We start from the raw sequence: 125,652 nt of genomic DNA on the forward strand, positions 1-125,652 counted from the left end.
GTGCCGAGCTTGCAACAACTGTTGCCACCACGCGCTCGCACCTCCTCGTAGTCGACAAGCGACGTATTTCACTTGCTTGTCCGGAGGGATATCCATATACTCAAAGAATGTCTCCACAGCACGTTCCCAATCCAAGAAATCCTCTATGTGCAATTTTCCATCAAAAAACGGGATATCCATTTTTACCCGAAATTCACCAGATTGCCTCGGCCAAGCTTCATGCCGCTGCCGAGGGGGAGAAAAATATTGTTGATAACCTCCTTCACCTTGGTCCGAGACGTCATCTCGCTGTGGAAAGCCCGGTTCGACTTCCGAATCCGAAATCTCTGGCAACTCATTTCGCGTTCGTCGTCCTCCTCTACCCCGACGAGGAACTGCCCTATGGATTGGAGAAGCGGGTGGTTGCGGTAGATGGACATTACCGCCGCCGTCCTTAATGCTTTGAAACTCCAATCGCACTTCAGTGGTGAATCGACGAAACTCATTCTTGAGCTCCTCCAACTGTTTGATAATCAGGGATTGATTCGCCCACAGAGCGCCTTCGCCCTGATCGCCGTCAAGAGCGGGCCGTCTACTGCTCTCCGCCATTGCCGCTCCTTCCAAGCTCTGATACCAACTTGCTGTGGAAGCAAACAAGAGGAGAAAACAGAGAACTAGCAAGCCAATGTAACGGTAGAAATGCTAAGCAGCAAATTCGTTTTGATAATCAAAAAGTCTACTAGAACCCAAACTCCTCAGCCGCATATGAGCAGGGAGAGATACTAAGAAAGCTATAACAGAGAAAAAGGTAGAAAATGTCCTATAGTGCTAAAAGTAGTTAAGGAGGTAGTGGGAATAAGCACTCTAACGGTAAAAGAAGAGATACTTCCCAAGCCTAAACCTGCAGCACACCATAAGCTAAATGATACCACATCAGTAAATCACTTTGGTATAGTAAATAAAAAATAAAAAATAAAAAATAAAAACATAATTTGAGTGTTATGTATCTTGTTGGCGCCCCACTCAAACGCAACTACAAGTTTAAATGCATAAGTTGTTAAGAAGGAAAAGTGATGAAGTTACAAAGTAGTGGTCAATTTTTTTGTTATTGTGGTCTTGTCCACAATATTGTATAGACAAATTGTACTTTATTATGTTTTACATTTCACTATGTTCAATTTAATTTCATGGATGTTGGTTTTGTAATGGTATCTTTATTTTTGTATTTTTTTGTATGAGGTTGGTTAAGTTTTAAGTAATGTTTGATTTGTTATAAGTTCTATTTATTTTACATAACATTTTTTGTTGGTAATGATTGTTCCATGTCATATACATTAAAGTGGAGTAGATGATGAGTCTGATTAATATTCTTGCAAGAACAAAAATAACATCAAGCTTTTGTCCCACTACGTGTCGGCTATATTAATCCTTTTTTTTCTATTGTGTCATGCTAAAAGTCAATTTCTCAATTAAATCTAATAAAGAAAGACCATTTCTTATAATATTTTCTAACCCAGTCTTTTTAGGTCTACCTTTACCTTTCTTTATAAGTTAAATCTAATAACTTTACTTTTTTAACTGTGTAATGTGATTAATATTATTGAATTGGAGAAAAAAATGATATACTCAATATTCTAAGAATAAAAGTTTTCATAATACATACAACCATTTGAAAAAAATAATACATAATTCATTAACTAATTTACAAAAAATGAAAACTTCACTAAGTTAAATATATAGTTGTATTACAGAGACAATGCAACATCCCCTGTAATTGTAAATCTTGATTGAATAGTACAATATAAATAGATTTTGTCAAATAGAATGAGTTATATTATATTAACAATATCCCAACAATCTAATTTTGACTTGTGGCCAAGCTTGCCTCTTGCAAATTGAGTAAAAGATAAAAATATATAAGTATAAAAAATTAGTATATATCATGTCACATATCTTATATCTTCGGAGTTCTCAGGACACGTGATCCTATTATGCCCAACTTGATGGCAATAATCATATTTTTTTTTTTCAAAATTATTTGTATTTTCATCAATTGTATTTTTAATGTGCATTAGCCCCTATCAACGTCATCATCTTACGATTAACGATGGATGTAGCAAATTATTCCATTTTTTCATTGTTGAACTTGGACTAGGATTCATGATATGGAATTGTGTTGAAAATCCCTTTATATATTTCACGATATCTTAAAACTTTGAAACACTCTGATATAAATGATGTGCGGTCCACATACCTTATACTAAGAATTGCAATTACATGTGGGAAAGACATGCGGTAAATTGTAGGCCAATTATATACACATTAAATGCAAAGTTTATTTCGATCATTCTATGAGAGTGATGGAAGAGATGCAAGTGCAATGATGATCGATATCAATTTATTCAGCACAAAGGCTCAATAATTATTAAATATAGTGCACTATGCAACTATCAGAGACCTTGCATATGAGATTGGAGGTAGTTCAATGTGCTACATGACAAAGCCGGTAAAATACATATCCATAAATAATAGCACTAATTTCTACTCCAACGCATCCCTATGATCATTGATCATTATTTAATGTGGCATGTGATCAATTATTACTCGGTCAACCCATTCCACAACATAACCCGTTTCCTTCCCATTGCTACATAATGACCTCAAATTTAGTGCAAAATCAACAATGGGAGTACCCTCTCTCTTCTTTATATATATATGTGGGTCTCCGAAAGGATTCCGCTCGTGTGAATTCGAATGCAAAGAGTACGATCACACTATCCCGTAGGACAAAGTGGTCGTAGACCTTTACACTCGACACAAGCAGGCCGATGGAAGAACAGATGGAGTTATAGATACGATTAGCCATGGAGGATAGCGGCTTTCACCTACCAACCTCGATGGATAATAATATCTATAACCCAAAACCGTAATAACATAGAAGAAGACAATATATAATATTGAAACGAAGGCTAATTAAGTAGACATGATGATCATATAATTTAAAAAAATAGTTTTGATGTGTCAAGTAAAGGAAAATAGATTTTCCTTCACCCTATAATCCATGATTTAGGTGAAACAAGTTGAAAGTCTCAAGTCCATAATAGAGTTTTTGAAGTTATTATGCTGTTTGCATTTTATTATCACTTGGGAATATGAAAAGAGACTAAACCCATTCCCAAAGCTAAAACAATTAATATAATGCTAATAAAATTTGCATGAAGAATAACTATTTCAGGCAAGTATCTAGTTGCCGGTAGTTAATAGCTGCACATACACTTAAATTATTTTGGAGCCATGCCTTTTGGGTTCATTCAAACACACTTTATGAACTTGAATGTTGTTATAGTCTTCCCGAGCTGAGCATGCAAAAGAAGGTTGTCATTAATAAAATATCATTCAAAACTTTCATTTGAAGAAAAAATATAGACGAGCGAACAATTAATAACTCGCATGCTAATAACAAAGAACTACACATGAAAAGAACGAAAAAATATATTAAAATGATGGAGATGTATGATGTCTCAACATATTTCTTTGCAAAAATATTAAAATTTAAAAACAAGATATAAAAATAAAAATAAAAGACTTATAAATGAGTAACAAATAATGATGTCATGCTTTAAAAATTATGATTGTTACAAGTTAGAACAAATCTATCTCTCACGTTTTTAGGAAAATAATCACCTAAACTACATATCGACCATTTCTAATGGAATTTGTTAGAATTGGAATTTCAAAAGGGCGTGAAAAATATAAAATTTATAAGAGTCAAATACAAATGAGTCTAAACTCTTAAAGAGACCATAAAATCCGGAGAAGTTTTTATCAAACTCAAAATTAAAAAAAAAGCTAAAAAGTATGAAAAAAATAAAAAAATTGAGAGACTTAAATATACCACACATATATGATCAAACAATTTCATTTTAGCTTAAATTTTATAGGTTAAATTAAAGATAAATTAATGATTAATGAAAATAAAATTTTTATTAAGATAATCATATATTTATTGTGAGAAAATCAACTTTTTGAAAAAATTTTCAGCAGATTTTATTTCATTAAGAAATTAACTTATCTTATTTAAAAATTTTAAACAATAAAAGAATAATGATAAAATAAAAATATAATAACGATTTAATGATTAAAATAAAAAAAATCTATCTAAACAGTAAAACGATAAATTTATGACACGACACGAAACATGACCCGGATATTAATTTTTCAATATAAAAAAGGTACATTTCTCAATCCATGCTACACGTACCGGAACTACCAGGTGACTCACTCCGTTGGCATCTAAACGAAGAATAATGCGCTGTGACAAGTTACTGACAAGAGCGTGATCCCGTCACTTTCGCCTGCGGGCACTCCAAAGTCGGCGTTTTTCCGGCACTACCTTTTCGCCGACCTTGAATCGAAAAGGCTAACGGCGGTCATCGGAGATGGACGATGCGAAGACGACGGCGACGCGAGTCGACCGTTGGGGTTACCAGTTACGAACGAGTTCCGATGCTTGTGTGGTTGCGATTGATGCCTACTACGACCAAGTGCTGTCTTACGGCCGGAACCGCGCTATCATCCTTGATGCCCCTGCCAACGATCCCGCCTGCGTACTCGGCAATGCCCTTGCCGCTCACTTCCTTTGTTCCAAGGATCTGCCCAAGGCCTCATCCCTACTCGTCTCAGCTGCTGCAGCCCTTGTAAATTTCACTGCCTTTTTTCTCTCTTGCTCTCTCAATGTGTTTTTGTGGGTGATTTTCCCTGTATTTCGAGGCAGAAGAATGCCACTTCGTATGAGAAAGCGGTTTATGAAGCAATAATTCTGTTGGTTGGAGACGGAAGGGACGAGGAAGAGGCACTGAGTCGGCACTTTGAGGTCTGGGTATAACTGAGCTTTTATTCTGCTGTTTCATGTGCTTTGCTAACTGGAATAGCCATTTTCATTGCATAAATGTCCGGTAAATAAGGAATCTTGTTTTTCTTGTGGTTCAAGTGATTGGCTTGACGAATTTTTGTGTGAAAGTACTTCCTGACTTGATGCAGAAATTGTTAATTACAATAATTTTGTTTTGCCGGTGTATTCGGATGATTGTGTTAGACTCGAGTAGAGTTTTTGTTTTGCTAGTGAGATCTTCTGGATCTGGAACTATTTGCAGCGAAGATATCTGGTTGACGTTGCAGTTATATTTCTGTTAAATATTCTATATGCCTTCTCAATGAAAAAGTAATTACATATATCCTATACCTTAGTGCTATTGCCTTAAGTTCTGTAACTAACAAAAAGTGTAATTTGTGCTATAGTAACTAAAAGTAAAAAAGCTGCAATGAAATAGTGCTAAAGGAAATCATGCTAAGCAAATAAGGATAATTTGTGTAGCTGCACAACGTAGTTAAGATGATTCACATCAGTGTCCCCCTGTATTAGGAGAATTCAGTTCCAACGAATTGATAGTAGTGGGGGTCTCATCAGGTGGGAAATAACGAGCTATATTTGCTACATTGAAGGTGGAAGAAGTCTCAAAATCAACAGGCAAGTCTATGACATAAGCATCATCACTGATCTTGCGCAGAATTGGAAAGGGTCCAATTTTGGGTGGCTGAGCTGTAGGGAATCTTTCCCTGTGAAGCCTCAACATAACTAAGTTGCCGGGTTGGAAGAGTTGCTGTCGGCGGTGGAGATCCGCTTGAGCTTTGTAGTGTGTTGTGGATGTTTGTAATTTTGCTTGCACTTGTATCATTTCCTTGAAGTGCGTAGCCGTTTTTGCTGCTGTTTGGCTTCGGTATTTGGGTATGATTGCAAAATCAATTAAGTGTTTAGGAACTATAGTGTATAAAATGCTAAAAGGGGACTTATTTGTTGACTGGTTAGGCATAGAGTTAAAAACAAATTCAGTTTGGCCAAGTACTTCTTCCCACTGTCGAGGATGTTGTTAAACTAAACATCTCAACATATTTCCAAGGGTCCTGTTCCCAACTTCTGTTTGACCGTCAGTTTGGGTGTGATATGCTGAACTCAGCTTGATATATGTGTGCAATCTTTTCCATAATTCACGCCGAAAGTGGCTCACAAACTTCACATCTCGATCAGAAGTTTAGCTTCTAGGTAAACCATGATATCTAACAATTTCGTTAAAGAAAAGTTGTGCCACATTGAAAGCATAAAATTTTTTCTTACATGATATGAAATGTGCCATTTTGGAGAAACGATCCACGACTACCATGATCGAATTCTCTCCATGTTTAGTTCTGGCCTTCTGGGTAGTCTTAAACACAAAATCGAGGCTTATGTCCTCACAAATAGAGTCTGGAATAGGAAGTGGAGAAAACAAGCTGGTATTTTGACTTGTTCCTTTTATAGGTTTGGCAAGTGGAACAACGTTCTATAAATTGAGCTACATCTCTTCGAAGGTGAGGCCAATAAACTTTTTTCTGAAGTTGGGTAATTGTTTTGTCTTGACCCACAAGAGCTGCAAGCCTGCCACCGTGCATTTCTCTTATTAATTATTGTCTCCAAGATGATTGCGGTATGCGGGAGAAGACGAAAAAATGCTATACCGAAAACCAAAAAATATTCTATATGCCTTCTCAATGAAAAAGGAATTACATGTATCCTAAACCTTGGTGCTATTACCTTATGTTCTTCGTCTAACAGAAAGTGTAAATTGTACTATAGTAACTAAAAGTAGAAAAGCTGTAATGAAATAGTTCCAAAGGTAATCATGCTAAGTAAATAAGGATAAGTTGTGTAGCTGCACAACGTAGTTAAGATGATCCACATCAAAAAATTTAAGCTTTTATCATTTCTTAATGAATTTTGGCATGTGAGTGAAATTAGAAATTTAAATGACCAGCTAATATAAAAGTGGATTCCACTTTGAGTGAAATATCATGGAGAATTAAATATGCAATCTATAAAATTGTAATTAGACACATTATACAACATTGGTCCTTTGTTGAGCAATAAAGAAGTATTTACTAACCAATTTAAGTGAGGTAAAATAAGAATTTTAAGATGGATATATTATAAAACTAGAAAAAAATAGAGATTATAATATTCATGAATAATGTTGAAAAACTTATTAAAAACACGTGGATGCCCAAAATAGACGTAAATGTCCATGCATGTGAGACAAAGTGCCAAAGATGCATGATAAGGTTGGCATAGATAGTTAATGTAAATGATTAGGAAGGATAAGGGGTTGGCCAAATTTAATATGATTAGAAGTTGATAGAAATCTGTGTTTATTATCGTCAGAAGCATCATATCAAGCAATGTTTTGAGCAAAATTAATTTGATTTTGTTTATTGTTTATATTATTTTATTTATAATTTTATTAATTTGAAACATGTCTATGATCATGGCCTTTAGAAAGGAATGTGTTTTCTATGTGTACATAGGATCATGCTGGTTTGGTTCATGGTTAATCTCAAGATTAAGCACTATTGTTCCAATTTAAATGTTGTTTTGTTATGAAGGATTTAAGTGTAATTATTTGTGGCATAATATTATTGGAAACTTCTTATTATACTTTCATGTACCTTATTATTATGAATGATTCGAGTATTAATTTTTGGGAAGTCATCTTCTTGTACAAACATGAGGCTAAGATTTCTTATTATGGTCAACTCTTTCCTTTATGTAATTTCTTCTACTTATTTGGTTCTTGGTTTGTTAATATTCTTGATTTTGTTCAAACTATGAACAACTAGGATTCTAATTATGGTGAATGAATTACAATTGCTCGCTAATGTAGCCTATTTGGAATTTCTCATTGATTTTTTTAGATTTATTCATTTATTACATCATCATTTGGGTTATATCATATTTAGTAAAAAAAGTAAGTTTATGCATGTTTAGTGGCCTATGGTCTATGAATCCTATATTTTCTTGGTTGATATGTATACTTTTCATCATTTTAGTTGCATCATAAAACCTTTACTCTAAGTCATCTTGCATAGAAAATTGGGGTGGAAAATATATAATGTGGTCAATTTTATATAAGTCATTCGTTAATATAGTATTTTTCCCTATCAATTTGATTATGTGGCTCAATGGCTCAAAAACATAGGAACTATTTGGAAACAAGGGGAGTTTTGAAGCATGATAAATTATGTGGGTTAGAGACACGTTTTAGGCCTGAACACTCATTTCAGAGACACTAATTTTAGTCGTTATTGGCTTAGATGTTATTAGCATGACAACTTGGTTGCATTGTTGTGACATAGGCTTTTTTGTATGCTTTGACCTCTCATCAGTTTTGGCGACTTAAGAATATTTAGGGGAAATGGAAGCATGTTGCATGAAATTGCCTTTTGTTCTTTTTAAGTTTGTATTTTGTCATCCATCAAAGAGGATTTATCTTTTGGTTCTTACAGGGATTGAGTGCCATTTGTTGTGGGTCAGTTTGAAGATAAGGTGCTGCATTTTGTTTTGGCTTTCTTTTGACTTGTTGATGTTATAGCAAGAGGATAAGGATTAATCTTTGGGTATGCATGGTTAAATGTTAATGGCGGACCTTAGTTGAAAATCAACCATTACATGGTTGTTTTTACTACTCATTCTTTTGGACTGCCAAATATTTTAGATTTTATCACACTTTGTTGGCCTAGGGCTATTATTATGTTGGTAGACATAGAGCAGAACATTTGCATCAATTCATTTCGTGTCTATTTTGAGAATTAGAGGCAAATGACTACAAGAATAGTTTGAATTTGTGGAGCTCGACAAACAATTGGGAATATTATCTATTTTGTATGATTAACTGTGACTTGTTAAAGGTAAGATATTTGATCAAGGTATTCCATCTTTTTCTCACCATTGTAATCCATTTGTATGAAGTTTTTGCTCAATTTATAATTTTTTGGGTATTTTAATGCTTATAGTGGACAGATGGTGTTATTTTTCACTACCTCTTTTAACTCAAGAATGCATATTCTTCATTTTATTTACGATGTTTTGTCAGCAACGAGAAGTAATTTTGTGTTTAAACTTCTTGTTAAAATGTTTTTTTTTGTCTAAGTTCATGTTGGTGGTGAGCATTTTGCCAAAGCATTTGCCTGCCACCTGCCATGGTGGGGAAATTTGTCCAAGTCCTAACTTTGCTAGAAGTTTTAGCAGAACTTTTGATTGGCACTCACAAGAGGGTGCTGGAAATGATATTAGGCCTCGTGCTAATGCAAAGAATTATGAGCACGGATATTATGCAAAGAACTAAGTGATTAAGTCTTTTTTACCCATTCTAAAGTTAATGAACATCTGCATTGGCGTGGCGATGAATAGTTTGAAGTTAATAAAGTTTGCCTTTAAATCTTTCATGTCGTAAAAACGAGAAGTCTTCATTTACTATGTTGCCGTTCTAGTAGAGCTTTATTGTTTTCACCTGCAAGCTATTTTCTTTTCTTTAAATTTCGTGCCCCCCCCCCCTCTTTCTCTCTCTTATATTTATATTTATTAGCTGAGAATATATCTCATTTGGTTTACATAATTTTTGAAATTATATCTCATTCAATATATATATATTTTTTTATTTTATCTACTTTATAATAAATAATATTGATAATTTTTTGTTACTAATAAAGCTAAATATTTATTTTAAATATATGAAACATCTCAAAATGCAAAATATAACTTTCTTGTATTATTGTTTGGACAGATTAAAATTATATTTAAGTTAAATCTCTTTTATTAAATCTAAATTGATTTTGACTGATATTTCAAAATATATGTTACTTACTCCTCTATACCAATGTACATGATATCTGATAAATTATTAATTAATCTATAAAAATTTTTCATTCATCACTTAGTTTTGTCATGCTATTGGTTTTCAAAATTCATATTGTTTTGAGTTACACATCTAAGTAGTTTAAGGTTTTGTTTGAGACAACTTTATTTCTGCGTTTGAAAATAGTTTTATAGCACAAAAATTTTAACTTAAAAAAGTATTTGTACTAAAAAACCACTTTAAAAAACCGTAATAAAACTATTGCAAATGAAGCCTAATTTTTATTGTCGACATTTTCTTCTGCTTCTAACCAACTAAGCATCTTTTAAATAAAAGAGTTTTGGTAGCACTCAGAGATATTGTTTGATAAGTAATTAAAGATTGTTTTTCTTGGCTTTAGTTATTTATATCGGTTGATTACATCTAAAATTAAATTGGTAAAAATAATAGGATTATAATATCTAAAAATTAACGCTGAAGTTTTTGTTGAGCTGAAAGTACGCATGGAAGCTTTTATCTTATAGAGCATCAAAACAAGGCAATAAATAAACATAAGTACTTTTGAAAAGTTTTTCCTTATTCATTTTATTGCATCATATTCTTTTTATTATTTAGTAATGTTCTTTTTCTTATTTATTTTATTTATAACTGTTCGTAACAGATGTTAACTTGATATAATATTTTAAAAAAAATGTTTTTAAGATAACCTTATTTTTCTTTGTTTTCATTAATTGAATTGTATGTTGGTCGTGATCATGTCTACTGTCGCAAATTTAAATTAACTTGTTTTCATGCAAATTTATGAGGCAATTTAATAGTAATTTTAACACTGAGTGTGCCTACATGATGCCTTCTTCAAGAGGATTTATTCATCGAAAATGTTATTATTTTTTCCACATATGAAAGTATTCTAAAAATGAGAGTCGCCTTAGATGGTTTGGTCGCATAAAACGTAGGCTTTCCGATGACCCTGTTAGGAGAGTAGATATATTAGATCTAACCTATTTTAAGAAAGAGGTAGATCTAAAAACGACTTGGTTAAAAAGTATTAAAAATAACTTTTTTTATTAGAATTAATTGAGATCTTAATAGGACACAATTGAGAGAAGGATTATGTAGCACACCCCACATAGTGGGATAAAGGCTTCTTATTTTTGTTGTTTTGTGGCAATATTCTAAATACATAAATACAACTATTTATTTATTATATGCTAACTTATTATATAATTTTGCAGTTAGTAAAAGAATATCCTAAAGATTTGGTTTCACTAAAGAGAGCTCAGATTTTATGCTTCTACATGGGCCAGCCACATCATTCTCTGAATCTTGTAGAAAAGGTTCGGCTGATTTTGGAAATCTCCTACCTCTCTCACTGCTTGCTCTATCTCTATCTCTCTCTCCAAATGCACACACGAATTACATCACTTTTTCCAAGCTCACACACTCTGCAGGATTTTTTTTTTTGGGAAAAACACTCTTCACCAACATGTATTTATGCTTGTTCTGTTTTTGCTATCAATTAGCAAGGTGCCATATTAGGCATTAATGATGAAGTTAACCCTTATTGCCATATTTTAAAGGGTTTTTAATCAAGTTGAGCCAATTTTGAGTTTGTACACGTATGATTTGAAGCTGTTTGTTAAAGTTCAGGCACTTCCACATAATCAAGGTCAGAGTTTCATATATGGTATGCTAGCTTTTCCCTTACTCGAGCTTGGAAGAATGGCTGAAGCCAAGTCTGTTGCAAGGAGAGGATGGGAAATCAACAGATTTGACATCTGGTCTCAGCATTGTGTAAGTGTTTATCTATAACTCTACAAACTTAAACTTTTTGTTTAATTTTCCAAAAATTATTTGTGTTCCATTTTACCCCTGAATATCTTGAATATATCAAGTAAAGACTATTTAGATGGAGAGTTTGAGAATTTAAAATTGCAGAGCATTCTAAAGCCTTCAAACATGATAAAGCTAATAAAGTTAACAGAAAGGGATATTTTTCCTTATGCTATGGTATGAACTTTGTTTCAATGCATAACAGAAGTTGGGAGAAATGTGTTTGCATGCATGGAACTCCAGGAAACATTTTGTTGTAGTTTGTCCACTTCACATGGCGAATGCTTTGCCTGCTTTATCCCATGTACTTGTCCTTCAATTTGTTTGATGATTTCTTTCTCTTTTTTTGTTTTTTCTACAAGGAAGTACTGGGTTAAGGATTATATTCCTTCCGCCTCTTATGCTTAAAGTTTTATGTTGGAAAATATCATGAGAGGTATTAATTGCCAGAGGACACGTCTCATACTATCTCTAGCTTCTTCTACGCCTCATCCCCAATCTATTTGGGTGAATCGATAGGTTGATGGTAGGCACCGTCTCGTTCTCCTCTTTCCTACCCCACTCCTCCCTATGTATAAAGTTGTGGAGTAGATTGGTCATGGCATCCAATTTTTGCATCAACTTTATTCGATTACTCTACAACTTGATTTAGTCGCTCCTTAACTCCTATAAAATGACAAAAAATTGCTTAACCCTTCATAAGTGGGCATACGTTGACTTGCAATGGCACATTTGTTGCCTTTCATACTTTCTTTTAAAAATGAGGTACTCACTTTCCTCTTTATAATTATAGTTGGGATAGACTGAGTAGGAATATGTGCAATTGACTTATAGATATTCTCCTTAATAACTCTGTGATCCATAGTAGCATGAACAATTGCTTGTAAGAAACAAGTTATGATTTAATGATCCCTCACATAAAAAGCAATATTTTACTTAATTTAAGATAATGATGAACACTTATATCTTTATCCATAAAAAATATAAAATTTTCTTGCCCGTGGGCACCTTTTTGCTCTTTCCAACTCAATATCCTTGGTGCTCTATTCTCAGGAAAATCAACACATCTCTTTAGCCGAAGGATGGTCTCATAAGCCCAATATTGTAGTGATACTACATATTTAACTACTGTGTGATACTGAGCTGTGATTTTCTTTATCAAGACGTGTGCCTTGTAATACAATATCTATCTTTAGAGCTTATACATTGTAATGCATCATATCTCGTTTTAGCCCTTTTATTGCTTTCTCATGCTAGTCTACTCGGGATGAAAAATGCATCCCCAACCATCTCAGTGAAAATAGCATTGTTTTGGTCATAGTTGAGGACATCATCTACAAAAACATGTAACCTAAGCCTTAACACTTCATCTCTCTTTGTGCACTTATTAAAAGCTTTCCTCATGTTTATATTTTAAAATTTCATGTCCTCATCCAGATAGTTTTCATGTAGACTGCTAGTTTTGCTCATCTTTTGAAATTCCTCCTTAGTTGTGGATTCTCCAATGTGTAATTGCACCCTAATCAATCTTTCTTCATAAACGATTCAAATAATTTTTAAACCACCTTTGAACCATGATTGAGCCATGATCGAACCATCTCCAAATATCTTTGATCATGGTTTGAAGATGGTTTGATAAAAGTTTGATCATTATTCGAAGGTGGTTCAACAATTATTCAATCGTAGTTTAATCATGAAAGAAGATGGTTTAATGATGGTGTGATTATTATTTAAAGTTCATTCTATTGTTGGAAGATGTTTCTAACGAATTCCTAGAAAATAATGTTATGACCACTGACATTTTGGGTTTAAGGTTTAGAGTGTGATCACTATCTTTAATTATAAATAACCAATGACTAACAATATTAACATTCTCGGAGAATAAATGAAGAGAGAACATTGCAATAAAATTTTGTCGTAGACGAACAAGCAAACCCTATAATCTCCAGAGATGGAGAAGATGTTGGGAAGGAGCGTTAAAAAAAAATGTTGGGAAGGAGCGTTGAGGAGTTTATATGATTGAAATGTTGTATAATTATTCATTGAGAGGTCGAACTATTTGTTTAAAGGTGAGGGTATTTTGATTTTGGGGGAACTTTCGAGCATATATCCCTTAAAAAACAACAACAAACATATTTCTTTTATTTTTGTTATAATGGAGCTTATAAGGTTAAAATTCCCTTTTGTTTTCTAAAATTTTGGGAACAACCTTCTTTGTGTTTTCAAAATTTTTGAAAATATAACCAAGCGCCTGTTTTAATTACTTATTAATTCAGATGATTAGAAATTAATTATAATAGTTAGATATTAGTTAATATTATAATTAAGATCATTAAGGTTAATGATGTTTAAGTATTGTAAATAGGGCTAGTAAGTCTTGTTAATATTATAATTTTTTAAATAGCTATATAATTAAAATAATTTATCTTTATATATATTATGATCAAATAGTTATTAATTAGGATTTAATTAATGGCATTAAAATTTTTTATCTTTTAATTATAATAATGAGGTCTAGTCTAGTAAATTAATAGATTGGTGACATAGTTTTTATGTAAATATTTGGCTTGATTTAAGATTAAGTAGGATTTAACAAGATCATTAAGAATTATAGTATTAGATAATGATAATTATGCATTAGATAATTTATTAATTGCAGTAATTGGTAATTAATGATTTATTTTGACGAATTAATGTTTTTACTAAGATCATTAATATTTAATATTATTAAGTATGGTAATTAGGCATATTATTATTAATCATCTGATGATTGTGTAGTGTGATAAATAATTAATGATTTGCATAAGATAATTAAGAGTTAATTAGGGTTTTAAGATCAATAAGATTTTATTAGGATTTAATCATGTTAATTAGGTATGGAATATGTTATTAAAAATAATTACCCATAATAACTAAGAATTATTTATTTATCACATTTAGTTAGAAGTTAATAGTATTTTAATTAAGATTATTAAAGTTTAATAGTGCTTATTTATGGTTATTAAATGATTTATATGTTAAATTATTAAGTAAATTTAGTTTGATTAATTGGATTTTTATAATTTGTTGAAATATTAATTAATTTAACATGTTATTAATCAGTAATTATGATGGAGGCTTTAAGTATTCGAACAGGATTATGATAATTAGTACTTAGATGAATTAATTATGAATTAAATTGACTTAACTTTTGATAGCTACATATATATAAAGATTATATTTTACTTCTGCATGCATGAAATAAGTAGGCCATCCAAACATGCTTTTATTTTAAGTGAAAAACAGAAGAACAAAAAGGAAGGAAAAGAAAAATGTAAAACAAACATATAGCAATACAAAACAAAACAAGCATGGCCAACTGCTAGTTTTTAGTACCCTCTGGTATCACGCATTTCAAACAACATTCTTAATAGGCTCACATTCAAATATTAGGAAGTTGATTTTACACCAAAGAAATTTGTATAGGATAGAGGGTTCATTGATTTAGATTTTGAACACTATTATGATTCAATTACTGTTTTTGTTTCTTAAAACATCAACAAGAAGAAAATCAACTAATGATAGGGAACCATTTTGTATAATTGATGAATCTGTTACCAGTTATCTTGTCTTGTCTAATGTATTTTAGGAGTAATCTTTTTGTTCTATACTTTTACAGCTATGCCATGTCTTACAGTATGAATGCCACTTCAACGAAGCAGTGGAATTCATGGAATCTTGTTCTTCCACATGGCGTTCTTGTTCATCTTTTATGTATGAAGTTTTGCTGCTGCGTATAGGCAATTTTTCTCTAGGAGTCTTTCAGTTTCCATGCAAATCCTCTTTCCAGGTACACTCATAACTGGTGGCATGTTGCTGTTTGTTATTTGGAAGGTAATGCTCCCCTGCGCAAAGTTTTAAAAGTGTATGACGAACAAATCTGGAAAGAACTGCAAAGAAATTATTCTGATCGAGCAGAGGTGCTATTTCAATCCGTTTTTTCTTTTTCTTCTTCTTAAAATTCCATTCCCCTATCTTTATCTTCTCAATTTTTCCTTTGAAATGTGATTTTTCTAATCATCTTGTGCTTTTAGGTGTTTGTAAATGCTTTAGGTCTACTACTTCAGCTTGATGTTCGGGACCAGATGGATGTTATGAAGGATAGACTATTATTGGCAGCTGAAACACTTAAGGACAAGGTGATTGCTTTTTTTTTTTTTTTTTCTTATGTCAATGCTCGTGAAATTCATGATTTTTTTATGATTTAATGTTGTAGAATCTGTCAGTTCAGAGATGATTTCTTAAGTGTTGTGATTAATTTGGCTGTCTTTAAGTTTGGTTAAACTTGAAGACATGGAAAATATTTGTTGAATTTATAAATATTCCATTTAACTGCTGCAACAATTTTACTTGCTTGCTAATTCACCAATTGCATATTTGTATGCAATCTCCTCTTTTGTTAGACTGAGATTGTCTTAATTAAATTTTCTACTTTAGTTTTTTGAAAAAAACTGTCTATCTGCACATGTTTATAATAGTTATTGTGATTGATAAGTTAGGAAATCTATATATTTCAAGTTAGAGTTTTAAGGAAGTATTTATTTGTAAGAGCAAAAGGATCAAAAGTATGAAGCATACAATGGTTGATTAAAAAAAGATTAGTTGACCGAGTTTTGAGTAAGACGCATGATGGTAAAGCTAGTTTATTGCTAAGTCTTAGTAATGAGTTTCGAAAGACTAAGTGTAGAAAAAAACAGTTTGTTATTAGTCTTAATGAATAAAAGTGGTGCTTCAATATTAATACAGAAAAATCTCAAAATAGTCTCTAGATTATTTGTGTGGTCAATTTAATCCCATAGTATCATGTTGCTCTAATTTAATTCATTGGATATACAAAATTTATTCAAAATGATATCTTATGTTATAATTTTAATATAAAATTGATCCAAATTTAGAACCAAAGAGACCAATTTGGATCAATTCTATATAATCGAAGGATAAAACTGGAGCAATGTGATGCTTTGAGACTATATTAACTATATATGAATATTCAGGGGACTATTTTGAAATTTACTCCCATCTTAATATGTAGAAGAATTGAACTTAATGGAATTATAGAAGAGGGTATAATATAGGAATGATGTTTGCTTTGTAGTATAAATTTGATTTTATTTGGTAACATCTAATAAAATGGCCATTTTTGTGCTTTGGAAATTAAGGAGAAAATATAAAGAAAAGAAAAAGGATCATTATATGTTTTTTCTCGATCTTGAAGTTTCATATGAATTGATTTTATGGGCACTATTCAGAATAAATTTCTCCAATTTTTATTGAAATTACTAAAGTTAGGCTTTATGGAGCATTGCTTAGCATCAACAGTTACTTTGTAATGATTAGACAGTTTCCAGATGGTAGGATATATCATTGATAAGAAATAAGTTCACACCTTTTTTGCAGTAGTTATGAAGATTCTTATAAAGATATTTAAAGAGAATATATTCATATTTGCTATTTGCCAACATAATTATGCTATATTTTATCTTTTAAAAAAATGAAAAATAAAAAAAATTGAGAAACTTCTTAGAAGCAGAGTGGTTTCAAATCAGGCAACTAAGGCTGAGTATGATATACATTGTAACTGCATGGGAAATTGATAACTATCAGTTAGTATAACTGGAAGATCAAGCAGTATCTATGATGAGGACATCGACAGACGCTACCGACATGTTTATCGACGGAGGAATCGCAGATCTACGGCTACGATTCAGCGCCTCTACTTTTGATTCAGATTTCATGACGTGTTATTTAGTTATTTGATGTTTTCCATTTTTACCCCTTTGGGGAGTTGTTTGTTATTGTAGCCCAAAGGGCAATTTCGTACTTTTTTTTTCATGAGTGGAGACCTATATATAGTGGTCTCATATGTTGTAATGTGTTAATGAATATTTGAATGAAATTTTGTTTTTGTTATCTTCTTCTTCTTCTTCTTGTGGTGCACTAGAGAGGAGAACGAGAGCCCAAGGTGAGGGCAAAAGCAATGCCCGCCAGTTATTGAAAGAGTCTGTGACTCGTGGTCTATCCCCTTCATCCCGCTCTTCTTTCTTTTCCTAACCTGCCGGCCCTAGCTCTTCCCATAGCCGCCGACCACACTTCCGTTCCCGTATCCCACACATCATTTCACCCACTAACTTCCCGACGGCAAATCCCCCTCCTCCTCCTTTAGCCGCTGGCCACATGCTTGCCTCAAACCATGATGATGAGGTCAATCATCATAATGGATCCTTGATTGAGGTCTAGCATTAAATGCAAGAGTTACTGAATTTTGAAATTCGAAACTTTCCTTATTTAGAGAAAACTTTCCTTATTTGCGAAATCTAAATAAGGAAAGTTTTCAAACTCAAAATTCATATGAAACCTATTTGGAGGACTCATTAATTTCCCTCCAATTATTCGTTCCTATTTGGAAAGAGCTTGATTCCCCTTAATCCCTCTCCTCTTCCCCTCTACAAGACGTCGGGCCCCCTATGGTTCCTCCCCATTAATTCCACTTTAATTTTCCCCTCTCTCTCATTAATTTGATTTTCAAATTAATTTCCCCCCAAAACCCCTCAAATCATGAAATTAATTTCAGGATTAGCATTAATCCATCCTCCCTCTCTCTTGAACCCGCCGGCCACCCCCTTAATGGGCTCCCATTGATTGCCCATTACTCCCTAGCCTCATTTGAATTTTGAAACTCATTTCAATTTGGATTTCCCTCCAAATCCACTTAAAACCTGAAATTAATCTCAGGTTTTTGGATTAAAGATCTATTGCTCTTGGCCTAAACCTAATTCCCCTCTTGGAGATCCCGTTGCCCCTCTCTTCTCCCTCTTCCTTCCTCTCAAACCTCAAGTGCTCTCCTTCACCACATCATATCTCCTTCTCTCCTTATTGGTGTTTTTTTTCAACGCCGGCAAGAATGCATGGCGGATCTCGAGATTGACAGCGGATTTGTGCTCGACACCTACAGCGACATTCACATCACCCGCTCACCGTTCTTCGACGTCGGGTTCGGCTTCGACGACACTGTTGATATTTGAACCACATCCTTCCCACTCTCGGAGAAGTCCTAGACGATCAATTCCAAGACTATGATTGGATCATCGTCAGCCACCCACCATCCTTATCACCACCGGCTACCGATCCGTCAACAAAGGTCTTTGGCATCGTTTTCCTAGTGGTAATATCATTCTTCGTATGGTTCATCTTTCTCCGCCAAAGCCTACAAGTAGTTGAGTGAGAGGGCCCTTGAGGTGAACCTCTCGTTGTTAAACGTTGGATTATGTTATGTGTACTTAGCATTTACTCTTGTCTTGAATTTTGATGGAATTGTTTAGTTAATCTCTATTGCACATCTTTGGCCTAAGCAAGTTGACAACTTAAAATTCATAATCTTCTTTTATGTGCTAGTGGTAAATTTTATGAGCAAAGTTTTATTCAATTGTCTTTCTAATTTCTAATGGTAACTCCTAGTTGTTTCACATCATTCTTGGTATCAGAGCATGGTAGGCATGCATGACATGTTAGAAAAACATCCTAGGGTCTTATCTTGTGTTATAGTTTAATTTTTTTTCATGCATATCATCGCATATCTAAGTTTATTCACTGTTTTTCGCTGCTGTTTTTACAATTCCTGCACGCATCTAGTTGAGTTAGGTCATACTAACTAGTGTCGTAGTGCTGCCCTTTTGTCCGTAACATTTCTAAGTGTTTAGAACAACTACACCTTAAAGTTAAACTGCTGTCCTCACTGTTCCTGCAACATTTAGACGTCCTGTAGTGAACTTTAAGTCAGTGTTTAGGTGCTGTCTACACCATAAGGCCTTCCCAAAACACCTAAGTGACCTAACCTGTAGCTGAACTTTGCTGTCCTGATCATTCCAGCAGTATTTGAAGACTTTTGGAACATATTTCTAGAGTGATTAGCTGCTGCCCTTGACTTAGGAACTCTCCCTAGTGTCTCCTAGCACCCAACCATGGATCCGGAACACATTCAAGCAACCTTAGACTTGATTGTGGGCCAATTGGGAACGGTTACACAACAAATTAGGGATACCCAAACGAATTTAGCTGAGTTTAGATGCCAAACGGGTGATAGACTAGACAACATGGAGAGGATAGGAAACCCTGCCATCTACACCCCCTCTAGACCCCACTCTCCTTATGGAGACGACAACCGCACTGAATACGGACCTCCTAGAGACCACTACCGACCCAATCACCGACCCAATCAAGAACCGGTAGGACGTGACACACCTTGGAGAGACAACGATACCCAACTTCTTAAGAGTATTAAGATAGATGCCCCGACTTTTGATGGTACGTTAGATCCCCAAGTTTTCCTTGATTGGCTCAAAGGGATAGATAGTTATTTTAAGTGGTACAATATTTCGGAAGAGAGAAAGGTCCGATTCGCTGAAATGAAGTTGACTGGTAGAGCTAACTAGTATTGGGCCAACCTATAACACATGCACGAAACCCGAGGAGAGTACCCCGTGACTGACTGGGGAATAATGAAACAAGAATTGAAACGGAAGTACCTTCCCCCATTCTACTACCATAGGCTAATGGATCGTTGGAATAGGTTGACCCAAGGAAACAAACCCGTGAAAAGAATACATTGCGGCCTTTGATGATTTCATGATATGCTGTAACGGAGAAGAAACCACCACTCCTGCCCAACTTCTGTCGATGTTTAGAGCTGGATTAAGAGAAGATCTTAGGAATGAATTGTTTGCGAGAGGAGTGAACACGTTTGAAGTTGCCTGTAGTCTCGTGTTAGATCTGGAAGAATCTAGGAGTCACACTTCTAGAAACCCCGACCCTCACCCCAACCTGTTCAGGTCTTCCTCTAGCCAATTGTCCAACAAAGCCGCTGGGCTCTTGAGTAGTCGACCTTCCCCGAATCAAACCCAACCTCGTCCAAACTATAAAGACAAAACACCAGAACGGGAAGCTCCCAAAACCTCTGCCGGCACTAAGTGTTTTAGATGCCATGGATACGGACACATCGCCTCCCAATGTTCCAGCCCGTTTAAGGTCACTATAATTGAAGAAGTCACAGAAGAGGAGGATGAACCGGACACCGAACTAGTTCATCATATTGATGACGACGAGGAATTTTTCCACGAAGAAGATACTGCCGTGATCCACTGCCTCCAAAAGATGGATCACTTAGACCTACAAGTCGTGAGGTGTGCCTTCTCACAGCCTAAGCCAAGCGATGACAGGCGAAGAGCCTCGATCTTTTACACTTTCACCAAGATAGGATATAAAAATTGCAAGGTCATAATAGATAATGGAAGTTGTATTAACGCCGTGTCATCCGCAATGATTTCCAAACTTCAGCTAAAGACCACGCCACACCCGAACCCCTACAAAGTCGCCTGGATTAATTCAACCACCCTGGAAGTGAAAGATAGGAGTCTCGTTCCTATAGAATTTGTTGGATACAAAGAGAAAATCTGGTGTGATGTGTTAGCTATGGATGTAGGCCAAATAATCCACGGTCGCCCCTGGCTATTCGATAACGATGTTCATATATATGGACGATCAAACACCTGCGTGTTTGAGCACGAGGGCAAGAAAATTAAGCTCCTACCCACTTAGCCTAAGTCTACGAAAGAGGAAGTCAAACCCAACTCCCTTAAACCCAACACGGGCCTGAACTTATTAACTGCTAATGACTTATGTACGGAACTAGAGTCAGGAGCTCCTCTTTACGCGTTAGTAGCTCGGGAAGTGAGTGTCACTCAAGAAGAACCTATCCCTGAGGAAGTAAGATCGCTCCTGGAAGCTTTTTCTGATGTCTTCCCAGAAGATCTGCCCCCCCAACTGCCTCCTTTAAGGGATATTCAACACGCTATTGACCTTGTGCCTGGAGCTTCATTGCCAAATCTGCCCCATTATCGAATGAACCCTGCTGAGCATGAGGAGCTCAAGAAACAAGTGGATGAGTTGTTACAACGTGGGTTCATTTAGGAAAGTCTTAGCCCGTGTGCTGTTCCCGCCCTTCTTACCCCTAAGAAGGATGGGTCGTGGAGAATGTGCGTGGATAGCCGTGCTATCAACAAAATCACAGTCAAGTATCGCTTCTCAATCCCTCGGTTAGATGACATGTTAGACATGATGACCGGAGCCACACTGTTTTCAAAGATCGATCTTAAAAGTGGCTATCACCAAATTAGAATCTGCCCAGGGGATTGAATGGAATACCGTGTTCAAAACCAAAGACGGGTTATACGAGTGGACTGTGATGTCTTTTGGATTAAGCAATGCCCCAAGTACATTTATGAGAGTCATGACTCAAGTCCTCAGGCCCTTTTTAGGAAAGTTCGTAGTAGTTTACTTTAATGACATTTTAGTCTATAGCACTTCGATGGATCAACATCTCAATCATCTAACACAAGTTGTAAGTTTTGAGGGAAAAACAACTGTTTGCTAATCCTGCCAAATGTAAATTCCTCACCAATAGTGTGACTTTCCTTGGATTTATCATATCCAATCAAGGAATATCTGTGGACCCAAGAAAGGTGCGAGCTACAAATGAGTGGCCGGAACCCAAGAATATTAGAGATGTTAGAAGTTTTCATGGATTGGCCACATTTTATCGGAGGTTTATTCGAAATTTTAGCACCATCGTAGCACCAATAACGGACTGCCTTTAGAAAGGAGAGTTTCATTGGACTATACCTACAACTAAGGCCTTTGAGGAAATTAAGAAACGAATGATGGAAGCCCCTGTAATGAGATTACCTGATTTTTCTAAAGTTTTTGAGGTGACCTGTGACACGTTAGGTATTGGTATAGGTGGAGTCCTATCCCAAGAGGGACACCCAATCGCTTACTTTAGCGAGAAACTGAATAACATTAGACAACGGTACTCCACCTACGACAAGGAATTTTATACTATCATTCAATCTCTTAGGTATTGGCGGCACTACCTCTTGCCTCAAGAATTTGTTATCTTTTCTGATCATGAGGCTTTGCGGTATATTAATTCTCAAAAGAAACTCAATGCCCGACACGGCCGTTGGGTTGAATTCCTACAAGAGTACACATATACCATTAGACACAAAGCGGAATCAGAGAATATGGTTGTCGATGCACTAAGTCGTAGGATGATGATTAGTCGTGAGATGAGAACGGAAGTGATAGGTTTCGAGCAACTTAAGGAAGACTACTTAGACTGCCCCTACTTTAGAGAAACCTATTCTGCGTTAGCAACTTGAGGTGAATGGATCATAGGAGATTTTATGTTGGAAGATGGATACTTATTTAAGTCCCAAAAACTTTGTATTCCCAATACGTCACTTCGAGAATTTCTTGTTTGGGAATTACATGCTGGAGGTTTAACGGGTCACTTCGGCCAAGCCAAAACAATAGTCGCTGTTGAAAATCGATTTTATTGACCGAGTCTTAAGAGGGACGTTAGCAGATTAGTGAAGCAATGTCACACCTGTCAATTGGCCAAACAACGGAAACAAAACAACGGCCTTTACACACCACTCCCCGTGCCTAATCAACCTTGGCAAGATGTTAGCATGGACTTTGTCTTAGGGTTACCCAAGACCATTAGGAAGCATGACTCAGTATGCGTAGTTGTAGATAGGTTTTCGAAGATGGCCCATTTCCTCCCGTGCTCCAAAACTTTTGATGCTTCTAGAGTAGCAAAGCTGTATTTTGATGAAATTGTGAGACTTCACGGGCTGCCGAAACCTATTGTGTCGGACCGAGACATAAAGTTTACCAAGTTATTTTTGGAAGACGTTATGGCACAAAATGGGGACCAAGCTTCAATTCTCTACCGCCTTTCACCCCCAAACAGACGGTCAAACTGAAGTGGTTAATAGGAGTTTAGGAAATCTTTTAAGGACATTGGTAGGAAAAAACATCTGGGACTGGGACTCTAAACTGACTATAGCCGAATTTGCCTACAACAACTCTGTGAACTGAACTACGGGTCTAAGCCCTGCTGAAATAGTGTACGGATACCTACCCAAACAACTCATTGATTTGATTCCTATGAGTACTAGAGCTAGAACATCAGAGTCAGCATCATCATTTGCATCGCATCTACGGGAGTTACACAAAGAAATCAAAAAGAAAATTGAACAAAACAATGCAAATTATAAATTTATTGCTGATCATAAAAGAAGAGAGAAAGAATTTGAGGTTGGAGACTTTATGATGGTGCGAATCCGTCCGAAACGTTTTCCTTCAGAATCCGCAAAGAAGTTGCATGCGAGAAGCGCCAGACCGTTCAAGATAATTTCAAAGGTAAATAGTAATGCTTACGTGTTGGACCTTCCCCAAGGTTTTAACATTAATCCCACATTTAACATAGAAGACTTAGTAATCTTCGAGGGACCAGAATTTAACCCAAATAATCCGCTTACTAATGAGCCTTGTGCGACCCCACCTGGTGAGATCCCAAGCCTACCCCCACTCCCAAATTTACCTCAATTACCCAATGCGGAGAAAGATGATGAGATTATTACCACGAAAGGAGGTGGATGTCGAAGGTACTTAGTTCACTGGAAAGGGACCCCGGCGACAGAGGATACGTGGGTTGACCGAGAGGAGCTGCAGAGTCTAGATCCGGACCTACTAGAGTGGTATGAGAGCTCTAGGGACACTCACTCGACAGGGTCGAGTTTTCTCCCACCTGGGGAAAATGATGAGGACATCGACAGACGCTACCGACATGTTTATCGACGGAGAAATCGCAGATCTAAGGCCACGATTCAGCGCCTCTACTTTTGATTCAGATTTCATGATGTGTTATTTAGTTATTTGTTGTTTTCCATTTTTACCCCTTTGGGGAGTTGTTTGTTATTGTAGCCCAGAGGGCAATTTCGTACTTTTTTTTTCTTTTCATGAGTGGATACCTATATATAGTGGTCTCATATGTTGTAATGGATTAATGAATATTTGAATGAAATTTTGTTATTGTTATCTTCTTATTCTTCTTCTTCTTGTGGTGCACTAGAGAGAAGAACGAGAGCCCAAGGTGAGGGCAAAAGCAATACCTGCCAGTCATTGAAAGAGTCTGTGACTTGTGGTCTATCCCCTTCATCCCGCTCTTCTTTCTTTCCCTAACCCTCCGGCCCTAGCTCTTCCCATAGCCGCCGACCACACTTCCGTTCCCGTATCCCACACATCATCATTTCACCCACTAGCTTCATCCACTTCAACCCCAAGCTCCATCAAGACCCCCAACCCGATGGCAAATCTCCCTCCTCCTTTGGCCGCTGGCCACATGCTTGCCTCAAACCATGATGATGATGTCAATCATCATAATGGATCCTTGATTGAGGTCTAGCATTAAATGCAAGAGTTACCGAATTTTGAAATTCAAAATTTTGAAATTCGAAAACTTTCCTTATTGCGAAATCTAAATAAGGAAAGTTTTCAAACTCAAAATTCATATGAAACCTAATTGAAGGACTCATTAATTTCCCCCAATTATTCGTTCCTATTTGGAAAGAGCTTGATTCCCCTTAATCCCTCTCCTCTTCCCCTCTACAAGCCGTCGGCCGCCCTATGGCTCCTCCCCATTAATTCCACTTTAATTTCCCCCTCTCTCTCATTAATTTGATTTTCAAATTTCAAATTAATTTCCCCCCAAAACCCCTCAAATCCTGAAATTAATTTCAGGATTAGCATTAATCCATCCTCCCTCTCTCTTGAACCCGCCGTCCACCCCCTTACCCATTGATTGCCCATTACTCCCTTAGCCTCATTTGAATTTTGAAACTCATTTCAATTTGGATTTCCCTCCAAATCCACTTAAAACCTGAAATTAATCTCAGGTTTTTGGATTAAAGATCTATTGCTCTTGGCCTAAACCTAATTCCCCTCTTGGAGATCCCGCCGCCCCTCTCTTCTCCCTCTTCCTTCCTCTCAAACCTCAAGTGCTCTCCTTCACCACATCATATCTCCTTCTCTCCTTATTGGTGTTTTTTTTCAACGCCGGCAAGAATGCATGGCGGATCCCGAGATTGACAGCGGATTTGTGCTCGACACCTACGGCGACATTCACATCACCCGCTCACCGTTCTTCGACGTCGGGTTCGGCTTCGATGACACTGTTGAAGACTGTTTGAACCGCATCCTTCCCACTCTCATAGAAGTCCTAGACAATCAATTCCAAGACTACGATTGGATCATCGTCGGCCACCCACCATCCTCATCACCACCGGCTACCGATCCGTCAACGATGTCTTCCTAGTGGTAATATCCTTTTTCGTATGGTTCATCTTTCTCCGCTAAAGCCTACAAGTAGTTGAGTGAGAAGGCCTTCGAAGTCAACCTCTCATTGTTAAACGTTGAATTATGTTATGTGTACTTAGCATTTACTCTTGCCTTGAATTTTGATGGAATTGTTTGGTTAATCTCTATTGCACATCTTTGGCCTAAGCAAGTTGATAACTTAAAATTCATAATCTTCTTTTATGTGCTAGTGGTAAATTTTATGAGCAAAGCTTTATTCAATTGTCTTTCTAATTTCTAACGGTAACTCCTAGTTGTTTCACATCAATCTAAGTTTGATTGGTATATGTGCGTTGAATCTATTGTCCAAAAGAATGAGATATGTATAAGAACATAACTTATATATTTAAAGTTGAGTTTTTCTACTTCAGGTATTGTCTTGAAATGTTATGTGATGAGAGAATATTATTATATTAAAAATATTGGTTTGTTTAAATTATAATAAGATAAATTATGTTGTTAGAAGTGGTTTTGCTTTCATGCTGTTTGTGGTGGCCAACCCGAACATAAGTTGATAGGACTATTTAGTATGCCTACGACTCTAATTAACCAAATCATTACAACAAGAGGGTGCAAAATTCTCAGCTTTACAACAAAACAATTGGTGAATGAAGATAAACTGATCAACCAAACTCCCATCTAGCAGGAAACTCTGACGACGCAATAGATTAGGAAATGTTGTGAAGGAACGATGAAAACTGTCAGAATAGAGGAAGGTGAAACAATCAATTATGACTGAACAACATGATCTCTATTAATACGATGATCAGTTGAGAACTCTACTGAAGGATCCTCAGAAACCTTTAGGTGCTAATTAATTAGCACATTTGGGTAAGTTTCTTGTCTTCATTGGATTAGAAGTCTTGAATAAAATCTTTGTTAACTCTTTGTCATGGCTGCAGGAACTAGAAATTGAACACATATACTTACTATACCAGCAATAGAAAATTTCCCACAACAGATGGCTTTTTAAATATTATATTTGCTCTCAGAGATGTTCAGATTAATCTCTCACTTGTGCTAGATGTTCTTGTTCCAAAGCTGTCTACTAACTCTTGGTCAGATTACAAGAACTTATTCAATAATCAGGGGCGGAACCAGCTATAATTTTCAGGAGGGGGGATTTATAAGTAATTGTTGGCAGATATATCGGGGGTCCAAGGGGGCAGTGCCCCCTAGCGGGGTTCGACCTGCCCTGTCAGGTTACGGGGTCAAGGGGCAGCGCCTCTGCGGGGATTTCCGGGGGCAGCTCACCCAGAATAAATTTTGATTTACTATTTCTCTTTATATATGGTTCATCATTCCCTGGACAATAACACCTCTGCATAATGTGTTTAATTATACAGGGGGCAATTGCCTAAAGATCATAATATTTTAAAACTTTTAGGGGGGGGGGGGGGCAATTGCCTTTAAACCCTTATAATAAAGACTAAATCTCCTTTACAAACTGAATCACAGTCATTTGGATTATTTTCTTCCCATTTTCATTAGGAAGTGAACTAACTTTCTCATATTGCGTCAATTAAAAGTTTCTTTTTAAAATCTCATAGGACTTTTCCTAGAAGCCTAAAAAGCATGCCATTCCTACTAAATTGTCTAGGGCTTTATCTTATGAAAATTGTAAACCAAGTATGAATATATAAATAAAAGCCCTAAAAATAGACAAAATATGGAGTGGTGTTTACTTGCTGGAAAAAGACCTATGGGATGCAAATGAGTTTACACTAAAAAATATTGAGCAGATGGATTAGTAGAGAGGTACACGACATGATTAATAACTAAGGGGTATACTTGGAAATATGATGTTGAATATAAAAGGATGTTTGCTCCAATTGCAAAGATGAATATTGTGAGAGTTGTATCATATTGAACGTATAAAATTTTATTATGAGAATAAGCCAATAATAAGTATTGCATATAATACTCTGCAAAATAACAGAACAAAGCATATTAAAATAGACAAATATATATATATAAAGACAGTGGTCTAATTTCTAACTGTACGTGTCTATAGAAATCAATTGGCACATGCATTCTCATAGGTTTCAACAACCTTGTTTGAAGGGGAGCATTGAAAAACATGTTTGCACCTTTTATTTTCTATGATATAGTTCATATATTACTAGATGTGTAGCTGTATTAGGAACATGCGGACCTATCTTTTTTAGGAATATTATTAATGGGATTTTATTTAGGAGAATAATTTCCTTTCTTGTATGAGTTTTATGTTTTTCTCCATGAACAACATTCATAAATGATCGAATTGATGACTTGTAATTGATATTCTGAATTCAAAGAATCTTCTAATTTTCCTCACAATATCCAGTGTAAGATTCATCTTTACCAATCATATCCATTACTGCTTTCTGGAAGACTTCACATTGTATCCATATTGCTTGATATTTCATATCCTAGCCTCATCTTTGAGTTTCATAAGTTTTTTCTAGTTTTGGTGGAATATTGTTTGGAGTATTGAGGTGTGTGGGGGTGATATAGGTGGTTTCCCATTATAATATGGAAAATGTTTTGAATTTGGAAATGATTCCTTGCAAAACAAGGTTAGTTTGCTCAACCTCTCCCTAGATCTATTAATTGATGCTAGCCTTGTGCACTGGTTGTGCCCTTTTTATTGTAACAAGTTCCTTTGGATGTCCATACCAGAATTGTCATTATCATGTTTTGAAGTGGGATTGATCTTGATAACTTAACGAATGTTTTGCAATTTATTGCCAACTTGAATTGATTTTGGTCTGTTAAAATCATTTTTCTCCAACTTGTAGATATATATTAACTTTACTCTTAGCATCTTAAACTTATTGCTCATTTCTTACTCAACTGTCCTTATTTTTGCTATTTTTGAAGTCTATGTGGCATGTAGAATGGTTGCTTGACATATTGTCTCTCTGGACTTTAGCTCGTGCCAAAGAATCACTTAAAGCTGAAGAGCTACTGAACTCCATCAAGTCAAGGTGAAGAAGTGATTTAAGACGTTGTTCAATGCACATTGGTTGAGTTTTATGACATTCTACTGAATATATTCATGATTATTGCAGGAATTCCTTTTTGAAGAAGCAAAATGTAATGCAAAGAGCAACACAGGTTAGCCATTTGCCTGTCTTTTATAGGGAAGTATGTTGTATGCTGTTTGAATACACGTTTAACTTAATAATTCAATGAATTATTTTAGAGCAATGCAGAACACAACATTTTTTCTTATTCATATTTAAATTTTCTTGACTTCAGAGTGTGGGTCTCTGAAATGAAAACTGCTCGTAGGGGTTAGAATGTCAAGTGTAAGATCACATTATCCTATAGGACAAAACAGTTGTTGACCTTTACATTCTATGCAAGCAGATCAATGGAAGATCATATAGAATTATACATATGATTATCCATGGAAAATAGCGGCTTTCGCCTGCACATTTTGATGGATAATGATATATATAATTTGATAGTCACGAGATTTCTCCTATTCGATATATCAACTCGAGTGAGATTTATTTGATGTGGGTGTTGGTTTCTCACGGGTGCAAGCCTCTGCGGTTAATTACATCTTAGGTATTAACCTGAGAATACTCTTGATTAGGAATGCTATTTTGTTCTCTTCTTGGTTTAATGCATAGTGAGATTCTTATGCTCTTTTAAGCCAAAGGAAATAGGTTGTTGATTAAAGTGAGGATTAAACTTTTTAAATGTGTAAAGATTTGATTAAAAATTTGAGTTTATCAATCTACTAAGTAGGAAAATATTAGATTTAGACTTATTTGAATTTGGATTTCAATTAACCCCTCATAAATAGGAGATGTTAATATGTGTACAATCTGAACTTATGCTTGTTTGGAGTGAGCTGCCAGCTAACATTCTAAATATAATCAATTGCTTTATGAATGCAATATAAGATGACTCTATTCTTAAGGAATCAAAAAATTTAATTCATAGATTTTAATCATGACTTTAATATGCAAATGCATTTAAGTAGTGCAATGTGATGATGCATGAAAGCAATATATAATCTTTTATTCATTTATTTGATACCATACAAATAAAAAAATTTAAGAAAAAATAATTTAAATAGGTCATTTCGGATCAAAGTCAGGTTGGCAGGTCAACCCGAATATGACCCGTTTAATAAATGGGTCAGAATTCTGGACCCGAACATGACTTGTTTATTAAACGGGTCAAGTCGAATTTGGATTTTTTGGATCGGGTTGGCGAGTCCGATTATATGGTGAGTGAGCTTTCTTTGAGAGAGAGTATAGGAAGAGCTAAAGAAGTAAGAGAATTTTCATTGCTAATGGGGAGATAAAAGCAAGGGAATCCCATGATATGTGAATTACTCATGGGCCCTAGCAAAGCCTGTACTTTAAATTCCAGGCTCTCTTTGGGTGAAATCTTAACCGGAGTTTCAACTGAAGAAATAGATCTTGTAAATAACCTTATGAGAAATTTATAACTGGGAATCCCGACAAACTAATAGTACATAGCAACATGTTGTCATAAGTTTATCATAAAGAACATAGAATCTCAGGGGGCAATTGTTTGAATGTACCAAACACCACCTCTCTTAGGGATGATAATATAACCTCATGTACTTTATTGAATAAATAAGAAATATTTCTTGCCTGTAAGCAATTGAGTGAAGACGTAGTGTCTGACCTCTCCTCTTTGGGCTTTAAGAGTTTTTTACCTATGTTAGTGCTATTTGAGCTCTCTCCCTCCCACTCTCAGCCTTAACCAAAACCCCAACCCAACCACGTCTAGCAAGTCCCCCACAACCCTTTTTAATTTCTCATCATCTAAACCTTAATCTCGCCACCCATCAACCCACATTCAAAAACCTAGTCCAATATTTCTATTGGGTTTTCCTCTAAATCCGTTGTAAAACCTAAAACCCTAATAATGTCTCTCGGTCAACCCCAACACTTAACCCTAAAATAAAAAATAATAATAATAAAGAAAAAAACATTTAACCCTAAAATACCCAACACCTTCACAAAATACTCTCAACTTGTCTCTCTTTTTCGAAAATGCTTAACTCCACATAAAACCTAGCTTCAATAATATCTTCACCCTTCAAGATCCTTTCACCAATCTCCATCACCATCAACCTTAGCTTAACTTATGAAAAGCTTTTGTTCACTCATTTGAGCTTGGCAAAATGAAAAAAAAAAAACTCTTTGCATTTAGACTTCTTTCATTATCATCCTTCTTTTCAGACAAGAATCTTATAGGGTCAAATAAGGACACCCATGATGATAGACCCAAAAAACTGTTTCTTTGCTCCACAAATTCTACCACTTGGACAATTGAGAAAGCATTGCATTTCAATAAGAGCTGTCGGACATGATGAAAAAAGGAAAGAGGATAACCTGTTTGGACTCAAAGTCTGATTTTCCTACATCTTTCTTGAATATCCATGGGCCGCCTTTTCACTCCTTCCATTCTTTGAATCCTTCATTGGAGCTGAAATTCATAGATATCTTTTCGTGCATATGAGCAACTTATGATTCCAGTTGGCGTTATGGGATAGATCCTATTTTCTAATAATGTAGAGGGGTAAAGCCTATTTTCTAAATTTGTTGGTAATTGTTTGCGCTGTTATTGTATCAAACAATTATTTCTTTACTGTTTTGTTGTTTGTATTTGGTTATAAATCTCAACATGTAGAAAGATGTATTTGCTTGTTATCCACCACTATCTTGAAAATGTTACTCTTCTAAACTTTATTCTGCTTCAGTTACCTTATTAATCCATGTTTGATGGCTTGCTTGAAATGCCAGCCCATAGGTTTCTGCACCTTATTAATACCAAGAGTGAACTGCATTGGATCGCTTTGATCTTCTCACGTGAAGCTGATAGGAAATACTTGTGTTCTCAAGTAACCCTAAGGGAAATACTTGAGTTCGCAAGCAAATCTAGCAATAATCGGTAAAAACAGCAAGAAGGTTTCTGATTTCAGAGATAAAACAGTAAAAACAATTGTAATTTCAGGACATTGGAGAGAAACACAAGGAAAACTTCTTCTATTCAATCCACAAACAAGGAAAACAATACAAGGTATAAGTTTCTTCAATTCGAGAGGAGGAAACAACTCTCCAATTATCTAGCAAAGCCTAGAGCCCAAGAACACAAACCCTAGATCTCAAATTGCTTTCAAATTCTAGATGAAAAATCTAATTCTAGCATTAGCCACTAATTAAAGAAAAAGGAATACAAAATCCGGCGGCTGTAGACGTGAACTGATCCAGATTCGACCGGTTTAGCCGGCCTCTATTGGGCCGACCTAACTGAAGCCTGTAGTCTTTCTGCTAAAATGTTGTAGCCTGGGAAGGCCAACTTCTTGTTATAAACTTTTCTTCTATTAGAACCTCATTTTTTTCTAGCTAAATAATCTTTTTCTAAGATGAAACTTACCCGTTTGTTATGTGATATTTGATAAATTTATAATTTCTAAAATCCCGGTCGCACAGAAAACTTGCAAGCTTGTTCATGCTGACATTTATGCACTGTCATGCATTACCTTGACATTTCTGCATCATAAAGGTTTTGATAATTCTTGAAATGTTCAACACAGCTTGCAGAAGCTACTTATGAGTATGGCAGAGGCAATCATCACAAAGTAGTTGATATACTTGGTCCAGATTTTGATGCGATTGATTTTAAAGTAAGCTAATTTCTTATGACACTTTCTTCACTATCACTTACGCTTCGTTTGGGACGGCTGTCTTAATGTTTCTTAAAGCATCTTTCAAGTACAAAAATTTAAAATTTTTAACTATAAAGTTGCTTTAAGAAGCAGCGAGAAAGCCGTCCCGAACGAATCCTTAATTATCTTATATATATAAATTTTCCTTTTCACATTGTCAGATGATTGGGGCTTCTGATGAACAACTTGATGTTTTCAATGAAATTTGGTACAATGTTTTGCTAAACACAGGAAATGCCTCAAAAGGTAGAATTGCTTATTTGCATACTTCTAATTCAGCATTTTGTACTAATAGTGAAATTTTTTATTACTGCAGCGATAGATCTGATTGAGAAACAGCTTAAGAAAAGAGTGGGGTGCCCTTACTTGTGGCGCTTGTTGGTATGTAGTGGATTGATTCCTTTCCTTTCCTACTTCTTTTAAGTCTCCTTTTTGGTTGTGGATTACTACAGTGATTCTCCTCTCCTTGAAGAAACATAGTTTTAAGTTTTTGCCACTGTGCTTTTTTGTTGTGACTTTCTTATTGCTTTTCTAAAACAGTTTTTTAGTTCAAAAAATTTTAATTTAAATAATTTTTGTATTAAAAATTTATTTTAAAAAACAGTAAGAGCATCTCCAATAGAACGGCTTCGGTCGCTCCAACCGAGCGGCAATTCTTACGTCATTTCATCGTGGATGAACAGTGCGACGTCAATATTGGCATTGCACTGTTTATCTATGCCAATGTTTGGTTTCTATCGAACTTGCCAAAGAAACACGCGAACGATCGTTACGGGGTAAAATGACGTTCGATTGGAGATGAATCATGACATTTTTTAGTTTCACGGCATTTTGGAGTGAAAAATGAGATTTTCAGTTAGAGATGCCCTAAGAAAGCTGTCCCAAACGAAGTCTAAGACTTGGTTTGGGACGATTTTTTTATTGTTTCTTAAAATAACTTTTTAATTTAGAAGTTAAATTTTTTATATTAAAAAATTGTTTTAAGAAGCAGTAAGAAAATCGTCCCAAACGAAATAAATTCAATTACATAAGATATGCACTTGTTAACTTGCATATCACTACAAACAAATTCATTGGATACAAATTTTTTAACCCTAAACCGAACTAAGCAGTGCTGTCATGATCCTTGTTAGGAGAAGGCATATGGTATTGCAGGGAAGGGAGATGCTGCTATGGCGGCTGAGAAGGCAAAAGCTCTGGAAATATCTTATTTCAATTAAATTGTTCGAAATATGTAATTGTTGGACACTTTTTCTGTGTCACTTCATAATCTCTGATATCTTAAATTTTCTGATTTATGGATGAAAAAAACAACATTTGTTCATGTTGCACGCACTGCATTTGTCAATATAAAACAAAAATTGTTTTTTTGTTCAAATCTTCACAAGTTTGAATGATTTATAGCTAAAAATATTTGGCTGAGAGTTGGCATGAAGTGCTATTTTGGAAGGATGAAGGCTTCGTTTGGAGCTATTTTTTTATTATTTTTTAAAGGTAGTTTTTTAGTACAAAATTTTTAATTTTTTATTTAAAAAATGTTTTAAGAAGTAATAAGAAGCCGTCTCAAACAAAGCTGAAATCAATCCATTCTGATTTTTTAGAATCTTTGATTTTGTATCCACCTGAAATGAATCAGATGGCTGACATTTATTTTGAAATATATATATATTTCCATTTTTTAATTTTGAGAGCTAGAAAAGAATTATTAATTTTTAAGTTTTAATTTTGTTATTAGTAAAATAATATTTAAGGATGAAAAGATGGGTTAAATGATATTAGATTTTTTTTATCAGAGTAAGTTAATGTGATGTATTTATAATTATATCTTAAAATCAAATTATAATTATAATTAAAATGTAATTATGATAGGACTTGAGACGTTGTTTCATTCTAAACTAAAAAATTGAATAAAATTTGTTAATTTTTGACATAGTCTTAAATCTAATTTTTTAAGGTGCCAGGTCCCAAGTCCTGGATGAGAAAAGTGGAGGGTTGCGTTAGGTAGTCGACAGCCAGCGTAAAACTTGTCGAACAATAATGACATGAATCCTTTAAGAAATTGTGTTAATGCTAGGGCGTCCCCTGGAAGCGACGCGCTGTATGGCCTGAATATAGTGACAAGTGTGCAAGGGCCGAATGAATATTATTTCTAAAAAACAAAATTAATTTTCCAACAAAGCATACTAAGACTTCTAAATTTTATTTCCAACTATATATAATAATATAATATATCAGAACCCAAATCTTCTGCTCTAAACCTCTTCTGTTGCTCCACAGTCCACAATGCGGGTCGTTCGATCTCTCACTCGGATCAAGCAATGGCGCCTCAGTAACGCCACCGCCGACTCCAGTGAGCTCTCCGCCTCCTCAGTCCACTACTCTTCGTCCTCGTCCGCCGTCGGCGAACTCTCGGCCGATTCCATCGCAGAATTCATCCTCAAATCCGAATGGTCTCACCTCGATTCCTTACTCCCCTCCCTCTCCCCTCCACTCATCTCCTCCATTCTTGTTCGTCTTCAAGGGTCTCCACATCTCATCCCTTCCTTCGTGCATCGCTTAGGTCACCGCTGCCTCGACCTTCAATCCCTCTCCACCGCCGCCGTTCTACTCTCTGCGGACCCCGCCCTATCCCTACTGAAGCAATCACTCACTTCAGGCTTCCCTAAAGCTTCTCCTCGTGAGGTCTTCGATGCTCTGGCTGCTGCACAGAATCAGTGCCGCCCATGCGACACCCCGATTGTGTTCGATCTCCTCCTTCGCGCCTACGCTGAATCTGGCGATCCCGACGCAGCTCTGGAATTCTTCTATCTCATGAAAGAGGAGAACATGCTACCGAAGATTGAATCCTGCAACTCCATGCTAAGTGTTTTTTTGAAGAAAAATCAGACAGAGAAGGCATGGGTTTTGTATGCAGAAATGTTCCGATTGAGGATCTCGTCAACGATTGTCACGTACAATATAATGATTAATGTGCTGTGCAAAGAAGGCAAATTGAAGAAGGCAGAAGCTTTTATGATATTCATGGAGGAGTCTGGGATCAAGCCGAGTGTTGTGACTTACAATACTTTAATTCAAGGGTATTGCCTAAGAGGTAAGGTCCAAACGGGTCTAGAAATTTTGGATGAGATGATCGAAAAAAGAATCAAGCCTGATTCTTACACTTATGGAACTTTGATTTCTGGTTTGTGCAAAGAAGGGAGGCTTGAGGATGCTTCTGCATTGTTAGGAAAGATGGAAGATAAAGGATTGGCTGTTACTGCTGTCAGTTTTAATGCTTTGATTTCCGGTTATTGTAATAAAGGAGAGTTAGATGTTGCATTTCATTTAAGGGATGAGATGGTAAGGAAGGGAATCGAGCCTACTATAACCACTTACAATTTGCTTGTTCATGCATTGTTTATGGAGGGGAAGGATGTTGAAGCAAATGCCCTGATCAAGGATATGGGAGAGAAGGGGATGGTACCTGATGCAATCACCTATAACATTCTAATCAATGGATATTCAAAGGATGGCAATGTAAAGAAGGCATTTGAGTTGTTTGAAGAAATGTCAAGGAAGGGAGTGAAGCCCAATAAGGTCACCTACACTTCTTTAATTTATGCCCTTTGCAAGAGGAATAAAGTGGCTGAGGCTGATAAAATGTTCAGGGACATGGTGAATAGTAAGGGCTTTCCTCCTGATCTTGTGATGTACAATGTCATGATTGATGGCCACTCCATTAGTGGAAACTTTGAAAGAGCTTATGAGCTTTTGAAGGAAATGGAGAAGAGGAGAATCCATCCTGATGATGTTACTTACAATTCTCTGATGAGAGGCCTATGCTTGTTGGGGAAAGCAGAGGAGGCTCGAGAACTTCTCGATGAGATGCGAAGACGAGGAATCAAGCCTGACCTTGTCAGTTACAATACCATAATTAGCGGTTATAGCAGGAAGGGTGAGATGAAAGATGCCTTTTCTGTTCGAAATGAGATGCTGGAAAAGGGATTCAACCCGACAATTCTAACATATAATGCTCTTATTCAAGGACTTTGTAAAAATGGGGAAGGAGATCAGGCTGAGGAGCTCTTAAAAGAGATGGTGAGCAAAGGTATTAAGCCTAATGACAGTACTTACATCTCGTTGATTGAGGGTTTGAGTAACAGCAAAGAGCTACCCAATAGTCAGATTGTGTAAACATATGCATTTGGCTCATATTTGGCTACCCAATAGTCGCATTTTCATCACATCAAATTCCTTAACTACTTGGGGTTAGTTTGCAAATTCTTCTTTGTCAATCACTTATTTTAACTGTTACATGCAATGTTAAATTCTATTTACATAATCTTTTTGAACAAATTCTTGCCATATTGATCTGTATCATATCAAGGGACTACATTTTCCCTATAGTTAATATTTTTTATCTTACATAAGTTTTTTCAACATTTTCTCCTATCATGTAGTACTAGGGCTGCAAACGAACCGAGCTGAGCAGAGTATGTGCGTGTTTATGTTTGAGTTTGTTTATTATCAACTTGTTTAAGTTCAGTTCGAGTTTGATTTGAGCTTTTGTGTTTATGTTCAAGCTTGATTTGTTTAAATTATTGGATGTTCATGTTCAGTTCATGTTTGATTCATATTCGGTTCATTTCATGCTTATTGAGCTTTAAATATAGGAGCCTTAAGCTATAAACGAGCTCTACTTCTTTATGTACATTAACTTAACAAACAAGCCTTATCGAGCCTTCTAACAAATAATTATATCGAGCATGTCCATGATTATATCTAGCGAAGTTTTTTAAATTATCAAACAAACTCGTTCATGAACATATCTAATGAGTATTCTTGAGCTATCAAATGAGCTCACTTATAAACATATCTAAGTAGTGTTTTCAAGCTACCAAATGAGTTCATTCACGAACAAATGATTTATGATTCATCTTATATTTATTCAGAGAGCGAGTTGTTCGTGATTTTTTAGGCGAATACGGGAAATAAAAATAAATTATTAAACGATTTTAGACAAGATTAGTAATAAAAATCATTAAATTTAACAATTTATATTTTTAAAACTATAATATAGTTATAATTGAGCTTCTTAGTCGAGCTCTAATCAAGCTTTTTAATGAGCTTGTTCACGAGCATTAAGCGATACTGTTCATGAATATAAGCGAATCGAACGGAAAGTTGTTTAAGCTCGTTTATTTAGTTATCGAGTATTTATCAAAATTGTTCAAGCTCGTTCGTTTACCTCATCAAACGAACATGAACAAACTCTTATTGAGTCGAGCCATGAGTAGCTCATCAAACGCTTAGTTCATTTGCAGCCCTATGTAGTACTTTAGAAACCCTTCTCTATTTAACCATCTAGCTTTTAATGTAATAGTAATATCAGTATTTTCTTAATGTAATAGAACCAAGATATCTGAATTTAACTCTGCTAATTAACACAACAATGACAATAGTGTATGGAATTGGCTTCATCATCTTAGCCAGGAAATCAAAGCACTCAATGCTTTGATGCACAAGAGAAACTGCCAATTTCATATTCTGGATGTCAATTAATATTACACCTGATGGCCATAGTAAGCTATCCAAACTCAGTGATTTTTCTTTTATTTGCTACATATTTTATTTAGCTTAGAAAATGGAGCTGCCAGAGCTTGAAAAAGCTTCCCAAGAGATAGAGGACTACTAATTCGAACATTAAAATTGAGCCTCCTTATATTGATGACAGTTAATTGCATTGCTTTCCATGTAATAGAAACTCTTAAAAGAACAACTTTTTCAAATGGCACCATAGTAAATTTTTGTTTGGGACAACTTATTTATTGCTTTATGAAGTAATTTTTTGATACAAAAATTTTTAATTTAAAATAATTTTGTACTAGAAAACTGTTTTAAAAAACAGTAAGAAAATTATATCAAATAAAGCTTAAGTTAAACACCAAGCAACATAACAGTTGTAGATTTGCTTATTGTAGTGAGTGGGATCCCAATAGGGGCGTAAACGAGTAGAGTCGAATTTGAGTCTTGCCAAACTCGAGCTCGACTCGTCAACTAGATCACGAGCTCGAACCCGAGTCAAGCTTAGGAGGCGAGCTCGTGCTCAACTCGTGACGATAACAGTGGGCTCGCGAGTTTTTTTTTATACTTATTTCTCCTTTTTTATAATAATGATAATAATGTTAATTATTAGTATTGTTAATAGTATTAATTGTAATATTAATAAAATTAATAGAGAGAGAGAGAGAGAGAGAGAGAGAGAGAGAGAGAGAGAGAGAGAGACGATGGCTGGAGAAGGCTTGAGGTTGTGGGCTGTTTGCTTGAAGTGGATTGGAAGCTGATATGGAATCGAGTTGTCTGTGACGGGGATTTCGGCTTTGAGGGGGATTTTGGCCCAAGTTGCAGTTGGGCCTGAAGGAATTGGGCTGGGCAAGATCCAGCCAGTTAAGTCGGAGGTAGCTGGGAGTGGATTCAGCAGCTAGGCTGTCATTTTGGGCAAATTATTAGGTTTGATCATCGGAACTAAATTTGCGTCCGAATTTCTGTGCTTTTATTATATTTTTGATGTATTTTTGCAAAAAGACAGCTAATACATAATTTTAATTGCATATTAGCTGCCATTTTGCTGCTCTTTTACTGAGTATTTGAAAAGCGCAACAAAATGACAGCAAATACTCAATGAGTGAGATATTTGTTGCTCTTTTGCTTTATTTGTGCAAATACTCAACAAAAAACAGCTAATATGTAATTAAAATTGTGTATTAACTGCTCTTTTGCAAAAATACATCAAAAGCACAATAAAAGCGCACAAAAAATGCACCGAATCTGAATGCATATTTAGGTCGGGTGACCAGACCTAATTACTTGCCGTCATTTTGGAGGTGAGGGGGTTCGGCTAGATTAAGGCGAGGCCGAGCCTGCAGAGTTAAGGTTGGGTAGAGGAATCAATGGGAAGAGCTGCGACCTAAAGCAGGTTCGGGAAACTTCACGTGAGAGGGAGTCGGACTTGTTGGGGCTAGAGGTGGAGGCAAAAATTTAAATGCTTTGTTTAGATCCATCTTGACGCAAAAATGTATGGGAGAATTAGAGAGATTGAGGACCTTAAAAAATTCAAATGCTAATGAAATGTTATCATCTCTATCATTATTGGAAATGAAAGCAAATTGAGCATGACTATATACATATATAATATTCTTGTTTTTTATAGTATAAGACATTAAATTGTTGATTGTTAAATTTTAAGTTTAATTGATAATTAAATCATAAAATTTTATCAATAAATTTTTAATTTTTGACATTTATTTAACAACTTCTAAAAGTTATTCAAGAAAAACTGAATTTTAATACTTTCTATAATTTGATTAAAACACAAGCCCCAATTCAAAATTAACCGAACATAAATATGCTATTCAAGAACAATTTCAAAAGTCAAATTCGAATGAACAAGTTTTTGAATAAATTAAACACAAACAAATATTGAGCTCGCTCAAACTCAACTCATTTACAATCTTACAGATGGCCCAAATCAAATCATGCATCTAATATAAAAAATTGTACAATAACAATATTCCTCATTCTTCCATACGCTTTCATATTTCATTAATATCAACCCAGTTTTATTTTCTTCTGCATGTTCTTACGGTTAATTTGATGGAATTTAATTGGAGCTTAATTTACACAAGAAGTAATCTTATCATACTAAGTTTTTATTTGGGACGGCTTTCTTACTGCTTCTTAAAATAATTTTCTAGTAAAAAATAATAATTTTTGTATTAAAAAACTGCTTTAAGAAAGAGTAAGAAAACTATCCCAAACAAAGCTAAATAACCCCCGAGTTTAGTTGGGTGGGAAAGTGAAATTTTTATTCCGTCATGTTACCTGATGTAGCTCTACGTCAGGTAATATGTCGCCACGTGCTCTTACTCTTTTCCGCGCAGACCAACAACCCGACCCGGAACGGACCCGGGAGTTTGCGTAGCTCGGTATTGGTCGATTTTGCTCGACAAAATGAAAAATACCATTATGTGAAGACCAATATCGAGCAATACCGAGTTCTTTTAGGTATTACTCGGTATTGCTCGATATTGGTCTTTACAGAGCGGTATTTCTCGTTATTGCCAAGCAATACCGAGTAATACCTAGCAATACCGAGCAATACGCGAACATAGTAATCCCGGATTCGGTCCGAGTCGGGTCGTCGGGCCGCGCGGTAAAGAGTAAGAGCACGTGGCGATATATTATAAACTACCTGACGTAGAGCTACATCAGGTAACCTGACGGAATAAAAATTCGGGAAAGTGAGACAGCCTTCAACCCTGAACTTAATATACACAACAATCCTACTATAACCAAATATATTATAGTAGGCAGTAACCTGCTTAATTTTACAATAGATCTTTATCAACTAAAACTAACTCATTGTAGAACTTAACAAAGTCAATGTCATAACAATTAGAGAAAAATAGTCACTCTCTCAAAGAAAAAATGATAATTTCAGTTATATGATGATAAATTTGCAGATGTAGGCGGTAACTGTGCACAATCAGAAATATGCTCTCAATAAGAACAGATGCAGGGGTTCTGAAATAGATCATATAACACCAATAATGCACATAATAACTGTACAATTATTTAAGGAATAGCTGGACAATCCTTTAATGAATTCTGTATTCATGTTAATAAAAATATCATTTCAGAATATTGAAACATCCTCTGAATGTGGATTGTTGAAAGCGAATAATGTGCAGATGAATCGAATATGATAGTAAATAGACAAACGGATCTTCTACGGAAGATTTTGCGGCTTCGGGAAACTCTGGGCCACTGCAGAAATAATTCAAATATTGTTAGATGTGGATATAGAAATAATCTGCAACTAAAAGAAAATCCACATGCTGGTGGCAAGAGTGTGGATAAAAAAATAATCAGCAAGTATGATATATTTGCAGAAGAAGAGACAATGATAAGCCTTAAGTTGTAACAACAAAAAGTGAGTGCGGCCTGACGACCCGACTTGGACCATTCGCGTCTGCTTCGGGTCGGGTCGTCGGGCCATGCTGTAAGTGGGAAAAATGTGTTAAATAGGAATGGTGGGGTCATCGGGATCCACATGGCAGGATATTATTGGATTCAGGACGTAGAGCTACTTCCGGAGTCCACACCCAATAAAAATTCCTCAAAAAGACAATAAAAGCTGATATCCTCTTGGGATAGCAGGAGAATAACTTTTTAAGCCAATTTTAAAGAGCTTTGTAAAAAAAAAAAGGAATTTTCTAATAAATTCTACACTTGAGCGTGACTGGGAGCAGGGCTTGGACACTTACTGATGCCTGATGACTTGTATTCTAGAGTTTATTGAAACTATATGACATAACTTAAGAAATCACACACAAAATCAAAAGTCACAATTGCATAACATCAATTTAAACAAATAGTCACATCCTTCGGTGAAAATCCAAAAAGAAAAACACATAGTTCACATAAATGATAATTTAATGGTCACCTAATAAAAACACATGATCATTGAAAATCATGTGTCGGTCAAAAATCATACATTAATAAGAAAACCTAAAACCCTAAGTATATGAGTTTTGGCCAAACTCAATCAGTAGGAAAAACAACTAAAAATACAGAATAAATTATTCAAGAAAAGAAATTATGGAAATTTCAATCTACATCTCACATCAATACAATAAGATGGCATATTGAGAAGTGGTAGTCAACTCTAATGCCATTTTAGAACAATTTTCATACAATCAAGTACATTAGAAAAACAAAATAATCAAATAAATTATTGCTGGAACTTATTTTATATGCCTTAAGCTCCCCCTATTTAAAAAAAAAATTAGAGTCAGTCAATAATTTAGATCTAGTTGAAAGACTCGTAGATAGCACACCTCAGATATTTGCACAGCAACAAAAACTGCAAGACGACCGGCACTAATCAACTATTATCCCAAAAAGCAGTCAAGGAACTGGACCTTCCCAAATGTATATAAGAAGAAAAAAAAAACTGAAACTCAGAGGGCAAATGAGTGAGTAAACCAAGGAGAAGCAAATTGGATGCCAAAACCAAAACCAAGAAGAAAGCAAGCAAGGGAAGAGAACACAACCCATTCTCAATAAGAAAAGGAACTATTTTCTCATTAAATGTAGATGCCTAAATTTTTAACTTTCTTATTTATGTCACCATTTATACCATAAATTTCATTATCATAAACTCTATAAAATCTATCTTAATTATTCCTCTCGTGCTAAATTTCTTGCCTCCTGGTTTGTGGGTGAAATTGATTATTTTCCAAAATGTTAATTGACCCCCTTAATTTCATTCATGTCCTCGCTCGTTTAATTTAGATTTTATAAATCAACCAATTGATTTCACAAACTTTACAAAACCTTATCCCTATTTCTCAAACTCGATATTAAGCCACACTTCTAATTGAAATTTTGACACAACCACGAGCTCTAATATCAATCTAAGACATCTTACAGTCTAACATTTCCTAAAGCAACGATAAGATGAAATGCACTAATCAGGCACATTAAAATAAAATTTGTAATTCACAGACCAAAAATTTAATCAAGTATTCACCTCTTTTAATGGAAATTAGACAACATAAAAAATTTACACAAATGATAATTCAATAGTCACCAAATAGAAATTTAACATGCAAATTCAGGATAAATAAAACCATACATTATTTGAAAATCATATTGCAACTAGAAAACCAATATTGCTTTCTTCTTCCCAATCTTGCTGCATCTGCCTCCCCTACCTCAGAGCTTACTTTATCTACGCTCTTACAGTAGTTCTCAATCCCGAAATTCAGCCTTTCCAAACTCTACAGCATTCTTTCCACTAGCCAACCAACCAAGACTACAACTTCCTGCCATCATATTTTCCCCATCCAATTCCAATCCCACTACAACATTTCCACTCTTTTATTAAAGTCGTCCACTTCACCTTTTTACCATTTCTTCATTCTAAGCACCATTATTTGCCATTTTTCAATCTCCCATCAATACACAGCAACTCAAATCTCCAAAATGTCCGCCAGAATCCCTTTAAATCACAATAGCCAGCTCACCCACAACCAACTTGCTAACTTGTTCTTCATCTCCTCCTTCCATCCACTATTTTCAACAAGGAACTTTATCCCACTACATTATGGTTTGCTACATGAATCATTTTTCTCCATTGTGTCTTGTTAAGAGTAAAAATTTCATTTAAATCTAATTAAAAAAGGTCATTTCTAATATTTTATAATCAAGTCTTTTTAGGTTTATCTCTACCTTTCTTAACATAGACCAAATCTAATACATCTACTCTCTTGACTGGGTCATCGGAAGACCGGCGTTTTATGTGACAAAAACATCTAAGTTGACTCTCTCCAATCTTATCTGCCACTAGAGCTAATCCAACCTTTTCACGTATATGCTCTTTTGTATTTTGCTTCTAAGAGAAAAACCACCCATCCACTGCATCCTCATCTATGCAACACTTAATTTTATGCTTCTCTTTAAATGGCCAACATTATGCACCATAAAACATTGTAGGTTTCACCATCATCTTATAGAATTTTCCCTTAAGTTTGAGGGGTACTTTTCTATCACACAATAGGCCTGATGCATTGCTCCACTTTAACCATCCAACTTTAATTCTACTAATAATATCCCCATCTATTTCACTCACCACACTCTGGACAATAGACCCAGGATACCTAAAATGTGCACTATTATTAATGACTTGATCGTCCAAAGTCCAAACCCCCCAGGCCCCCACTAGATCTATTACTACTAAAATTACACTCAATGTACTCAAATGAAAACCTTTAGACTCTAAGGTTGACCTTCATAATTTAAGTTTACCTTCAACTCTCTCTAGACTTATCAACAAGAAGATTATCATCAGCAAAAAACATACACAAGGGTACATCCTCTTGCAAATGTCTAGTAAGAACATCCAATGACTAAAGCAAAAAGATATGGGCTTAAAGCTGATCCTTGATGTGATCCAACTGAAATAGAAAAATATTTGGTCAAACCGCATTGTGTATCACAAGTAAAAGCTCCTGCATACAAATACTTAACGACTTGAGCATAAGCATTATAAATCCCTTTCTTTTCTAAGACTTCCAAAGCACTTCTTTTGGAACTTTATTATAAGCTACAACATAAACCCAATAATTTTAAACAAAACTTGATTAGTCTCTGCTGAAGCTGATCCAATAAAAAACTGGTAGATTCAGCTAAAAATTAAAACCAATGACATGTTTTCTGTGACAACTAGCCAGTCTAATATTTAAGTAATCAAATGTCCCATTAGCAGCTTTCCCTTAGCATGTTTTCTTGCTCTTTTTGCCCCTTTTGATAGTGTGCAAACCTAAATTACGGTCTTCTTCATGCTACTACAAGCAACTGCTTTAGCCAAAAATGGCTTAAACTACAGAGGGAAAAAATCTCAAATAAATCAATAACCATTATTTACATACAAAGCCCCATAATTACCAATATGACAAAGCTAAAAAAGAATGAAATGTACTGCGAAGCAATTCTCACCATTTAAGTGTCCAAAGGTAAGCAAAATTCTGAATTGCAAAGCATTTGAAAGCAAAATTTACTATGTAAACAATACAAGTTTTCAGTGCAACATGAAACAATTTCCATTAGTATTAAAGAGCTGAAAAGGCAAAGCTGACACTGTTGATGACCATAAAATGTGCGTCCAAACAAGAACTATGGTACACAAAATGTTGAACTAAACATCTATGAATAAACAAAGAATGGCATATTCAAATACAAGTGCGTACTGAAAAATCTTTAAATACAAGAAGGAATAAAAGGTCACCAAAATAATAATAATAAAAAAAGAAGTTATCAAATTGTTCCTCTATGAAGCAACTTCCACATAATAAAGTTAGAGCAAGAAATAGTCATTAGAAGAAAAATCAAGGTGGAAATAATTCTATTATGTTCACCACATTCTTGAAAGCATGGTAGTTGAAACCTCCAGCACAAAAAGAAAATGTTGGAAAAGCTTTAGAAATCACAAGAAAAGACTAACATTTTGAATTAGATGGGACTACCACAACATGCAAGGCTGTGTTGTTCGGAGGAAGTTGCAGACGCAGAGGATAGAGTTTCCCATTTAGAGGGTTTCGGGAGCAAACAATAATATCAGACAGCTCTGTTTCTTCCATCAGCTTTTCCGTAAGTTCCTGCACGCTAGTCCCCTTGAATCTGAAGGTGTACTCGCTACCATCCTCAATCTCACCACTGTCATTCGCAATTAAATAGTGAATACTCCGACCTTCAGACTTGTGAGGTGAACCACTGTAAGAAGAGGATGACTGCAATCACGAAGCTTTATGTTAGAACCAAGGAGAGAAGCGCGAATATTAAGTTTCGCAGATAACTTCAAAGGTTATCATGATCAATAAGATGGTATAAAGTGGTATGTATGTAAATTTCCCAAGAAAGAAAGAAATATAAGGCTAGAAGGCTTGATTCAAGAGATTAATATAAAATTAAGCTTTCGTCTGTAAAACTAATCCGATTGAGCAAACAGGAAAAAATCACGCTCTTGCTGGCAGAAGAAGCTGGACCAGCCATTATTTGCAGATTAGAGAAGGAAGAACAAACAAAACGAACCTCTTGCTTGGACAACCTTGAAACTGATTCCGATGATGAGACAGCAGAGAAGTTCTCCGGCTCAGCCGCAGACGGCTCAACCGCGCGAATCTCGACAACATCCACGTCCCAGAGCACCCAATCGTGGTGGCGATGCGGAATGTCATGGGTGACGGAGTTTCTCCACGGCGGCAGACCTCCATTAGCTCGGAGGAAATTCCCGTATCGTGTCTTGAGCTTAACCTGCATTCCATCTCGGATGGGCTCCCATTCCACGGACGAATCGAGGCGACGAGGAACGGTCTGCAGGACCTTGCATCCGGTCATGCCGAGGAGGAAGGGCTCACTAGAGGCGGTGAGGTACTTTCCATAGCAGCTCTTGAGCCGGATCAGGGGGTGGCCCTCCACAAACTCAACCGTCCACCGTGCTCGCTTCGTCGAGCCACTACGTTCCTGGCACACGTGCTCCTCGTCCTCATCCGCAAGGAGGTACTTGTCGTGGTGGCTTCGCAGCCTGATTGACTTTGCACGCTGGAACAACTCCATAGATTCTAACAATCGATCGGTCGATCGATCTCAGCCGGGGTCACGGTGAGATCGATCAGAGTTAGCAACAACAAGATATTTTCGAGATATTCAAAATTGAAACTACATTAAGAAATTTTAGGGTTCGGAAGAGCAGGGAACAATGGTGAGTCTTCGAGAAACGATACGAAAAACAGTTGAATTGATTTTTTATTTTATTTGATCGCTATTGTGGTTGCCATTATTATAAAAATAAAAAAAATAAAAAAATTGCTTGTCCGCGGGGGCCTCGTCGTGATTAACGTGTTTTAAAGTTGGTGGCTGTAAGTACATCATGTATAAAGCTCAACTATTTATTTATTTATTTAATATTAAAAATAATTTTATTTAATAACCTGTTATAATAAAAAAAATTAATAAAATAAAAAATTAAAAAATTTGTTATATTCTTCAATATCTGAATATTATTATTGTAAATAAAAATAATTAAGCATTTATTTAATAAATAGAAAAAAATTAGCCTACCCAAAACATTAGCTTTAATTTTTTTTACTAACTAGCGTAATTGTTAGCTTTGAGTTCCACTTCATAGTATTTTGAGAGAATCGAAAATACTGAGTTAATTGCATGTAAATTTTGAAATTATTTATGAGGTATTTTCTTTTGTTTATAAAATACTATTTTGACAAAATAGCCCTGCGAAATTAGTTGACAATTCTATTTGTTTATGGATAAATTATGGCAAAATAACATACATAAAAATAATAAGAATTATAAATTACAGAATAAAATGTATTACAATTGCTTGAATATAAAAAATAAACACATAAATATTTATGATCCCTAAATAATGAATATAGTAATTATGCTTGAATTATTTAATTGTGATGCTGCAATTATTATTGTAAATTAAAGATACAATAACAATACGCTACTCCTCTATAATCCCCCTCCATATACAAGCATACTGAGGAAAAACCCTAAATACAACTTTAAGATTCATTTTCATAAAATTCTTTAAGATTTTTATTTATATAGTATATGCTAATTTATTTTAATACTCAAAATATTTTTCTTTAATTATGTCTTAGGTAAAAACTAGACAAATTATTAGGTTATATTTATTTTATTTTAGAGTGAAAAAGGAGAATATAAATCTAATTCATTCATGAACTACCTTCCTAAATTTAAGATCAACATATAACAAAACTCTACTTAAGCTTTGTTCGAAATAATTTTCTACTTATTTTAATTTTCAAATCATACCCATAATTTCTATTTATCATTGTTTTCAAAAAATTTTATATTATTCCTTTTCTTCGTTGATTACTTATAATGCTCTAAAGAAAAGCAAATTTTTCATCGACCTAGTGGATTCCAAAGACCACAAAGAGTCTTTGGTATATAGACTCAACGACCCAATTAGCCAATCATATCAACAAGTAGGTATTACCAGCACTTACATTCATCATTCTGCAAAGAAGGAGAAGAGTTTTGCATCTGGTAAAATTATTCTGTGCAAATACGGACGTCATTCAGAGGCGAATCAAAATGCACGACATCACCCGATTGTTGTGTAACGCGGCAGTGTACCACTGTGTACCGGATGACGTGACGCATTCTAATTCACTTTTGAATGATCCAATGTCCGCACAGAATAATTTTTCTTGCATATGAGGGTACAATAGCAGAGACGATTTTAATCTCAAATCAGACAAAGAGAGAGCAACAGAAAACCAAGAGCAGCTGCTGAAATGCTTGTTTTATTTTGGCTCGGCCATGGCAATTGGAGGATTTCTGACCCCCAATGTATCAAGGAGACACTTACTGAACCATTCAATTTCCAAACGGACGCCTCTTTTTTTGAGAAGCACCGTAGAAGGAGAGTTCAAAAGAGAAGGCTATTATTTCATAAAACGCAATGTGAAGACTTGCATTCACATAAAGAAGGAAAGACAAAGAAATCATATTTAGCAACAAAACAACTTAGAACCATTGCACAAAAGCTAAGAAGCCTCCAATTGAAAAGCTTCAACCACTCCGTGAAGAAGCAGAATTTTTCCATTTATTAACAGTCTACGGCTTCGGGACGGCTTTCTTCCTGCTTCTTAAAGCGACTTTTTAGTACAAAAATTAAAACTTTTGATACTAGAAAGCCGCTTTAAGAAGCAGGAAGAAAGCCGTCCCAAATGAAACCTACAACAACATTCATACCCAGTGTGATGCATTACCCAATAGAAAGAACCAAAATGTGCATTATAGTTTAAAATTTTACAACTCTAAATTTGGACAACTTTAACCAAACGCAATATTTATGTTGGAATTTCCAAAATCTGAGCCAAATGGGACTTCTACACGTTCTTTGACAAGGCAGCTGGCTTTCCCATCTTTAATAACCAATACCTTACTAGATGGGCAATGAATTGATAGTTCTCTCACCTCGTCTGTTGTCTTAGGCAAGAAATCCAAAAGATTAATTGAGTTATCTCTTTTTCTGATTTCCGGTTTAAAGCCAGCCAGTCTTAAAGCAGAAACTATACCAACAAAACTAAGGACTGATTTAGCAATAAATCCCAAAACAGATCTAATCCTTCTTTGCTTATTTTGTGCGGAGTCCACTGTAAGACTATTCTTAGATGAGAATGAAGAAGGATCGTTATCCTTAACAACAAACGAATCAGGAGGAAAGTGGGAAGGATATTGAGGAAGGAAGAAAGCACCATCCTGCTCAACATTCTCTCTAGCAAAGGCTGCAGCCTCATGGATGATTTCAAGATCCTCTCCCTTGTACTCTTCAAGCTTGATGAACAGTGCCTTGCGGCTGTGATCAATTTGGGTTAAGACTGCTTCTCTTTCATGTCTTTGTCGCTGCTGCAAATCCTGCGAACAACGTATTTTCGCCATAAATCTTTTATTTTAAGTGCATTTGAATCATAAGATTGATATTCAACAGCAAAGCTAAGGCTTCGTTTGTTACAGGTTTTTTGTTGATTTCTAAAACAGTTTTCTAGTATAAAAATTTCTTGAATTAAAAAATTTTATACTATAAAATAATTTTAGGAAGCAGTACTAAAGCTGTTCCAAATAAAACCTAAATCAAGTTTGCAGAACCGAACTTCAACACCAACTAGCACATCTTTACTTGGAAAAACATAGCAAGAACTCCAAAACATAATGTCATAGCTATCCGAGGAAGCGCCAATCAAGGTACTGAGGAATTATAGTAGATGATTAAATGCGGTTCAATAATTGTGCAAGCGTCAGAATCCTCGTAATCTCATAGTAATTGCAACAATGAATATTTGATAAAATATGTTGAGGCTAGTGGTAATGGTAACTAATGGCACAGGTGATTGAGGTAGTCTTGAGTAGAGTTGCGGTGTTTAGTGGGATCTGAAAGAAGCATAGAACTGTCGAGAGGAGCATTTAGGAGCAACAATCTTATCAAGAGAAATCTCCCAAGAGGAGTCATTCCGGAGAGCTAGATAAGCCTCAAGAGGTTTCGGTATTCACTGATGTTGCATACATGGACAGCAGAGATTGCTTTGAAACTTCAACAGATTTTCTAGGTGATACTTTTCCCACCATTTCAAGGAATTGTAAGTGTCGCTGAGCTTCAAAATATACATCACAAGCTTGTAAAATATTATGCAGTCCTTTGTTATTAAGTGCGCTTCCCTGATTTGAAATAGACCCCATGAAGTGTTCTTCTCACCGTCTTTCACCAGATGAAGCACAAGAGGGTAGAACAAGATGATTATAAAATTGAAATTGCCAAGAATGCAGCGAACCTTGCTACTGACCCTACAAACAGAAGTTGCAAAGGAAGTCAAAGAGACGAGAATATAACTGGAAGAAGCTCAAGGATAGACAATGGAAAAGGAGGCTGCAAGCAATGGAGGTTAAGAAAGTATGGGTTGATGCGGTTGCAAGAGGATGAAAGCATTCCAGTAGAACATGCCCCCATGTAGGAAGATCTTCCAGTGTGCGGCTAAGATACTACATAAGAAAATAAAAATAATAAAAATGAGAAAAGGACTAGGAGGATGAGCTAAGTCCTTCCTATTGTTCAATCCCCACCACAAACTTAACCATCGAAGGCTGAAGCATCCTGCCCTAGTTGAGTAGATGAAAGGATTGAATCAAACATTATAGCAACAAGTGTTGGAGATAAAGGAACTTGGAGAGTTTGAAAGTCACATTTCAAGATCTATATTGAAAGAATTACATTTATCTTTCATTTTAATCATTTAACTAAAGCTTTCAATGAACAACAAAAAGAAAAATAGTTTTATTTTTGAAAAATTTAAGAGAGATAAAATTTGTAAAAATCAAAATAAATGAAAACATAAATAAGAGATTAATCACTTACAACGAATAGAACAAAATCTCTGTTGGCTAGTGGACTTGCTGTTGTTGGACTGTTTAGGCTGAGAGAATTCAGCAATTTATAAGAGCTTTGTGGCTCAGGACTTTTACGAAAAAAGAAGAAGGAAAGACTGTGTGAGTGGCTGTTTTGGTAAAGATTGAAGCAGGGGGTCGGATGAGTAGATCACGGACTGTGAAGAACGGGATCAACGACTTTATTGTGTACAAGAGTTTTTGATCAGGTTGGGTGGATAGGGAAAGGGATCGGCACAGTAAAGGAAGTGGGTTGTGAAGTGCAGTGACGATCAAGTCGGGGTCTTCAGGTGCGGACGAGGTTCGACCAAAGAGGTTCGGATTCGTCTTAGGGAATACGAGTAGGGATCAGAGTTGGGCATCGTACGTGAGGTGTTCGAACAAGGAGGGGGCAGCTGGTTCGACGGTGGTTTGTCGCGGCTTTCAGTGTCGAAGAGGCCGAGGTTTAGGAGCTTTTTGTGCGTGGGAGTGAGAAGAATCGAACGTGTGGGGGAAGAACAGGGCAGAAGAGCTGAAGGCTCTGCTCGTGTCGTTTTTAACGAGAGCGGGAGACTGTCGAGGCGGATTTGTACACGCGGGAGTCAAGACAGTTCGGCGCAGCAGGGAATGGGCGGCGACCTGCGAAGGATTTGAGCAAGATTTCGGACAAAGGTAATAATGATTTTTTTAAAAAAAAAATTCTTATGTGGAGGTCAACAACTATATAAAAGCTAAATTTCCTGCCTTGTTGAACTTTATATTGAATTATATATTAATTCATACATATAGTAGTATTGGCAGATGGCATTGATAGATAGGATAGCATATGAATAAATACATATACTAATTATACAATAGATAAGATAGATAAGATTGATGATATTGACATTGATATATGTACACTTATGATTCATCCATAGACTCACGCATGATTTCAGCACCGATGAGTTACTTTCTATTCTACGGATTTACTGTTTTACTATCTTTATTGTCCTACTGATACCTACTAATACGAATACTGATTACTATTGCTGATTACCGATACATAGTCTCGCACAGATGTTGATTTACAGATTTAAATGTAATAATTCATACTTTTTATTATTGATCATATTGGGTTGTACTAGTTATGACTGATAATTGATGATAATGAATGTTATTGATTTTATTGATTGAGATGAATATTCATATTAATTCTTAAGTCTTGCATTGATAGCTTTAGTAAATTTTAGTTATTGTTGAGTTTTTTACCTCATTATGTGAATTTTAATGATTTCAGGTCACATAAGGGGACAGAACCAGGTGGAATGAGATTGACTGAGATCTTCAAATTTCTTTTGATTTTGTTTGTATTTCTTTTATTCTTTTGTAGTAGAAGTCAGTGATAGAGTATTGATTGTATTGATCTCCTAATTATTATATATTGATTTTAGGAGAACGAATATAATGGAATATTTTGATGTATTTGCTACAAGTATAAAAGCTCTGGTAAATGATTAAAATAAATAAATAAATAATTCTTTCAAATTTGATTCTAGATGGACAATGATCTTGGTGACCCGAGGTTAAGGGTTGTTGGATTTAAGTTTTTATTGATGGAGAGTGGTTGCTTGCTTCAACTTTTCTTTTTATATTTTGACATATTTAGAAAGTTGAGGATGGAAGATGACGGGATGCTGGTTCATAATTGAGCATATGCTCATAATTTATGGGCCATACAAGTAGTTTATGCATAGTGTTTTTTTTAGCTGTCATGCCACTTCTTGAGGAGATTATTTTGATATCTCATGGGATTGATTTTTTCTTGATAAAGCATGTCCTCTAATCTCTTCTCTCTCTTTAGAAAAAGTTATATTTAAAGCTAATATATTGTCGGCTAGAAATGCAGTAGGCGGACCCAATCCTTCTAAGAACAAATGCATGTACAACTCAACTTGACCAAAATGGACTAACAACTCAGGCTATGCTTGGGCATAGAAAACTTCTGTGAATTGAGCCCGATCTAACCAACCCAATGCCAAGCTATAAATATAATAGGGGGGCATCTACCATAAATAAGTGTAATTTATTTCCTTTTTTTGGTTATATGTGATAGAGCTTCTGCCTTGTTACAGGCAGAGAAGCTTCAAGAACAGGGAAGATAAAAGAAGACAGAAGAGAAAATATTCATTTGATACTTAGCCAACCGGTTACATAGAGACCTATATATAGAACTAAGTTTAGCAAGAACGTATCAAGAACAAAGACACGTCATCTAATAGAAAAGTCTAGAAAACCGTATCTACAGGTGTCCTAACAATATGTTCTATTATAGTCTTTGAGAAGCTGGCCCTCATTTGCTTTCCAAGAATACAATATTCATAAAAGCTAGATTCAAGAGATTGTTGATCTAAAAGCTTACCATTGGCTTGAAGAATCTTAAGGCATTTCTTGCTTATATGCTCCAATCTTTGGTGCCTGGTCTATGTATCAACACTTGAACTTATTGTCGCTCCAACAATATCTATACTTGTAGCAGTGTAAAGGATGTCAATCATGCTATCATTGCACCCTACTTCAACAAGTAGTTATAGAGATTGAATTCTTCTCAGGCTAGGAATGTGTTTGGCTTTGAGTTAAGAACCACATTATCGATGACCACAATACTTTAAAGAAATGTAACAGTAAGAAACACTTTCTATGCAAAATAACGTAGAATTAGTTTCGTGTTAGAGGAAGAACGAAGAGATACACCTGAGTCCAAGATCCAAATATCCATTAGGCTGCCAACATTAAGAATCAATAATTCTTCGATTTCTTATGCAGCAACATTCACAATTTCTAATTTTAACCTTGCTTTTGCCTTTTTTTATGTCAATCCTACATCCCATGGCATGTTTTCCATAATGCTAGTACGCACCAGGATGATCTCTGGATTTATTTCTTTTATGGTATGTATGATGGCTCTTGTTTTGTGATTTAAATCTTCCGCTGCTATAAATATTCAAAGCAAAAGATGAAGGAATTTTACCATCAAGTCTCTGACATTATTAAGCTTCAATTTGTTTGATCTATATAATCTATTAATTGTCATCACAACTTTATTCTAGTTTTCAGGTAATGATAAAAACAAGCTCAAAGTAAGAATTTCTTCTTCAAAGTTGATATCCACAAAGCTCAAATAACATGTGAGCATGTGCTCTGCAGTAGATGCTCCTTCAAACATCCTAAAATTAAAAACTTGTACACAAGATATGCCCTTTTGGCGAAAAATAATTTATGGTGCAAGTCAGATAATGCTTCCATCATGTTTGTACTAATCATTTCGTTAAGAATTTTAAATACTACATTTTTGCTCAAGGATAGGCAAGTAACTCTTAATGCTAGTCTATCCATTTTAACACTCCTAGTTGACAGATGATGGCTTTCATTACTGCAAAGGTTGATGAAGCTTTCATTGATAGAGGTTGATGAGGACATCGACAGACGCTACCGACAGGTTTATCGACGGCGGAATCGCAGATCGACAGCCACGATTCAGCGCCTCTACTTTTGATTTAGATGTCATGATGCATTATTTAGTATTTATTGTTTTTTTTTCCGTTTTTACCCCTGTGGGGAGTTACTTTGTTATTGTAGCCCAGAGGGCAATGTTGTACCTTTCTTTTTCATGAGTTGAGACCTATATATAGTGGTCTCATATGTTGTATTGGGGTTAATGAAATTTGAATGAAAAATTGTGTTTTGTTTCTACTTCTTCTTGCATGAGAGCTTGAGAAGGGAGAGAGCTCAAGGGGAGCGAATCGCAAGACCCACCAGTCGTTGGAAGAGTTTGCGGCTCGTGGTTAAGTTATTCTATCTTCTCGTTTGTGTTTTCCTCCAACCACTTCCCCACCACCACAAGAAAAGCCATACAAAATCCTTGTTGCCGCCGCCTCCTTGGAAGCCCGCCGCCGGCCACTCCCACGGCACCGGCCGGCCACCTTGCTGGCGACTTCCCCCCACCCGTCCAATCCATTTCTCCGCAAGTTTCAAATTTCAAATTCTTTCCTAATTTGGAATTCCAATTTATGAAAGTTTTCATGACGAATTTCAATTTCAATTTAATTTAAATTAGAGTCTTTTAAAATATTTCCACATCATCACTCCAAATTGGAAACCATCTTTCCACTAATCTCCCTCTCCCCCTCTCAACATGCCGTCGGCCCTCCTTGATGGAGTCTCCCCATTGATTGCTCATTTAATGCCTCACCCGATTTGAAATTAAAATTTGATTTCAAAGATTTTTCCCTCCCAACTTACTTAATCCTGAAATTAATTTCAGTTTTAAGTTTTAAACCTCCTCCCTCTCTCTCTATAAGCCGCCGGCCCCTCATTAACCCCCATTGAATGCCTTAATTTCTAGATTTGAAATTTAAAATTCAAATCAAATTTCCCTCCAAACTTAATCAAATATGAAATTAAATTCAGATCTTGATTAAATCTCTAAAGTAATCCACCCAAACCTAATTTCTCCTAACCCTAACCTTCTCCCCCTTGAACCCGCCGGCCCCCTCCCTTTTCCCCTTGGAGACCTCGCCGCCCCTCCCTTCTCCCCTCTCCTCCTTCGCCACCTACAAGTGCTCTCCCTCACCACTACATATTTCCTCCCTTCTCATTGAAATATTCTCCAACTTCAAGCATGCATGGCGGATCCAGAATTTGAGTGAGGCCTTGTATTCAACGCCGACGGAAGCCTCAACATCCTAAGATCTCCATTTTTCGACGTGGGATTTGAAGACGACACCACCATTGGAGATTATTTGGAGCGAGTTTTCCCTACTCTTGCAAGCGTCATCGACCGCCAACTTTCAAACTATGATTGGAGCATCGTCGGCCACCCACTACCTCCATCTCCACCGGCTACCTCTCCACCAACGAAGTTCTTCGGCACCTCCTCTCTAGTGGTAATATCCTTCATCATATGGGTCATCTTTCTCCTCTAAAAGCCTCCAAATAATTGAGTGAGATGGCCCTTGAGGTGAACCTCTCATTGTTAAGCGTTGGATTTTTGTTAATTGTACTTTGCATTTAAATTACCTTGAACTTTGAAAGAATTGTCTCAATTATGTTCTATTGCACGTCTTTGGCCTAAGCAAGTTAAAAATTCCAAAATTCTTAACTCACTTTTATGTGCTAGCATTAAATTTAAATGAGCAATACTTTAACCAACTTTCTTTCTAATTTCTAATCGTAACTCCTAGTAGTTTCACATCAGAGGTAGACTTCATTTGCATCTTGCAATAAACGAAGTCCAAATCATCTAATTTATCGATTTTGACCTTTTTATCTTCCGTTACTTAGATCTATGTTGTAGTTTAAACAAATATCTAATATTGATTATTAGGATATTAAAGAGTAAAACACATTAATGAAAGTAAAAAAAGTTCCAAATAGTGGATAAGGACATGTATAGGTGGAGATATAGGTATAGATGCATATAGAAGAAGGAGAGCAAGTGGAGCGAACAGTTTTCTTCATTTTTTAAAGCAATGAAATTTTACCATCATAAAAAGGAAAGAAAAATACATAGGATCAATATAACATAAAGTGTTTCAAGTATTGTCTTCATATGTGGAGGGAAACAAGCTGCATTCAAACACCTGCTAATCCAAAATGTCAAAATCATCGGAGTTATTACAGCTTGCTTGGATTCGAGTAAATATGAAAGAGTGGAGAAATATTTTTTTTATTAACACATTGACGAGAAAACACCAGCTTAAAATTTTTATCCACTAAACAATTTAAATTTCGAATAACATATTGATATTGGATTGAGTTTAAACCATAGATGACGTTTACATTAAGGAAATTGATTGTAGCATTGGCGAACACAAATATATGATCACAAAGAGAAGAATAGCATGAGTAACAGCATGACCATCAAAACTCAAAAGGTAGACATATATCTAACCTAAGCATGGCTTTATAACTATCAAAAGTTCCAACATCAAAATCAGAAAATATTAAAGATGGAAAACCAGGGGGAATAATAGTAACAAAAAAATCATCAACAAGTAGTGTTATTTTTTTTTGCATATATTCCTTCCTAATATATATTAATTTAATATTTTTTAAATTTTATAGAAATGATGAGAAATTGGCTTAAAAGATATGTCTCATAAAATAATTCCATGTGATGTTTTTTTTGTAATGTTTTAATAATAAAATTAGATTGTTTCATATATATTGTACAAAGTTGGGAGAGTTTGTCATGTACTTAGGGGTCATTTCATTTCAATTATTTAGAATTCAATGTATTCTAAATGCAGTGTAAAATAAAGAGTTATTTGGTTGAGCATGAAAAAAAAGCAAAACATTTTTTTTTTTTTCTGTTTGGTTCATAGTAAAAAGAATTCAATGTAAAGTGGCAACAATAGTGTTTGGTAAACGAGGCAATTTAGAAGACGACAATAGAGGTGGTGGCAGCATGTGGCGAACAATTGCACTAGTGGTAGGGCAAAGCTTCACGTGCTCGATGCATTTGGAATTTAGCCATCTAGGGCGGTAAACTCAAAATACATTGAGAATAAATTAAATTGTGAATTTCAAATACATCTGCATGTTATTTTGCATTCTTTTTTTCATCCAACCAAACAAGAAAAAAAGTAAAATCATGCATTACTTTCACTTTGCATTCCTTTTCAGCAAACCAAATAGACCTTTACTAAATCAATAAATGAAATCATTATGAATTTAAAACAGGTTAAATATTTTATTTATTGTTTCTGTTTATATATCAAAAAATATTTCTAGTTTTTGTTTAGCATGTGACATATATCGAAAGTTTCTATTCATGAAATGATTTACTAATGTACAATGAAACTTACTGGCTATAACATGAAACGTTTATAAGAAATTCTTTATCAATAAGCATAATATAAATATACTTAATTACAAGACTCATTCTTAGAAAAATTATGTCTAATTGTTATTCATCTTTTAGCAAAATTAATCCTGACTGCATGCATCTACGGTGCATAAAATTTTAGAGTAAATTCCCCCTTAGGACTACGTTGATCATCTTAGGAATTATGCATGTGATCGGGACGATAGCATTACTAAGAATACGAGGTTCCCTCAGTTGAAGGTTGGTTAGACCCCAAAAGGTTGCATTCATTAGTTTTCTGGCATTAACCACTACACGGATCGACAAGTGTGCTGGATAGAACATAGAAGTACAGTTAGTTTTATAATGATGAAGATGGTTGGGCAATGTCACAAGACAGCTAAATATTTGTGCATGATCCTATATTTAGTCCGATGAAATGAAAGAGAATCTCCAGGAGAAGTATCTTCAAGTTAATTTCAAGGATCAACAAATAGATGAGAGTTTACACTAATCCACAAGAGGATCAACAAATGGGTAAGATACAAAATTAACCATGAGAGCCATGGGGTTTTAAACAGTTGATAACTCTGTAATCAAATCAAAGTGAAGAAAATCAAGAAACAATGATAAATGAAATAGGACATCCTCAAATTCTCCTAAACAGACACGTAAGGTTTAGTTCAGTCGACTGCACAGTTCATGGAAATATGAGTTGATAAAATCAGCGAAATTCGAACTAAACTTCAACATTTCTGCAAAACCATAGACCTAACGGCGTGCTAACGCGTCACTATCAATCGGAAGTCATTCCCCTGAGCACTATTTGCGTGATAGAGCGGTGGGAAAAGGAAGATACCTGCAAGGAAGCAAGTTGTTTCTCCAGGGACTCCATGGCTTCTCCGATGCCAAAGAGACTCTCCTCTGCATCACACTCCCTTCCAATTCCTTTGGCACCGCTGATGTCAATTGCGTCGGTTATCTTGAGGCGTAGCCGCGATGCGCGACCCAGCATTAATCCAATCTTCTCATCTCCGTCCATCCCCTCTCTCTCTCCCCCTCTCTCTCTGCGCAGGGAACAGCACTGAGAGAGGATAGGCTGGGAAGCAGTTTCGGTGGCGGTGGGACTAAGGTGAGGCCACTTATTCTTTATATTCGGAAATGTAAAAACTCAGCTCAACTTAGTATGGGCTGTGAGTTTTAGGCTTTTAGCTATCAATTAAAATATTTTTAAGTTTTAATTTTATGTATGTTATGTTTATTTGAATTTTAATTGATCTAAATATTTTCAAAAAAAATCTAAATATAAAATAAGTTATTAAAATAAAAATGTTACAAACATAAATAACATTCAAATTTTATTTATTTGCATAATTAACTTTTTTTAGCTATTAAATTCATGTATTTAAGCATGCTATGATCAAACATTAGGAATTAAAAAAAAAGCAAAAAATAGGAGTCGAGTTTTTCTTTTTATTATGAATTTGTATATATTGTTGAGAATTTGAAAAATAGTTGTAAGAGGGCATTAGTTTTGTAAATAGACGTTGAGAATTATTTAGTAGTAGCTATTGGATGATAGCAGTGGAGACCTCGAAAGTTGACTTATTCATTCTCTTAATAGGAAGAAGGGAAAGTGAAACCATCAAAATAAGTGTAATAACCCCATTTTTATTTTTTTATTGTTTGGATCGGACCAGATCGGTTCACATCTACTTCTTCCAACTCGACTCTAAGCACTGCCACCTTACACATTTTTATAATCCCTAATCGAAACCTTTAAATCGGAGGGAATTGCGAGAGAGTAGGAGAGTGTTCAAGAAGATGTGACGATTCATTGTGCGAGCAGGAAATTGAAGGAGTGGTGACCGGCATCGTCCTCCTATGGTGTATGATGTGCGAACAAGAGAAAGAAGTGGGCATGAGTGTTGTTTGGTCATTCAGTGGTTGTGTTTTCATGGCTTCGATGATATAGATGAAGAAGTCCATGAAGTCATGAAGTTAAGCGCGTATTGACCCTTTCTTCTCTTATTTCCATTTCTTCTTACAACACCATTATTTTCTCATTTTTAGGGTTAGAAATATGAAAGAAGTGGTTGCTTGATAGTTTGCAAGAGGATGATTTAATTAATTGTTGAAGAGGGAATTATGATGATGTCTCATGAAGTTCTTCTTCTTCCTATTGTTCATTTAGATAGGGTGTAAATCCTAGCTTTATTTTCTCTTGCTAATAATTAGTAATTCTTATATTTTCATGGTGATCAAAATTTAGGAACCTTTATAAATGGTAATAGTAAAATTATAAGGATTGCCTTTAGCTATTGTATATATGAGTTTGAGATTTGAATTCTTCTGATCCATTTTAGATTACAATAAATTTTATTTAGTATTGTATTAGTTTTATATTTAAAATATAATCATCTTGATTTAGTATTAATATTTGAGGTTATCATGAAAAATAACTTAGGGTGTATAATAGAATCCTAAAAAAAATGTTTAAGTGGTTCTTACATTATGTTATATTTTGATATATGATATATTGAATATATGATTGATACTCATGTGGATTTAGCTTTGTGTTGTATCGTATATTGGAGTGGGAGGAGACTCATCTTGATTGTAAATTTCAACGGCTTATGACCTCTAATTGGTAGGTAGCTCTATACTAAGTAAGGGATAAATAAACACATGACGGTCCCAAAATCCCACTTGTATCGAGATATTTCAATTTCTTAAAAATTTACACCAATATTACAAAATTATGAAAAAAAAAGTGTGAATAAAGAACTATAATACATATGTTATGATGGAGACGGTTAATAATTTAAACTTATAATGACTCTTAAAAAAATTTATCTGACTTGATCAAAATACAGACTATTACACCTTGCAACCATAAAGATGGCATAAAAAATGGTTTTACAGACATTAAATGTTGACTAACGTTGGATGATGATCATTAGGGGATGTTGAAATTCATAAGGTGGTGGCATCCGACTTGGTTGCTATTATTATAAGAGGTGAGATTCGAGAATTAGCAAGTCTTGCATAGGATGTTAGTGGCTAACCTTGCTCTAATTCACTTCTTCATAATAAAACTTACCTATCATTCAATTCACCACAAAACTTATAAAACTCATTATTTCCCTGAATCTTTACCTTAATATACAACAATTTGCATAGATTTTATATACAAAGATATTCAGCTTTCGAGAAGTCCTTTTTACATCAAAACTAGAATTGAAAAGAGAAAATAAAAAAAAGGATATAATATGGCTCATAAAAATTAGTCAAGCTATCTGAGGATTTGCAACTTCTTTTGATAACAAGTAACGAAAATTGGAGTTATGAGGAACCCACTCAATGATCTTATGAGATCTTCCTCTCTGGCATCTCTTGATAGCCATGCAAAGAGTCTCGGGAAGATAATGTTGGATCATATCAACAACCTTCTGAGGACTCATACAACCATCTTTTGCATAAGCCTCTATCAACTTCGGCAGAAAAACCTTCTGCTCTTTCTGAATGCCAACCGTCGCTCGAATGTACTCTTCTTTCGCTGTTTCTAGCTGCTGGTGCCAGTTCTTCGCAGTGTATATTCTCACCTGAAATAGCCAAGTAAAGATGGAAATAGAGCTGCATGAAAAAAAGTTTGCAACAATTTTATTTGAATTGAGATATGGATTAGGATAAATGATTAGGTTCGGACACCTGACAGGCTGACAGAGAGAATCATTTGGATTTCTATCTGTCTATAGTAAGAGTGTAGTCAAAATGCAGTTACTGTAGCAACTGCGCTTTGACTGCTCTTTTACTATAGATAGAGAGAAATCTGGATGATTCTCTGTCTGGTGTCCGGACCTAATAATTTGCCATGGATTAGAATGAGCATCAAAGCTTACTGCAGGATCAGAATGGCTTCCTGAACATAACGAAAAATGTAGAAGAGGCTCCTGTTTCTCAATGGCATAAAGCCTTTTCCATTCCTCTCTAGACTTGAATTTCATCACTGGAAGCAAAAATGTTCTAAACCACTGCAAACATAGAAGAAAATTAAGCCTAAGTACAAGAAGTTGGGTGCTTGAAACAATGCTAAGATAAAATTTGGCTCAACAAACTTAGAGAAAACTAAGATTCTAGATGATTTCTATTGCAACTATTATGTTGAATGTAATTCGATTATTTGGCAAATCCTACTAGCCTTCTTGATCAAATCATTTTTTCCTTCTAAGGCTTCATTTGGGATGACTTTCTTACTGATTCTTAAAGCAGCACTAAATTTTTGTACTAAAAAGATGTTTTAAAAAGCAGCAAGAAAGCCGTCCTAAACGAAGCTTAAAACTGCTTCCACAAGAAGTAGGACACCACTAGGCGGTCTCTAGTTATCGATTTTCATGGGCCATTAAGGTTGCATACGGTTTGATAGGCTCGAGATCAACTCAAAAGTCATTCAATTCAATCTCGAGCTAAAACAAGCTTCGGATATAGACAAGCATCATAATAATCTGTTTAAGAATTTCATTTCACATAATAAATAAGAAAATGAATCGAACCTGGCCTGACCAATGCGTGCGGCACGCTAGAAATGAACTTTGTATCATGTTGGCATTGATGGAATGACCCCCTACTGTGCATGTGGCCTAAATTAATAAAGTAGAGGTTGAAGCAAATTAACATGTTAGCAGCTTAACATTATACTATTTCATTAAAAATGTTAAACCACCAGACAGTCTACCTTGATGAGCAATGAAGTCCTTTTCATACTAGTTTGAGGAACTCCATGCACCAAATAAGCCTGAGGAAAAACAAAAAATAGCTAATATATCTTCAAGGAATCTTAACATGAAGATAATATACCCTCTACCAATAGGTGCAAGGAAAATATTTACATGCATTATCAAAGCATTGTGTAAGTTGACCCAAAAGGGCAGCTTTTCATCATTCTTCATCCTCTTTACATTAACAGTAGCTAACTTATGAGCAAGAGATCTGAAACAAATTGGACAATTTATCATAACCAAATTAAAAATTTGTTAATATAAATTCTCAAATTAGCAGATTGGAACAAATTATTTTACTTGTAAGCATTGAGCAAGTATTCAACAATCTTCAACCGCCGATTGTCATTTCTAATTGAGGACACTTCCACCATGGCATTGTAAGGACCACTAAACTCTTTCAAACCCTCTATGCAAAAAGGATTTACAAGTCGCGTATCGAGAATTGGTTCATTTCTGCACCCAGGACTCCAGATATCTCCAGTACACTGAGGAGAAATAGCACTCAGAGAAGAAAATGAAGAAGTAGGAGATGATGATGGGCCAGGATTCAGTAGAGGAGGATCTGAAAGTTTGATGTATATAGCACCCATACACCTAACCATATCTTCAGAAATTTTGTTGGCTGTCTCAGGAGTATATTCAGCTACACCGGTACCAAGATATTCTGCTAGGCTTATCAACCCGGAGTTTGAATCATGCCAATCCTGATTTCATAACAATAGAATTAAGATGAGAGGTTCAGAAAATGTAAATTGAATTTGTTATGTACTGCTGTATTAAAATTTATTACTGTGAGGAATGACAATGGCTGAGAATGACAGTCTTGAAGAGCTCTAGCCAGGGCTGCTTCTGAAGGAGAAATTCGAGATGAATAAACTGCGCGCTGATTGAGTGCAGAATGGCAGCGATGAACATTGCGGTCTGAAATGTTTTGACAGTAGGATTCATCCGTTAATTTGCAAGCTGAGATTTGAGATGGTAGAATTCTAGTAGAGTGAACTAATGGATGACCACTTAGTGATGAGATTTCAGGCCCTGGAAGCTCATGAAATAGCTTTCTTTGGCAGCTAATTGGCTGTTTGGATTTAGCTTTGGAAACATGAGGAGATGAAGCTGGGAGTTGCTGATCGAAAGCTTTTCGATAGAGTGATAGCAGATGCTGCTCCAAGTGCATGACTTCTAATTCTAACACTGCAATCTCTCTTATCAACTCCTTGGCTGGCTGATAAATAAGAAGGTTGGAGAAATATTAATCAAAATGAGGTTAGAACATTATCAAAGAACAACGTTAGAAGATCAAAATCTGATGTTGAAAAAACGGAGAAGATTTCTAACAGAACACAATATAAAGCAACCTTTGGCATGAAGCTGACATTGGAATAATCGATTACTTCTTTTCTATAGCCCAATGCTTTCTCAAGCGTAAGGTGTGCTTCCAGTTGATCCTTGAGCCGTTTCTCAAGTTGCATAATCTGTAAAAAGTAAATATATATACATTAGTTCGCATTTACATGATGCAGCTTTTTGTGCTTGACAAACGCTGCAATTATTGATCAAAACATGGAAGTTCATAAATCATACCATCAAGAGCTACTATACTAGTTCATATTTAGAATTCATATCCACATCAGTTTTAGCTATAAAAATTAGCTGTTGCAAGGTGAATTTAGTTGCATAAAAAGGATGGTCCAACATATGAAATGAAACAAAGAGTTGGGATTCAAATGATTCACGAGATTTGGGGTATATTGGGCTTTAATTACTTTAAGATTTGGCGGGAGTCACCTCTAGAATCCTATATATTTGGTGGATGATTATGGGATAAAGATTTGACGATGGCATCAGTTAATTAAGTGGGAGAAATTATGAAACCCCTTAAGTAAAAGAAGTTAAACTCTTAAACATTGAGGAGCCTTTTGGTGTAATATTTGAAATTTCATTATGAAACTCCATTGTTAAGCATGCTAATCCCGGAGCAATTCTGGGATGAGTGACCTACTGGGAAGTTAAACCAACAGGACAAAACAGTGAGGCTCTTGGCCAAAGCGGATAATTTCTCGATAGTTAAGAGTTTGAGTTGTTACAATTTTGAAGCAAGACTCTAAATTTAAAATATTTAGTTTCTAAATGCTTAAATGAAAATAGTAGAGTTTATAAAAAGACATTCTAAATTAACCCTTCAAATGTATTCAACCTAGCTTGACACGAATTGAGTTTTTCCAAATCAGGCTTGACGACAATTTCAAGCTATCCATATTTAACCTATGTATGTGTGTAGGTATTTATATGTGAATTTGCGTAAGCATGCGCCATTACATGGATGGTGCAAAACACACATCACACATATTCATATACATTTGTATTAAGCATATTTTAAATTAAATCGAACTAATTTCAAACGATCAATCATCGAGCGAGAAGTTGTTTGGTTGAACGTATTAAGAGAGCATCGCATTTGAAATGCAAGGGTTCATTTGAAATGCAAGGGTTTAACCTTTTAAGATATTTGGTTGAGTTTAAAACAAGTGCATATTGATTTTTTAAGGACTATAATATAACCACTAGATCATCTTCAATGCATTTTGAAGTAGCCCAAATCTCATCTATTCAAAACACACGCCATAAACCCCCACAAACCCTCGCAAAACCACACATCGTCCCTAGCGTACTTGCTCATGACCATCTATTGTAGAACATGCTCTCGATATTCCCTCGCGTAACTGCTCACGAAACCTCACCAATCATCTCTCATGGAACCTCACTCAAGCATCCCTTATGGAAACTCAATCATGTCATCCTCGAGTCCGATCATGTGTTAAAAACCTTGACCAATGTCCATGGCCACCATTCTTGTCATCCTCATTGTTCCCACTATCCTCATGTACACAATGCCCAAATATCATCCCACTATGCTCTAAACTAAAATCAACAAAGAATTTTTCAACCAATCAAACACAAAGAAAAGGATTATGAGAATTTATTTTACAACCAAAAGAAATTAAAATGTATTTAATTTATAGCGCATTTGAAATACCAAACATTCATAAATACTTACAACCAAATGAGCCATAAGGGCCAATCTCTAAGGCCATCTCCAACCAAGCACTTTACGTGTGTATGCAGTCCACCGGTAGCTCCAACCGAACTCCAAATCGCGCCACAAAATCGCGAAGTGAATAGTGCGACCCCAATTTTGTCATTGCACTGTTTACCGGTGCATTTTGTTTTTTTATCAAAAAATTCGATTGAGAAAGAATATACACATTTTTTTCTTGTTAAGAAATTGAGTTTCGGTTGGAGATAAGTTGCTACATTTTGGAGTGTAAAACGAGTTTTGTCGGTAGGAGATGGCCTAAGGGATTGTTTGGCCGCAAGCAATATTTAATAAATACTTGAATGCACATCCTAGGCTGTTAAGTCCTATAAACTAGATAATTGTTAAATCTAACTAAATCTAGATATTATTTGTTTATCTAGAAGTAAGGATTTTAATGAATGTAAGATTTAACTAATAACCTAATTTATTTTGAATCATCATTTTACTCTAATTTGTTTAACTAATTATTCTATTATTTACTCATGATAATTTAGTTTAATTATAATCGTATCAATAATTAATAAATAATTCGTCATTTATTCATAAACACTCAAATAATCTATCACTAATAGCATCAATTTATGATATTATTATTATTATTATTATATTAATTGCATTAACCATTTCCTTGTTCCCTTGCCACTAGGACTTCAATTTTTTTTACAACAAATCAGTACACCGTACAATTGATCATCGAAGAACAAAAATATAAATTAACTATCTCTCTGTTTTCCTTCAAATTCTTCCTGTAAGGCCACATAAAGGTAAGAAAGATATTCAAAATAAAAAAGAATGTATATTTCAAAATAAGATTTTTTTTTCTAAAAATGATGAACAATTTATAATTTTAGAAAAACAGCCTCTTCCTGAGGTATTCGATAGCTACATAAGAAGACAAAAGGCTATTCGCTTATAGCAGCAACTACTACATGCCTTGATAGACAGGGCTCATTTCCATTGTCAATCAAATGAAAAGCCATATTTTTTTACCCCAAAAAAAGATATTTTCTCTTTTTTCAATTTTATTTGAGGAGAGATGCAAAAAAAAAAAGCTGAAAAATAAAAAAAATTAATTTTTAATACAATAAATTGGACTGGCAGCAAGAAATAAAAAGTGAAAAAAAAAATGAAGGAAGATTTCCAAAATAAAATTTTCTTTCAAAATAGTACTGGTCCATAAATTTTAAATCATATTTTCCCCCAATTTTGAGCTAAATATTAAATTAATAATTTAATAAATCGCAAAATTAGAGGATCTAAGGATCTAAGAGATCTTTAATTTAAACTCTAAATTTAAAAATATTTAGTAAATATTTAATTCCTTCAAGATTTACTAAATTTTAATTAAGTACCTCTTGCTTCAAAGGGCCTTCAACGTTAGTATCAGGCAGCTTCTTCTCCAAATCAATGTGATACTCTCGTTTCTCCATATCCTTGAAATCAGAAGAGTCACAGCTCAGTCTATTAATTGCGTTGCACAGTAACTTCTTTCCTCACAAAAAAATGCAAAGAACTGAAGCACTAAGCTTCTAAAGGCTCATCAGTTGGAAGCAGAGCAAGCCTTTTCTTAAGCTAATTCACTTAAAAGAGTACAGTTGCAGTAATTAGATCCAAGCTACGCAGCGCTTAAAAAGAATGAAAAACTATGATAAAATAAAGTGCTTACCTCTTTCAGTTTACAAGATGTGGATGGAGATTCCAATAGATCACTCTTGCCTCTATTATAAATTTCACTATCAAAGTATAGAATCATATTAGATAAAGAATGAAAGAGCAAGGCAAGATATATCATGAATATTTCTCCATGTAAAGCAATTGGATCACTTTTCAACCTCTGCTCTCCACAGATCAAAAGACTTAACAGATCTGCCTTCTCTTACTGACAGAAGCCTACCTCTTAGATCTCTTATGCCTTGAATATGCCAGCTGCTTTGCTTCCATGGCTTTTAGTTGAAATCTCTGGCTTCTCAACTCCTGCATCTTAAAAACTTGATGGCTGGACTCAAAATCCATTCTGCAGCCAAAAAAAAGCTAATTTCAACTAAAATCATATTCATTTTTTGATATAAATAAATCAGAGAACTTACCAGAGCCTGAATGTCAGAGAGAGTCTCTGAACTTCAAGGATATTCAAGTTTCTCTTGCGCTCATCACATCAGAAAATGTCCTCTACAAGAAGACCCAGCTGTTGAAGGAGTTCAGCTGCCACCAATTGTGGTCTTATAAGACCAACCATGGCTTATTGGAGGAAGTGTCAACTATCGTATTTGATTTTGATATATGATAAAATAATCACACAGAGGTCCTTTCAAGCAAAGTCAGAAAAACATTAAATGTGCTTTTCGTGGACCTATGAGCTAATATAATTTGGATTAATTTGCTTATGTCAAAGTGGCTAACAGAGAAGCTTTGATAGTTTAATAAGATAAACAATTGTGAGAAAATAGTTTGTAGTGCCAATATTCTGTTCATGAAAATCTTCAAAGAAATCAAATATTTTTATTGCCAAAGGAGGTAATCTTAGCATGTGCAGTGGCTTGCAAACATTTATTTATTTTTTGTCCTTTGCAAGATCAGTTATTAGAGTTCTGTAAGGCTTCTCTTCTTTATTAGAGGCTGGGAATCTATTTTGATGATTATGGAATCAATTCGTGGAATTATTACATTAAATATTAGCCTCCAGGTGGGTAAAAAAATCAATATACTTAGCAATGCAGCAGTGCTCAAAGCACAAATGGCGAAGTGTTATGAATTTGGAAATATTTTTCATTATTTTATTTTATAGATTGTTCCCATAGATTTGCTTGATTATAATTTTTTTTATAATTTTAAAAATTGTACTTGCAGAGAGTGAAATTTTCACAATCAGCTCTATTAGTTAACTTTTTAAAAAAAAAGACTTTTGAGGAAAAATGTTTAACTAACAATATTGAAGGCTTTCTTTTAAACTTTCAGCTGGCTGCAAGACTTTATATGATGAATTATTCTGTGTGGATGCCAAACGTCATCTAGAAGACTAGAACTTATTGAAAATGAGCCACGTCACCCTCTACTCAGTACCGTAGCTTGGTACTGCTCGTACCGAGCTCAATACTGGACGTGGATGCACCTGATTCGCCTCTGAATGATAAGCTGTGCCAGGTGTCCGCACAGAATAATCTCTCACTTTATACATAAATATGCACCGAAGTAACCATACTGGTAGGGAAAAAAGCAGGTAAAAATATTTGAGTCGCGTGTAATGGGACAGCATGCTTAGAAATAGTAGACAGTAGAAACAATAAGCTAGATGACTTAGCATTAAAGACAAAAGGTTTTGTCCATGGGAATGTGTTAGAGCCCTTTTTAAATTCGAAAAACGACTAGTAAACTGCCCTCAAAAGGGACGAAAGTGAAGGATAAAAAGCATTCAAGTTGTCCTCTTGTTTTTGATTTTATACTATCGTGAGCTTAAATACATTTAAAATAAATAAGAATACCTCAATTGTCTTCTCTTTAAGAATGCCTACTGTTTGTCAAAGAATCCATAATTAATAGAGATGGATGGGGATAGCCTTTTGCAGCACCGATGTAAAGAAATTGCTGCAACTTAGCCATAAAAAAACTTTCTTTTTTTCTCTACAAAAAAGGAAGACATGCCTAAAAAGCCTGCCTTTTTAAAGGCTCTATTGGGTTGTCAGATGGAAAACTAAAGGCTTTCCCTGCAATCACTCGAGATTCTGGCTTTGTATGTACAGAGCATTCTATGCAACCTTTCCATTTGTTCTAACTGCAAATTAAGTGTTTCTTTGTCCACTAGATCTAATAGATTCACCTTTCTTTTTCGCAACTACTACCACTACATCATGGTTGTGGTTTAGTTGATTACTGAAAGGTTTAGTTCAAGATTTGCTTGGTGCTTTGCCATTTTCCTTTCCCAGCATTGAAATAAAGTCATAGGGATCTTTATTTTCACATCCTTTTGCTACTTTGGTCTTGCTTTAAGATTTTTGCTTTTATGACTTCTGTGCTTTATGACTTTATTAACTCTCATATTTTATCAAGTAATTTTTTTATGAGAGTGATAACTGGTAAAGTTTAGGATTATAAGAACTAGAATATATAAAATGTTGAAATTAAAGTTGGAAGTTAATATAGACTTCAAATAAATTATGCTTCTTTTGAAAGGCCAACCAATGCTAAAGTAGCATTAAGGCTTCATTTGGAACGGCTTTTTTTCTACTTCTTAAAACAATTTTCTAGTACAAACATTTAAAAAAAAAAATATTTGTACTTTAAGAAGGAGAAAGAAAGCAGTCCCAAACGAAGCCTAAATCTTCATCCTTGAATGGATCAACCCTAAATTGTGTTGTCAATGCCTTTCTTCTTAGTTCTTACATTTGTGTTTGCCACAACGGTGGGTGGAAGATTGCATGGTAGAAGGCCGGCCTGGCGGGGTTCGACCTGCCCGGTCAGGTCGCAGGGTCAAGGGGCAGCGCCCCTGCGGGGGTCGTTGCCCCCGGAACAAATTTTGATTTACTATTTCTCTTTGTATTTGGTTCATCATTCCCTAACAATAATACATCTACGCAATGTATTTAATTATATTAGGGGCAATTGCCTAAAGATCATAGTATTTAACATTTTTAGGGGGGGTGGCAAATTGCTTAAAGCCCTTGTAATAAATACTAAAAATATTCTAAATAAGTGCATAATAAAAAAAATTTTTTTTTTGAGCGGCGGCAATTACCAAAGAGGGGTTCCGCCCCTGGGGCCCAATATCATCATTGCCATCCACCTTCACTTTCAGATGAAGTCCCACACCAATAAAATATGTGATAATAGAAGAAGCATCTCCATCTATCAGTTTTGTAATGGGGCCTTGTAGCCACCCGTTAGACCTTAGAGGGCATCTAATCAATGATCAACAATAGTAAACAACACGTCTTGGAATTGAATTTGGGGCATTGGGTGAAGTAGAGCAACTCATAATCAATTTGAGAGGCATGTGATTTGGCTATGTCACAACAGCCTAGTCTATTGGGAGGTATCTGATGTCATGAGAGGTAATACGCATTGTCATGGGCACTTCTTTTGAATGAGTGAGTGTTAGTCTGTGTGGAATATGATGTGTCGATTAATTGGATTATATTGTTGTCACGAATCTCAACTTAGTTTGTCGTGTTCGTTAGGTTATGTGGGGGTCCTACCCATGATTGTTGCTTGGGTTCGGGTGCTTTGCCATGATAACTCATATTTTAATCCAATTAAATTTTCTTTTTCAAAGATTGTTATATGTCCAAATCAAAAACCGTTTTCGACATAATATAGATATTATTGTGCTTTATTTACATTGATTTTTTCTTTTTTTTTTGGTATTTGTGCAAATCTTTAAGAAATTAAATCTATCAGTACAAAAGGGATTTTTGGGACGGTTAGATGTTTGTTTTGCAAACATATTTCACCAAAAAGTTTTAAATAAATTGGGCTATTTTATAGATATTATTTTATAATTTTTGAAACAAAAAAAAATTATATAAATTTTATACTAAAAGTTGATTAAGCTATAAAATTATATTATTATATTATTTATTTATTCATAAATATCATAAGCCACTTGATATAATTTTATTAAAATCCATTCCTAATTCCTAAAATCGGCTAACAGACAGAAGGAATTAGGGAAAATAAGAGAGAAAGCAATGAGAGAGAAACAAAATCTAGGATTTGGAAGCCGTATAGGGATTTTCGTCAATCGATCATATTGAGAGATTTGTTGGTCTCATTGTAAGGAATCATTATGCTATTTTCTATCGTTAAGACATTTTGATACTTCTGAATTAAGACCAATTATGTTTTATTTATTATAATATATTAAAAATGAATGTGGGTATGTGATTGAGTAATAGTTGATTATTATTATTATTATTATTATTATATATAGTATTATGATAATAATATGTTTGTGGGGGGAGAGGAAATAAGAAAAGATTGGTTATTCACTGATGTTAGTTAAAGACTAATTGACCTATAAATAATGGTGAGGCAACGGTCTTTTCCTTTAAATATTGTGACTTGATGTTAATATACATATTTACAAGATAAATTTTACTCATCACGAGACTTATACTCAAGCGCCGATGAGGAAAATATACATTTATCAAGATAAAATTCGAGATACATTTTAGCTCATAAGCAATATCATCCATTTTTTCAATTTATTTTTATGGCCATTGAATTTATCATTCAGAAAAATTAACCATCCAACTAGATTTGATTCTAAAGATAGGATTAAGTCCCATGGCATCAAATTATTGTTGGTTTGAATGGCATCAAATAAAGTAGATAATTGCATTTTTTTAAAGGGAAATTTACAACATGTCACTTTATAATATCTTATTTGCATATCTAACACCAAAAATTTTAATATTACATGCATACCACCCTATATTATTTTAATATCAAAGATACCACTTATATTTCTTTCTACAACTCATATATTTCATTTCTACCAAATTTGACTGCTTATAGTCGAATCGAGTGGTTCGACGAGACAACCAACAAGCCCAATATCGCTAAATTCCAATATCATTAAGACTTCAAATTTCTGATGAACGGTACACGGTCAAGGGGTTCAATATCGGCCGTCCATCCAACCATTCTCCATTTACCCCGATCTCTTCCTATTTACAGGTCATGTGTCACGACCCAACCCGACCGGACGAATTCCGCTCGCATCGGGCCCCGACGGAACTTTCGAAAATACAGGATCTAGTTTTGGAATTTGCTTCAGAACTTTCTTCCAAAATTACATAGCCAGAAAGAACAGAGCTACTATAATCATCCAAATGCAGAGTAATTTATCTATCTTTTCTTTCGTCAAAATAATCATATACAGATACAGTACATTGCTTACAGACAGAAAGAACAGAACAGATAAGCCATGGCTGTATAAAAATCAAAAGTACAAAATACCTAATCACAGATCAGACTCAGAACGTCTAGTCCAAGACCTCATTCCCTTTCCCAAAACCTGAAAAACCACGTAGAAAAAATAAGAATGAGCTAACAGCTCAGCAGACATCACTCACCAATCCAATCATCAGAAATACATCAGAAATAGCCGTACGAAAATCATAGAACAGATACTTGTTCAAGTCATAAATTCAACAACTAATACAGAAAACTGAAGTCATGTCGAATCGGAGTTCAGAACAGATATCATAAAGCTTTCAAGTCACAGAGTAGACAGAATCGTACGGAATAACCAGAATCGTACAGAAATCATAATTCAGATAAAATCACATTCATATCAGATAATTCATAAAATAGATAAGATAAGTCATAGCACAGATTATCAGATATCACATCATATTTCAGATAACATATCACATATCAAATTTCAAATTCCCAGACCCTTACAGAATCGTACGGATTCTGACCCCTTATGCCTCCCTTCCCTGACACTTACAGAATCTCGACGGATTCTGACCCCTTATGTCTCCCTTTGTGCTTATAGTACCATAACATAACAGATATTCGCGGAATTCCTAAACATAACTTATTTTCAGATTTCAGAGCTCATATCAACTTTCCCTGACACTTACAGAATCTCAAAGGATCCTGGTCCCTTATAACTCCCTTTTGATAGCACACAAACACTTCAATTCATTCAAGGAATCAATTCAGGAAAAATCAGAATACGTACGAAATTTCAGCGGCATAACGGCAGTATACTGAATTTACACAAAATTCACAGATTCAGAAATTTACCAAATTACCACAGAACATTCACAACAACATTGTAAGACTTTCATTATACTAACAAAACATTTTTCATCATCTTGATAATTTGCAGTTCAATTAAAACACCGCAGAATTCAAAATATCCGGTAAAAATCTTCCAGAAAATACTCAAAACCTGCACAATTATCATCTCAGAGACATACCAAAAGTTACGCGGTAAAACCTTTGTCAGAAGAAAATAATACCAGAAATTCGCTAACGGAAATAAAATTCGGAACAGAAAAGCCGTCAAAATTCTCGTTTCTGAAAATTGAGAAAGGCGGAATGTGCCTTACCTCGAGTCGGTCAACTTTCCCAACTACGGCGACGGACGAAAAAGGACGGAAGTCGCCCAAAAATCCACTTTTCCTCTTTTTCCTTCGTTTTTCTCTCTCATGGACGTACTGTTCTTTCCAAAAATATCTCATTTCCATATATATCAAGACTGATCGTACCGGACGATCGCAACTTCGTCTCGGACGAATTTCGTCCAGACGAAATTAATTATCGCCACGGACGATTTGGGCTCTGGACGGATTTCGTCCAGACGAAATTAATTATCATCCCGTACGACTTGCCCTCGGTAAGAATTTCGTCCAGACGAACCATACAGCCAGAACTGTTTTCCTGCACAACCTGTACCGATCGTTCCGGACGATCGAACTTCGTCCGGACGAACCTGGGAGGAAACATGGTCTTTACATCATGCAACTTCAGAAATCTATAAATAGACCCCTCATTTCTCTTGAAAGGGAAACCAAGCAAGAAGACAAGAAGAGAAGAAGAATATGAGGGAAGAAACTCCTCGACCACCACGGGGATTCTGCCCGACTTTCACGAGACGTCGGAGTTTCACCCGAACACCAAGTGACACCGGAGTTATGTCCTACCTTCAAGTGAAGCTAGAGTTTCACCCAAACTCCAAGTGACGCCGGATTTGTGTCCAACCTTCAAGTGATGTTGAAGTTTCACCCGAACTCCAAGTGACACCGGAATTCGATCCGTCCGACCTCCAAGTGATGTCGAAATTTCTCCCGACCTCCAAGTGATGCTGGAGTTTCACCCAAACTCTAAGTGACGCCAGAGTTCTACCCGATATCATCTAACGTCGGAGTTCGCCTCGGCCGACAACTGACGTATGACTTCTACTCGACGACGGACATATGCTCGTCACCAAGTTTTTACCCGACGCCAGACTTCTGCCTGTTGTCGAACTTTTCGCCAGACATCTATCTGATACTGGATTTTTGTCTATTGCTGGATTTCTATCTAACGCCATCTTTCTGACATTAATCGTCAAACAATAATATTTTTTACGTCGCCCACCGACTACAGTCCTTCCAATCTCTGTCGCTCACCGACCACGGTCCCTCTGACTTACTTCGTCCACCGACTACAGTCATTCTAACCTCCGTCGCACACTGACTATGGTCCCTCTGACTTACGTCGCTCACCGGCTACAATCCTTCCGACCTCCGTCGCTCATCGACTACGGTCCCTCTGACTTACACCGTCCATCGACTACAGTCTTTCTAACATCCGTCGCCCGTCAACTACGGTCCCTCTGACTTACGTCGCCCACCGGCTACAGTCCTTTAGACCTCTGTTGCCCGCCGACTACAGTCCCTCTGACTTACGTCGTCCACCAACTATATTCCTTCTGACCTCCATCGCCCGCCGACTACGGTCCTTCTGACTTACGTCGCCCACTGACTACAGCCCTTCCGACCTCCGTCGCCCGCCAACTACGGTCCTTTCTACTTACGTCGCCCACCGACTACAATTCTTCATATCAAACAAACACATCAACAGTGATTCTTTTTATTCTCATCATATAATGTACTCTATAAGATGTACATCAAGTTAAGGCCTTCTCCCAAAGAAGGGCCTTATTTGTAATCAACTGCAATACTAGTTGATTCATTCAAATTGGGCTAGGCCACATGATTTTTCCTCTTTTTCAAGGGTATTTCACGTAAAAATCTTGGTATCTCATAAATGCTATACCCTCTCTTCCTATCTCATTGCGTGCCAGATTTTCGTACAACGCTAAGACGTTAAATTTTATATTTCTCTACTGCCGCAAATATTCCAAGACTCAACAAACATTATTTTGCTTTTTACATGCAATTTTTTAATTTTTAAACGCTTATTGGACATCATAAAAAATAAGAAGCCAAAAAATAATATTTTAGTCACACCCAAGATGTTAAATTAGCTCCACCTAAAGTTTTTAAAGCTCTTAATAACTTGAACTTCGAAAGGCATAGACATTATCAAATTGTATTTATTTATTATCTATCCATAAAAATAGTTCCACTTATATATATTCATTTATGAGGGTCTTTTTATTATTCTGTTAGCCTCTTAGGGTTTTATAGCTTTCGTCTTCTCATGCAAGAGGGTCAAATTGAAATAGAATCTTATGAACTTTTTTAAAGGAAAAAAAATTGAAAGGTATATACGATGAAGATTAGTTTTATGTGTAAAGTTTATTTCATGATAAGTGACATAAAAAATGATTAATTAGTTATATATTATATTTATTTTGAAATAGTTTAATGAGTAGCAGTGGTGTCAATTTCAGATTAGCACGTTCGCATAAGTTTGTTCCAATTCTGCGATGTCTCGCGTCGCTCTGCTAGGGTTTGACGTCGCCCTTCGCTTCAAGGATGGTTGCCGTCTCAGGGAAGTTTTTCTCCTCTAGTTCCCCTGTTTTTTCTGGTTGTTTGTTGCTTTTCTTATGGCGAATGTTCGCCTGCGGGATCTCGGTTTTCTGAAGGGTTCCTCTTCGCCTCTCTCGTTTAAGGATGCCTTGTCTGGAGTTTCTTCCTTTTCGTTTCCTGATTTGCGTGTTTCTTCTCACCGGGGTTTGCACTTTGCCGGCGCTGTTGATTTCTGAGGCAGAAATTTGTTCGCTTGTTGCCCCTTTCGAGTTTTCTTTGGTTGGCCGGTTTCCTGCTAAACGGCCTTCAATCGATGCCATTTGGAAATTTTTCTTTAATTTGAAGCTTTTAGGTGAATGTTCGGTCACGGTTCTTAACCCCAGGAATCTTTTGATTAAACTCGTGAACGACTTTGATTATTGTCGGATTTTCTCTCACAGATCTTATTTTGTGCATAACTGCTACATGAAAGTGGTGAAATGGTCTCCTAATTTGGATGTTGAGGTGGACTCTCCGGTTGTTCCCATATGGGTTTCCTTCCCTCACCTTAGGCCCCATCTTTTTTCTCCTAGGATCATTTTCGGGTTGGGTTTCTCTTTGGTCGCACACTCAAGTCGGATACTGCTACTGCTTCGGGTTCCCGTCCCTCGGTTGCTCGTATTCTTGTTGAATTAGATGTTACAAAAAATTACCTAGATAAAATTTGGATAGGTTCCATGGAATCGGGATATGTTCAAACTATTATTTTTTATGATTTACCACATTTCTGTAAGCACTGTAATTCGTTAGGTCATTTAAAGGATATATGCCCTGTATTGCATCCCATTCTTAATATTCCTAAATCCGTGGTTGCTTCGTGCGTATTGTCTGGATTAATTGTGAAGGATGATGGCTCTAATGTTGTTCTTAACCCGTCCACTATTTTAGTCCCCCAGTCTGAGAATGCTGTCCTGGGTGGTGTGGTCGGTAGTCCTGTGGTTGCTGATACTGTTTTGTCCCCTGATGCCTTACCTTTTGTTCCACTAGTTATTGATTTGGGCTCCCCGGGTCCTAATTCGATTGCTTTTTTGCTTGTTAAGTCGAATATTGGTATTAGTCCTATTGATGAGGCTGTTGCAGGTGTGCCCTCTGTAAAACTTTGTGAGGATGTTGTTGTTGGGGTTTTACCTTCTTTGTGTCCCCTCGGGCTTGTAATAGTGCTGTTGGTAGTCCTGGCCGTGCTTTAAATGCTATTCCCTTGGTTTCGGAAGTGTCTACCCCGGTTGTTTTGGCAGGTTCTTTTAAGAATCTTGAGGTTATGGATGACCATATTGGGTCTGGCACTAATAGTGGTAGTTTGGGTGGGGTTGGGTGTGCGGGTTCTGCTGATTCTAAGGCTTGTACCCCATCCATTTCAACCCCGATGAATGACGGTTTAGTTCATGGTTCGTTTGTGGATGTGCCAGACAATTTTATTGAGCCTTAAGCATTTGTTTATCATGTGGGGGACAATTCTGGGTTGGATTTACGTGTGCATCTTGATTGGCTACATGAGTCGTCTGATTCTGATTCAGGTTCCTCTTTTGAGATTGTTGTGGATGATGATCCAGGGAATTCCTTTGCTCTGTTGCGGGATACTCCGGTTGTTTCTGTTGGTTATTATGAAGGGCTCGTGGAAGGGGTAGACGTGGAAGGTGATGGTTGTGGGTGGTGCTGGTGTTTGCATTTTCCTGGCTTCTTCATGGTGACCTTATGGTTCATAATTCCTATTACTTTGTGCCTGTTTTTTGGCGCTCTTCGAATTTTATTTTCTATTGGTCGGCCAATGATGTGTCTGAGACTCGTTTCTCCGTTGGCTTGGTTCATGGCAACCTTTGGTGGTGATCATTTGTTCGGTTGGGTTGGCTGCTTCGTGTTGTATTTTCACCAAATTGGACGGTCGGTGCTTAGCTTTTGGGAAGCTGGTAGTCTCGGCCAAATACTGAGCCCTCGGGTTTTGATATCCCATGTATTTTCTTTTGCTTCATAGGGTGTTTTATTTCTTTGATCTTGTACTCTTTGTTGGTATTAATATATGGGTTTTATTGAGAAAAAAAAAAATTCAAATTATGGGTTGTGTTCAGATCGAATTCGAAATTGACCCGATCCTATTTGGGTTGACCCGAATCTAACCCGTTTTTTACAAACATATCGGTTTGTTCAACATGGACCCAACCTGTCAGATTTTCGGGTTGACCCGACCCAATACATATTGGCTGAAGAAGCATGTCGACAAAGGAGGTGAACTATCCTGACCTTCGATTCCCGAGCTCCCATCACTAATTTCAGTTCCTGTGAACTGTCCGGACCTTTGATTGGACAGGAAGGAACGTCAACGAAGGGGGTGAAGAAGGCTTTTAGCGACCCGTTCGACAGGAATGAACATTGATGAAGCATTGACAACAGTAGTAGCAACGGTGGCGTGGTGGCATCAACAACAGCGTAGCAACGACAGCGGCATCGTGACTCACACGAAGAGACATGATGGTGACATGCTGACAATGACTAAGCGACGTGCCCGCGAAGTTCGAAGAGATGCGGGCAAGACTGGCAGCAGAGCGGGCAAACCAATTTTTCGGGTTTACGGGTCAAATCGAACCAAACCCGATTTTTGAAACGGATCGATTTTTTTAATACGAATCCAACCCGTTTCACCCAAACCCGGATTTTTCCATGTCGGGTCCGGATCAGTTTTCGTGGTGTCAAATTTTGACACCCCTAACTAGTAAAAAAGTTATCGTAATCATTATATACTAATATTTTTTAATAGTTCCTTAAATATGAAACGTATTTTACTAACAGCGGAAGTAAATTTCAAGATAATAATTATTATTATTATGATATTTACCGATTAAATTAGTTGGTGAAAGAAGACTTCTTAACTATTACAATAGAACCTTCGGATTGAATTGTTAAAGGAATCAAAAGAGTTTCTCAGTAAAAAATTGAAGTGCAACGAATGATGACTGATTTGTTTCCCGTTGGATTGGCCGAGGGCTGATAGGCCCATAAAGGGCTGTCTGGTTATTAGGATTTCAAATTGATGAGAATTTTAAAGATAATTTAAATTATACATACTGCGTTCAAAAATCAAGAGATTTGTTTGTTTGTTTGTTTTATTTAAATTAATAAATAATAATATAGATATAAAAATATAAAATATAAAATTAAAGCACAGTTGGTCATAGAGGCGGATGTGGTTGTTCACATAAATGAATATGCGGTAAGTCCACTGTATTATTGAAGAAATTATTCTGTGCAGACGCCGAATGTCGTTTAGAGACCAATCAAAATGAGTCATGTCTGTACCGCATTCGGTATTGCTGACGTGACTCAATTTGATTGGTCTCTAGATATAGAGCTGCGTTCAACATTATTAGTGTTAGAAGTATTCAGATCTTGAGAGATTGCAGGTTCACACACGTGTGGGAACCTCGACGAATTCAATGGGGTGTTGGATTCATGATGAGATCACCAATGAATGAGAATCCTTTGTTCGTTGCTCACTGACGTTAAACTGCAGGCATTTGCCACAGCAACAAATCTTGAGATTCTTCTTAGCTATCATCTATAATTTTTGCCGTCGAATCTTCATTTTTTTAAATTGTTGTACAATCAAATTTTTGCCAATACCATTAAATATATATATCATTTTCAATATAAAAAAATAATAAAAAATATATATCATTTTCAATATAAGTAAATAAATAATCATTCATTCAAGAGTTCACATACAATTGCGTAAACGATTCTTTATAATGTTCGTTACAGAAAATACTCGTTCAACTATTGCTTAACAATTTGTAATAACAAAACAAGCGTTATAAGTAAGAACATCAAATGATAAATGTCATTCTTCCTAGCCTTCACCATTTTCTGAGCAAATTCTCCAAGTCCTTTTAAACTCATAAATGCATCATTCAATTTCATATAAACAACGAAATTCTCAATTTGATTATCTACTATAATCAGATCCATTTCTAATTCAAACATGTTTGCAATGAAATTTACTAGTCGTAGCAATCGTTCTTTATCAAAAGTTGAAAATGTTTGACACGGATTCAAACATGCGGCACACACATAAGTAATTCAAAAGGGAATGAAGCCGAATGAAATTGCTGAAAGAAGTTCTTCATGCAGGAAGAATATATCATTTGGTCAGTTAGAGATTGAAATGGAATGCAGTTCTCAGAATTCGAGTCCTGTTTCAGAAGCCGGCTGCATCACCAGCCCAGCCAGATTCTTCTGTTTCAGGTAATCAAACAAACTAAAATAAAACAACTTTTTTCCTGCATTTAAATTTTCAGACATTAATGAAGTTTAGGGTCTTTGTTTGAAGTTTGTAAGATTTCCGTCCTGAAATCAGAAGAGAAGGATTCAAGGAAGAAGGATTCGTTGGCGGTTGAAGATGAGAGCAACTTAATACTAATTAGAATCAAATACATCTTGATTCCTCAAATCTTCAAAAGAACTGCAGCAGCCAAGCATGCAGGCCCTTCCGTCCGCTTGCCCTTCCGCTGTCTGGCGCAAGCCGGCGAGCCGCCGTGAACAAGAAGGAGAAATCGTTTGAACGTTTTGCGTTTCACCCTTTTGGTTTCCCGTCACAGAGTTTTTGTCGTCCGCAGCAGTGCAGCACTAGCGGTATTTTTAGAACCAAAAAGCCTAAAAACTGCTTTTCGAAAAATTAGATAGTAATAAATATATTGAATTTGTGGGGGCACATACCCCCATTGCCTCCATAATAAATCCACCACTGATTTGAAGAGTTCAAAATATTAATTGGATAATTAAATGATCACCGAATATGATATGTTTTTATAGTCAAATCGAGCATCTCGACGATACGATTCCAACGAGCCCAAGATACATTGTGTTCTCCATGTCTTTGTATTGGACTGCTGACTAACTTTTGTAATCTATCCAAATTCTAGTGTAATCATTTCAACCGGGCAAGACCTCGTGGTTTTTATCTTTCTTAGAATTTTCCACATAAAAATTATGATGTTTTCCTTTCATGTGTTTGTGTGTTGAACTTTCATGCATTGCTAAGACGTATTTTCTTCTCACTCTTGTTGCGGGCTAGAAAATACGCGGCGAAAGAGATTTAATTCTGCGTCTTAGTGTTGTACGTATAACTAGCACACACACACAGAGAACACAAGATTTTTTACGTGGAAAACTCTTAAAAGGGAAAAACCAAGAGGCCTAACCCAGTTGAAAATGATTCCACTATACTTTGAGTTGGTTACAAAGGACTGAATCACCTCCAATGGTGATTAGATTACAATCAGTTACTTAAGTAAGACGTCGGGTCTTTGGCGGGATGTAGGGACTGAACGTCGGGCCCTGAGTAGGATGTCGGGTCTTCGACAGGACGTAGGGACCGAGTGTCGGGCCTTGAACAGGACGTCGGGTCCTGAGTAGGACGTCGGGTCTTCGGCAGGACGTAGGGATCGAGTGTCGGGCCTTGAACAGGACGTCGGGTCCTCGGCAGGACGTAGGGGCTGAACGTCGGGCCTTAAGGTGGTGGTCCGGCGAGGTTCTGCGGTGGTCCGGCGAGGTTCCTGCGGTGGTCCGGCGGTGGTCCGGCGAGGTTCCTGCGGTGGTCCGGCGAGGTTCCTGCGGTGGCCCGGCGGTGGTCCGGCGGCTGTCGAGGAGGAGCTCCTTCCTTCTCTTCTTTAGTGCTATTTGATTGCAAGTATCAAAGCTATAAAATAACTGGAATCGATAAAAGGAATAAATTATGTGCACATAATAACCATAAATAATTAAAAATCGTTTATTTCATATACTGAATTCTGAAAACAAATTGTTCTTAAAATGTTTTACCGAAATGCCTCCAAAGTCCACATTGAAATATCAGATTTATTGGATTAGTTCATATTCATCGAATAAGCTCCAATGCATTTTTAGCATGGATCCAGTTAGTGTCTTCTATGCACTCTTTTGGATTTTGCTAAAGCCCATCTCGCTAGAACCACTTTAAGAGTTAGGACAATTTTTTTTATTAATTTTTAAAATAATTTTTTAATATAAAATTAATTACTAAAAATTATTTTAAGAAATAGTAAGAAACCAATCCTAAAAGAAGTCTTAGATTATTTTTTTTATTTGGGATAATTTTATTGCTATTTTTTAAAACAATTTTTTTAGTTCAAAATTTTCTACGAATTTTTTGTTAAAATGTTATTTAAAAATAGTAAAAAGTTATCCCAACAAATTATTAGGCTTCACTTGAGACATCTTTTTTGCCAAAATCATAGGGTAAAATTAATATTATATTATTCATTTCAGCTAAAATAGCATATAACCAAAAGCACACGGTAAAATTCAATATCAACCAGTCAAAATATCCAGGAGGATGATATCTATCACATATCGAAAAGTTACACAATATAAAATGATTAAATATGAGAGATAATATATTTTAATCAGTTTTTGCCTTTTTGGAGAGAGAATTTCGAGGAATCAAAATAATTGAAAATATAAATTGGATTGGATTACTTACCACGATCAGAAGACTTTTGTGAATGAGGGATCAGGGCTGCAAATGAGTCGAGCGTTCGACGAGTTACTCGTGGCTCAGCTCGAGAAGGGCTCGTTCATGTTCGTTTGATAAGGTAAACAAACGAGTTTGAACACTCTTGATAAATACTCGATAGCTAATTGAATGAGCTTGAACAGCATGTCGTTGAGTTCATTTATGTTCATGAACATTCTCGCTTAGAAGCTCATGAACAAGTTCAATTAGAGCTTGACTTAGAAGCTCGATTAAGACACAATTAGGATTTTAAAGATAAATACTTCTAAATATACTCATTTGATAATTTATATTTACTAATTTAATTTTTAAACTTTAACCATTTTCATTAGACATATTTTCAACTTATATATTTGTACTAATCTAACTAATTAGAAATATTTTTATTAAATCGTCTACTAAAAATTTTATTAAATATAAAAAATTTATTAAACTCCCACCTCAAGTCTCAATTCTCGCTAAAAAAAAAAAAGGTTTTTAAATTCCCGCCAGACCCGCCCGCCTTTTCTCTCTCCTCTGCGACATCAACACTGAAAAAAAAAATAGTGAGCATTTAGTCCCACACCGGCACACCGGCTGGAATGAAGTACTTTTGCTATATAAAAACAAAGACATCTGAAAGCAAATTGCAAAACTACGGAAAGCTAAAGCTACCAGGTTGGCCGGGTTTTCCTTTTCTGGAAGGTATGCTGCTCGGGTTGATTCTAATTAAAATCATAAAATAATATTTTGTACATTGTGGTCGTCTCGTTATAAACGAGCCACTCGATAAGAGGCTTGCCAAGCATGAAATTAAACGAGCTTAAATTTGAACACGAGCCGAGCTCGAACGTAGTCATTTTAAACGAGCATGAGCTCGAACACCTGTCCAAAAAGCTTAACGAGCTTCAAGCAGACCTTGAACACGGTTTTGACAAACGAGCATGAACTCGAACAGGCTAAAGCTGGGTTCATTTGCAACCCTATGAGCGACCATAAAAACAGTCTCAAGAAGTTTTCTCTCTCTTCTCTCAGCGCTTCTCCTCTCTTCCATTCCTTCACCTGCAGGGTGGTTGATTTAAGTTAGTACTAATATTTCAAGTTGCAAAAGTAAGACCTTTAATCTAGTAGTAAGAGGTATTGTTCCTTAGATGAAATAGAGTGGATTTGACCCTTTGAGTAATCATATTGGGCATTTAGTTATTTTTCTAATTTATGTTGTATGATATCATACTTCTTTATAGACATTTTACTGAGGATTATTCTAATGGATTCCTGACCAATACTATGTACTTAATGAAGCTTTCTTTATTAACATATCTACTAAAGATTTTAGTGGAGATATAGTCTACCACTTTCCTTTATCAAGGCTTTTAGTAAGGATTATAACCAACACCATAAATCGTCTAAGGCTAATGTTTTCTAAAAATTAAATAAGCCTAATAATCCTTTGTAATTTATATTAATTAATAAACATATTAATTTAAGCTAATTGTCATTCTTTGTGGCTTAATATGATAAAGTAAAAAATTATTATGTTTAAGCAATTAAGTAAATTATCAATTAATCAATGATTAATTGAGATATTATTTTCTCTAATTATAACTTAATTATTCTAATTAAAAGAATAAAAATTACATAGTCTTAATTTTTGGAATAAATATTCAAGTAACTTAACGAGATTGAACTGAATTTAACGCATAGAAAATCTATAAGATTTATAAAATACTACTTGAATTAAATAGTAAATATTAATATAAATAGAAGCCCAGCTTAACTATTTGTAGTTTTGTTCTGTCTCTTCCTGCTCTACTCCACTACTTCTTCTATTTTCTTCTTCTTCTTCACAGTGTTCAGGATTGTTCTTTGTGTGAACTGAAACAGACGGGGAGGAACCCTCAAGAGACGGGTGTGGACCCGACTGACATGGCTAAAACGCATTTGAAAACGACCCCGCACCCAACAACCTTTCTCGGTATGAGGTCCAATTCTCTCATGGTCTCGCCATGAAGTTGATGACGAAACGAAGAGTCGCCGAGTTTAAAGGCAAGCGTAAGTCGTCTTCCTCTTTTGTCCTTTTCTCATTGGATTAGTTGCGAAGCATCGCGTATCTGTGGCTTTTTGGTTATCGGAATTGAAGTTATCTTTCGTTCGATTATCCAGTCTGTGCTGCAGCGGAATCAAATTTTCTGAATGTTTTTTGGTTCTGTTTCCGGAGTCTGAATCGGGGTGAGATACGATTGAGGTTTGGGAATGAGAAGATTTTGATTGGCGGTGTTCTCTAATCTAGGTTTCGATTGAAATCTCATTTTTTTCCGTGCTCATATATCGGTTTTAGGTAATACACACCTTCTTTATGTGTTCTGCTTTTCTCATTGATTAGTTGTTACTTGGAGAATCTGTTTTGAGGATTCGTCTGAAGTATATTTCACTAGAATTTCTTCTTGGTACCTATACAAGTTACTTTACAGTGTTTTGTTTCTTCAGCGATTACGTTTTTTCTTATTGGCTGTTGACAATCCGGTCAATAATTCTTGCTACGTACTAACGTTGGCATGAAATTTGAGACAAGGAGGCTTCTTGATGTAGGTTTCTATTGTTTGATTATGTTTTCTCACTCTGTTGATTTTTCTCACCATGGTTGTGAGGAGGTCTGTGATGATTGTTTTTTTTTTATGTTTCGTGACTGAAAATTAATTTTTTATTACTGATTGATGCTTGAGAACCTTGCTAGCTTTATAGCTGCCTGTTGTCCTGTCTACTAGTTGCTGATATTTTCTCTTCTTTGATCTTCATATTTATGGAAGACATACTATGTCCAAGCCTGGGGATTTTGAACAAACATTATCCTGGCATTGTATGCTGTAATTCCATTTCATTTCTTGTGCTCAATAGTTTTCAATTGAAGAAATGAGCTCTTGTTATATTCGTTGGTGCTTTTTAAGACACCTGATTGTTGGGTTTAGTTCCACTTCGGATAGTCTGAAAAGTATTTTGGTGTAGAAATATCAAGTGGTTGACCATCACGAATTGAATTAAGTTTTTTGATTGCAAATGTGATTGATTTTTGGTGTATTAGTGTCAACTTAAGTTTCTAATCAATTCCAAGTCTTTTACAACCATATGTTGCATTAAGATTGAGTGGTTAATGCAATTTGTGGCTTTCATAGGTCTTGGAGGTGTTCTACCATGGTCGAACAATGTTCAAAGAGCAGTTTATTCTCACGTGGGTTCCACGTGCTTGAGTTGACTCTTGGTACATAATGCTTGATATTTAAAAAACTTTTCTTTTGATGGTTGATATGGAGAGCTCTCACTATAGAGAAAGATTGTTAAGTATAGAGTTTAGTCCCACATTGGATAACTGAAAAAATTGTATAAATAATAAGTGGTTGACCCTCATATATGGGCTGAAGCTTTTAGGTTAACATGGATTTGACCATTGGCATATTAGGTCCAACTTTGATATCCACTCCATGACCTTATGAATGAAATTCTAATTCCTTCCTAAGTTTCTTATTTGATGGATGAATTGGAAGACATTTGATTACTTGGTAACTCAAGTAAATTGTCTTTTGAACTATCATAATCCTAGTAAATCAAGCTTGAGCAGTGGAATATCTATTTGTCTTTGGATTTTTACACCCTTATTCTCAATGTCATTAGTGCATGTTTTGTTGAAATGCTTAATCAATGCAATTGGTTATTCTTTGTGTTTCTAGACCGGTAGCTAGTTTTGTTTAGAAAGAATGCATACAGTCAAGAAGTAAAGAAGAATGTATATTTTAAAATGGATATTTCGTTAGTTAATTTCTCAATATGGCAGCTTTCTTTTTGGAGAAATATGTGATAGGGAACTTTAGTTCTTTTACTCCAATGAATTGCCGTTCTCAGAGTATTTAGTTTATATTTCGTTTGAATATCTTCTTTAGGATAACTTTTAGACCATATGAAATCTAGATGGAAAGATCTCCATAATTTTTTACCTTTTTTCCTAAGATTTGTGTATCATGAAAGTTAATTCTGATGTTTTATGTACAATCTGATCTCCAAGTAAAGCAGGCCATGCCTAATACATGGAGCTCTTACCAATGCTGGTTTGGGGTAGTCTAATGCACAAAACTAGCGAACTTGATTTTGAACTTTGATATAGCATTTATTGTCTGATTAAGTCCTTACTGATGTCTGTTTTCATGTTTTACATGTTTTGTTCCCATCTTACAGACATACTTTCAATTCGTGAAAATAGCCTCTCGTAGAATGGGTTGGCTGCGCAAGTTTTTTAAAGGTTCAAGCTATGAGGTTTCAGAAGGGCAATACCATGGGAAACCTGGTGGTGATGGAGCTTGGAATGAATCCTGTAGTTCGCAATTGGTATTGCAATGCTAAAAAAATTATTCATTCTCTCATTCTGCAAGTCCTGAAAATTTTCTGTTCATTTGTATTCTTTCCATCTAATCAAATATACTGTGGTGTCTTTGTAAAAATATGTGACATTATGAAATCCCTTATTTCTGTTTGAATAATAGGGTCTTGCATTTTAAGATTGCTAGATAATCACTCTTTGTTGCTGTTCTTGAGCTACCTTCTCTAGCTTGCTTCTAAGGAGCAGGATGGATCTAGTTGTCTTTTTTTAGGCTGAGAAACCTAAGGATTGCCGGGGCCATATTTCTGGACAGCAATAAATATCATATTTGTAGTTCATTGCCGTATTCCTCTCCTTGCATATCTTACTATAAAATTCCATTTTAGTTTATGGCATCAACTTTTGTTGAAATAATCTGGGAATGCATGATTGATACCATTTATGGAATTATGTTTTTATCTTTTGTGGTAATCTTGGCATTATATCTTGACATTGGTCCGCATTTTTGAAGTAAGAGCACCAACTCAAGAAGAAGTTTCAATAGTAAACTTACTCAGCATATTTAGAATAGCTAATGATTCGGTATTGAAGTCTCATTGATTAGGATGTTTTCTTACTCAACAGTTCAATGTTTTAGCTATTTTCTTTTGTAAAGAAGGATGGGGTATGAAGCATAAAGGGATGTTTTCTTGCACAATTAATTAAGTACGTATTGATACAAAGCATATTAGGACATGTTCTGTCAGTATTATGAACGGTATATTATTGTTTGAATATATTTGTTTCCAGGTAGGTATGTGGATCATAATTGATGTCAATGTGCAATACATTTCTGGGCATGATAGTACATAGTACCTAAGCTACATGTGAAGGAACTGCCTTCTAGATTGGTTCTATCTTTTGTATGGAAATCTTGTAAATCTCTGGAATAAATACAGCATATATGTTCTACCAGTGGTCCAGTCTCTATTTCTTAATTTTATATTTATTGAACATCAATGTCTCCATTTCTAAATAGCCATTTATCTCATTTTTAAGGTAATTTGACTAGGTTTTATATTGTGATTTTAGAAATGCATGTGAGTTTTTTGTGATGGGGGTGTATTCCTTTTCACCACAGCGCATAACATCAACTACATTACTTGTAAATCTTTTTGGTGGGTAAATGTTACTCTCAGTCGGTGGAGTTATTATGCTTAACCGATACAGAATCACAATCTCCCGTTATGAACATCATCACACTCATAGTTTGTGGAAACATTATGCTTAACCAATACAGCATTACAGCCTCTTTCTTATTTATGAGGTTTTTTTAGCACTGCTGAAGAATATGAGACTCTAACATATAAATCTACTAACTTGAACATACTATAGAATGTGCGTTAATTATGTAGTACTTGATATATATGTTGCTCTGTCTGTCATTTTCAGATTTTGGAATTTTTGTACTTCACTTATTTTCGTATTCAAATGGACTCAGCATTCTTTACTCTCCATTGCCTCATGTTTATGAACTATTAAGCTAATTCTTTTTAATGAATTCTTGAATAGCCCCTGTCAAGACATGAAAGTGAAGATATGGATCATGCTATTGCACTTTCTCTTTCCGAAGAAGAGCAAATGAAGGCAAAAACCACTGGTTGGTGCAATGGTACTGCCATTTTTTCTACTGAGCTTCTAAATCATTCTGTTTCCTCTGTCCTCCCGCCATTCCTCTAGCTGCCCCAGTCGATATAAATTTGGATTATAATCATTCAATATGTTTACAACCCTATGCAGTCTTAGATTCATTCTCATGCAACATTTAGACTAAAATATACATGTCAGAATCACTCCAAGAGTATAGATCTTAAGTAATATAAAAGTCATGGCTTTTTGTTAACTTTTATTTTTCTTATGTTGTTTTTGCGTTGTGCTGTAGAATGCAGATCAATCATGAAATTGCTGAATTTATAAACTCAGTAAAATTTATTTTGCTTGACTTAAGCTCAAAGCGTAGGAGTTTTCCTATGTTACTCCCAAGTACCTAACTTGGCAATGCAACTGAGGAGCTTTGATATATTGAAAGAATAGAGATTGAAGGTTTGATGTATTGTATCTGCTGTATGCCATCAGTTGGAAGCGTCAAGTTGGATGGTTCTCTCCTAATATAAGGAAGAGATTCTAAAATAGCACCATGATATCTCATCAATTATCATATGTTATAGCTAGTTATCATAGATGGAATAAGAAAGTTTGACTGTATATTGGATCATTTGAATTTATTGGAGATTTTTTAGTGGCGTGATATGCCTATATATAGCACAGCCCTTGTACATATTACTATATATGAAGATCATGTAGATTTCCTACCAAAAAATTCCTATTTTGAACTCCTTGGTACTACTTAAGAGCCTAAAACAAGGGGAAATCCAACCGCAAATGCAACTTTCAGCTCTCTCTCTCTCTCCCTCTCTCTCTTACACTCCCTTGCTCTTTCTTGCACTCTCTCTCTCTCTCTCTCTCTCTCTTAGACTTTTATATTTTGTTGTCATGTGGAGCCTATTTAAAGGGCTCTTGTATCTTGTATGAGGGATTGATTTGGATGAATGAAAAAAAAAATAAAAATTTCTTGCTTTGTTCTCTTTGTGAGTGCATGAGGATCTCTTGGTGAGTTCCTCAAACTTGAGATCTCTTAGTGAGTTCCCTAATTTCTTTTTATTTACCTCCTCTTACCCATTCGAAGCTCTCACACTGTTTCCCTAGCATTGGCCGCCGAACCCCCTTGGGCTTCCCCCACCCGTCGGCCAACCTAGCCCCACCGGCCGACCATGATGCCGCCGGCTTCCCCTCACATCCACCCTCCCACCACCACATCCTTCCCTCACTCTCTCGATTGAAATTTGATTTTCAAATTTCAAAAGTTTCCAAATTTGGAGGAGCCATTTTAGGAAAGATTTGAATGTTTGAAATCAATTTCATATTCATGAAATAGCAAATTCCTAGTCATCCTCCCAATTTGGAATCCGCCACCTCATCCCTAATTCTCCTCTCCTCTCCTTGATGCCGCCGCCCCCATCATTAGCCCCTCTTGATTGCATGATTAATCCCTAATTCAATTTTGAAATTTAATTCCTAATTTCAAAAATTTCCCTCCGGTTTTACTTAAAACTGAAATTTATTTCAGTTTTAATTTCAAACCCCTCCCCTAATCAAGCCGCCGGCCCCCCATCAAGCCTCCTCATTGAGAAAGTTTTAATCCTCTCCTTAATTTGGGGATTTCAAAATTAACTCTCAAATTTTCCCTCCCAAATTCCTTAATCTGAAATCAATTTCAGATTTCTACCACTTCACAACCTTGCTCACCCTAAACCTACCGCCGGCCTCCCTCTCCCTTACCAACCCGTCGGCCTCCCCTCTCCCATTTGAAGAATTCTGCGCGGCCACCTTTCATTCTCCCTTCAAGGATGCATGGAGGAACCCGAATGGAACTTCGGGTTTGAATACGATAACCGAGGAAGAGTCAACATCCTTAAATCCCCATTCTTCGACGTCGGCTTTGATTTCGACGACACCGTCGAAGAATATTTGGATCGGATTCTACCGACACTACTAGATTCCATCGACGACCACTTCTCCGTCTACACGTGGATCATCGAAGGTCGATCTACCGTGCCACCTCCACCTCCAAGATCCTTCTCTACGGCGACGTTCCTTGGCTCCTCCCTCCTCGTGGAAACCTCACTACTAGCTTGGACGATCTTCCGCCGCTCAACCTAGTCTTCGTAGGAAAGAGAGAAAAGGTCTCAAGGTGTGAACAACTCTTTATTACTTGTGGGATTCAAGTTACTAGTTTTTAATGTTATTATTTTCCTTGTATTAAATTAAATCGTCCGGCTATCTTCTTTTATTGTAATTCTTTTGCCTAAGCAAAGAGGAACTCTACGAGCTCTTGTAACCGATTGGAAAGTATGAAATTATGAATGGTTAAGCTTTAATTAATTTTCTTTTCTTAAATCATGTGTAACTCAAACCATGCAACACATCAGAATGATTCGGTAGCATGAAGAACAAAGTGTACACTTTGTCCGATCTCTTCTTTTATCCCAACTTTTTTTCTTATCCCACTCTATGGACTTCCATACTTCCCCCTTTTAAGCTTCCACTTCAGACATACTAACCAATATCTACAATCATGTTATCTTCCTAGTTCTTTTTCACATATGACGAATTAGCTTGGATGATCTCCTTGTCACTCCAAAACACCTGTGAAGTTTTACCATTATTTTGGTCGACATTGAATGTATAACTCTTTGACTACAATAATTTGAGTATCTTCCTATGAATCTTCCGACAAAAATCATGACAACAAAGGTGCACCAACCATTCAAGTCATGAAGCATCAGAGACTCATTTCAAAGAGGGCTAATATGATGAAAGAGTATTGTGCCCTAAAGAAGAGGAAGAAGGCAGCAAAAACTGTAAGGCGGCCAACGCCAAAAAAAAAAAAAAAACATCAATCAAGAGAAGTTTGGAACATAGTAGAGTTTTTCTCTTTCAAGGTGTAGGAAAAGCTAGACTTGTTGAACTACAATGGCGTGATTGAGGCAAGACATTGCATTAGATATCTCCTTGGATTTGCATGGTGACTTTATGAAGTGTTTTTTTAGGTCTCAATGAAAGAATTCTTTCATAATTGAAGCTTGTTTTGATACATGACATTATTGATGCCAATATGATGGCCATAGGAATGGATTGCTCATGATGAAAGCGATTGAAACAATAACGGTACAAGAATGAGGAAAGATGGATGGAAAGCCTTAGGGCTCCCTTCACTAATAGCTAAGGCATGTGGAGGATGATTGTCAGAAGTTGCACCTAGAGCTTTGACCGTCAAAAATGGAAGGTAAATGAAAGAAAACACGATGCATTAATATGTAATAACCTATAGGATGAGTGCAAACACGTGGAGATTTCACACATTGGCGATGAATTCAAGATTTGAGTTCAGGTTTCTCATCGGTGTAAGCCCCTGTGGTTAATTAGCCCTTCCGGTGATGGAAATACATTTTTGTATTAAGGCTAGTTGTTAGGTAGGCACTAATTTTTTGGTGTTTAGTACTAGTAATTTTAAATTTTTAGGGTTTAAAATTTACCCCCATTTACTTAAAAGCTAGGTGGGGTGAATGATGACAAAGCCTGCCTTCCGAATTTCCTTTTCTTGGTGGATTTTACGGTCTTACATTTGTTTATTAATCATAAGTTGTGTCGACTCTAGTTTTTCTGAGGAGGATTGGAACTGAAATTTTAAATTCATATTTAAACGCATAATATTCTCAGATTTTGGATTTAAGAGTTTGATGCAATGGTCGGAGCACATACGACATTTAATTTGAAAATACAATTTTATTTTAGCTGGCTTGTAATCTTTCGCAGCATCCTCAGGCTTCTGTGTTTGAACGTCAAGCATGTTTGTTGGAGCATAGGAGAGTAAGTCGCTTTTACCCCTGCACAATATTTTTGGATAGTGTATTTTCACTTTTAGCACACATGCAGAGGTTAAATTTGAAAAATGAGTTTTAATTTAGTTTGCTTTTAACCCTGTGCAACCTTCTCAAAATTTCGTGTTTAAGCGTTAAGCACGTTTGTTGGACATATGTGAGTGTTTAATTTTTGTAGTAACAGATCTAGTAGGGAGATTGTAACTTTGGACGATCTAGTCATAATAAGAATACAAGCTTTAGATATCTTGGATTTATTGTTCAAAGTGATGGTGAAATAGATGGGGATATTATTAGTAGAATTCAAAAGGGATGGTTAAAGTGGAGGAATGCATTGGGCCTATTGTGTGATAGAAAGGTACCACTTAAACTCAAAAGGAAAATTCCATAAGATGGTGGTGAGACCTGCAATAATTTATGGTGTAGAATGTTGGTCATTAAAATACAAGCATAAAGTTAAGTGTTACAGAGATGAGAATGCTCAGGTGGATGAGTGGCTTCACTCTTAGAGACAGAATGCGAAACAAGTATGTACGTGAAAGGGTTAGAGTAGCTCTAGTGGCAAATAAGATTATAGAGTCTCCTTAAATGGTTTGGACTCATAAAATGTCAGTCTTCCACTGAATCGATTAGGAGAATAGATGTATTGAGTTTGGCCTATGTTAAGAAAGATAGAGGTAGACCTAAAAAAACTTGGATAGAAAATATTATAAATGACTCTTTCTTATTAAATTCAAATGAGAAATTAATTGACTCTTAATATAAAACAATGGAGAAAAATGATTCATGTAGCTGACCCCACGTAGTGCGATAAATACTTGATGTTGTTGTTATTGTTGTTGTTGTTATTGTTGTATGCGCATGCAATCGATTTGAAGGCTTGTCTTCAACTTGTAATTACTTTGTTTGCTATAGAGACATAATATGTGGTACATTTTGAAGTTATCAATGAAAGTTTTTAGTTGTAAGATTTGATAGAAGAGTTGGGTTTGCATTGTGCAAATCAATTGTTTTTTGTGAAAGTCATAGTGACATTCTCTTAGCTAGAGGCTAGATGTATCATAGAAGAACTAAGCATATTGATGTTCAAGACCACTGCATCACCAAGAAGGATGAAGATGATGAGTTTGACCTACACAAAACACAATATTGCTATCATGCTTACCAGGGTGATCTCTCTCAAGTTTAATGCTTGAAGTTGATTGGTTTGCATAGCTACTATATCCTTCAAAGTTTTAGGTAAGGAGGAGGTGATGGGGACATCAGAGCTTGGAAAATCTATCAGAGACGTGGCTGCCGATCTATAGCCACGATTGAGTCAATTTATTTCTGAGTCGTATTATGTATTTATCTTTTATTATGTTATGTTGTATTTGTTTTATTATTTTTCCATTTCTACCCCTTACTTAAGGGAGGTTGTGTGTAAGCCCAAAGGGCTTGAGTCCTTTGTACGAGGCTATACATAGCCCTTATGTTCTTTTTTTCATGTTAATGAAGGAAGGATAAAAATTTTCTATTGCTTGAGTTCTTTGTGAGATCTTGAGAGAGCTTGGGAGAGAAATCCCTAGGAGAGACTGAGAGAGAAATCGGATCACCCACCAACTTTGGAGATTGCCGGGTTCGTGGTTCCTCTTCACTATCCCTTTGTCCTCTTTCCTTCATCCCCTAACCGTCGGATTAAGGTCTTCCCGAACCCCAAAGCCGCCGATCACTTAAATACCCACTCCACCAAGCCACCCTTCCTTCTCCCTTGCCCCACCGAAATCCCCACAAGCCCCCAACCTAGCCGCCGGCCACACCTCTCCCATTTTCCCTCCACAATTCAAATTCTTTCTTGAATACCTTCTATAAGTGACCCCTCTTAATTTAGGAAGGTCTAATTTCAAATTTCAAACTAATTTGAACTTGAAAATTCTTTCCTAATTAAGAAAATCTATTTTAAGAAAGTTACTAAATTAAATCCTATTTGAATTTCAAATTAGATTGGATTTAATTAAATCTTTCCTAATCCCTAAATCCCAAATATGAAACCCAAATCTCTCCCCACAATCTCCTCCTAACTCCTTGAAGCCGCCGACCCCCTATTGAATCCTTTGGGATTTATTTCCAAACCCACTAAGCTCCCTCTTGGAAATAATTCAAGGCCCCCATATCTCTCTTGGCCGAAATTTCCTAAAACCCCACCTCCTTACTACTTTCCAAAATCCCATCCTTGATTTTTGGAAATAAATCCCAAGCCTCCCCTCTTGCCCGCCGCTCCCTACCTCTTTTTATTCTTTAATTATTCTCAATCAAAGGGATTAACTAAGGAGGTCTTTGGAATTAGATTTCCCTCCACAAAAAACTGAACCAAAGTCTTCCCATAGCCTCCTTTATTGGCCAGCCATCCCCTCCTCCACTTCAACTTTTGAGGAAACTTCTTTCTCTCTAGTGGAGTCTTCAAGGGAGCAACATTGATCTTCGCATACACAACATTCTTTCAAAGCTGATGAAAGGCCGATCCGGAGCTTGACTATGGATTCGCTTACGACGAACAAGGCAACGTCAACATTCTCCACTCCACCTTCAATTTCAACCCGGAAGTTGATCGCTCCATTGAAGAGCATGCAGACCGCATCATCTTCACGCTTTTGGAGGCCATTGATGAGCAACTTGTCAACGTCCAGTGGCAAATCATTTTCGGACCATCCCAAGGGTGAACTTCTTCCCCTTTTCATTTACTTTCCTAATCCACTAATCTTGTATGTGGTGATCAAGTCGCAAGGAGCTGTGCTTCGCCTTCTGCCTTTGCTTAGTAAACATAGGATTGAGTGTGCTTTCTATGTTGCTATCTTATTGTTAGACTAGGGATTTTGTTTAAAACTACTTAATTCGCATGTTGTTGAAATTCTAAGTTATTTTGATAATCCAAATGTTTGGCATGTGATTTGGCCTTAGCGTAGCTAACCCCTCTTTATGTTTTCTTTTATCATTTTGATTGCTAATAGTCTTAATCATAATTGTTCTTATCAAAATCGTGCAAGTTCTTATCACATACATTCAAAAGTATTGTAGTCCTGCATTAGGAGGGTTTGGTGATTTAAGCAGATTTGGTTATCCGTTATTTTTTATGATAAGATGAGGACTAGTGGTACTTGTATAAAATAAGAAATGCCATTTTGTAATTCTATGCCTTGAGCTTATCTCTCATACCTATAGGAAATTGGGTGGCTTCTTGGCAGTGTGCGCAACAAAGCTATATGCAAGCTTCTAGGTAAGGGATTTTTCTATGGATTTGGTTTTGACTCTAAGGGCAGGGCTAAAAATAGGAATAAGGAGATTGCAAGGTGGATTTTTTGAGAAAAATCTTTTTCTTTGTGTTCTCAGAGATTTGATCTGAGGAATTCATCTCTCTTTTTGGCTCTATTTGAGAAAGATTACTCTAAGATATTTGTGAGATCTTTATCTTCTTGTTTGTTTTTTTGAGAAGAAAATTTGGCCAATTTGACACTCTTCTCCTTTTTTACTCCATTTTTTCTAAGAATGGAATTATCTATGCTCCCTTGTCTGGTGGTGTGGTTCTTTCTTAACTGAATCAGGTAAATCATAGTATTCTTTCCTCTATTTATTTTATTATTTCTACATCATATCTAGGTAGAAGGTGCTAGTTTTGTTTTTCATACATTAATATATTCAATTTTTTGGTGCTATCAATGCTAGTAAGTTGGTCACTTTAGTTAAAAGAACAATCAAATCTCAATTTCAGCACATGCAAATTTACAGCAAATAGCACTCCCATGAATTAGATTTTTTTGGTCAATTTTATAATTTTTTTCCACAATGAATTTCACATTATATTTTGATTTTTTATCCAAACTTACTTCCTTGACCATGTTGTAATGATACTTATTGGTTGATCACTGACTATTTTAAGAAAACGAACCTAATGTGGAGGATGATGAACAACTTGCAAGGGCTTTGCAAGAAAGCTTGGATATCAACTCAGCTCAGCAAAACAAAGATTCCCCCCCTCGGCATAACGGACGCATTTATAATCCACCATTTTTTTTCCCAACAAGGTCCAGGTATTGTTTGGGGAGCAAATTTTTACATGCTGCATTTCAAGATTTTTAGTGTGCTTGTATGATTGGTGATCCAAGTTAGAAATAAATACTAATTCTTTGATGTACATTATTATCAGAGGATTTATGCTTCTTCCAATTACTTTCACATTATCAACAGGATAGATTTAAATTCTGGTATCAGTTCTATATTAAAGGCTATTATATTATCTAATTCTGTTTGGAGATGCAATTCGTTGCAAGGGTTAACATGAAGTATTTTGGAGCATAAAAAGCTGAAAGTCAATGTGCGTGTACTATTTTGGAAACAAAATTCAGTATTTGACGAGGAAAACAAGATATAAAATATGCTAAATTTTTGGTTGAGCCTTTGGAGCAGAAATACTTATGAGAAATGGCCAAAATATTTCGCAAAAACTGAGTTAGCATACTTTTGAAATTCGAAGTAATGAAATTATGTGGGACTTTCTTGATTCACGGGGAATGACAGTTGGATGTTTATTTTTATTGGTTAATGGATTTTCTTCTATTTTAAGGAGTTGTTTAGTTGGAAGTACAGTGAGTGTAGAATATTTGTTGCAGGTGTTTGGTTGGATGAAAATGAAATGCAGTGTAAAATATTCTAAATGTAATAAAAAATATTCTTGTTCATTTTTTAGGTAAAGTAAATTCGCCCAATTTTGAGTGTTTTTTCTTTCCCAATTTAGGTAAAGTAATTCTTTGATGTACATACTTTTGAAATTCTAAGTAAAAGGGAAGACCAGGAGATGAAGATTTTGGAGGGAGCAGGAAAAAATACTTCCCCAAGAGCTTATTCCTAGGGAGGAGTCGGGTAGAGAGTATGTGGAGAGGTGGGAGGGGGTTGGGCATGAACGGAGGTCAGGGTGTTGAATTTGAAAGGAGGGGGGTCTGAATTTAAAAGGAGAGGGCTTGATTATGATCGAATGGGTGTCAAATTTGAAAGAAGTGGGACTGAATATGACCGAAGGGATGTTGAATTTGAAGGGAGAATGTGAGCTTGCGATGAAAGGGTTGGGTACGAGCGAAGAAGGGATGATTGGCACAATTGGGGGGAGCCACCCCCTTGGGAAATAAGAAGCTTTGGAGAAAGCAGGGGTGATGGAGGAGATCTGAGGGTGAGGAAGCTAAAGATGCCTATTTTTGAGAGAGAGGATGCACATGGGTGGATCAACAGGGTGGAAATGTACTTTATTGTCAATATGTTGACAGAGGAGAGACTGGCAGCAACCAGGATGTACTTGGAGGAGAAAACTTTAACATGGTACCAGTGGAGGGATACGAGGCGACCCATATGGACCTGGAGGGAGTTTAAGGATTTCTTGTTGGAATGTTTTCGAACTAACAAGGTAGTGGACTTCTATGATAAGTTATTCTCCCTGAAGTAGGAGGTGAAAATGGTGGAATACTGTGAGCAGTTTGAGCACCTGGCCGACTAGACCGGCTTGCAGAGACTGTGTTGGAGGGAAACTTTATTAAAGGGCTTAAAATAGATAATCGAGTGACAATTATAGTGATGATGCCTCGTGATTTGGGAGAGGATACGGAGCTAGCTCAGTTAGTGGAGGATCAAAGGCAGCTAGAGAGAGCGACTAGAGGCAGCAGCTCAGGAGGTTCATATAGGATGACCATCACCTTTTTGGCACCCAAGGTGCCGACACTCAGTACACTTCGGGAGACCCCAAAGGAGAATACTGAAGGAGGAAGACCTGGGGACAACTTCAAGAAGCTCACATAAATGAAGTTACAGGAGAAGAGGGCGAAGGTGTTCTGTTTCAGATGTGAGGAGAGGTATACATCGAGGCACATATGTAAGAACTGAACACTTCAGATTCTCACCATTTATGATGACGAGGGTGTCCTCTTTCCACCTTGCGAACAAAGTGGGTTTTTGGGAGGGGGTATTGTTAGACCGGTCCATCTGGTCCTGCTGTGGGTCTCCGAAAGGATTCTACTCGTGGGGTTCGAATGCAAAGGGTACGACCACACTATTCCGTAGGACAAAATGATCGTAGACCTTTACACTCGACACAAACAGGCCAATGGAAGAGCAGATGAAGTCATACATACAATTAACCATGGAAGATAGCGGCTTCCACCTACACACTTCGATGGATAATAATATATATAACCCAAAATTTCATGAGATTTCTCTCATTCAATACATAAGCTCGAATGGGGTTTATTTGATGTGGGGATCGGTTTTCTACGGGCGCAAGCCCCCGTAGTTAATTACATCTTAGGCCTAGACCTAGGAAAACTCTCGATTAAGGACAATGTATTATTCTCTTCTTAATGTGGTGCACAGAGAAAGTTCCTAAGTTCTATTCCAACGAAAATGAACTCTTCCCTTTACCTTAGTGATGACTAGACATTTTTGAATGAATAAAGATATGATTAAATTTTTTTTTGAGTTTAAAAGATCAAAGATTGGATTACTATTCTAGGAGAAATGACAGACTCAGAATTCATCAAAGATGAGAAGAGACACACTGAGGGGTGTACAACCTGGGCTTATGTTTGCCTGGAGTGAGCTTGTCAGCTAACATCCTAAGCACAACTAATCGTCATATATGTATACAAGATAGGAATGCTCTATCTTAAGGAATCAAGGATTTGTAGTTCAAAAAGTTTAAATCAGAGACTCTGTAATATGCAAAAGAATATACCTAGCGTTATATATGATGCATGAAACAGATGTATAAGTAAGAATATCCTTATGTCTACTGAAAGATTAGATGACATTTTAACTTGAGTAATGCTGATGTAATGCATGTATAAATGCAATGTGCATTGTGGAGTAAAGTGTATAAAAAAAATGCATGCATGATATCCAGAGTACAGAAAAATAAATAATCACACCAAGGATACCCTCCAAGCAAGGTATCCACATCATATCATTATAGAAAACCATCCTATCGGGGCCCACTTTGTGTGGGAAAACAACTATGCCCATGACACAAATAGGTGGCATACACTACAGGCCTAAATGACCCTAATGGTCTCTAAGGCTCATAGAAGGTGGGGGGTATCATACCCAAAACAGACAGAAAATGGAACATCCTAGCGGTGGCCACTTCAAGTGGGAGAAAAACAACGATGCATATAACACAAATGGGCGGGCCTACACTACAGGCCTAAGGTGACCATAAGGGTCTCTAGGGCTCACAGAAGGGGGGTAATCTTTGACCTATAGGGCCAAAACTTCGTTAGTGCTCTAACTTATGGTTGATTACCTAAATATGCTAGAATAGCTATTAGCAAGATGTGTGTGATATGTAGCAGTTCCGATATATAATTAGGAGTTTACTTTAAGGTTGCAGAAATTATACATGACTGTGGAGCTGCCACTTAATAGCTCCAAGCAAGCAAATTGTTCACTGATTCTCAACCATGCAAGACCTGTGGCACAGCCACTTAAAAGCTTCAAGCGAGTAAGTCATCCCAATGTACCTCGCAAGACAAAACAAAAGAAAAATACACAAATGAGCGTAGATGTCATTCAGAAAAGAAATGCAGGTAAATAACAATATAACTAATATAAAATTTTAGATTGATATTTATAAAATATGTGCATGTAGTAAACATTGAATAATCATAAGAAAATATCGGCCTAACCTAGAGCTAGAAGTCGTGTCCTAACCAAACAAGTTTAGGTGTGTAACAGGTTGTGTAGTTTTTGATATGTTTTATGTAGGATGATGTAGTTAAAGTTGTTTGTATTTAATTTAGTTAAGTTAATCTTAGCCCCGCAGCCCGGAGTAGTCCATCCAATAAACTTCATCTTTGGAGTGGTTATTATGTATTAAGAGGTTTGTTGATTGGTTTTAAAAGGTTAACTTAAGATTTGATTGAGTTTTAAATGAGTTAGTGAATTTTGAGTTTTAGAAGACTTTTAGCTTGATGAGTTTTAGTTTAGGTTTGTTTTCCTAATTCAATCTACATCTTTTAAATTTTAGGTTGGTTAGAGGTCGATTAAGAGATTGTTTAAATTTGATTTAAGTTTATGTTTTAAGTTTGTATTTTTAGTGATTTTACATATGTTGATTATAGTTTAATTATAAATCAAGTGTTTTAATGCATTCCAGGTTGGATTAAGATTGATTTGTTGGTTGATCATTAATAGATTAAGGGGCACTAAATTTAGGAAAACTTGTTACTAAGTTTAAGTTTTGATGTCTCTATCCTATAAAGAACATGCATCCTAAATCTATGTTATCTAAGACTCGGTCTTTAATTTTTGTCCTTAAGAGTCACTAGTATTATGGGGAACGAAATGAGGTGTTTTTCTAACCCTTTTGATATTCATACATGTATCAATAAATTTAGGGATATGTACATAAAAGTATAAAACAATAGGTATGAGAGTAGTAGAAGGACGAGAAGTAAAGAGAAAGAAACGATAAAATGCCAAAAAGAAAGGAAAGGATGAAAAACAAAATAATAAAAGAATGTAGACATTTTTATTGTTGGGAATACTTCTTTGAAGCCAAGTGTGCATCTAAAGCAACCTTCTACCCGATTCCATGTGATACGAATGGGGAAGAAGATATTTTCAATGCCCTTTGCTATCCCCACATTACAAATAAAGCACTTGACACATTTGAAACGACTGACCAAACTATTATCTAAATAAAGCCCAAAAGCGGCGAAAGGGAACAAGCTCCCAAAAATTAAAACTCAAAACAAGTTCATTTTTTTAATATATTTCTTAAAAAAAACCAGCTTTTAGAAGCCAATACTAATAAAAGGAAGGCCAATTCAAATAAGAATGATCATTCATTTCAAAAAAACATCAAAGAGACATTGCTACATAAAGCTCATCATGAAATTATAAATCCCAAAATGACTTATGAAAACCTCTAAATGAAATACTACATAAAACCCCACATAAATCATCTACCAAAATCTTTTTGACACAAAAGACAATCAAGTGTTTTTTTTATTTGGTGTGGGGTAAAACCGCTAAAACTTTCGAATAAGAAAACTTCACAAAAGCTTTTCGTTACAAAAATATTCATGAGACTTAACATAAAACTTCTCAACACAGAACAACTCACAAAGATTTTCGTAAGGTTTCCAACAATAAATGAACTCATAAAACTCTCGAGCATAATACGAGTCATAAAATTTTAACATAAGGTGAATCATAAAGTTCTTCGCCTATAAAATAATCTCATGAAACTTTCTAACCATAAAACAATCCATAGAGCTTTTCAACATGCTTCCACCTTTTATGCTTCATGATATCAAAATATCAAAAGAAAATTACATTTGTATCCAATGTTAAAACACAATAGGATGTATGAATCTCTCCAAATACATTATTTTTTTTCATAAGAATGAGCATAATCTTGCCAACCTAAAACAAACCAAAACTCTTTTAAACATAAAGTGAGTCATAAATCTTTCGAACATGAAGCCACTTATAAACTTTTCCAATCACACTCACTAATATGATTTTTCATATAAAACTCAAACAAGTGAAAGGGAAAGCAAAATTTAAGACAAATAAAAGTATTTCATCATTCGCCATAATTTCTTTGGAACTAAACATGCTTTCGACCCGTTTATTTCCACCCAACAAGCTCATCTTTCCAACCAATCATGATTCAAGGGGACCAAATATGCCCTTGATGCATTATATGCAACGATATGTTCAATATGCCAAGAGGTACTCCTCTATCATATAATCAGTACATTTTCAACATTTCCCAACATCACTTCCTATATGAAACTCAAATTCCAGGAAAGCATAGGGATATTCCATCATGAAGCATGGCACCCCAAAGCTAGATATGCCTCCAATAACTCAAATAGCAATGTTTCAGATCCACAAAAGCATAAGATAAAATTTTGCAAAGAAGCCCAGATTCCTCCTCAAACAAAATTCTCATATACAAAGAGGAAAGGAGAATAATGAAATCACATAAATCATCTTGATGAAATATAAGAGATATGACAATCCAATCCCTCATCTTTATATCACATGTATGCATACAGAAATAAAATCTAATACATTGAGCAATCACTCCAAGTACACTTCATTTGCTACATTCCCACAATTTTCATGGCCTAGTGTAGCAACAAACCATGGCTGCTGGTGCATTCTCAAATTCACCACTAAAGAGACCAAAGAAAAATAAAATCAACCATTTAAATTCTCTCGAAACAAAGCATAAACACAAGAAAGATCTCTTTGAGGCATTCCATCAAATAACTAGTCTACAATGCTTAGGCAAGAAAGAATATAAAACTAGAGACTTGGAACCAATACCGCCTATTTCTCAAAAAAAAAAGGAGAATCAATTTGCAATAACACGACATAAATGTCAATAAAAGTGTATGAATGATTATTGTTAAGTACTCATATAGCATTGAAGCATACTCATGCATATAAACCTGAACTTGATCATTTAGAAGAATAACCAAGAGCACCACTCGAATGCCAAAACCATGTAGAAATTATCTAAACAAATCATATCCGGTACTGCAATAAATGACGAGATAGATCATACCAACTCCTCACACCAAATACATTCACGTAACTTCTTAGAAGAATTCATTCACATAGCATGACCTTTTCAATAAAAACACGACCATCCTATGAGATTCAGATACAAATAAAAGCAACCCCATTCCTTTTTAGTGGCATTTTATCAAGCATTTAATATGCCTATCCTTGCCAATCCATACGAAACAAACTAGTAGGATATTCATGCTTTATACACTAATTTGATTGAGCACACTCAACCAATCTACACAAGATTACTCATGATTTAGGTAATAATCATCTCAAAAATATGCAGACATATAGAAGATAAGAAACAAAAATCAACATAAATCTCATCCAGATTTTTTTATAAGGAGTTTAGACAATATTGCTCATTTATTTCCTTGTGAGACTAGCATGAAGATATGGGAATGAGGAGGAGAGAAGTAGGCATACTCACAGCTAGCAAAACCCGCTCGGGTCGACTATGGTAGGTCACCATCACGACGCCGAGCTCGGCTAGGGTGAGAGTCGTCGAAGCCAGGCTAGTCAAGGGAGGAGTCGGCGTAGAGGAGTGGGCCTCGAGTTTCTCTGCGAATGGAGGAAGAAGGGAAGACGAAGGGGGCTTCGGCTCTTCTTGTTCCGAATGGGAGAGACGGAGGGGGAAGGGGAGAGGTTTCGGCCTCTAACTCTACCACAGAGACAGAGGACGAGAGATCGAGAGTGATCTGAGGGGCCTTCGCCTGGCTCCTTTCGCAAACAAAGAGAGAGGGACTAAGAGGCTTCGGGCCACAGCAGGGAGGAGGCGGAGAGGGGAGAGACTTTCATCCTCTGGCTTCGAGCAGAGAGGGGCGACGGGAGCAGCCAGCCGGAAGCTCAAAAACCCAACTCCATGCTCTCTCCCTCTCTAGCTTAGGGGCCGAACTGAAGCCTTCGAATGGGACGTTCGCCACTTTGATTCGCACACCCACAGGCACCAGAAGGTCAGGGCCGATAAAAGGTCTATCATACCCTTGATCTAAGGGTTGAGATCAAATATCTCTTCCCTATGACTGCTCTAATAGCAGGATACAACAAAAGTTAAGGGAAGGTACAAAGCCTGCTTCTATTTTCAATTTCAGCCATCCAATTTCATTTCCTGATTTGGAAAAATGTCTAAATTGTTTAGAAAGCCATTTGGATTTTAATTAGCATTGCAATGAACCAATTAGGGCAAAATTAAGCTTGAATTGGACTTCATTTGGGTCAAATTGGATTGATTTAGGCTCAGTTTAACTCGATCAAATCAACAAAATTAAACTCGAATAAGGCATCGACATAAACCAAATCGAATTCAATGCGGCTGAAAATGAACGGATCTAATTTAATCGAATGCAATCGAACGCGCTCGAGGGCAAAACAAATAATAATAATAATAAAATGAGGTCAACACCTGCCTCAAGGCAGACAGTTTCCGCCTCCAAACCATGGGTCCAGGCTATCCAACAGCCATCTTTTGGGCAGTAATTCGGATGGTTTAGGAGGGAAAATTCAAAGGAGGGGATGTTTGAATATTTCCTTTATAATTGTATGCTTTAAGTATGATGCTTTCCTAGGGTTAGGGGAGGAGGTGTTTTGCTAAATTTAGTTTGTTCTTAGGGAGTTTTGGGCTTTAGCCGGCGGCTAGAGATTGGGAGTGCCAGATCCTCCTCTCCAATTGAGGATCCATTGTATCTTACTGTTTTTCTTCTACTATTTTATTTCTGATTAATTCAAATTCATCCAAGGAAACTCTTGGTTCCTACAAGCATTTCCTATTAGTATCATACACTCATAATTCACTTAATCACGTGGATCATTCATGTGAGCACAGACTACCTAGTTTTCTTGATCATAGTGGAAGCAGCCAAGATGCATGAGGGCCGCAAATTGAATGACACATTTGTTAATAAATAAAGCATGAGCTATGATACCACTTGCTAGGGAGGTTGGACACTAGGGGCCTAAGTTGAGCCTAATACATTATTACTTAGACACTCATGAACTTAAAATCTTAAGCCAATGCATAAAGACCGCAACAAATACATTAGAAACTCAATTCTTATATTTAATTTTGATGTGTCTATTTATATCTCTTATATGTATCTTAATACTGTTAAACTTTTGTTTAAATTTTATTTCATTATGGCGCAAAAAATAAAAAAAATGATTTTTTAGGATAAATGCAATTTTATCTTGGATAAATATGATTTTTAAATTATCTTCTTGGATAAGAAATTGTTTAAAAATTTGTATCAAAATTGAACTATTATTAAATTAAAATTTTCTCTTCCTTAAAAGCATATAAATAGAAGGTAAAAGGAGTTAGGGTGTGCTTAAGAATTGTAGCCAATTTCTGGTGAGAAATAAAAAAATTGAATGAAAATTTGTGTGATGTTGTATTCAAGAGGTATAAAACTTGAGTGATTGTGTAATGGAGTCCAGGAAGAAATCTTTTGGTATAACTTAGATTTTTTGCATTTATCATCTCACCATGTGTTTCTTGGGGTTTTACAAGATATTAGGTGGTTCTCCTCTATGTTGGAATTGAAATATTTAAGGCTTGTTTTAGTGCTGATATTGGGTGTACTTGTTCTTTTGGGAATAGTGCCTTTTGTACCGTTTTGTTTGTACACCTATGTGGTGCCTTTTTGGTATTGCATTGGTTTATCTTATCAAAGCGTCATTGATGATTATTTTCACTGGGTAACACAATGCTAAGAACTGTACATACCATTATAGGAGGGTCACATTAACCGGGAACTATGGTACAGTCATATGAAAGGAAGTGGTATTCTTTTATTTTTATTTATTTTTATTATGCTCGAAGATATTTGTAATGTGATATACACACACACATACTTACATATTATTTGGCATGTATTCACATTTTTTGGTATAGGATTTGTGCTGGATGCAAGAAACAAATTGGTAACGGAAGATTTCTTAGCTGTATGGATTCTGTTTGGCATCCAGAGTGCTTCCGTTGTTATGCATGTGATCGACCAATAACAGATTATGAGGTGTGTTAAAATTCAACACTAGAAGTCCTTTAAATAAACTTCCATTTCAACTCTTGCTCTTGTTTGTAACAGTTTTCTATGTATGAAGATCACCCCTACCACAAGTCATGCTACCGGGAACTCTATCATCCAAAATGTGATGTTTGTAAGCAATTTGTAAGTGTTCAGCATATCCTACTTCCCTCTCATTTTGAAGAAAAGTGGTTCGATAAACTGCTATCAATTGAATGTCATTTCCTATGTAATTGGTAGGACCCGAATTATTTGGGCATGGTTTATTAATCCTCATTCCTAATTCCTATTGAATACTACATAATTTTAATTTAGTAACTACAAATCTTTTCTTACAACTTCTAGCCATGTTATGTTTACCCTTCATTTCGAAGCTTTCCTCATTATTTTTATTACATATTTTTCTGCATCTTCTAATTGTCATTGTAATGCCTAAAACACCTACATTTGCTTTCACTATCTTCATTTTTATTAGATAATATTTATATAGTCTATCTAATATAATCATCTTCAATCCTTCTATGTTTTACCCATACATCATCTTATCATTCTCATTTTTACGAAACTTAATCTAGCTATTATTAACTCCGTTTTAACTCCCAATATTTAGATCCATATACTACTAATCTTATTATAGCTTTTTAAAATTGATTTTTAACACTCCATGATATTTTATTAGCACATAACATTTGCAAAACACACCCACAGCAATTTTATTATATATACCTAATTTTTTCTATTCCCCCTTCTTTTCTAAAGTTTATCCCCATTGCTCTAATTTTTTTTTCTTATTTCTCTATAGGTCTCACCTATTAGAACTATATCTTCTTCAAATATCATCACTTACCGTTTTCTTTATGACATCTCCATAAATAATATAAAAAAGAGGACCAAAATGGTTCTTCAACTCTTTGTGAGTGATCAAAATAGTCCCCAACTCTTTTCAGAAACATTTTTTGTTCTAACTTCCAATGGAGTTAATGATGTTAATTGTAAAGGTATTTTGAACATTTTTTAATTAAACATTTATTAAATATAAATTTTAACTAATTATAAATTTTCTAAAATATTTTATTAAACATTTCTTTTATAAAAAAAATATTAATAATCTGATGCAGCTGACAGCATCAGTCCAAGTGCTCAGATTGGGCCTAGGACCTCCTTTATTATCTATAGGAGAAGAGACTTTAGGAGGAAACTCTTTGGGAGGGGGGGGGGGACTCGTTAGGAAAGATGTAAGGAGCATTTATTAGGGGATTTGAGTTGCTTAAGGGGGGAGATTATGGTGGGTTAGGATTTTTTATGTTATATTTTGAATTTCTGTAGCAGTTTTTGTGAGGTGTTTAGGTTCCTAGTAGTTGTTAGGAATTGTGGGAGAGACGATTCACCTATCGAACAGTGAATCAACTTGTATCTTGTCTTGCTTTGCTTGGAAATTAGTAAAAGCAACTCTCTTTGTGTTATTTCTGAATATATTTGGAGTAAGTTGTCGTTTTTTATATTCTAGTTTACTGTTTTGATCATCAAGTCCTATCAAAAGAGAAACTAGAAGGAGAAGTTGGCAAATCAAATATGAAGTTGAGGAAAGGATTTCATCAATGGAAGGAAGATTTTCTAACCTAGAGGACATGATGAAGAAAATATTGGAGCTTCACACCCAACCGACAACATCAAAGGCGAGGGGACCGGCTAGTGGCCAAGGAAGTGGGGGCAACCTCAATATCGGCACAATGAGATATGATCGAGTGGTAGAAATCTTGGGCTATAGGGAAAATATGACACTTCTTGAACCGATAACGAGGAGGGAAATGTGTGAAGGATATAGCATGAGGAGAAATTGAGAGGAAGAAACAAGGAGGGCTGATTTTGAGAAAAATGATATTTATGAAAGAAGGAGAGGTGGGAGAGAACTATGGAGAGATCACAACAATCACTATATGGGAGGAGCCGGAGGTGGAAGAGGAAGTTGGAGCGGAGAGGATCCGAGAGTGATAAAATTGAAGATGCTCATTTTTTAGGGGGAAGATGCTCATGGGTGGATCTATAGGGTGGAGAGATACTTTGCAGTGAATGGACTGATGGAGGAAGAGAGACTCAAGGCGGCGGCTTTATGCTTGGAGGGGAAGGCCTTGTCTTGGTTTCAATGGAGAGGCATGAGAGAACTAATTAGATCGTGGAGGGAGTTCAAAGATAATTTATTTGAACGTTTCCGAACCAGTCGGGAAGAAAACTTTTACGAGCAGCTCTTTGCTTTGTTTATGAAGGGACATTGATGGATTATCAGGAGAGGTTTGAGTATCTTTCTAATCAATTGGGGAAGCTTTCTGAGTAGTGTTGGATGGGAATTTCATGAAGGGACTCGAGCTAGAGATCAGGGCTGCTGTCCTGGATCTTTTTTTTAAAGAAAATTTCCAAGTTGCCTCCTCGAAAATAATTGCTTATTGAGAACATATTTTCATCATTGCCATAATATCCTATCCAAGTCACAAGATTAGAATGCCTCCACCTGCTAAGAGTTTTGATCTATGCATGGAACTATTGAACCTCTTGATCTCCTCCTAATGGAAGCATTTTTATGACCGAAAATGACCCGGGTCCAGATCAAGCTCTGCCTCCGCTTGCCAGGCGAATCGCGATCGACCTCGACCGAACGCCCATTGCTCACAGGTCGCACTAGCAGTATGTCCCCCATCCCATTCTCCGCTCGCGTTGGTTGCACACGCACCGCCTGATCGTCACACTTGCTATCCTGCTCATTCGTATCGAATCACAGCTCGCAACTCTCTCGCACCCTCGCCTGCTTGCATGCGCTCGCGTATCCTCTCGCCCGCTGGCCTAGCTCACCTCGCATTCGCTTGGCACTCACGTTCGTGCTCACGAACAAAGGAACGCCTCATGTTCGCCTCGCGCTGGTCCTCGTGTCGGGTCGGGTTCAGGTTCAGATTTTTAACTTGTTTGAGTATTCGGGTCGGGTTCGGTTTGAAGCAATTGAGTGCGGGCTAGTTTCGGGTTGAACCCGAACCTGACCTAAAGCCCGTTTTGACACCCCTAATCAAGGCAAGCATGCAACAAAGGGTTTCGACAAAGCCTATCACAACTCATCTTACCGGAATTAAATGCCAAAGGACTAGATGGATCATTGAATGTCATGTTAAACTTGAAGAGTGATGCCACATTAGTAAAACCAGAAGGGACATTTCCAGGAAATGTGTTATCATTAAACATAAGAACCGAGAGTTTTCCCCATGTGAAGAGGCCACTAGGGATCTCCCTAATAAAAAATTTGGATAAAATATCTAGTTCTTGCAGGGAATGCAACTCATTCAATCCAACAATAAAATTCTCATCTACTCGGAGGTTATAAACAGTATGATTTCCATATCTATCAGTAGAAACGGTTAAAGAGAAAAATGTGTCGGACAGTTTCTGCCAAGATTACGATAAATTGAATAATTTCTGCTAGATTCAAAATAAGGTGGTTAAATTTATGCAATTTTCCTAGATGTGAAAAACAACAAGTAAACAGTAAGCAGGTCATTATTGTTGCCAAGGGCAGAACGACTGCAGCCGATGGAACAATCGGCAAGGTGGAAAGGGACGGTGTGCCAATCGGTGGGAGAACATAGCAAATAGTTGCCAATGGGGTTGCTAGTGAGGTATTGGGAGGCCGGCGCAAGTCGGTGATGGATCGCGAGTGAGTGTCGTGGATGCTTGGCCACACAATTTGGGGACGGATCGTGGATGAGTGGTCGCACGAGAGGTGTCTATCACGGGAAGGTCATGGGTGCGAGTCAATGCACGGGAGGGTGTGATCCGGTTGCATGGAGCGCTGATAAGGTCGCGGGTCGGTCACGTGAACCGCAAGTGACGGGATGTGGGTTGATTGCAGGAGTGGGCAGAAGTGGAAGCGAAGTGCGGGATGCCGATTGCATGTGGGCGCTTGTCAGGTCGCATGGTAGAAGTTGGCCAACAAGTCGAGAAGAGGCCGAATCAACAATAACAACAGTAGTTACTTTGTCGATTTCTATATCACAATCGTCGTGTCCGTCTTTCTCAGCCGGAACAATCAAATCATGTTTGATTTTGCTTTGTGGATCAAATACATGCTCGACGGGCTCTAGATGGCAGGAGCGGGAGCTGGAGTGCAGTTCAAATGGATGTGAGAGTGGAGTTGGCCTTATTACAGGGGTGGAGGAGGTTGTGTGAGTGTTGGAAGTGGGCCGACAAGTTTAGTGGTGCGCACGGGAGGCGGAGCAGAGTGGGGTGGGAACGAAATCGTGATCATGATCCCGATTCTGATTCCGGTCGTGATGTGAGCGGTGGTTGGAATCAGTGACTTCTGTGGAAGTAGAAAAAGATGGAGGTTTAGAAGGACTTTTGGGGTGGGATTGCTTGGTAAACTTGAGGTTGGAATCGCACTGGAGCAAGGCAGGTTGCGCTGGCGTATTGGAGGAGCATAGGAGCGAAGGTGAAGACGCAGAAGAATCTGAAGGTAGAAGCAGGGTCGAGCGTGCTCGAGTCGAGCAGATCTGGGATTGGGGTCAGTTCATGCATGCAGGAGGCAGAGGAGATCCGACGAATCACTCTCCCTCGACGAAGTCGACATCGACAGAAGGATCGTAGGGGAGCGGGGTCAGTTGCACGGGCACATTGGAGGAGCATTGGAGTGACGGAACTGGTATGTTGACCTGCTTCTTTTCTCCACCGAATGAATAAATTTAGTACATAATTTATCCATTCGATCAAGTGATACGATCACTTGAGCTACCCAAAAGGATTGATGGCTATGATCGTCATCGACAACCCATTTTCTTCGGTTTTGATTGTCGTTGATAGCCCATCTTTTTTTGCAGTCTATCTTGTTCATGACTCTGATACAAATTAATGTAGTGGATTGGCGGAAAATTCGGATATGCTAGAAGGAATTCTCAATCCAGGGAACAAACACAAGCTCTAAGCTTCAAAGAGTATATAATTCATTAATGCCTCATCCTACTACAATAGTTATATTTGTAAGCTAACCATAAAACCTTCTAGAAAACTTGTAACAAACTAAATAAACTATCCCTTATATATGCAATAACTAAGATGTTCCACATCAGTTACCCTTATAATCACTTTTTAAGCTGACATTGAATGAGTCCTTTTAAGGAAGTCCCTATTTACCAAATTGTAAACCACCATATTTGATCTCCTTGCCATAGTTGTTTAGGTCCTGTGAGTTTATCATGTCTTTGAGAAACATATGCATGAAAATCATGTAGACGTGTCATAATGTTAATTTCAATGCAAGAATTTTAGTGGTGTTGCAGCATTGAAAAAAGGGTGTTTCGTGGAGGCATGCAGGCATAAGATAATGTTGCATGTATTTTCTTAGGGAGCTTGCAGAAAAAAGGACTTGTATGTGCAGAGTACTATAGAGGAGGGGCGTGAATAAGATGAATGAATATGAAGTTGAGGGACTAACAGTCTTTTTTTACTTCTATGGATAAATTATGATAAGGAACTCATAGGTTTTGAGATTATGGAATAAAAGTTATGCTACATGAAGGTAATATTTCAGAGCATAATTAGAAAGAAGGGCTTATCTTAAACAACTAGACTACTGATTGACACGTAGATGGTCTCTTCTCCTCGCTCTTACACTAGCATGCTTTGAAAGAGGAGCTTATAAGCTCTTAGTCGGTCAACCTCTCATAGTCGCATGCAGACAAGATGCTCGACCTAAATCTGGGGTCAAATGAGGGTGGGTGACCTAATGGAATATATATTATATATAATAGAAGATTTTTAAGTATAATATGAAGAGGAGCTCATAAGCTCTCACTCAGCCAATCACTCATAGCCGCGTGCAGGCGGGGCGCTCGACGTTCGACCTAAATCTGGAGTCGAATGGGGGTGGGTGACCTAATGGAATATATATTAGATATAATAGAAGATGTTTATGATAAGAATATTTCGGCTTTTTCAGCTCCACTACCGCTGCCTTCAAGCTGACAGACCGCGACCATTGTTCTGCCGATCTACAGGGCTTGCTGCCACCTCCTAATTAATTCCTTTTGATTAAGAAACTTTTTAAACAACTCCCTATTGATTAGGAAATTTCTTAATTCCCTCCCAATCAAATTTAGTTGGTCTATCAAACTGCCTAAGGTAGTTTAGTCTTTTCATTATTTGCTTGCACTTGTGTATATATATACACTAGTTTATGCTACTGTAAACTAGTAGTTAAATGCCTTACATTCTCTTCTTTGTGTTGTTTACTGCTTCTCTGTTTACACTGTTTGTTGAAATGCTCGCTGGTGTTCAATTCGTGGGATTCAACATGGTCTTAGAGCCGTTTGCATAACAACTCTTCTCTTCGTCTTCGATGGGAGATTCAGCTGTGGCGTCTACTCCATCCACACCTCCCGTGCTAACGTCCGACATATCATCTTCCACCAATGTCTTAATCCCTCATGCTCTTAAATTTCTTCTCTCCAACATCATGAATGTTATCAACATTCAACTCCTCGAAAACTATCCCACATGGCGATCCGCTATTCATAAGCTTTTTGCTGCAAACAACTTCTTTGGCTATCTTGACGGTAGCCAAACATGCTCATTTGAACACTTGCTTACTGCCACCGACCAACTCACCCTTAACCCTCAATTTTCTTTTTGAACTTTAGTGGATCAAAACCTCTCGGTAGCTCTTTTCTCCATTTCCTCATTTATTCTTCCCTTCATACTAAATCTCAATACCTCTTCATCAATTTGGAAAACTATCGAACACTGATTTTTCTCTACCAATCATTATCGGGTTATTCAACAGCAGAATGAACTTCATTCTCTATTCATGCACAATAAATCTATGGTTGACTACCTAGCTTCAGTTAAGTCGTTGGCGGACAATATCAACGCTGCCGGCGGTTCCGTCGACAACGAAGACATCCTCCTTTATATCTTAAATGGTCTTTGCCTCTCTTATGAATCTTATAAAACAACAATTAGGACCTCTCTGCATCCCATTAGCTTGGACGATTTGTACTCTCTTCTTTGCAGCAAAGAGGTAAATCAAACCATTAGTGCTGTCAAGGAGCTATCGTTTTCCACTACTCCTCCGTTCAACTCGACGTTCGCCCTCTTCTCAAACTGCGGTCGTGTTAGGGGTTGTTTCTCCTACAACCGTGGTCGTGCACTCTCCTTCAGCAACACCCGTTCCGCTTGGAAGTCACGTTTCGATGGTGACTGTCAAATTTGTGGCAAACACGTACACTCTGCACTCACTTGTTGGCATTGGGGCAACTTTCAGTATGTCCCTCCGGCTTCCCCAACCGATGTTGTTCTGCTTGCTAACTCTGATCCTGCCTCGTGGTACTTAGACAGCAGTGCTACTGCCCACCTCACACCAAACCCTCTTCCTCTTCATCAACCTACATCTTACTCTGGCAAGGATCAAGTGCTCGTTGGCAATGGTGCTCCTCTTTCTATACAACACTATGGTAATGGTTTTCTACCCACACACACCTATAAGCTTTCACTCACTCCCTTACTCGACATACCTAAGCTAACTCACCGACTCCTCTCTATCTCTAAACTCATCAATGATAACCACTGCTCTATTGTATTTTACAATTCTGATTTTCATGTCACGGATCGTATGACCAATCGAACTCTTCTCCAAGGCTCGTGCCTTAATGATCTCTATTTGGTACCGGTCTACCCATCTACACCTCCCATTCTCACTGTCATAGCTACCGTTGATGCTTCCTCCCCAGCTCACACATGGCATCGACTTTTGGGTCATCCGAATTCAAATGTTCTTGCTACTTTATCTAAGTCATTTCCTGATTTATGTATCCCCACTCTCATACTATATGTAGTTCCTATGAACTAGCTAAAATCCACAGGCTTACTTTCTCTCATTCTCAGGCTTCCTTTCTCTTATTCTCAACATATATCTTAGTCCCCATTAAAATTAATACATGCCGATGTTTGGGGACCCTCCCCTATTTTCTCCTATGATGGGTTTCGTTACTACTTACTTTTGATAGATGATTACACACGCTACTCTTGACTTTATGCTCTCAAACAAAAATCCGATGTTTCCCAAACCATTATCCAATTTAAGAACCTCATCGAAAAACACTTAAATTTACCTATTAGAACCATCAAAACTGACGGTGGAGACGAATTCCTCAACAATGTATTGTGGTCCTTCCTATCCCATAATGGCATAACCCATCAATATACTTTCCCTCATACTCCAACTCCACAACAGAATGGCATTGCAAAACGAAAACATCAACACCTTTTGGATATAGCTCGCACATTGTTGTCCGATGTTCATCTTCCACCACAATTCTGGACTGAAGCTTTGCTTACTGCGGCCTACCTCATAAACTGTCTCCCCTCATTAAACTCCTTCTCTAAATCTCCATATGAGCTCCTCTACCTTACTCCACCTTTGTACACTCAGCTTTGCACATTTGGTTTTCGCTATTTCCCTTGGCTTAGACCTTATGCTCCTCACAAATAATTAGCACCTCCTTGCATTTTCTTAGGCTATGCTATTCAACAAAAAAAAGGTTATAAGTGCTATAATCTCACCACTTGTAAAATAAATGTCTCTTGTCATGTTACTTCCGGTGAAACAAACTTTCCCTCTATTTCCACACCCCCACCGACATTGCCACCCCTCAAACCATATATGCTGCACTACTTTCCCCTTATAAATTTCTCAATTACCAAGACACCTACCAATTCTGCTCCACAAATAGATTCTACAACATCATCCACCAATTCATTCGCCTCACCTACAGTCTTTGAGTCTTCCACAAATTCCCCAATGTCCTCAAGCTCCTCCTATCAACTCCCTCCTCCACTAGTTACACATCCTCATCACCCCATGATTACTCGCCTTCACACAGGTTCCCTTAAACCACACATCATTCTTGATCTTCATCACACCGTTCAGCCCACTCCTACATGCTATACCGCTGTTAGCAAATTCCCTGAATGGCACACTGCCATGTCCGCAAAATTTCGTGCACTTCAAGCACAAGGCACTTGGTTACTTGTGCCACCTCCCACTAATCAACAAATTATCGGTTGCAAATTGATTTACAAAATTAAACGCCTCGCCGATGGCTCCATTGCTCGCCATAAAGCTTGCCTTGTTGTACAAGGTGTCAAACAGGAATACAGTGTCGCCTATCACGAAACCTTTAGCCCGTAGTTAAATTCCCTACAATTCATCTCTTCCTCATTGTTGCACTCCACCATAATTGACCAATACTTCAACTAGATGTAGTCAACGCCTTTCTTCATGGCAAAATTGACTAAACTATCTACATGACCCAACCTCAAGGGTTTCAAGATCCTCATTTCCCACATCATGTATGCCTTCTCCACAAAGCAATTTATGTCCTCAAGCAAGCCCTTCGCTTATGGTTTGCCACGCTTTCCTCCTACCTCACTACTCCAGCTTTTACAACCAGTTCCACTAACCCTTCCTTTTTCCTACTTCACAAAGAAAACATTTGTGTATATATCTTAATCTTTGTTGATGATATACTCATCGCTGGCAACAACTCAACCTTCATCTCTTCTCTTATTCACAAACTTAAATTACATTTTAAACCCATAACCTCGGCCAACTCTCACATTTTATCGACATTTTACTAGATATCACCTATCCCAGAAATCCTGCATCCAAGAAATCCTCTCCAATGCTGCTATGACAACCTGCAAACCATTAACTGCTCCTTTCCCATCTAAATTACCCTCTAATCCAACGTTATAGCTTCCTTTCAGCCAACCTGCACCGTTCCGCCAGCTTGCCGGTTCTTTACAATACTTGTCTTCCACAAGACCGAACATCGCCTTTGCTATACATAAACTATGCCAACACATGCATCAACCACTGCATCCACATTATCAACTCCTTAAATGGGTACTTCGCTATTTGCTAGGCACGCTTGACTATGGTCTTTTCCGATCGAAAACTGAGCTCCATCTTTATGCCTTTTTTGATTTAGATCGGGCTAGTGACTCTATAGATCGCAAATCCACTACAGGTTGCTGCATTTATCTCGGTCAAGCTCTCATCACTTGGTTTGTAAAAAAACAATCCACGATTGCAATATCCTCCACGAAAACTGAGTACCACTCTCTTGCCGTTGCTGCGGCTGATCTATCTTGGATTCGCCACCTTTATCAGGACTTCCGCATTCAATTGGATACAACTCCTATATTTTGTCTATGTCCATAGCCTGTAGTCCGATCTTTTATGCTCACACCAAGGACATCAAGATCAATCATCACTTCATTCGTGACTGCATTTAAGCTAAGCATCTTGCTGTTCATCACATATCCATATTAGATCAAGTTGCATATATCTTTACAAAGTCAATCCCATGAACAAGACTTCATACTCTTCGCAACAAGTTAATGGTCGTTCTGCCCATCAACTTGAGGGACGGTGATAAGAATATTTTGGCTATTTCAACTTCACTACCTCTGCTTTCAAGTTGACAGACTGCGACCACTTCTCCGCCAATCAACAGGGCTTGCTGCCGCCTTCTCTGCTCGTTAACCACTCTTTTCACTTTATGTAACTACCTAGGGTAGTTTAGTCTTTTCATTATCTATTTACACATGTATATATATATATACACTAGTTTATGTTACAGTAAACTAGCAGGGAAATGCCTTACATTCTCTTCTCTGTGTTGTTTACTGCTTCTTTGTTTACATTGTTTGCTGAAATGCTCGTTGATGTTCAATTCGTGGAATTCAACCGTTTGAGTATAATATAATATATTAGATATAATTTAATATACATTAGATGTAGTTTAATATATATTAGATATATAATATATTAATATGATTATTTTTACTTTAACTTATTGAGAGGCATGCTTCTAGCACTTCGGTTAAAAAGGTGCTAGCCTCACCGGTGGCATTGAAGCTCTAGCCTCGAGGCATTTTTTTGGCCCCAATTTGAGACGTGCCTCAAGTAATGTGCTATGATCGTCTTTAAACGATATTAGCAGCGATGGTGGAACAGAATGAAAGCTTGGCTAGTTGCTTTTTGCAGTGGAAAGGGTGATGGATGCTCACTCAGGTGAGGAGCTTGGTGGAAATCACTGAAGGAGATTGTTGTCAGTTTTTTGGCTGAAGAGGGAGGAGAGCTATTTGGAGGATTTTGGATGAAAAATGAAAAAAAAGCTTTCTGTATATTTAGAACCGTCATATGTTGGGGTGTAAATGTTCCAATGGTTGAGTTGCATCACTTAATATTTTTTCTTAAAATAGGTTTTTTAAACACCTGCAAGAAAAAAAAAATTTCCTTATACTCAATTGATTGATTATAAATCTCTTTCAAGTTTTTCATTTCTTCAGATTTAATCCGTCTTACAGATTCCAACTAACAAGGATGGACTCATAGAATACCGTGCACACCCTTTTTGGATGCAAAAGTATTGTCCTTATCACGAAGATGATGGTACTCCAAGATGCTGCAGTTGCGAAAGGATGGAGGTCAGTGTCTTCATATATATATATATATATATATATGCCCAAGTTTTAGAAGTTGTCTTCCATCTTCATCGTTTGTAATTTTTTTGTTTCTAAGTTTTCGGTGAGGAATCTCATTTGAATTGTTGACCATGTGATTGTGCTAGTGCTTCTGAGCCGCTGTCATGTTATATTGCAACTAATCTCTCCTACCATGCATTTACTTTTTGGTGGCCTTACCGTTAATAATGCTCTTTCCGATCTTTTTAAATTTGCTTCAGGCTAGAGAAACAAAATATTTAACTTTAGATGATGGGCGGAAGCTGTGCCTGGAATGTTTGGATTCTGCAACAATGGATACCCATGAGTGCCAACCTCTATATCTCGATATTCAAGAATTTTACGAAGGTCTAAACATGAAAATTGTTCAGCAGGTTCCATTACTTTTAGTCGAGAGACAAGCACTAAATGAAGCCATGGAAGGAGAAAAGAAAGTAAGAAACACAGCATTTGTCCCTCCTTTCATAATTGGCTTAGAAAATTGAGAGTAATTATCAGCACTTACTCTTGCTTCTAGGGGCACCATCACCTTCCAGAAACCAGAGGACTCTGCATGTCAGAAGAGCAGATAGTCAGCACAGTAAGTTCTTTTTTATTTGATGCTGTTTGGCTCTTTTTAATTCAAAGACAATGTTATTTACAAGTTTCTGCAATCTATCAATTACTATTTATTTGTTTAGTATTTTAGTATGTGCAGATTGGCCCATATTTTGATAGAAATTAGTTTTGGTTAAAACTGTTATCTGTTTAATAACAATCATAAGATGTCAAAAAGGGACTGCAAATTTCAATTTATATATATTAGCTTTACGTAGATGTCGGTTTATTTTTAATTATTGTATGCATCATTTAATATTATTGTATTAAAAGATACCGAGGCTATCAAGATTGTAATTGTATTCAAAGATGTTAGATAGCCCGGACATTTAAATTTTGTTTCCTATATGAATTTAGATGCTAGTAAAGTAGGATTGAAAAGTTATTTAGATAGTTATAAAGATGTCAATAAAATTGAACAACTTAAATCGTCTAATAATACACCAAATGCTAGCATAACAACCACCCGTTAAATCAAGTAACATGACTCATATCATTAGAAAATCAAAGTCATAGTACACTTAGGCTTCATTTGGGAGAGCTTTTATGCTGCTTTTTAAAATTATTTTTTAGTATAATAATTTCAAATTAAAAAAAATTGTCCTAGAAAGTTATTTTAGAAAGCAAGAAGAAAATCATCCCAAATGAAGCCCTAATTGATTTCACTGTTTAACAAGGATGCATATTTTCAGTAATTTATCTTCCCTTCTATAAATCTTCACTCATTGACATGGTGAACCTCTGCCAGATATTGCGGAGGCCAAGGTTTGGTCCAGGATATAGAATCATTGAAATGATTACAGAGCCGTACAAGGTTACTCGACAGAGTGAAGTAACAGCAATTCTCATTCTTTATGGGCTACCAAGGTACTTCATTTATGAAGTTTCATGCTTATAATAATCTTGTTCTTTATCCTTTTCTGCCATTTGAATTTTGAAGTTTCATCTGCTTTATTTTCAATTCTGGATATGTAAATAACAATTTCACTTTAAGCTCCCTAATACATTTTTTTCGGTTAGGTTTCGTTATAATTAATAATGTTTGGATTTACCCAAAAAATGTTAACAGATTCATCTTTTTAATTGAGAATTCATTACCAATTTTAATGAAAAATGAGAAGAAAAAATTATTGTATCATCACTATGGTTCACAGTTCCTACACAAAAACAAAAAAAAAATATTTTGTCGTCAACTAAGTAAAAAAGATAAACCAAATTTTTTTTTTCCATTTTCTTTTCAACCAATTAAGTGACTGAAAACTAATTTCAATTCTATTATTTTATAAATTCTTATTTCATTTTCTTCTTGTCTTTAATTCCCTTAAATCAAATAGAGCCTTGATTGTGTCGTACCGACAATCGTCTTTTACAGATTACTGACAGGTTCGATTCTCGCACATGAAATGATGCATGCTTGGATGCGACTCAAAGGTACTTTCTTTTATTCTATTCATCAAATTTGTCTTGTTCTTTAGTGATGGGAAATAATTTACAGAAAAAATCACTCTTGTTTTGATTAGTATTCATTTTACACAAATACAAACAATATAGAGGCCTCATAGTACCAAAGATGTTTACAGTCTTTTTGGGAAATCGATGTTTACAGCCCATGATCATTCTCTAAAACTTTTAAACTCATGAAGAGCAGCTTGATGGTTCGTTTAGTTTTAATTTTAATGATGTAAGGTTTCGTTTGGGAAAAATTTATTATTTTCTAAAATAAATTTTTAATACAAAAATTTTTAATTTAATAATTTTTTGTACTATAAAATTACTTTAAAAAGCTGTTTCAAACAAAGCTTGATTAATTTTCCCTATTCGGAATCATTGAATATTTTTCTAATGGTTAAAAACACATAATTTTTATTTTTTTGGAAAATTATAATTTGTTTTAAATATATTAGAAGAGGTTATTTGGGATCACTTTTTCTTCTGTCTTTTTATTTGTTTTTATTTTGTTTTTTGCTTATGTTTCGACTTGAAATAAGATATATTTGATATTTTAAAAACATGTTTTTATTTTTATTCAGTCTTGAATAAGTTGATTTTAAGCAATGTCTACTGGTGGGGCATCAACTGTGGACTGTGGTCAAATAGACGATGACTACAACGGCAGCTTGCATTGGTAGCGGCCGATCATGATGGTTGATTTTAAAAGCACTCAATACCTTAAAATTATTGTGAGAATTCTTAAAAATAGTTTGGTTCAGTATTAAAAATAAGCCTTTTTTTAAATAAAATAAAATATAAATAGAAAAAAATGATCCCATGGAGGCCCTTAGCTTTTGAGGGACCAGGCTTCCCCCTATCTGTAACATGCTAGCTTGACATGTTTCCTTGCGTTGTTTCAAAGACATGATGAGGGATCCAACCTAAATTGCTAGATTTTCTGGTGATAGGTTATCGAGGTCTCAGCCCAGATGTGGAAGAAGGCATTTGTCAAGTTCTGGCTCATATGTGGCTTGACTCCGAGATCATCGCAGGTAGTGGCAACGTTCCATCTTCCTCTTCTTCCTCTTCAACACCCTCATCAAAGAAAGGTACAAGATCACAATTTGAGAGGAAGCTCGGAGAATTCTTCAAACACCAGATCGAGTCGGATTCTTCCCCTGCTTATGGAGACGGTTTTCGTGCTGGTAATGAGGCAGTCCTCAAGTATGGTCTCAGAGCTACTCTGGATCATATTCTGTTGACTGCAAGCTTCCCATTATGAAAGCATCCATGAGTTTTTCTCATATAAGCTTCAGGGCCAGGTAAATCCTATAAAGAACTCCTTCAAAAACTTATACGAGAGAGCTATCTTCATCGTTTATCTTACATCGAGATTTGTATTTTTCATTATATCAGGACTTATGAATACAAATCTCAATGTAAAAATGATCGTTGATATCAAATTTCTTATAGTATTTCTTTTCGCTGCATAAGACCAGATTACATATATATATTTACACATATGAAGATAATAAAATAGAGTACACATAAGAGGAGCTCTTCATGTATCATTTAGAGTCATCATTAGCGACTCTATCTTAATATTTAGGTGCATATTGTATAGTTAATAAAGGGCTTGTCATCATTTTCTTTGTAACTAGCTATGCTGGTGTGGCATTTTATGGTGTATTGAACATATTATATGTAGAAAGTATCTCTACAAAATATGTGCAAACTGCCATACTATATTATGAATAATGTTGTGTACTTATATGCTTCTTATCCTCATTTTGTTACTGTTATCTGAATCTTTGTGTTGTTAGCTAACATGCTTATCTTTTTCTTAATCAGAAGGTACAGTAGAGCTTGAAATTAGCTTATTTAAATCCAAAATAAGAACTTTTATCTTGGAGCAGCAGCAGGTAGGGTGATATTGAAAACTTTTCCTTGTCGACAAAGTAGCCTTCACATCAGATAATGTACTCCCTTACACTCAAGAATATAATCACAATGGCACTTTTAATAAGGCAGACATAAATACTTGAACAGAAGATTTAGGCTTAGTTTGAGATGGCTTTCTTACTGCTTTTTAAAGCAGCTTTTTAGTACAAATTTTTTTAATTTTTATACTAGAAAGTAGTTTTAAAAATCAGAAAAAAAGCTGTCCCAAATGAAGTCAAACTGATTTTGAGCTAGAAAGGTTACTAAAATGATGGAATCAAAGCAGCTTTCTTTGACGATTTTTATTGCACTAAAAAGCTTACATTAGCATATATAGAACTTACCTGCTTTGTTGACATCCCAAGATTATAAATAGTGGGCCAAAATAAATTTTTTGAGCTCATTTATTATCAGTTGGCCGAGCTCGATTGGAGCTTTTCTTTTTTGTTCAAATTTGGTTTGTTTAAAACGCTAGATGTTTAAGTTTGATTTTTGTTCGACACATTCGATTTGTCGATTTGTATCGTGGTTATTGAACTTTAAACGAGTAGCTCATATAAAATAATAAATTTATCTTAATGAAATTTACTTTTGAGATGAACAAATGAGCCTTACTAAGCCCATTAACGGAATCATATGAAGCCTTATTGATCTCGTTAATGATCATATTTAGTGCGCTTTCTCTAGCCTTTAAACAAGCCAGCCAATTAAACCATTTTCTAGCTTAAAACTGAGTAGCCTGTTCTCAGAAAATGCTGCTTTTAATAAATGAGCTTCTCATTGAAACACTGAAAAAATAAATCAATATAGCAAACATGAATAGATATATCTAATTAACGGATATACTTATATTTAATTAGTTTAAAATTTATTGAGTAATAATTATTATGTTATGAAATTATAATTAATAAGAAAAATTTGTATTAATTAGTTCATTATTTTTATAAGGATACTTAATCAAGCTCTATATCGAGCATTAATCAAAATTTTTAACAAACTAGTTCACAAGCTTTGCATGATTGCATCAAATATGAATTGAGCTTCTCAATGAGCTTCATATTATCGGGCTTGTTGATGAGCTATAAATAATTTTGTTGACATAAATGCATAGAATAAATAGTTCAAACCTATTTATTTAATAATCGAACATAAAAAAAATCCAAACTTTGTTTGACTATTTAATCAAATGATCATAAATGAGCTATATATAATTGTGCCGAACTACGAGTAGCTTGTCAAATGTGTATAATAAACAACTCCCCAATCTACTTCCTTACTCTAAACAAACTTTCATATACATAGGCTTTTCATTAGAATCACAAATTCGTGGCAAATGTATGTGTGGAGCCATAATTCTCACATTAATCAAATAATTGTACTAGTGCTATAAATGAATCAAGTTTGAATATTTTAATCATTGATGATGTTGTTCATAAAATGATGACCTTAGTTTTCCTAGAGACGGCTTTAGGCTTCGTTTGAGACAATTTTTTTATGTGAAGGCCGGATGCAAAACATCGTCCGGAGACCAATTAGAATACGTTACGTCAGTTGTACCGAGCCGCGGTATTGAGCGGTACCAAGCAATATTGAACTGCGGTATTGAGCACAGGTGTGATGTGGCGCATTCTAGTTGGTCTCCGGGCGACATTCGGCATCCCCAGAGAATAATTAATTCTTTCTTACAGCTTCTTAAAGTAGTTTTTTATTATAAAATTTTTTAATTTTTACCCTAAAAAATTGTTTTAAAAAATAATAAAAAAAACTTTCTGAAACGCACTCTTAGTTTCAGCTGCTGTTGGTGATCTTTGCGGTCTTATTTTTGCTACAATAACGCATCACAATGTATCAAAGTCTTCATGCTGCATTGCACTGTTTTAATTCAGCTTTTCAGTCCAATAGAGAGACATTTTGTCAAACGTCTTATGAGCGGAGGTCATGTCGATATGATGAATGAGGAAGATGGAAGTAAAAGATCAAAGCATTTATGAAGAAATGTGCCACAATATACTGTTTTAACTCAGCTTTTCAGTCCAATAGAAAGACATTTTGTCATGTTTGATATGATGAATGCCATTGGGAGTAAAAGATAAAAAAATTATGAAGAAATATGCTAATATAGAGGAAAAATTATTAGGTGCGAAGTGTGGACCGTCCTCACAAATACAGGGTACCAAGTGATACCCAGCGGTACTCAGCGGTACCAAGTGGTACCTAGCTGGGTACCCTATACTTGTGTGCGGACGGTTCTTCCCGTCCGCACTCTGCACCTAATAACCTCTCAATATAGAGATCATTTAAAAACTAGGACTTGCAATGGTAATTAGCATAAAATTAAGAAGAACTAATTTTTTTTACTAAAAAAACTATTTAAAAAAAAAATATTTATCCCAAACAAAATCTTAGAGAAGCCACTAGCCGTCATCATTGTTTTTCATCAGAGTCTTGTATCATATTTAATAAAAATAAAAATAATACTTAATTAAGATATCAAATATATTTTTATCTGATATTAAAATACAAATAAAAAAATAATCTAAAAAACTCTTAATAAATAGCTCCAAACTTACATGGACATTTGAGCTATTTTTTTTAAAGGCAATAATATACTTATTTAAACTTCATAAAGACTATTTTCTATCAATTAAATTTATTTTTAGATGAATATTATACAATAATTTAGAAATTAAATCTACATGACACTTATTTTAAATAAATTTGATGTATCAAAATTTGATCCTAACATAATTTGGATTAGCATAACATAAATTTTTAGGCTTAATAAAATACAAATTATTTTGATATTTTATAGAAGTATATATCCATCCAAAGAAGCAATCAAAAAATTAAGATTTTGATACGTCATGCAAAATTAGCTTGATCGGGCACGAATCTCGAGGCAAAAAGCTAGTTGGAAACTTCAAAAATTAATTATGGGAGCAACCGAACTCCGATTTCAGCGAGCTTATAGTCGAACTGAGCGTCTCGGAAATACGAACCCAACGAAACTAAGATCAACCCAATCCGAGCCCAAATGAGTCCGAATCAAGGGCTCAAAGCACTGTTGGAAGGTTCAAACTGCAATTTGAGTTACCAAACGGTCTTCGATTTTGACGAGCTTATACTTGAATCGAAGGGCTCGACGAGTCGAAATCCCATACGAGCCTAAGATCACTGAATTCCTCAGACTCCACTAAGGCATACTTCAAATTGCCAATGAACGGTCTGTACGACTAGTGGATTCAATAATGTCGATCCGTATTCGTCTCCTATAAGTTCAACCACTCCCCTATTCCTCCTGAACCTAACGCCATATTTACGGGCAATCCACTCCATAAAACTAATCTATCAGAATTAGAGCCGTTCACTTCCTCACAAGAGAGGAAGTGCGCAGCAAGAAAGAGAGAGGAGAAGAAGGGGGACACGAGGAGTGAAGAAGATCTCTCCTCGACACCCGCCGGAACCTACTCTCGCGAGGATGTATCGCGCATACCTCGTAAAGCATCCTTGCGAAGAGTCTCTATGTTCCAGAGGCCAACCAACGGCCCGGAGCCGTACACGGGATTCTTCTTACAACTGAATTCTGGCACACCTGCCTTCCCTATATCCTCTAAGCAGATGCATCATACCGTGGCAACTTGAGGGAACCTGAGGCATCGCATCGGTAAGGTCATAATTTTCGCCGCACAACCACAATTCAAGAGGCCGCGTTTAGAGCCCAATGTAATCGATATGCACGAACAGATTCCATAACCATAAAGGTCCCGACATTCAGGCCGACGATTTATGTAAAGACCCGAACGTACAACTGCTTAAAGGCCCGTACGTCACACGTCCTACTCCACGCTGGAACCCGACGTCCGCTTACGGCCCGGACGATTTCAGGTGCCTTAACAGTCGTTGTAG

At 36.2% G+C, this 125,652-nt stretch overlaps 6 protein-coding genes across 12 annotated transcripts; 3 read left to right on the forward strand and 3 right to left on the reverse strand.

The window, feature by feature from the left end:
* Positions 1 to 4,231: 4,231 nt before the first annotated feature.
* Positions 4,232 to 33,913, forward strand: LOC110116299 (tetratricopeptide repeat protein 38). Of its 3 annotated transcripts, XM_020849827.2 has the most exons (13): positions 4,232 to 4,676; positions 4,754 to 4,852; positions 10,937 to 11,038; positions 11,352 to 11,495; positions 15,193 to 15,287; positions 15,364 to 15,493; positions 15,608 to 15,712; positions 28,692 to 28,798; positions 28,883 to 28,928; positions 32,404 to 32,493; positions 32,697 to 32,781; positions 32,852 to 32,916; positions 33,669 to 33,913. In XM_020849827.2, the coding sequence occupies exons 1-13, from the start codon at positions 4,419 to 4,421 to the stop codon at positions 33,753 to 33,755; spliced, it is 1,413 nt and encodes a 470-aa protein (XP_020705486.1). In that variant the 5' UTR covers positions 4,232 to 4,418; the 3' UTR covers positions 33,756 to 33,913. The 3 variants fall into 3 exon arrangements, with proteins under 3 accessions (XP_020705486.1, XP_028550786.1, XP_028550787.1); XM_028694953.1 differs by lacking the exon at positions 10,937 to 11,038; XM_028694954.1 differs by lacking the exons at positions 28,692 to 28,798; positions 28,883 to 28,928.
* Positions 33,914 to 34,818: 905 nt separating this feature from the next.
* Positions 34,819 to 36,879, forward strand: LOC110116275 (pentatricopeptide repeat-containing protein At2g15630, mitochondrial). The gene has a single exon (XM_020849789.2). The coding sequence runs from the start codon at positions 34,819 to 34,821 to the stop codon at positions 36,706 to 36,708; it is 1,890 nt and encodes a 629-aa protein (XP_020705448.2). The 3' UTR covers positions 36,709 to 36,879.
* Positions 36,880 to 41,073: 4,194 nt separating this feature from the next.
* Positions 41,074 to 46,882, reverse strand: LOC110116276. Of its 2 annotated transcripts, none has more exons than XM_020849790.2 (3): positions 46,168 to 46,882; positions 45,603 to 45,866; positions 41,074 to 41,340 (listed from the first exon to the last, which is right to left on the reverse strand). In XM_020849790.2, the coding sequence occupies exons 1-3, from the start codon at positions 46,690 to 46,692 to the stop codon at positions 41,188 to 41,190; spliced, it is 942 nt and encodes a 313-aa protein (XP_020705449.1). In that variant the 5' UTR covers positions 46,693 to 46,882; the 3' UTR covers positions 41,074 to 41,187. The 2 variants fall into 2 exon arrangements, with proteins under 2 accessions (XP_020705449.1, XP_020705450.1); XM_020849791.2 differs by having other exon boundaries at positions 41,168 to 41,340; positions 45,581 to 45,866; positions 46,168 to 46,881.
* A 2,024-nt stretch (positions 46,883 to 48,906) lies between these two features.
* LOC110116278 (plastid division protein PDV2) lies at positions 48,907 to 59,063 on the reverse strand. Its single transcript, XM_020849793.2, has 2 exons — positions 58,758 to 59,063; positions 48,907 to 49,551 (listed from the first exon to the last, which is right to left on the reverse strand). The coding sequence occupies exons 1-2, from the start codon at positions 58,938 to 58,940 to the stop codon at positions 48,967 to 48,969; spliced, it is 768 nt and encodes a 255-aa protein (XP_020705452.1). The 5' UTR covers positions 58,941 to 59,063; the 3' UTR covers positions 48,907 to 48,966.
* Positions 59,064 to 61,025: 1,962 nt separating this feature from the next.
* Positions 61,026 to 68,032, reverse strand: LOC110116268. Its single transcript, XM_020849780.2, has 12 exons — positions 67,864 to 68,032; positions 67,671 to 67,790; positions 67,443 to 67,509; positions 67,129 to 67,209; positions 64,035 to 64,151; positions 63,470 to 63,901; positions 62,977 to 63,383; positions 62,788 to 62,887; positions 62,634 to 62,693; positions 62,452 to 62,538; positions 61,801 to 61,932; positions 61,026 to 61,503 (listed from the first exon to the last, which is right to left on the reverse strand). The coding sequence occupies exons 2-12, from the start codon at positions 67,787 to 67,789 to the stop codon at positions 61,189 to 61,191; spliced, it is 1,917 nt and encodes a 638-aa protein (XP_020705439.1). The 5' UTR covers position 67,790; positions 67,864 to 68,032; the 3' UTR covers positions 61,026 to 61,188.
* Positions 68,033 to 84,575: 16,543 nt separating this feature from the next.
* Positions 84,576 to 121,613, forward strand: LOC110116284 (protein DA1-related 1). Of its 4 annotated transcripts, none has more exons than XM_020849802.2 (12): positions 84,576 to 84,790; positions 86,969 to 87,118; positions 88,662 to 88,761; positions 96,504 to 96,654; positions 106,083 to 106,203; positions 106,276 to 106,359; positions 117,622 to 117,741; positions 117,999 to 118,211; positions 118,295 to 118,357; positions 119,123 to 119,241; positions 119,747 to 119,805; positions 120,774 to 121,613. In XM_020849802.2, exons 2-12 carry the CDS (start codon positions 87,005 to 87,007, stop codon positions 121,085 to 121,087), a joined length of 1,458 nt encoding a protein of 485 aa, XP_020705461.1. In that variant the 5' UTR covers positions 84,576 to 84,790; positions 86,969 to 87,004; the 3' UTR covers positions 121,088 to 121,613. The 4 variants fall into 4 exon arrangements, with proteins under 4 accessions (XP_020705461.1, XP_020705464.1, XP_020705460.1 ...); XM_020849805.2 differs by lacking the exon at positions 84,576 to 84,790 and adding an exon at positions 84,822 to 85,082 and having other exon boundaries at positions 88,662 to 88,749; XM_020849801.2 differs by lacking the exon at positions 84,576 to 84,790 and adding an exon at positions 84,823 to 85,082.
* The last annotated feature ends 4,039 nt before the right edge of the window (positions 121,614 to 125,652 follow it).

Source organism: Dendrobium catenatum, unplaced genomic scaffold (genome assembly GCF_001605985.2).
Source record: "Dendrobium catenatum unplaced genomic scaffold, ASM160598v2 fragScaff_scaffold_601, whole genome shotgun sequence".
NCBI classification, from domain to species: Eukaryota; Viridiplantae; Streptophyta; class Magnoliopsida; order Asparagales; family Orchidaceae; genus Dendrobium; species Dendrobium catenatum.

Excerpts from the sequence above, each read along its gene's own strand:
- LOC110116299 (XM_020849827.2), top strand. The coding sequence starts at position 4,419 with ATGGACGATGCGAAGACGACGGCGACGCGAGTCGACCGTTGGGGTTAC. Across the intron at positions 15,713-28,691 it reads CTGAAACACTTAAGGACAAG|TCTATGTGGCATGTAGAATG; the intron begins GTGATTGCTTTT and ends CTATTTTTGAAG. Across the intron at positions 32,782-32,851 it reads CACAGGAAATGCCTCAAAAG|CGATAGATCTGATTGAGAAA; the intron begins GTAGAATTGCTT and ends TTATTACTGCAG.
- LOC110116275 (XM_020849789.2), top strand. The coding sequence starts at position 34,819 with ATGCGGGTCGTTCGATCTCTCACTCGGATCAAGCAATGGCGCCTCAGT.
- LOC110116276 (XM_020849790.2), bottom strand. The coding sequence starts at position 46,692 with ATGGAGTTGTTCCAGCGTGCAAAGTCAATCAGGCTGCGAAGCCACCAC. Across the intron at positions 45,867-46,167 it reads CAAGGTTGTCCAAGCAAGAG|TCATCCTCTTCTTACAGTGG; the intron begins GTTCGTTTTGTT and ends TCGTGATTGCAG. Across the intron at positions 41,341-45,602 it reads ACACAGCCTTGCATGTTGTG|TGGCCCAGAGTTTCCCGAAG; the intron begins GTAGTCCCATCT and ends TTATTTCTGCAG.
- LOC110116278 (XM_020849793.2), bottom strand. The coding sequence starts at position 58,940 with ATGGACGGAGATGAGAAGATTGGATTAATGCTGGGTCGCGCATCGCGG. Across the intron at positions 49,552-58,757 it reads AACAACTTGCTTCCTTGCAG|GATTTGCAGCAGCGACAAAG; the intron begins GTATCTTCCTTT and ends CGTTGTTCGCAG.
- LOC110116268 (XM_020849780.2), bottom strand. The coding sequence starts at position 67,789 with ATGGATTTTGAGTCCAGCCATCAAGTTTTTAAGATGCAGGAGTTGAGA. Across the intron at positions 67,510-67,670 it reads AGGCATAAGAGATCTAAGAG|TGAAATTTATAATAGAGGCA; the intron begins GTAGGCTTCTGT and ends ATACTTTGATAG. Across the intron at positions 63,902-64,034 it reads ATGTCAGCTTCATGCCAAAG|CCAGCCAAGGAGTTGATAAG; the intron begins GTTGCTTTATAT and ends CTTATTTATCAG.
- LOC110116284 (XM_020849802.2), top strand. The coding sequence starts at position 87,005 with ATGGGTTGGCTGCGCAAGTTTTTTAAAGGTTCAAGCTATGAGGTTTCA. Across the intron at positions 88,762-96,503 it reads AACCACTGGTTGGTGCAATG|AAAACGAACCTAATGTGGAG; the intron begins GTACTGCCATTT and ends GACTATTTTAAG. Across the intron at positions 118,212-118,294 it reads CCATGGAAGGAGAAAAGAAA|GGGCACCATCACCTTCCAGA; the intron begins GTAAGAAACACA and ends TCTTGCTTCTAG.